Source organism: Bicyclus anynana, chromosome 12 (assembly GCF_947172395.1).
Source record: "Bicyclus anynana chromosome 12, ilBicAnyn1.1, whole genome shotgun sequence".
Taxonomy (NCBI): Eukaryota; Metazoa; Arthropoda; class Insecta; order Lepidoptera; family Nymphalidae; genus Bicyclus; species Bicyclus anynana.
In genome coordinates, this window is record NC_069094.1 from 12,407,899 (window position 1) to 12,529,794 (window position 121,896).

General features: G+C 35.9%; 1 protein-coding gene across 2 annotated transcripts; it reads left to right on the forward strand.

The window, feature by feature from the left end:
• Positions 1–37,726: 37,726 nt before the first annotated feature.
• On the forward strand, positions 37,727–118,846 carry LOC112055762 (zinc finger protein 629). 2 transcript variants are annotated; one of them, XM_024095960.2, is made up of 7 exons: positions 37,727–37,862; positions 89,760–89,920; positions 93,289–93,480; positions 94,720–95,362; positions 97,238–97,428; positions 98,909–98,995; positions 109,170–118,846. In XM_024095960.2, exons 2-7 carry the CDS (start codon positions 89,780–89,782, stop codon positions 110,313–110,315), a joined length of 2,400 nt encoding a protein of 799 aa, XP_023951728.2. In that variant the 5' UTR covers positions 37,727–37,862; positions 89,760–89,779; the 3' UTR covers positions 110,316–118,846. The 2 variants fall into 2 exon arrangements, with proteins under 2 accessions (XP_023951728.2, XP_023951727.2); XM_024095959.2 differs by having other exon boundaries at positions 37,839–37,974.
• Positions 118,847–121,896: the final 3,050 nt, after the last annotated feature.

Here is a 121,896-nt window from a genome sequence, read left to right on the forward strand (position 1 = left end):
TTAGCCCGCTTCCATCTCAGATTGCATCATCACTTACTATCAGATGAGATTGTAGGCTAACTAGTACGGAATAAAAAAACTGAGTTTATATTACCAATGAAACTGTAATCGGCTTGTCAGACTTAAAAATCTAAAAAAAAAAATGTTTACAATTGACGGTAGAAAGTGATTGAATGGGACAATATAGTTTTGTTAGACACGCACCCGTTTTGATTGGGTTAAGTAGTTTTTGCCACACCATTTCAACAACAAAAGTCAATTTAACAAAGTCACAATTACTTAGAAGAGCAAACAATCTATAATGTCCATGATGTCTCATAGAAAAACTTCCACGATTCAGAAATGATGAAAAAATGTTTTATGGTTTCCAAGTTATAAAAAGTTTCAATTTATTCTTTACAGTTTGATACGATCCACGGTAAAGCCATAGATAGCAATTATACCTCGGGCTACACTGTTTGGTAATTGACGAATTTGTCATCGTAATAGAATATTTTATACTCTAAAAATTTTAAAGTAAGTAGGTACCTACCTATAAAATATGACAAGTGAGTTTTTTCAAGAAAAAGTAGTTAGCTTTATAACAGACTTCAAAAAGGTTTACGACCTTTCGGTGTTCTCAGATCTAACTTTGATTTTTTTCGTGGCGCAGTGGTAAGCGCGGTGGATTTACAAAACGGAGGTTCTGGGTTTGATCCCCGGCTGGGCCGATTAAGGTTTTCTTAATTAGTCCAGGTCTAGCTGGTGGGAGGCTTCGGCCGTGGCTAGTTACTATCCTACCGACAAAGACGTACCGCCAAGCGATTTAGCGTTCCGGTACGATGTCGTGTAGAAACCGAAAAGAGTGTGTATTTCATCCTACTCCTAACAAGTTAGCCCGCTTTCATCTTAGATTGCATCATAACTTACCATCAGGTGAGATTGTAGTCAAGGGCTAACTTGTAGAGAATAAAAAAAAAATAACTGTATACCAATTGATTATTTTGAAGTCAAATCTATACTAATATTGTAAAGAGGTTGAGTTAGTGAGGTTGTAAGGTGTGGATCTGGTCTGAATCTACTGAATCTATTTTGATTTTTTTATACTCGTAATAATAGAAAGCCACGCCACTATAGCTTGGTCCGCGCGGGCCGGGAGAGGGTTAGCGAAGCCCCGCGCGCACGACGTCATACCCTCTCAGTCCTTCGCTCTTGCTTTCCAAGTGACGTGCCAAGCTATACATGTAAGTGTTATATTATTATGGTATTGTAGGACTTTTCCTACAATCTGCAGTCAGACAGATATGACGTCGCTTGATCTCGTGTTGGCTCGTGCTTTAAATTTTGAGAACAAGTAGATGAGAGTAAAAGCCGTGATAGCCCAGTGGATATGACCTCTGCCTCCGATTCCGGAGGGTGTGGGTTTGAACCCGGTCTGGGAAATTTAAGAAATTAAACATCACCTGTCTCAAACGGTCAAGGAAAAACACCGTGAGGAAAGCCTGAGAATTTTCTTAATTCTCTGCGTGTGTGAAGTCTGCCAATCCGTATTGGGCCAGCGTGGTGGGCTTAACCCCTCTCATTCTGAGAGGAGACTCGAGCTCAGCAGTGAGCTGAATATGGGTTGATAATGATAATGAATGATATTGACGTTTTTAAATTTATTTTCTTTTTTATGTATTCCTCAAAACCATTTCCTTTATTTTTCGATTTTCTAGTTGTTTTTTTTTAATCTGAATGAATATTTTTATAAGTGTCGTGACTACTATACAACCTATAAAGGTAAAGACACATCACAAAGTAAGTAAGTAGCAATAAAAAGATGCATTTAAAATTCACAAATTTACTGCCAGCACAGTAATCACAAAAATGCAACTCTATTTAGATTATTTTTTCGACACCAGTCATCGATTCGAAATCATAATATCGCCTTTTTTGTCATACAGAAGTCGAAATTCGAGGCCGTTGACCTTGCCGGCCGTCTGGCCTTATGTCTTCAGAACCTATCTATGAGCTTAAAAATAATATAATAGAAAATATTTTAAATATTTTTTGCTTGACAATTTTTTTCCAACTCAACACAAATACCCCTGAAGTATTTCGGATTCGTCACGTAGGTAGGTTTTATGGTGTTTTTTTTAAACGGTCGATTTATGAAAGGTTTTCCTCAATATGTCATTGACACCTAGTTTTTGGACGCTTCATTTCAGATAATCACGCTGAATAGGCGATCTTTTTCCAATTAACCCATACAAATTGTCTTCTTGTTTACGTGCGCTTCAGTTACGATTCAATGAGATGAAGAATGAAGATGCCTATTTAGATACAATAATAGAAAAAAATGAGCCGTCTCGCCTGGCATATGTGAAACATCGACATTATTTTGTAAATTTAATTTAACAGATGAGTGGATATACCATCATATAGCGTGGCGACGCGTCGCCACGGCATGCGTCGCCACACCAGAAGTCGGTTTTACGTGAGGCTATAGATGTTTTACATCAAAACTGTTTATTTTGGGAATACATGAGAAAGGGTACATAAACTTATTAATAACTTCTTAGTATTTTCGGCTGATAACCTGATAGTGATACATTAATGTCCGTAGAATCTTTACGTTTCATCATCATCATCATTATCAGCCATTAGACGTCTACTGTTGGACATAAGCCTCTTGCATGGACTTAAAAGCACAACGGTCTCGAGCCGCAAGCATCCAGCGGCTCCCTGTAACCCGCTTGACATCCTCGGTCCACCTTCGGAGGGGTTCAACCATGGTTCGACCATTACTTGGGACCCCAAAGTCCATCGGCTCTTCGAACTATAGCCTGCCCATTGCCACTTCAGCTTCGCGACTACATCAGTGACTTTGGTTCGTCTGCGGATCTCCTCATTTCTGATTCGATCTCGCACACTTACGTTTAATGCATACTTACATAGACGTATAGATATATACGAGCATTTCAGATATCCATATGCAGTTTAGTTATTTATTTATTTCATCAATGATCAAGCCATACATTTTGTTAAAATTATTGAGTTTGCAGATAACTAAAGAATATGATTTTAAATAGTTGAGAACGTCTCCACTCAGAATGAAACGGGTTAGAACCCACCAAATTGGCCCAATGCGGGGGCAGACTTCACACACGTAGAGAATTAAGAACATTTTGAAGTAGCAGGTGCAGGTTTTTTCACGATGTTTTCACTCGTAAAATGCACATAACTAAAAAGTTGCTGGTTGCTGCTCCAGACCGAATTCGAACTTACGCCCTCTGAATAGAAAGTGTCGTATCCACTGGGCTGTCACGGCTTTTGAGAATAATACGAACTTCATATCCAAATTTTGGATGAAGCTGTTTCATGCAAATCATTGAAAACCCAGTGTTTTAAAAACTATAACCAATTCCGGTAACCAGTATAATCTAGTTTCGCATTATAAGTATTCCGACTAAATACCGGACAAAATTCTGGTTTAGAGAACCATTTTTTGCTTAACAAATTGTTTTTTGAGTTGCATTCTCGTCGCTCCGGATAAAATGCCTTCACAAAAAAGCAACGCTATTTTTACTTCTTGACAATACCTAATGTAAGTAAAATATATTTGGGATGCATTTTCTATAAATTGAGAGACTGTAATAGCAAGATCTTCGTGATTTCTTGCCAGCCTCCATGAGCGGTGGTATGCGCGGTTGATTTACAAGACAGAGGTCTTGTGTTCGATCCCCGACTGGACCGATTAATGTTTTCTTAATTGGTTTACGTCTGGGAGGCTTCGGCCATGGCTAGTTACCATCCTACCGGCAAAGACGAACCGCCAAAAGATTTAGTGTCGAGTATGATGTCGTGTAGAAACCAAAAGGGGTGTAGGTCTTCATCCTACTCCTAACAAGTTAGTCAGCTGCCATCTTAGTTTGGACCATCACTTACCATCAGGTGAGACTGTAGTGGAGTATCTTTGAGATGTATCTACAGGATGCAGGTGAAGTTGACAAAAGACTTAGAGAAAAGACTGCGACGTGGATGGTAGGCCGAATAGCAGGTACACCAGCGTTCTGAAGGTAGGAGGGGTTTTTTGCCGGTAGGAGTGTGGCACTACCTGGGTGTCTATAAGGATATACCCCCTACAAAGGTGAAGTTGACAGTTGGGGAAACTGACTGGTACTAACTAGCCTTCCAAAATACCAAAAAACTCTTACCTACTAAAATATTTAGCTTAATTTAATAATACAGTCAACATACCTAGTTGCTTATAAAATATCTAGAAGCGCCTACATTCAAACAGAACAAAAAAGCCGTATTAAATGCACAAGGCATAACCATTTTTAATGTCAGCCGAGGTCACGAAGCGACTGGCACTTAGAAAAAACAGTGCCTAACACGCTAAGAAGTAGGTAGACGGTGCACAAAAAATGATTCCGTAATACTAGCGCGGTGCAGCGTTTGAACTGTCTATGTGTAGGATTCGGCCTATTGCACACATACGCATTTTTTGCACATTATTTTTTTTTCTGTATCAAATCTAGCTTAGCATACATTTTAACGAATGCGAAAACGTTTAGTCAGTCGGTTTAGGACGTTTTTGTGTTTCATAGTTCATCTTAGCATCTTTTTTTAGTTTTTCTAAACGGAATCTAGAGAACGACTGTATTCTCGACGAAGTATTGTTAGATGCTTCGTTTTTATTTTTCTGTTCTCCCGCATAGTTCTAGTTCCCGAGAGAATATGGGGATAAAAATATATTCTATGACACTCATAAATAATTTAGCTTTTTAGTGGCAAAATAATTTTCGAAATCGGTTCTGTAGATAAAGAGATTACCTACAACACTACAAACTTTACCTATAATAGGGGTTAAAAAATTCAGAAGACATTCATCACAAATATGTTTTCTTCTTATTTCTTGCATAAAATAGTGAGATCACAAAATGCACCAATTATAAAATAAAAATTTAATTTATCAATAATTAGGGGAGTGGAGGACAGAACGGAAATGTCTTATTATAAAAAAAATACTTTAATTAGTTATTTTTAGTAAAAAACATCAGCTAAAAATTTTTATTTAGTAAGGTTCCTAATTTTATTCAAAGTACATACATACGTACATATATAATTTGATAATTTAATTTTGTCTTATCTAAAGTTTGTGAAAAAGATGAGTATAACGTAATCTTACGTTTTATATTTGACTTACTAGAAAGGTCACATTTCTGATGAGTTGGAATTACGTAGATTAGTAGTAGTTAGTAGTAGTACAAACTCTACCGTCGATTTTACCTACTTTTATGTTGAATTATCAATTTACAACCAGTACTTGCTTAATAGTCGTGATAGCCCAGAGAGTCGTGATAGCCCAGTGGATATGACCTCTGCTTCCGATTTCGGAGGGTGTGGGTTCGAATCCGGTCCGGGGCATGCACCTCCAACTTGTCAGTTGTTGTGCATTTTAAGAAATTAAATATCACGTGTCTTAATCGGTGAAGGAAAACATCGTGAGGAAACTTGCATACCAGAGAATTATCTTAATTCTCTGCGTGTGTGAAGTTTGCCAATCCGTATTGGGCCAGCGTGGTGGACTATTGGCCTTACCCCTCTCAGTCTGAGAGGAGACTCGAGCTCAGCAGTGAGCCGAATATGGGTTGATGACGACGACTTGCTTAATAAATACCTTTCATAAAATCATAATAATACTTACAGTTTACATAATTTACAAAAATCGAATCCATTTTGGTACGAAAAACTACTACACACTTTGCTTGTTAATGCGAGACGAAACAACCTTCGTCCGTAGATTCAAAATTCCTGCCTGTCGCTTGTCTCGTCCCTGTTCACGCCGCAACTTGTATTGTAATTTCCGTTTTGTGTTTGCCCGTTACTTCCATTTTGCCCGCCTCTCCCTTATATTATAATTCCTATACCTATGATTTTTGTTTCATTTTATGATAATAAATTATATTTTTGTAGAAGTCTGCTTAATTAAATTTGCGTTTTTCCGCTATAAAAAATTACCACTCGCAAATACAGACAAATACCAGATACCTAGAGATTTTAGTGCATCAACATAATTATGTGTAAGGTAGGATTTTGTTATAATAGTTACTAAAACTACGTAACTATAGCTAAAACTTACAGGTTTCTTTACAGTGACGGTTGTTATACCTCAGTTTTGACGGCCTCCGTGGCGCAGTGAATTTACAAGACAAAGGTCCTGGGTTCGATCCCCGGCTGGGCCGATTGAGGTTTAAGTCTGGCTGGTGGGACAGTTGGGAGACTTCGGCCGTGGCTAGTTACCTCTCTCAAAGACGTACCGCCAAGCGATTTGGTGTTCTGATACGATGTCGAGTAGAAACCGAAAGGAGGATTTTCATCTTACTCCTAACAAGGTATCCCGCTTTTATCTTAGATTGCATCATAGTGATGATGTTGGTAAGTGTACCATCAGGTAAGATTGTAGTCAAGAGCTAATATTGTAAAATTTAAAAATAACGAAAGTCCTTAATCAAACAAGGTAGGCACATTTTAGGTGCTGAAGTGCACCTAGCCCGAGTATTCATTATAAACCTAATATGCAAAAGGAATTTTTCACTTAGTATAATTTTCACGTATAGTGCATACCCTAGTTAAATACCTTGTGCGCACATTGATTTTATAAAAAAGGTCTGCAATCATCCTTAGACGAATTATAAATTTTATATTGCCTAGTGTTGTTTTTAATTATTCTGTTATATTATGATATACGATGAAATGTGGTCAGTTTTTAATTTGTTTGAATTAGACGGCTTAGGCTAATGTCTGTCCTTATTGCCTGCAGTTCTTATGCATACAACCGGTTCTACTAGAGTTTGAAGGACAGGTAAAGGAGATTTTGTTAATTTAATATCTTTGATTTCAAAATTCGTGTAGGAAATATTTTTATTAACTGGTCTAGACTGCAATAGCAGTGAGGTAGGCTTTGATAGCATCATAGAGATAAGTGAAGATTTCAATAATTTATTATGCTTTTCTTTATTACTTTTTACACTGATTTTTATTATTAGCTTAATTTAATGACATGGTGACTCCTTCAGTGCCTGATGACGAAAAACTTCGAATAGTGCGTGTTGCCTGTGATGACCTACAGATCCGAGACTTGGTCGCTACTATGGACTTTACTAAAAGGCTCAAAGTCACTCAGCGGGCGATGGAGCGAGTTATGGTGTTTCTCTGTGTGATCGAATCAGAAATGAGGAGATCCGCAGACGAACCAAAATCGATGACATAGCTTAGCGATTTGGAGTGAACTGAAGTGGCGATGGACAGACCACATAGTTCGAAGAGCCCGATGGACGTTGGGGTCCCAAGGTGCTGGAATTGCGACCCTACATTGGAAAGCTCAGAGTTGGTCAATTCCCCACTAGATGGACTCAGGACTTCAAGCGGGTTGCTGGGAACCGCTGGATGCTGGCGGCTCGGGACCGGAGTCCATTCAAAGAGCTTATGTCCAGCAGTGAAAGGAATTCATCGGTCTACGCAACCAGTCATTATAGCCACTCACGGAAGTTAAGACCAAAACCCAAAGAGTAGAATCATCAAACACATGCCAGTCATGCTTGGCTCTTTCATGTCATGCTGGCGCATGAACCAAGAAAATATTGGGGCATACAGTTCTGATTTTCAGCTGTTGGTATGAGAATTTCTTCATGTAAAAATGTAAATTCTGCTTTAGTTTCGAGCATGGCTAATTACTATACCCTTTTTAACCCTCGACGTAAAAGGAGGGGTGTTATAAGTTTGACGTGTCTGTCTTTATGTCTGTCTGTCTGTGGCATCATAACTCCCAAACGGATGAAGCGATTTCAATTTGGTTTTTATTATATGGTGACTGAAGGGCGAGTGTTCTTATAGACATGTTTGTTGAAAGCGGATGAGCCGTTTAAAAGTTGTGGTGGGTGAAATTGGGAAAGAATATGTCTGCATATATACTCAAATGTGGTCGCAAATGAAAGCGCACTGAAAGAGAATATTGATGACTTGATCGAGAGTGTAATTAATCATTTCATGATCTTCGGGGGTTTTTCAAAATTTTTAATTTTATGTTATTTGGACATTGATGAAATTATGCCAAGTCTGAGTTCCAAAGTGCACGCAGATAAAGCCAAGGTCAATAATTGGAATTCAAATTAAATTTATCTATGGTGGAACCATTACAAGCCGCCTAAACCATAAAAACCAATGAATTCAATATTCATGTAGAATTACGTATAGGCAGGTATAAGTCGTAAATTCAGCAGATATGCATGGTGCATTGACCCGTAATTTGTCTGTCTGATATTAAGTCTAGACATCACTAGACCAGTTCATTTCTTAAACAGGTTTAAAATTTTCTTGGATTTCTCGTATTAGCGATTTCGGCAATAGATAACGTTGGCAAAATAACACAATATTTAACTAGGTCTTACTCCTGACTTTATTCGCGTGAATTTTAATAATACAAATAAAGGTGATTTGACGGCCTCCGTGGCGCAGTGGTATGCGCGGTGGATTTACAAAACGGAGGTCGTGGGTTCGATTCCCGGCTGGGCCGAAATTTCTTAATTGGTCCAGGTCTGGCTGGTGGGAGGCTTCGGCCGTGGCTAGTTACCACCCTAGCGGCAAAGACGTACCGCCAAGCGATTTAGCGTTCCGGTACGATGCCATGTAGAAATCGAAAGGGGTGTGGATTTTCATCCTCCTCCTAACAAGTTAGCCCGCTTCCATCTAAGACTACATCTTCACTTACAATTAGATGAGATTGTAGTCAAGGGCTAACTTGTAAACAATAAAAAAAAAATTAAAATAGCTCCAGCTTGAGTCGGACTCAAATCCGAATGGTCCTGGTTACTATACCCGTTCACTGTACTGTATCTAGGTATCTTTATCATAAACGTACCTAATTATATTAGCCAGCATTTTTTTTTAAAAAAAGGTGATTTATGATGAAATGTTTACTTATTATTTACTTTTGGAGCATAAAAAGTTCAATATGTCAGCGAGTCGCGAAGCTGAAGTACCAATGGGCAGGCCACATAGTCCAAAAAACCGACAGACGTTGGGTTCCCAAGGTGCTGGAATGGCAACCCCGTACCGGAAAGCGCAGCTGTGTTGGTCTAGACTAGGTGGACCGAGGACATTAAGCGAGTTGTAGAAAGCCGCTGGATGTTGGCAGCTCGAGCCCGTTGTGTTTGAAAGTCCATGCAAGAGGCCTATGTCCAGCGGTGAACGTCCATCGACTGGTAATGATGATGATGATGAGTTACCTGTCTATACATAAATATACATAAATACATATAAATACAGTTATATAAACAATCCAATCACTGGAAAATATCCATGCTCATAACATAAACTTTTCCAGTTGCGCGAATCAAACCTGTGATAGCCCAGTGGCTATGACCTTTGCCTCCGATTCCGGAGAGTGTGGGTACGAATCCGGTCCGGGGATGCACCTCCAACTTTTCAGTGTGCATTTTAGAAATTAAATATCACGTGTCGCAAATGGTGAAGGAAAACATCGTGAGGAAACCTGCATACCAGAGAATTTTCCTAATTCTCTGCGTGTGTGAAGTCTGCCAATCCGCATTGGGTCAGCGTGGTGGATTATTGGCCTAACCCCTCATTATGAGAGGAGACTCGAGCTCAGCAGTGAGCCGAATATGGGTTGATAATAATGATGATGAATCGAACCCACGACCCTGGAAGACGCATGGTCACTACCCACTGCGCCAAGCTGCTGTTAAAGCTATGCAGATTAAAAATATCAAACTAGGTTTTAAGAACCGTATTTTCTAAAACATCGTCTTTAATGTGCACAATTTATAAGTCTAGAGTAGATAAGGAAAAATAACGAAAGAAACATGTATTTTGAACCTAAATAAATCAGTCTCTTTGTCTAGATTAATAATGGTTCTCCATTTTAGGCCAGGGGCAAATATAATACAAGCATACAAGCGGGGTTCTGTGCGAATTTCTGTGCGACTGTGGACCAAATATTTTATACTAGAGACGAGCCCTTTGCTTGTAGCTTCATCTATGTTGGCCTCAGACTAGATAAAGACCTGCCTCGCAAGACATTATTTTTCTGTCAAAGTATATGATCAACGATCTTATGTGATTATAAACACTGTCTCTATAGAATCGATGTTTCATAGTTTACAATCGTGTCCGTCGGTTAAAAAACTTCGTAAAAATACCTCCTTGTGTAGTTAAATGGTCTAAAAAACTAACAAAAACTGCTAGTTTAGTATAAGATATGTATGAAATCTAAGCTCGTTTTCCTTAGAAAATGGCAGAAATTCTTGTTTGTGAATTTGGGTGCGATACTAGTCCTTATGTATTTAGTCTGAGATGTTGGCACATACTTTTGATTTCATCACTTCCAGATTAAATTACACACTATCTGACGCCGCGCGGTTTTACCCGCATAGTTCCCGTTCCCGTAGAAATACAGGAATAATATATAGCATATTACCTTCCTCGATAAATGGGCTATCTAACAAAGAAAGAATTTTTCAAATTGGACGGATTCCGACGGACAAACTCTTCAGCTTTATAATATTAGTATAGATGGGGCACTAGCGCATTAAAACGGAGGCGGACAAATGTAGAAAATTGACTTCATTTCATTTAGTCGCTTATTATATAACAAATAATACCTAAATATTGTCTACAATGTCGAGTTGTGTGTTCAGGAAGTGTAAAAACTATATATACGTAAATATAATGGAATTAAAGACAGAATTGTGCATGTGTGCGGTCAGTACTGTTGTTAAATTCCGATCACTTTTTGCAGTGATTTTGTAGGGATGAATCATATCTATAGTATAAAATTATCATTGCTGTGGACATAAAAACTCAAGATATAAGGGAGTGTCCTTGCTATTAAGTGTCGAATAGTGATGTTAACGAACCAATTTTGTGTTTAAAAGTTTATACTTACAAGCATATCCATTTTCTAACTAAGAGTATACTTTATTTCTTTTTCTTACTTTACTCTCCATACCGTATGCAGCAACAGTGTACCTATATGAGTACATAGCGGAATCATGGCCGGCACGTGCCAAAGATCTTTAGCCTCCTGGATTGAAGCCTCAAAAGCTCCACGGTAAAACGGTCGTGTGTGTGGGACGTATGTCTTCAAAGAGTGGACTCCGCGCCACGAAAGATGTTCCGCGACGACAACAAAACCGCCATAACCAATTAATGACAATGAGCGCCATTAAGACATTAGAGCCCTGTCTACGGGACTTATTTGGTGGCGCGGAGTCTATACGGACTATTTTCGTACCAACTCCTTGGTCTTTTTCGACCAAATAATAAGGGAAAAGGTAAGTATATTAACCATATTAAAAAGATGTAGCAAATATTCTTTTTTCAAACTCAAAGATAGTTAATAAGGTCATTTAACTAGGGTATGCACTATAAAACAACTATATATTCTGTGGTCACATAGAGTTTTATTGAGTCCTTAGGGTAGGCAGTGCATTTTTGCATCTATAAATTGCAGTACCTGCGTCCCTGAGTACCACATTACCATCAAATTAATGGACCCGTGACGTAACCATGACCGCAACAATGCACTTTCGTATGTATTTAGCATGAAAAGATATTTCCAAAAAAACTTGTATCGTTTCGTCCGAATAAAACCTGTTAGTATGCAGCGACCTTTAGTATTTTAGCCAAACTGAATCTCCGTTACATATGCAACTAGCCTTATAATTTTGAACTCACGAAGTGATTCTATTATAGGTATAAAATTGTTTAATAAACGACACTCATTTACATATCGCTGAACTTTAAACATATTTCTATTATATTCGTAGCATTTTGTAAATTAACTAGTTGACCATTTTAATGAGGTTCTTTTTTAGTGCACTTTTTTATTATTTTTAATTATTCATAAATAGTGACGTGCCTTTAGATGCAAATGTACCCATTTACCGAATAATTAATCGTAAATCAATTTCGTATACCCATTTCTCCTCTAAATAACCGTAAATACTGTGCTAGAATTGGATAAGACAATAGCAAGCATTGCTATATAACCTGGGCGGCCTGCTAAGCTTCTGGAGCGAGCTTGGCTGGATGGAGTGAATCCAGCAGGAACCTACACCAAGGGACCCACACATAACGGCCAATCACATGGCCAAGTGCGGAAACGGCCCAGAAGAAAGAAGAAGAAGAAGAAGCAGGAATTAAACCAAGAACTCGAGCTTAAACCGACTTTAAAGCTGGTGAAGCTATTGAGTATTGATTTGCTTAACCAAAGTATCTCAATATTCTGTTGTAAGATAGATCCATTCAAAGGACATGTCCCAATTTTGTATGGAGGCTGGGCCATTATTCCGAGTTTCAACTAAGCTGAACAAATTATTTTTATCTCAATAAGACATAAATATAGAGCTTAAAACCTAAAATAAAGAAAAAAATTGGAACCCGCACTTTTAAAATAATTCATTCATTAACTGACACCATTAATTTAGATTTTTTATCATGGCAACATGCTTGTAACTCACACCCTGACAGATTGTCAGTGATCTTCGCGTAGTCGCGTTCGTTTAGGGCGTTTCTAAAGCAATTTAAGTATTTTTTTGTTTCATGCTTCTCTGTCTATGATTTAATGTTTCTTTTTAATTTGTGTCATGTTGACTTTTGACACTATTACACAACATTGACAGCTTACACCGGATATAAATTCAATTCCAGTTACTTTTATTGGCTGTTTTGAACACTTTTACTGTATTGTCTATATTTAATTTGTAGACGAGGGAGCGAAACAAAAAAAATGTTTATTTAATTCATACTGGTTTGGCACTAATCTCAATGCTTGCTGCAATACTTTTACTTGTGAATAAGACGCCGGTAGGTTATAACATTATATATATTCCACTAATTAATAGTACATGAGTAATGGAGGCGGTGAGATTATAATTCAGGCTCTTGTTTGAATATCAGTCGCTTGTGTGGAGAACTCAGTGGTAATGCGGCCCGATCCTCCTCTGCGCACATTCGGTGCGCAGCCAGGCAGAATCGTGTTCTAAATTCAAAACACGCGATGAGACAGCCAGTCTTATGTAAAGCGAACTCCTTGGCTCACCACACTGGCTCCAAAAATTCTGTTAATTGTTCTTTAAGCAAAAGTTTGTGTCTTCTATCCGTAAAAAATACTATCAACCCGCTTGTATATTATCACATCACATCACACTAATATTATAAAGGCGAAAGTTTGTGTGTAAATGTGTTAGTATGTTTGTTCCTCTTTTACGCTGCGGCTACTGGAGCGATTTGGTCTAAATTTGGAATGGAAATAGATTTTACTCTGGATTAACACATAGGCTACTTTTCATCCCGGAAAAATCCATGGTTTCCGCGGAATTTGTAAAAAACTGAATTCCACGCGGACGAAGTCGTGGGCGTCCGCTAGTAAATAATAAAGGCCCATTTTGGGACATGTCCTTTAGTTCAGACGCAAAAGGCCAAAAAAATCTTCAAATTTGAGAGCAGCGTCGTCGTAGCGTGGCTAAGCAATTTGAAAAGTATGACGTCGGAACCTTAATGTTTTACGTAAGCGCAGAAGGCGAGTAGAACACTTGGAATTCCCCATACTTGATGGTTGTATCTAAGCAATTATAAATAAATAGTTTGCAGTACCTACGTCCTTCTTACCACAGAATAAATATATCTTAAGTACTCAATGACTCTGTTCTTAATATAGCTTTTGCATATGACGTCATTTTGGCGACAACGCTAGTACGTACTTGATACCTTAGTTAAATTTTTCTTTTGGCGTTTTTCTTCACATGTTACACAGTTAATTTTCCAAAACTACTGACTATCCTACTTCCTATACTACTAATATTAAAATGGTGATAGTTTGTATGGATGTTTGTTACCCTTTAAAGCCGCTACTACTGAAGCGATTTGGCTAAAATTTGGATTGGAAATAGATTTTACTCTGGACATCTACTTTGCATCCCAGAAAATTCAATGGTTCCCCGGGATTGGTGAAAAACTCAATTCCACGCGGACGAAGTCGCGGGCATCTGCTAGTTCTTTATATTTTTTGGAATGAACTACTAAGTTTGCTCATTGCCTGCCTTCCAAACCACAGTTACTTTAAACATACCAACATACAATTTTGTCAAGTTGCAACTTGACTTTTCAAAAGTGCTTGTAAACTAAGCCTACTTGAAATAAATTAGTTGTAATTTAAACTTCCACTTCTATAGGTAAACATATTTAGATATGTTTGATGTAAACTCGGTTGGGTTGGTTATACCAAAAATTGGGTTTTAAATTTTAAAATCACCGAAGCATTTTTGACGGCCTCCGTGGCTCAGTGGTATGCGCGACGGTCCTGGGTTCGATCCCTGGCTGGGCCGATTGAAATTTTCTTAATTGGTAGTTACCATCCTACCGACAAAGACGTACTGCCAAGCTATTTAGCGTTCCAGTACGATGTCGTGTAGAAACCGAACGGGGTGTGGAATTCCATCCTCCTCCTAACAAGTTAACCCGCTTCCATCTTAGATTGCATCATCACTGACCATCAGGTGAGATTGTAGTCAAGGGCTAACTTGTACAGAATGAAAAAAGCATATTGCCTTAGTAAGAAATATCTAAATCTGAGACGTGATAGCCCAGGGACCTCTGCCTTCAATTCGGAGGGCGTAGGTTTGAATCCGGTCTGGTGCATGCACCTCCAACTTTCAGTTGTGTGCATTTTAAGAAATTAAATATCGCGTATCTCGTTGAAGGAAAACATCGTGAGGAAACCTACATGCCTAAGAATTTTCTTAATTCTCTAGGTGTGTAAAGTCTGCCAATCCGCACTGGGCCAGCGTTTTGGACTATTGGCCTAACTCCGCTCATCCTGAGAGGAGACTCGTGCTCAACAGTGAGCCGAATATGGGTTGTTAATGATGATTAAGAAGTATCTAATATTAGGTTGGAAAAGGTTTCTAAACTACCTCTCTAACGCGTGGGTAGTTCTGTTGTTCTCAACCTAGAAGTCCTATGTTCGATTCCCAATTGACAGTTTCAATAGTCGACATCTTTTTTAAATGGTCTTAAATTGTCCATTAGCGTTTTAGTAGATTGAAAAAAAAATATCATATTTTTTTGAGACTTGAATACTTAAATAAAACTTTTAATATTTTTTGACAATACGAGCCAAAACGCTGTCGGTCATGATGGTCTATATTTTAATGTTTTATGACGTCACTTTCAATGTTTTATGACGTCACATTAACACTAAACAATAACCAAACGGTTAAGTGTTTGTCAAAATCATAAGTTATTAATTAGTTTGACGTTTATTCCGTAAGTAGCACTGTGACGTCACAGTAAAATATGCTCTTATCACACATCTAGCTATTATTATCATACTTATCGAAGAATCAAAGGAATATGGAATATTTATTCTTAGCAATAGTTATTGTGCATTCAATACTCTCAATATACGAGAATAATCAGCCTATAATATAATAGATTACTCTCGATATTGATAGTAATCTATTATATTTTAGGCTGATTATTCTCGTTATTAATTAGTTTGACGTTTATTCCGTTAGTACATCAAGTAGCACTGTGACGTCACAGTAAAATATGCTCTTATCACACATATAGCTATTATTATAATACTTATCGAAGAATCAAAGGAATATGGAATATTTATTCTTAGCAGATAGTTATTGTGCATTCATTACTCTCAATAACGAGAATCGTCATCAACCCATAATAGACTCACTGCTGAATTCGAGTCTCCTTTCAGAATGAGAGGGGTAAGGCCAATAGTCCACCATGCTGGCCCAATGCGGATTGGCAGACTTCACACACGCAGAGAATCAAGAAAATTCTCTAGTATGCAGGTTTCCTCACGATATTTTACTTCACCTTTTGAGACACGTGGTATTTAATTTCTTAAAATGCACACAACTGCAAGGTTGGAGGTGCATGCCCCGGACCGGATTCGAACCCACACCCTCCGGAATCGGAGGCAGGGGTCATATCCACTGGGTTATCACGGCTCCGATAACGAGAATAATCAGCCTATAATATAACAGATAGGTAGATATAAGGCTGCCTACTTTCAACTTTATTTCCTATTATAACAAACACGACAAAAAGTTTTATTGTCAGTAAATTTCTCTAATTCTAGGAAAATGAGACATAAAGTGAGCCTGCGATTGTCAGACATACCTATATCATTTTATGAAGACTTAAAGACAGTGGCGGATTTACAAAATTGCCGCCAGTAGGATGTTTAATTTTTGCCTCCTACTGGCCTCTGAAATTCGCTACCCTACTCGCATTTTGAACCGACGAATGACAAATGTTATTATTTTTTTTATATATGAACATATTGTGTAACTTTTTACTGAGAAGTACGATTTTGATATTTTTTTTATTAGAAAGGGCATAGTTCGAATTAAGTCCCATATAAATTTGGAAAAAAATATCCATCTCTAAGGGTAGGAAAACAGGGGATGATTGATTGTACGAGTATACCCATTTATTGTAAAGTAAAACCACGCATAACTTTTTATAGTGTAGTCCGCTTTTAATAGTTTTAAAATAAATCCCATGTTATTTAAAAAAAAAAGTTACTACCCCTATTTTTACCTCACCATAAAGGTAGGAATATAGGGGTGATATATTTATAATTTGCCGACGCCTTGCAGTTTTACCTGCGTAGTTCCCGTCACAATAACAATACGAGGATAAAATATAGCCTATGACAACAACAAATACGGGGCTTTCTAGTGTTAAAAGAGTTATTAAACTTGGTTCAGTAGATCAAGAGATTACCTCATACAATACCACAAACTTTACCCATAATAATATTAGTATTTAAAAAAGTATAGATTCACAGAATCTAATGCTGATTGCTTGGGTGGACTATTGACCTAAACCCTCCTTTTCTGAGAGGAGACTCGAATCAGCAGTGAGCCGAATATGGGTTGATAAAAGTATTAACAAAATATTTAAACTTTCAGAGGGGGGATGTTAGGATGAATTTAATTTTTTACTTTAGGGTGCCAACGAAAATTCTTTTATTTTCCCGCCCATCTGCGGTTGTTACTCTTTCACGTCGTCGTAGAATTACCGAACCAAATTAGCTAAAATTTGGAATTGAAATAGATCAAAGCCTGGATTAATATATAGGCTACTTTTTATCCCGGAATTACATATTCATTTTTCGCGGGTAATACCGCAAGACGCAGCTAGTTATTCATATTAATTTATTATGAAACACGGCTAAAATTCACCAGACACAACGGTGTAGTTTGGGTCGTCCGTTGCAAGAACCATCTCATGACTAAAGGCTCCATATGGGTTTGAAACTAGTCGGGCATACTTCGACGTACCACGTGAGTTTTAGCCGCGTTTCATAATTAATTTACATAAGGTATGTCTGACTATTGCAAGCTCTTAGTCCAAGACTTCACAAATTCGTATTTATACACGTTTCTAATAGTTCATCGAAAGAAAAATAGGTTATTTGCGTCACGTAACTACCTACCGATATAGTAATTTAGTTTCATTCTAGGAATCACGACTAGGTACCTACTCGAAAACTTTATAATTATGTAAATAAATCTATAACTAATACTTAGATATAAATAAAGTAGCTGACTCGGCAGACGTTGTTCTGTCATATAAATTTCGGTCAAACAAAAATACTAAAATGATCACTATTTAAATTTAGTAGCCAATCTATTAAAAAAACGAAAGAAGTTATAAGCAAGCATTTTTTAAGGCCGGTTGCATACATTTGTTTTCCGTATTCGTTTTCCGAGTCCATTTTCCTTGTTCGGAAAACCGAATGTATGAAATCAATATAAAATATATTAAATGCACACATCATGTACGTTTTTTTGCGAATGAAACAAATTCCGTGCGTACGTAACGAATGCGAACGACAATATACATTCCGAATGAAGAAAAACGTAAAGTATGTGGCAGTCTCCAAATTGAAATTACACATTTGGAAAACGAATACGTAAAACGATTGTATGCGGTAGGCCTAAAATGTATCACTCCGAAACTACTAAATAAATTGAAATAGCAAACTTGACACTGTTTGAGTAAAATTTTACGACGAAGGTTAATAAGATACTTCATGTCGCGAAAATAAAAATAGGAGAGAGTCAAATAGGGGTTTTTAAAAGCGTGTATGTCCTTCATTCTACAACAATATTCAAGAATTTTTGGAAATTCTACCCTTAAAGGGTTACATTTTCGGGGTAAAATCTGATCTAGTACGATTTTACCAAATTTGGCTGAGCACTAAACTATCCTTTTCCACACGTGCGTGCGGTAGTTTGAACGAATGTAGGGTTAAATGAACTATTAACCCTACACCCGTTAAACCCAAGTCCTTAAGTTGTAAACTTGAAAAATGAAGGACTTACCATGGAACTTAATAAATAGGGGTTACCTAACCATATTTCACCTCCTGCATTTTTTTTTGCAATATTGATTGATTGATATCTTTGATTAAGAGTATGAACTCGAATCGTTCCATGTTTCAGTTGAATTCATCATTAAAACTTGGACATTCTTAATAAAACTGATACAAAGCATTTGATCAGTCCGTATACTCAACACCAAAGGATTATATATATCCTTAAAAGAATAACAAAAGATCAAAAAACCTCCTACACAACGCAGAACGCTTCTGCATGCTTTTCTGAGTTCACAGTTGTCTATAGAAGGCGGTCCTTTAATTATGAAATACTAGAGAACGCCCGCGTGAAATTTAGTTTTTCACAAATCCCTCGGAAACCATGAATTTTTTTTCCAATTTTTAATCCAGAGTAAAATCTATTTCCATTCCAAATTTTAGCCAAATCGGTTCAGTAGTTGCGGCGGTAACGAGTAATTAACATCCAAACAAACATCCAAGCAAACATCTAAACAAGCATCCATACAAACTTTCGCGTTTATAATATTAGTAGGATGCTAATACGTGACAGCGCCTGGTTTAAATTACAAAAACATTGTCACAGCATTGTGTCATATGAAATTGTTATCAAAACTCATTACAAAGATCAAAATAGCTTACACCAACTTGTATCAGAGTAAAGATGTATTTACTGTGCTTGTAGGTATGTCATAAACCTTGTCGTCCAACAATAATAAAGCTCGAAAACATCTCCGTGCATTTTTTTTTAATAATTTCCTTAATTCATACACCTATTTAAAATCTACATATTATTGTTATATTATCTTAGATAATTTTACTATGTACTTTTCATAATAAGCTTCCCCGCGTTGTATTAAAAAAAACCGTTGGTCATACATTAGCAATATTATTTAAGTTTTATGAAGTGTTTAATTTTTAATAAATAGTCGCCATTAATATACTTTACTAATACATTTTTTAAAGTTATCAAAGAATAAACTGTCGAAGTGCGTGTCGAGCTACGCGCAGTGTAGGGTTCCGTAGATGAAATGAGCACTTTAAACCCTAATAATGCAAAAACACCGACAGTGATACATAGTATCACTATCACACACTTTGGGATAGACGAGAAATCGTCCTTTATTTTCAAGTACGATATTTGAAATAAAGAGGTTAAAAATCCATGATTACCTGGGATTTGTGATAATAGAATTTTCGAACATAACTGATGGCCTATCTATAATATAAACCTGTTAAAAAAATCAAATTAATTGACAAAATGTCATGGTGTCAGTAAGCACCGGATGACGTTTATTACATAGTATCTCAATTTTATTATGTCAACTTAGAATACGTAGTATATCATGTCAACTTAGCATACGCACGTCAAAGATAGTGAATTAGCCTGCTGTCCGCTAGTTTTTTTTATCGCTAAGTTACGGATGGATGATAATAATTATAAGCTCGCAATCCGGCCACACGTATCTCCCTTCTAAGAACTGTGGCGCTGAGTTAGCACTGGGTCGGTGAAGATCGCCCACCCAAATCGTTCGCATAATATCGCATAATATTTATATTATCACACGGCAGCGTGTAAGCCAGATTCGGACAAGAAAAGTTTGAACCGGTGGTATTAGTTACTTTCAATTACATCGTTATCAACCCATATTCGGCTCACTGCTGAGCTCGAATCTCCTCTCAGAATGAGAGGGGTTAGGCCAAAAGTCCACCGCACTGGCCTAATGCGGATTGGCAGACTTCACACACGCAGAGAATTAAGAAAATTCTCTGTTATGCACGTTTCCTCACGATGTTTTTCCTTCACCGTTTGAGACACGTGATATTTAATTTCTTAAAATGCGGACAACTGAAAAGGTGGATTGAATTGGAAGTGCATGCCCCGCACCGGATTCGAACGCACATTTTTCGGAATCGGAGGTAGGGGTCGTATCCACTGGTCTATCACGGCTCTTCTCTAGATCTACTAAGCTTTAAAATAGTATCAATGAAAAGTGTGACCAAACGGGAAAATAAATTTCCTTTTGACAGCTTACGATAGACAAAACATCAATACTTGTAAGCCTTCTTTTACAGTTCAGTCGCCTATGATCATTCGAGGTAGGCTGAAAGTTTAAGAGTATTTTGAACTTTCGGAGGGCAAAGAACGCACTGTAGGACTGTGACCGTCTGCAGCCTCTGAATGGCGGCTTTTTCAGCGTATTCACGTAGACAGATATTTACTTTAATATTTACTAACTAGCGTAAAATTTCAATTTACCACGTGTTTTTACTCCACTAAAAATTTTAATCTACTATAATATATTTTTTAATAGTATCAGGTATTTTTTTTATTAACGTCATCACAACAGAAAAGTTTGGTTGCTGCTATATATGCGCTGGGTCAAAGAAATTATTCCCAGTATAAAAATTTTCGGAACAACGAAATGGTCCTCATCAATGGAATAGCTTTTAACCGACTTTCAAAATGTGAAGGTTGTATGTATGTATGTTTTTTTTGATAATGTAAGTATATGCCATAACTTTTTGACGAATTGATCGTTTTTTATGTAACTTACACATTACGTGTATACTTTTAAGTATGTACACATTAACTTTCAAAACCCATTCGGGTACTTGGTTTTTTATTTTATCTCCACTTGTACCCCCATATCTTGTAAACGGCTGAACCTATTTTGATAAAACATTTTTAAGAACTATTGCTGGAAAGTCAACTTTCAAATTAAAAATCGCATAATAATTAATCATTTAGTTGATACTAGAGTATATTCACTCGTATATGAATAGGGGTTGATAGCAAAGAAGATATAAGCTTTATTAGTTTGGAAGTTCTTTTGGTCTCTTGCCTTATTGGTGCAGTGGTTAGCGTATGCGGCTTTGGATCACAAGGTCGTTGGTTCGAGTCCTAGGTGGAGCTATGAAATACTTTCTGCTTAGAATTTTTTAGTAGTATCAGCCAGGAGTTCGTGCCTCGAAGAGCACATTAAGCCGTCTTAGTAACTATTATTAACATCTTAAAGTGATAGTAAAACAATTTAACATTATCACCCCGCCAACCCGTATTGAGGCAGCGTGGTGGGTCTAAGCTCCAAACCACCTCTGCTTTATGGAAGGAAGCGGCTCTAAAACAAGACAGTAAAAATGAATATTAAGTTTATCTATAATGAAAAATATTTAATTTGATTTATAATTAAAAAACTAAAGTTATTGTTTAAGATGCGTAATAAACCATTATGAACTATCATGAATGATAGTTTAGCTAGTCGTTTTTGGACAACCTACTTGCAACATATTTTTTAACGTACTAAAATTGATATAAAACTCTTTTCATCCCTTTAACAGATGGGTGAAGATTATATAATGATTTATTTATTTTGCTATCATCCGCGAAAATTCGGCGAACCCATGCGACAACGTCACCCAGGTCCGACAAAATACTCTCTACGTACGTTTCACCCCGAAACCGGAGCATCCTCAGGAGATGTTGACTCTACAACGTGCAATTGCAAAGTGTCGTTTTCGACCTTTGCTTCGTCTTTTATAGACCAAAAAGTAGGTGGGGCAAGAGGTGGGCGTTGCCAAGATACTCATAATATAAGCGATTTATCTCGCATCGCATTCAAACATTTTTATTAGTGGTGACTTCGATAACTCTATTTGTTCATTTAATAAGGTAATTCCTGACTTATTATGTTTTATTATTTCTAATTGTTCCAAAACGCATAGTCGTAGGCCTTTATTGCAAGTGTGTAAAATGTCATACATATGATTATCTGCCAGCTTATGACCAGTATCTAGGAGATGCTTTGCAAAGTGCGACCTTTGTGGACGGTCATTTCGAACGGCGGATATGTGTTCTTTGTAACGTGTATCAAAACTCCGACCGGTTTGACCAATATATGTTGCATTACATTCAGAACATTGCAATTTATAAACTCCCGATTTATGTTGCTTTTCTAGTTTATCTTTACCATTGCAAATATTTTTAAGAGAGTTATTTGTTCTGAAAGCCACATTTATATCATGCTTTCTAAGTGTTTTTGCAATACGTTCCGACACTGGACCAAAGTATGTTAGACTAGCTTTAAATTTTTTAGGTTTTTCTAATGGAATTCCATAAAGTTCTTTTCTAATCAACACCAATTGTTTCTTATTGATTATTCTATTCACAATATTCGGGTTGTATCCATTCGAAATGGCCATGCGATATATTATATTTAATTCCTTGTTATACTGATCCCTATATGTTATAATATATCGCATGGCCATTTCGAATGGATACAACCCGAATATTGTGAATAGAATAATCAATAAGAAACAATTGGTGTTGATTAGAAAAGAACTTTATGGAATTCCATTAGAAAAACCTAAAAAATTTAAAGCTAGTCTAACATACTTTGGTCCAGTGTCGGAACGTATTGCAAAAACACTTAGAAAGCATGATATAAATGTGGCTTTCAGAACAAATAACTCTCTTAAAAATATTTGCAATGGTAAAGATAAACTAGAAAAGCAACATAAATCGGGAGTTTATAAATTGCAATGTTCTGAATGTAATGCAACATATATTGGTCAAACCGGTCGGAGTTTTGATACACGTTACAAAGAACACATATCCGCCGTTCGAAATGACCGTCCACAAAGGTCGCACTTTGCAAAGCATCTCCTAGATACTGGTCATAAGCTGGCAGATAATCATATGTATGACATTTTACACACTTGCAATAAAGGCCTACGACTATGCGTTTTGGAACAATTAGAAATAATAAAACATAATAAGTCAGGAATTACCTTATTAAATGAACAAATAGAGTTATCGAAGTCACCACTAATAAAAATGTTTGAATGCGATGCGAGATAAATCGCTTATATTATGAGTATCTTGGCAACGCCCACCTCTTGCCCCACCTACTTTTTGGTCTATAAAAGACGAAGCAAAGGTCGAAAACGACACTTTGCAATTGCACGTTGTAGAGTCAACATCTCCTGAGGATGCTCCGGTTTCGGGGTGAAACGTACGTAGAGAGTATTTTGTCGGACCTGGGTGACGTTGTCGCATGGGTTCGCCGAATTTTCGCGGATGATAGCAAAATAAATAAATCATTATATAATCATGATGAACTTCCGCAAAGTAACGCCTGCTTCTATCCAAGATGGGTGAAGGTTGTTTCTAATTCGGATCTTCCACTACTAAGGTATCATTCCAATTGTTATAGTCAATGATATGTTATACTATAGATAAGGCAATAGCGCATCAAAACTGTGGCAAATGTGCATAATTGTCTTAATTTCTTTTAGTTGCTTATTAAACTATGAAAGTTATTTAATACCAAAATATTATCTACAATATTGAGTTGTGCGTTTAGGAAGTGTAAAAACTAAATATACATAAACATATAATGTAAGTAAACACAAAATAAATGCATGTGTGCGCTCAGCTCAGATTTTGTTGGCACTTAACATATCTTTAGTATAAAATAATCATTGGTTATAAAATAGCGAAGTGTCGTAGAGCAGAGACCTCACGTAAGGCCTTTGACCGCTACAGATTCGATGTAAAGGTGCAACTGCACTGTCTGGGCCGAAGTGACACTTTTTAGTCTTTTTAGGGTCAACGCAGACGGCGGCAAATATTGACAACCTTTCGTGTAAATGTTTGGAGGTTTTACGTCCAATTAAAACCTTAATATAATACTTAAAAGGATAACTGCCTTGTTGGTACAGTAATTTTTTTTTCTTTTTTTTTTTTTTTTATTCTTTACAAGTTAGCCCTTGACTACAATCTCACCTGATGTTCAGTGATGATGCAGTCTAAGATGGAAGCGGGCTAACTTGTTAGGAGGAGGATGAAAATCCACACCCCTTTCGGTTTCTACACGGAATCGTACCGGAACGCTAAATCGCTTGGCGGTACGTCTTTGCCGGTAGGGTGGTAACTAGCCACGGCCGAAGCCTCCCACCAGCCAGACCTGGACAAATTAAGAAAATCTCAATCTGCCCAGCCGGGGATCGAACCCGGGACCTCCGTTGTGTAAATCCACCGCGCATACCACTGCGCCACGGAGGCCGTCAAAATTATGACTACTTCGAATTCTGGGGTGTATTTTATTTATTTATTTAGACAAGCCTATCATTATTCATATATGCGTACAAAACAATTAACTCATAAATGGTTAATTACGAATACTGATTTACTCGTATTAGTTCCGAATATAAATGATTAAACTTTTTTTCTTTTAAGAAATAGTTCTAAGTCCGTAGTTATAAAGTGTCCACCTGGTGGGAGGTCGACTAACTCTGCGTTTTCTAGTGCGTGGTCGCCAGTCCAGCAAATTGGGGCTCAACGTCCATTGGCTCTTCGAATTATGATAATAAATGTATTAGTATAGTGATTAGATGATTGAGAATCAAAACATTATTACACTAAGCCCACCAATCTATCGGAGCAGCGTTGTGGGTCTTAATTCCAAATTAGCTCACTTTATTATTTAATAAACTAATAAAATAAAATGAGAAGTCCGACTTATTCAGTGAGCCATTAAAATTGGCTTGTCACGATAGATGGATAACCAATAGATTCTTATATACTGAAATATATGCAAAAGTATATCTAAATGAGAGTTTCCTATTCAGAGCCTCAATAGCTCAACGGTTAAGCGGTCGGACCCATCACCGAGGGGTGGTGGTTCGACTCCCGCCCACTACAAATACAGTATTTCCCTACTTGAAGTTGTAGGGAAATGGATATTAAATATTCTTTAAAAAAATTACACATTTTTTCTTATTCCCTCAACGCATAATCCCCTTTAAACATGAAAGTGCAAACCACATGAGAATACTTAATCAAAAGACAATACATTAATGTATCAAAAAAATCAAAATTTCTTAGTATGAATTACTCCACGCCAGAATGGTAAGGCTAAGTTCATTGACTTTAAAACTTTTTTCATTAGAAGGCAAAAAACTTGGCGCTAACTAACTTATTTAAATGTAGTTTTCATGGTGTTTAATTAAGCAATTAAGTAATTATTATTTACGACGGTTTTCTATAGTAACAATACGAGCAAATTCATTATTCATATCATTACATTTTACTCGTATGTAACAACTAGACAAGACTTAGATGCTTTGTGTAAGCCGCCAAAATTCTACTAACCACACTAATTAATATTGTAAACGATAAAGTTTGTATAAAACATGTTTGTAACTCCTTCACGCAAAAACTACTGAACCGGCTGAAGTTTGAATAAATAATACTATACTAATACTAATACTATATATGCGAAAGTAAATCTGTCTGTCTGTAACCTTTTCACGGTTAAACCGCTGAACTGATTTGAACGAAATTTGGTATAGAGATAAAATGCACCTTGGAGCAGAACATAAACTACTTTTTTCCCAGAATAATCTACGTACTAAAAAACTGTTTTACGCGAACGAAGTTACTCAAAAATTTTCAAACGTGTTTGTATTCTTGCGAAATCGTTACACATCAAACAGAAAATAATTGAGTCTGAGAACAAGATACAAACCACCTGGAATATAATTAATAGAGAATCAGGAAAAATCAAACCGCGGGATATCAGTTTTGAATTAATTGTCAATGACAAAAAGGTAAACACTGATATCGAGGTTGTTAATGCCTTTGAAGATTTTTTCCAGAATGTTCCTATCTTGTTAACTGATTCACTAGATTCGTCTGCTACGGAAGCCCAGAGACTATTAAGAGGCAATGTTAAAGAGTGCAACGTTCTTTTTGAATTTCACCACATAACTGTATCAGACATTAAAAAATCTTTCAATTTGTTAAAATTAAAAAGAACCGGAGATCTGTGGGGCATGTCAGTGAAAGTAATATCTAATATAATTGATGTAATTGCTCCCCACTTAGCTATTATTTTTAATGAATGCGTGGATTTGGGTATCTTTCCGAACCTAATGAAACATGGCAAACTGTTACCACTTTTTAAATCAGGTGACAAAACTGATGTTAATAATTATAGACCAATTACAATACTGCCAACACTTAGTAAGGTTTTTGAAAAAATCATTTTAAATCAACTTTTAAGTCATTTTAATTTAAATAATTTATTTCACCCTGAACAGTATGGTTTTACTAAAGGTCGCAGTACAACTGATGCAGGTGCTAAACTTTTAAAACATATATATGATGCATGGGAAAATGCTAAGAATGCTATTGGTGTATTTTGTGATTTGTCCAAAGCATTCGATTGTGTTGACCATAACATTCTTTTACTTAAGTTAAGCCACTATGGCATAAAAAGTGTTGCACTTGATCTCATCGCCTCTTATCTTAGTGATAGAACACAAAAGGTATGCATAAATGATTCAAAGTCTCGCGGTTTTTCTAACACAATGGGCGTCCCACAGGGTTCAATTCTGGGTCCTTTTCTATTCCTAGTGTACATAAACGATTTACCACACCATGTTAGCGGCATCTGTGAGATAGTACTGTTTGCTGACGACACATCCCTAATTTTTAAGAGTGACAGAAGTAAAGATAATTCCGACGATGTAAACCGTGCCATATCGCATGTGTCGCATTGGTTCACTGTTAACAACTTACTTTTAAATGCAAAGAAAACTAAATGTATTGAGTTTTCATTACCAAATGTTATAAAATTAGATAAGTCTATAATGATCAATGGTGAAACACTAGAAATAGAGAATTCCACAGTTTTCCTGGGAGTGACCTTGGATTCTAAACTTCAGTGGGGTGCTCATATAGAAAAACTATCAGGTAAACTCAGCTCAGCTGCTTTTGCAGTGAGAAAAATAAGACAGTTTACTGATGTTGATACAGCTAGACTTGTTTATTTTGCGTACTTTCACAGCGTAATGTCTTACGGTATTTTGTTGTGGGGCAAGGCTGCTGATATACATTCTATATTTGTACTTCAAAAAAGAGCAATTCGAGCAATATATCAACTAAAATCACGCGAGTCCCTTCGTCAAAAGTTTAAAGAAATAGGCATTTTAACAGTAGCCTGTCAGTATATATATAACAGTATAGTTTATGTAAGACAAAATATTAATTTGTACAAACGAAAAGGAGATCTAAACCCACGTCTTACTAGACACGGGCATAAGTTAGTTATTTCTGCATATCGTCTCCAAAGAGTTAAAAAATCTTTTGTGGGTTTGGGTGTACTCTTCTATAACAAGATCCCCAAGACTGTGATGGTCTTGCCAATGCACAACTTTAAGCAATGTGTTAAAAAACATTTACTTAGTCGAGGTTACTACACTATTGATGAGTTCCTTAACGACAAAGGTGCTTGGAGGCCATTGGATCAGCTTCCACCTTCACACAGGAAATAAAACTATAAGAAATTGTAATTTAATTGTTATCAAATGTAAATTGTAATACTGTATGACTTTTTTCAAAAGAGCAACTGTTGAGTTTCTTGCCGGTATCTTCTCAGCAGAACCTGCCTTCCGAACCGGTGGTAGAATCTTTACAAATAGTCAACTGACGTGTCAAAAGTGCTTGTAAACTGAGCCTACTTGAAATAAATGAATTTTGAATTTTGAATTTTGAATTTTGAACGAAGTTGCGGGCGTCCGCTAGTATATTTTTAGGAGGACGATGTCGCGGGCGTCTTCTACTAATAAATATTCTAATGACTATTTATTTGCGGCGATTGCCTTTGAGACTTTAGGCCCTTGGTCATCAGACACCATGTCTGATGATCAAGACACATCAGAAATTGATCCATGCGTCAGGTGACCCAAGAGCTGGCGCTTATTTGGCCAAAAGGTTAAGCCTTGCCATCCAGAGAGGTAACAGCGCCAGCGTATTGGGTACCTTTCCTATGGGTGAACAATTAGATGGCGTATATTTGTTAAAATTATGTAATTTATTTAAATTTAGATTTTATTATTCTTTTTAATCTTTGTATACGTAATTATAATTAAATTTAAGGCCTAATTGAAAAGAAAAATAACTAGTAAAGTTAAACATTACACTAATATTATATTATGATATAATAAAAGTTTGTGCATTGCAGTGTGTAACTTGTACTTAAGTATGTAACTCCTTCACGCCACAAGTAATGAACAAATTGGGCTAAAACATTATTAATTAATTATTATCTCTATAGATTTTACCCTGGATTCGTGAAAAATAAAAATATTCAGAGTCGCGGGCGACAAGAATGTGTGAATCAAACGAATAAAGTAATAAAAAATTTTGCCTGTTGTGTATTTTCCGATGACCGATTGGCGCAGTTAGTGTCCTGTTACATCCAAGGTCGTGGATTCGATTTCCACAACTGGAAAATTATTTGTGTTATTAGTATGGAATTTTTCCAATGTAAAGTGTTATTAATCAACTTAGTATCTACCCCTTACACTCGTAGATTGTGTTTGGGGTAGGTAAATGGCAATTTGTGTATTGTCTTAATATATTATTTATTATTTATTTATTTACCGCTATCTTGAAGGATCTGAGTTCGGTTTTCGGTACGAGTCAATTTTAGAATTTGTAATTTTAATTAGTCTAGATCTGTATTGGTAGGCTTCTGCCGTGCCTAATTTCCCTTCTGATAAAGACGCACCGCCAAACGATTTAGCAATTCTGTTCGATGCTTCGTAGAAACCAGCCGTGGGTTGAATAAATCATGCTACATTTCAATACGCGCGCTCCTAAAATGCTGTAAGTTTAATGAAATCACAGATGATGATGATATTGATGATGACGATGGTGACGATGATGATGATGGTGATGATGATGGTGATGATGATGGTGATGATGATGATGATTATGGTGATGATGATGATGATGAAGATGATGATGATGATGATGATGATGATGATGATGATGATGATGATGATGATGATGATGATGATGACGATGATGACAATGATGATGGTGGTAATGATGATGATGATGATGATGATGATGATGATGATGATGATGATGATGATGATGATGATGATGATGATGATGATGACGATACTGATGACGGTGATGATGATGATAATGATGATGATAATGATGGTGATGATGATGATCGATGATGATGATGATGATGATGATGATGATGATGACGATGACGATGACGTCCCAGCCGTGATCCAAACCCAGGACTTTACCCAGATTTTTTTATAGAACTTCTTTTTTCTACAAAAAAATAGCAATTTTTAAATCTAAAGCTACCGTTTTGGGTATAATAACACATCTACTTGCCTCTAAAGATTTGCACTCAAAAATTTGCTTCCAGAATAAAAAAGAAAGAAAAAGAATAAATTAGGAATGGGCACTACAAAGTTATTCACTTAGCATCAGGTGGGCCATCTGTTAGTTTCACCAACTTTTACCAAAAATCAGCAGCAGTTGACGTCATTTGCAGAAAAAATTAATTAACTACGTACTGACATAAAACAGAATAACAAAAAAGTTAACTACATTATGAAAGTTTATATCAGCATTACAATTCGTGGTAAGCGATTCATCAGAATTTCAATAAAAACAAGTGATATTTTACATTTTATCAAATGGTAGATAGGACAATAACTGTTTGAAATTTATATAATAAAAGATATTTTTTGGCAATTTAAGATATTTTAATTTAAGATATTTTTTGGCAATTTATTTAATTTATGTGAGATAAAAGTGCGGATGGAAAAAGATTTTTATTTCAATTGCACCTATCCCAGTGTCTGTGAAATAAAAAGTAAAACCGCCTTGATTTAGCTGAGTACACATACTCAGCTAAATCAATGAAGAAAAATTTTACTTAATATGTATCTGAATCAGGGCTTTACTGCTATGCTTATCAATCAAACTTTGTTTACTATATCAATGCAATTTATTGTCATCTTCAGAGATACTTTAATATTTTTTAAAACAAATAAATATTATAAACACAAAATATATGGATGCTTGACTTCTTACTTTTACATGATAAATCTTGTAATTTATGTTTAAATTTAAATATTGTAAATGTGATTTTTTTAGTACTTGTAGTAGATACAGTACAACACAACTTAAACTTGACTTTTCGCAAGCAATACAAGTATTATACAAAATTTGTACTTTGATCGAAAACAATGACAAAATTATAAAAAAATTAAATCATAAAATTATCCCTATAGCCGCTCTGTTCTATTATTTAATATCTTTGGAACACGTAAACGTAAATGTTTAAAGTCCTAATATTTTTACCTATAATAGTAACACAACACCAAACATTTGTGTAATATTCTGGGAAACATGTTTTGCTTGCACCAATAATGTGAAATCGTTTGAGCAAATACGACATAAATAATAATTAAAAATGTTATAAAACTAAGCTAAAGAAATATGTAAAGTTTGTCATCTGTCTGTTTTAAAACGGTCGACTACAGGGTTTTTTTTTATTTTTCTTACTATTCCTTACAAGTTAGCTCTTGACTACAATCTCACAGTGATGATGCAATGTAAGATGGAAGCGGGCTAACTTGTTAGAAGAATGAAAATCCACACCCCTTGCGGTTTCTACTCGGCATCGTACCGTAAAATCGCTTGGCGGTACGTGTTTGCCAACTAAGAAAACCTCAATCAGCCCAGCCGGGCATCGAACCCAGGATTCAGGATCAGAATCGACGTGTAAATCCTCCGCGCATACCAATGCGCCACGAAGGCCGTTATTATTACTAATAATAATACAACTAAAGTAATATTTACCCTGGGGTCTATATCAAATTGATATCGACCCCTATAGTTTGGGGACCCATTTAGTTGTGGGACCCAGGATCACGGGGAGCATTTTGTGCCCGTTTATCTGAAAGTTCATGTGCCTTCTAAGTAACTATTTCATCGACCAACCAGTGCCTTTAGTTTTGTGCAAGAAAGGGATCCTTGACAACAAAAATAACAATAGTGGTAGTACTTCCTCATATAAGCTTACAAATCTGTAACCACCAACCTAACTTGACGCTTACAATTTCTTAGGAAAAGCTCAGTATTTAAAATCACAACCAAGGATTCGAACCCAGGACTTCTAGTTAAAGCGGAATGGTCCGGCCCGTACAACGCCGGCCCAGGGAACCCAGGTCTGGGGATATACCCGGAATCTGGATAGAAGTATATGGAGATGATAATACTCGTATGATGTATAAAAAAGTATCTAGTTAAATAATTGGCTTAGTGGCGAAGTAACATTTGAAACTGTATTATTTTTTTCTGCTACCAACAAGCTTAAAACAAGAAAACGAACAAACAATTCAATTTTATCTTCAAAAAATATCGTAAAACTCAGGCGGTGTCAACGATCATAACTTGTCCCCGTTGTAAATAAATTAAATAAATAATTAATAAAGATGAATTAAAAATGTCGTAAATCATTTTAGTAAAACTTTTTTTGACAAAGTAATGATTTAATTATTAAAGTATTTATTATTAATTATCAAGATTTTTTAGATATAAGTAAACTGCTGGATGGTTAGGGTAGGTCTGGGCCGGGGATAGTCATTGTCCTTTTCCAAAAATATTTTTACCGCCTATAAAGATCTTAAAACTTTAACTTAGTATACCTTTTATTTTTTTTTAACGTGGGGAAATCCTCATGGATACCTTCTCGCCACGGGGAGGCAAGACGGTTATGTCGGACTTCAACCGACTAAAACCCCACGGTGTTCCGACTCGCCGCCTGATGACTGAGCTACGGGAACATTTCATAAACTACCGTAACTCAGCCAACTTAGTATACCTACTCGTACTTAGAGGTATGGTCGTATTAATTACATAACGACAAAATGCATTTTTTGTCTGGGTGCAATCAACTCACTTTCACTAAACAACTTTCGTCGTCGAATACACAAAAAACTTAGGCATACGTAGGTAAATGGCTCGACCATTTTTCACTCGACCATTTAAGGGTTAAGATATTGGAAACCTATCTAAGTTTATCCTATCTATCCTACATTATCAGCAGTTCTCGTAATGAGTACTAAGCAAAGTAGCTGCCTGCTGCATCGAAGTTAGGGTCCATACACGAGCAGCAACGGCTTCCGACGACTGCAGTCGGCGACGTCTCGGCGGCAGTCGACAGCGGTCGCCGACTGCCGTTGACTGCAGTTGACTGCAGTCGTCGGTAACAGTTGCCAGCTGCCGTTGGCAACATGCTGCTCGTGTAAATGAACCCTTATACATCAAGTTCCATAATAAAAATGTAAGGGAAATATAATATAAAATATATTGCAAATATTCTATTTAAAACTATTGGAATATTTATTTAATGTGATAAGATATTTAAATATAGTAGCGAGTAAACATTTAAACGTGGTGATATTACAAAGTAGTAATTATTAATGTAGCAAGAAGCCTTTGCAAGTAAAAGTGACCCAAAACGAAATACTAACATCAAAGTCTACGTTTTAAGTCTAGACTACCCACGTAAACTGCACTGAACTGTAGGTCGATGGACGCGGTCGCACTGATGTTTCGGCGCAAATACTACACGGATGACGTCCCGAATTCGATTCCCCAGTATTTGAAGATATTACACAACTAATACGATCAAATGAACATCGTGAGGAAACCTGCATACCAGAGAATTTTCTTAATTCTCTGCGTGTGTGAAGTCTTCCAATCCACATTGGGTCAGCGTGGTGGAATATTGGCCTAACCCCTCTCATTCTGAGAGGAGACTTGGGCTCAGCAGTGAGCCGAATATGGTTTAATATCGATCGAAACGATCAAGCAAAAATGTAAGTAGTAATGCATCTTAGGAACTGTATTACAAATTTAAAAAATATTTTGTAAAATGTAAGAACAATTGAATCCTCAATAGCTTAACGGTAAAGGGGACGGACTCGTCACCGAGAGGTCGTGGTTCGATCCCTGCTGGTTGACGTATCCACTCCTCCTTTTGCGATCCGTTGGAGGGATATTTGGTCATACTTATTTTATTTTTTTATTTTTTATTCTTTACAAGTTAGCCGGTGACTACAATCTCACCTGATGGCAAGTGATGATGTCTTAGGAGGAGGATGAACATCCACAATCCTTTCGGTTTCTATACGGCATCGTACCGGAACACTAAATCGCTTGGTATCATTACCGGTAGGGTGGTAACTAGTCACGGCCGAAACCAGCCAGACCTGGACCAATTAAGAAAACCAGCCGGGGATCGAACCCAGGACCTCCGTTTTGTAAATCCACCGCGCACACCACTGCGCCACGGAGGCCGTCAAATGGCAAATATTCTTTATTTTAGGTGTTCTATATAAATATTCTATAAAATATTCTTTCAAAATATTCTTTCAAAATTTTATTGTTAAGTATATCTAATATATAAAATTCTCGTGTCGCGGTGTTCGAACTTGAACTCCTCCGAAACGGCTCGACCGATTTTTGTGATCCTTAGCGTGATTGTCGGCCAGGGTGGAGAATCGGCCAACATCTATTTTTCATCCCCCTAAATGTTAAGGGTAGTCCACCCCTAAATTTTTTTTTTTATTTTTTAGGCAAAATTTTTTGTTTTTATTTTTTTATGACACAGCATACAAAAATACATACAACCCTAAATTTTCACCCCTCTATGATCAACCCTTATATTTTATTTGTTAATTAAAAACTATAATTTTTTTTTGGTAATTTTTTTTTTTATTTTTTGATGACTTACAATAAAAAATCTCATAATACTTTCAATTTTTCACCCCTCTACGATCAACCCCTATTTTTTATTTGTTAATTATAAACTTTAATTTTTTGCCAAAAACCCTAAAATAGCCCTTTTCTTTTTCCCATACAAATGATTTGTAACTAAAACGTAGTCAATTTGAGCTTTATTGTTATGGTATAAAGTTCATATTAATAATAATTAGAAAACGGGGTAGGGGTAGGGTAGGGGTAGGGTAGGGTAGGGGTAGAGTAGGGGTAGGGTAGGGGTAGGGTAGGGGTAGGGTAGGGGTAGGGTAGGGGTAGGGTAGGGGTAGGGTAGGGGTAGGGTAGGGTAGGGGTAGGGTAGGGGTAGGGTAGCGGTAGTTGAAAGTTTACATCGAGTTTCACGCGGACGAAGTCGCGGGCATCTGCTAGTATAATATATTAAAGTTAAAAGGTTAGGAGGTGGCAAGATTAAAACCGTTATCTATATAAAAATATTCTAAAATATCTGACTCTTTTTCTGAATCCAGCCATTATTTTAAATGGCTAAATTCAATCAATTGCTGGTAACATAAAGTATCTAAAGGGGTCATCAGGTTCTGAAATCGATTAATTTCTCAGAATCTAAAATACCTAATCAAATTTCTAACAGTGAGCATTTTGTTTGCTACGTTAATTGTAACTATTAACAATTTGTTGTTTGTTATAGAACTTTCGGTTAACGAAAGTTATAGATTATAATCTATACAGACTGCCAAGGAAGAGTTACGTTTCTCGGGTCGTTATCGTCTTCATTATTTACCTTTATTCGGCTTACTGTTGAGCACGAGTCTCAAAATTAAAGGAGTTATGTGTTGGCAAACTTCACACACGTAGAGAATTAAGAAAATTCTCAGGTACGCAGTTTCTTCGCGATGTTTCACCTTCACCGTTTGAGACACGTGATATTTAATTTCTTAAAATGCACATAGCTGAAAAATTGGTTGTGCATGTCCGCGCAGTCTTTCCCCCCGTCGCCCGCATGCCATGGAAGTGTCATCAACGAACTTATCAGGCTTGAGAGATACGCGTTAAAGTTTAATTTAACTTCTAATATTAATTTTATTATACTCACATTTTCTTTACATGTTCGTATATCGATACAATTTGATTTATTTTAATTTTATTTTAGTTAACAAACTGAAATTTAAAAAAAATTATATTTCTCTTGCGCCTACTAAAACATTAGTGCACACAAACACACGAAATATGTGTAATACACGTAGAACACACACGCACACATATGCACACACATACACATTACACATCACACACATATGCACACACATACACATTACACATCACACACATTGGAGGGTGATGTCTTGTTGCGTATATTGTGTTTTACTAATAATATTCTAAACTACAGGGGAGCAGTGCAGCTGTTGTCTAAGGCACAGAATACATAATTTATATTATTTACAATCATCGATCTCCTATTAAAAAATGGAAGCACAATCAGCGACCAAAAAACGTCTCCACTAATGAGTGCTAAACACAACTTCTTGGCACTCAATTCAAGTAGTAGCATATGCAAATTCAACCTTAACATTCTTAACATTTTATTAAATATTGGACTATAGTTAGCCTTTAAGTATAATTTTCTTTACCAATAATTCTAAAACTTCCAAAGCAAAATTGGCCAGTTTTTAATTGACATTTTTTACATGATTTTCCTTCGTCCTTTTATTTTATGAGGTCAATGTTTACAATACTAAAAAGTACATCATTCAAAACAGTATAAAGAAAATCAACGATTTTTTGTCTTGACTCGAAAAAAAATTGTCATACCGTGTGACAATGACCGATAATAAATCAATAAACACGATAATGCATACATGCCACGATTATTTGAATACAATAAAACATTCAAAATTGAATAAAGACGTGATGTTCAGAGGCGATAACGACAAAGCTTTTCAAAAAAGGCATAATTAAATTAAAAATTAACGAAACCGCGGGTAGTTTTCGAACTCTCCGTCCTTGATATTATACTCGTTACATTCGTTTGTTTTAAATCACAGAACATATGTAACTGGTAAAATCGACAAGTCTGTTCTGTCTGTCTGTAACTTTCATATATTTAAACTTTATTACTGATATAAGAAGAACGTGAGTTTTACCATTTCATTTATTTATTACATTTTTTTTTAAATCTTTAACAATATTTAAAAAATACAAAACACTGTTTAAATTTAAAAAAAAGAAGATCAAAGAAGAGAAAATGTTATGATAATGTCCAATAGCAAAACTATTCAATTAATTTAAATATCTCTATAAATATATTAATTAAGTCAACTACTTAATGTTAGCCTACTTTCTAATGTACAATCACCATAAAGTTAAATACAATTTAATCAATCATTGTACATTTTTTATTACAGCAATAATAATAATTTCCTAATTACAAATCAGTATAAAAAAATAAATCTATAATAATCTATTATTAATATTAATACCTAATTTAAATTGTATCATAAAATAATTACATGTCAACTATATTTTGAAGTAAATGCGGGTAGGTAAACAATAATCTTCATTTCCTTGTGATGTCAGGACGTTGTGTGATTTTTTTACGTAAGATTTGAACGAAATCGCAAGGAGCTTAAATAAGTTAGTGATAAAAGTTTTCAAAGTTGCTATCCTAAAGGTGTGTACTGTATATATTTGAATCATAAAAAACGTCTAATCAATAATGATTTTAAATTATAAATCAAAATTATTTTAAATAATATCCAGTTGAAGAATCTAGACTTAGCTAAAATATAATTATTATTTAGGTACTTAGGTATGCACTAAAAAATGCAATATACCTAATTTAAATTCATTACTTTAATGTAATTTAACCTGTAAGAATTACCTCCATACATTTTTCAAATTACTGATTTCCATACAATTTACGTATTTAATAACCATTAATATTTTTTTATTACTAGAGAAGAATTAATAACTAATGTAGAAATATTAAACACTAGCTGACGCCGCGCAGTTTTACCCGCGTGGTTCCCGTTCCCGTAAGAATACAGGGATAATATATAGCCTATAGCCTACCTCGATAAATGGTCTATCTAACACAGAAATAATTTTTCAAATCGGACCAATAGTTCCTGAGATTAGCGCGTTCAATCAAACAAACAAACAAACTCTTCAGCTTTATAATATTAGTATAGATTTAACTAAAATGTTAGTAATTATGAGTAAATATAAATGAAGTGTTTAAGTGAATACAAGAGTTCCGTCTTCCCGGACGGAGCGTGCGCTTGACCGGCGGCCGGCGGGCGGCCGGCGGCGCCGAGCGGTGCAGCGGCGAGCGCCGGCAGCGACGTCGACGCAAGGGCGCCGTGCGTCTTGCCGAAATTATTCGGGGCTCGCTGCACAATCGATTTTTCCCACCCGATGCGGAAAATTCTTCGGGGCGGAGCGGGTGATGCTCGTCGGTGGTGCGGCGCGCGGTGTGGGACGGGGGGCCGGCGGCAGGGGGCAGGGGGGCAGGCGGAGTGCAGCGGGGCGGTGCAACGCGCGCCGCCGTCCCGGCCGACGGGCAGACAGTAGGACGGCGACGCCACTGTGAGTCGGTGACCACGGCGCGAAGTACGCGCTCGCCGCACCGTGACATGTAGCGCGGCCGCCGCGCCGCAGCCTCGCGACCGCCTCCGGTGGCGGCGCGCCGATGCGCCTGCCCCCGACGCCCGCGCCGCTCTCGCTCCTGGTGCCGCTCGCGCGAGCTTTACCCGGCTGTGTCGACGACCGTCGTCGGATGGAACCCGGAGTGCACCCATTCGCATCAAGGTTAGACGAATATTTGAATGTGAGTGTTTGTGCGCCGCCCGCCGCCGCCGCGCGCCCTGGCGCAGCCCACCGCTTCAGCCGTACGCGCACTCCGCACACCGTTACTTTATAGGTATGTTCGCTTCACGCAGGAAAATCTTGTGACTCACCGACACTCGCCGACGTTTCACCGCTTTCAATGTTTTACACTAGCAGAACCTTGTCACCCTCGTAGTTCCCAATCCCGAGGAAATACGGAAAATAAATGTAGCGTATGTAACTCCCTATTAATGTAGCTTCCTATTGGTGTAAGAATTATTCAAATCGCTCCAGTAGTATTGACTTTATTCGTTACATACAAAAATACAATTTTTTCCTCTTTAAATTATAAATAAATAAATAATCGGAAATCACACTGCAAAAAAATAAAAAACAATTTCTCAACATCAGATAGAAATATATTTCTAACGAGCGTAAAGTTCGTAGTGTAGTAAAATTTTCACGGCAGATTTTTTTACAAACACAACACGACACGCGCATACCTAATACATACAATTGTATTTACATAATCTATTACTTATAGTTGTACCTACTAGGAATGGAATAAATAACGCATAATAGATGTAGTATGTAGTCGTTTTCCTTTAATTCAATACTAGATATCTGTGAAATAAATAATAATTATTTCATTTGTATTTAATCTTTTGCAATGTTATTTGTCATGTACAAATAACATTGCAAAAGATTTGCAATTAATCTATACTAATATTAAAAAGAAAAAATATTTTGTTCGTAAGTTTGATTGAACGCGTGAATCTCAGGAACTACTGGTCCGATTTGAAAAATTCTTTCAGTGTTATATAGACCATTTATCGAGGAAGGCTATAGGCTATATATTATCTCCGTATTCTTACGAGAACGGAAGCCACGCGGGTGAAACCGCGCGGCATCAGATAGTTAAGAAATATTATGGCAAATCAGAATAAATCTACACAATATATTCGTAGGACGTTGTAACTGCTACGCCGGCGACTCGGCCCTTACCAGGAAATTTCAGACGCAAGCGAGAGTGTAAACTTATCATCAAATAACTTATCTATACATATAAATATAATTAAAATGTATGTCTGTGATATTAAAAAATAACCGAGTTCAAGTGCTTATAGTTATTTACAAAACTAAAATACAAACAAACTTTTTCAAAATTTTGGTCTGTTCCTATCTGTTTGTTCGAGATAATTTCAGAAACGGCTGAACCAATTTAATAGGGACTTTGACTGGAAGATAGATAGGGAAGGATCAACATAAAATGTACATTTGATAAGGGATTTGCATGGGTAAACCGCATCATAAATGAGACATATCCAAATATTATTTTAATTATTAAATTCATGCGAACAAAGCCGGGAGTATAAGCTAGACTGTTATACCACACATATTTGTATTTAAAACAGTTAAACCGATTTTACTAATGTTACAAGATTGACAGTTTAAAATGTTGTTTAATACTTGATTTAAATGTAACTTCAGTGTTCGTAATTATTATTGCTTATTGGTTTCTTATATTATATATATAAGAAACCAATAAGCAATCTTCTACATTTTGTTAATATTAAATACAATACAAGAAAGAGGCAGACAAAGTAGATGGGCTTGTAAAAGTATTTATTCGTTCATGTATGCACCAAACAAATTAACAAATAGAAAAGAATGTCATATAAACAGTTTATGCATATAGAAGCTTTTGTGTGTTCCTTGTGAAAATTAGTCTTATATTATATTTAGTGGCATAGCTAGATAACCACTACTATTTAATATACTGGTAAGATTTTATCAAGTAAAAATATTAAATTTATACTAATATTATAAAGCTAAAGAGTTTGTTTGTTTGAGCGCGCTAATCTCAGGAACTACTGGTCCGATTTGAAAAAATCTTTCAGTGTTAGATAGCCCATTTATTAAGGAATAGGCTATATTTTTGGTAAGAATTCGAGGGACCCCTGCACCGCCTAGCCCCTGAATAGCTTACGCAATTGATTATATTTAATACAAGTGTAATTAACAAAAAATTATGTACACACACGAACAAACACAAAAACAAAGGTGACGTTACAATTTTCTGCAATTTTCATCTCTCTCTTCATAGGGAATAGTAAACATTACCGATTTTTCCTGGCTGCTACTTATAAAGATAAAACCCTAACACTTTTTACTTGAACCACGAACTTATGATACTTAGCCAAGAAGAATAACCAATGGGCCTATAAATGGCAGTTATTACATAATTAAATTGCCTTCTTGTCAAAGTTTTTTGGTAGTGATTGTGTGTTAATTTTCTAATAAGAGTATTTCGTGGATAAATAAGCAGTCAAACAAAGAGACAAACATTTTAAAAACAGCTGTTGTACAAGAAAATAATACCTATATTGCTTCCTTTTTTCCAAAATAATTGTTTTGCAGAAACGCTGTAAGCAGTGGCGTGCATAAGTTTGTCGATCAGGGTATGCATTAGTAACAAAATTAAGCATACTGGAAAAATCTATATTTAATAAGCAATATGAAGACTACTCTTAGGGTATGCAGTACTTTAATGCATGTATGAAGTGCACGCCACTGGCTGTAAGCGTCCTATCAGTTTATCCGTGGGGAGATAACTAGCAAAGCCTATCACCAGCCCATAACTGAAGCAAATTAGATAATATAAAATTTTAAAATAAACCGGAAACAGAATACCAAGTATAAGTAGGTATCCCAGCTAAGAGTCAAACTTAGAAACCTGAACTTTTGTTGTAAATTCATTACCAACTGCGCCATCAGGATCTAAGATCAAACGTACGTACGTAAGGAAAGTCGCGGACAATAGTTATTTATTAATATACTAGCGGACGCCCGCGACTTCGTCCTTGTAAAATTCAGTTTTTACAAATATCGTGCGAACTATGGATTTTTTCGGAATAACCTTCTCAATAACCTACTCTATTTTCCAGCAAAAGTCTCATCAAAATCGGTTCGAGAGTAGCCATATAGACAGACACAAAAGTTTGTTTTTGTTTTTAGTATCCTGTAAATAACTAAGTACAAGCATTTAAGAAAACACAGATAGAAAACACAAACAGACAATTCGATTCATGTATATTATGTTGTTATACAGCCTAGACTCTAGAGTCTAGAGTCTAGACTAATAATTATAATGTTTATCATTTTACATCTTTGACTCATAGCTTGCTAATGATTATCATATTACCTAAAATAGCACGGAGGCAATATCAATAAATAATTTTAATTACTCGGATTAGAGATAATATATATTACAATGTTACATTGCCATTTGCTATTATTTGATAAAATGCATCTGCTTGATGTAATCAAAATAATAATTTTAACGGCGACTGATGATATATAAACAACTTTAACACGCCAAATAAAGTTAAATAAATTAATTAAATGTGTAACAACGAATATTCATGAGGCGTTCTTTCCTTCCTACGCGTATTCATAAAGAACTAACTAACTAGCAAAGGCTACTGACATTATCTGTCCAAATATAGGCTTATTTTTTTTTAAGAATCTGTGCCATATATTTCTTTACTCGCGACTTTGTCCGCGTGAAATTTTGTTTTTCAAAAATCCCTCGGGAACCATGGATTTTTCCGGGGTGAAAAGCCTATGTGTTAATCCAGAGTAAAATCTATTTCCATTCCAAATTTCAGCCAAATCACTTCTGTAGTAGCGGCGTTAAAGAATAACAAACATCCAAACAAACATCCATACAAATATCCTTACAAACTTTCGCGTATATAATATTAGTAGGATATGATAATAATGTTAGGAAAGACATCGTGAGGAAACCTGTATGCATTTTTCCTCACGATGTCTTTCCTTTCTTGAGAATTTGCTCAATTCTCTACTTGTGTCTCTGCCAATCCGCATTGGGCCAGCGCGGCGGACTAAGGCCTAACCCCTCTCATTCTGAGAGGAGACTCGTGCTCAGAAAATTAGAACTTTGAAATCTTAATTTTAGCAGCTACAGCATTGAAAAACTGATTTAAGATAGTAAAATTTGAAAAATGAGGATAAAAAAATATAACTTGGTGACCCTAGCGAATTTTGGAAAACTATTCAAATTAATTTTCTATAATAATATACCATTTGTGTTTTATCCATTAATAAACGGGTCATCCGTGAAGTTTACAAGTAACTTGCTTGTTATGATGCTTTGACAATCTTCATTTTAAAGTATTTAGTAAGTATGCTTATATTTATTTATGAATATGAATCCAATGCTAAGGTAACTTGGGTTTCGGATCACGGTTTGAGTCCTGGATGGGCTATGAAATACTGAGCTTTTGTTCTAAGAAATGGTCGAGGTCAAAGTCCATTTATTTCAATTAGGCTTAGTTTACATGCACTTTTGAAACGTCAGGTAATAATATTATTAGATAATGGTTATAATAATTGGTCGAAAACTTAAAATTAAAGTTACGAGGGTTCCAAACGAGCCTTGGTCCGAGAAGAGCCCACACCAAACTCACTGTCAGTAAAATTGAGAGGTTAAGGTGGTATCCCGGTTTTACGTTTGAATTTTGTAGTAATTGGTCGATGATAGAACCTCATATTTTTAAAGTTGTTTATATATCATCAGTCGCCGTTAAAATTATTATTTTGATTACATCAAGCAGATGCATTTTATCAAATAATAGCAAATGGCAATGTAACATTGTAATATATATTATCGCTAATCCGAGTAATTAAAATTATGAGATCATATTACCTAAAATAGCACGGAGGCAATATCAATAAATAATTTTAATTACTCGGATTAGCGATAATATATATTACAATGTTACATTGCCATTTGCTATTATTTGATAAAATGCATCTGCTTGATGTAATCAAAATAATAATTTTAACGGCGACTGATGATATATAAACAACTTTAAAAATATGAGGTTCTATCATCGACCAATTACTACAAAATTCAAACGTAAAACCGGGATACCACCTTAAACTCTCAATTTTACTGACAGTGAGTTTGGTGTGGGCTCTTCTCGGACCAAGGCTCGTTTGGAACCCTCGTAACTTTAATTTTAAGTTTTCGACCAATTATTATAACCATTATCTAATAATATTATTACCTGACGTTTCAAAAGTGCATGTAAACTAAGCCTAATTGAAATAAATGGACTTTGACCTCGACCATTTCTTAGAACAAAAGCTCAGTATTTCATAGCCCATCCAGGACTCAAACCGTGATCCGAAACCCAAGTTACCTTAGCATTGGATTCATATTCATAAATAAATATAAGCATACTTACTAAATACTTTAAAATGAAGATTGTCAAAGCATCATAACAAGCAAGTTACTTGTAAACTTCACGGATGACCCGTTTATTAATGGATAAAACACAAATGGTATATTATTATAGAAAATTAATTTGAATAGTTTTCCAAAATTCGCTAGGGTCACCAAGTTATATTTTTTTATCCTCATTTTTCAAATTTTACTATCTTAAATCAGTTTTTCAATGCTGTAGCTGCTAAAATTAAGATTTCAAAGTTCTAATTTTCTAAGCACGAGTCTCCTCTCAGAATGAGAGGGGTTAGGCCTTAGTCCGCCGCGCTGGCCCAATGCGGATTGGCAGAGACACAAGTAGAGAATTGAGCAAATTCTCAAGAAAGGAAAGACATCGTGAGGAAAAATGCATACAGGTTTCCTCACGATGTCTTTCCTAACATTATTATCATATCCTACTAATATTATATACGCGAAAGTTTGTAAGGATATTTGAATGGATGTTTGTTTGGATGTTTGTTATTCTTTAACGCCGCTACTACAGAAGTGATTTTGCTGAAATTTGGAATGGAAATAGATTTTACTCTGGATTAACACATAGGCTTTTCACCCCGGAAAAATCCATGGTTCCCGAGGGATTTTTGAAAAACAAAATTTCACGCGGACAAAGTCGCGAGTAAAGAAATATATGGCAAAGATTCTTAAAAAAAATAAGCCTATATTTGGACAGATAATGTCAGTAGCCTTTGCTAGTTAATTAGTTCCTTATGAATACGCGTAGGAAGGAAAGAACGCCTCATGAATATTCGTTGTTACACATTTAATTAATTTATTTAACTTTATTTGGCGTGTGTAAACCTCTCAAACCCTTAGGCAATGATTTGCGTTTTTTTACTTGTTATTGAATTTTGGTGCGTTAAAAATTTACATAGTAATTATTTTGAGGTCTCAAAGATCACGCGTGTATCTGTTTGTCCCTCTAGTTACCGGCCGGTACTCCGCCGGACTCAAATAAAACGTCTCAGGTTCGATTTGTGCCCGAGACGTATTTCAGTTATTTTGATTTTAACAAAAAACTTCTAAACCGATTTTCATGAAAATATATGTATTCATATCTTATATATGAATAATATTAGCAGATGGATAATTAAAGATGTAATGTGAATTAAAGAAAAATTTAAATAACTAAAGGGAACTTTGAAAAGAAAAGTTTTTGGGGTTCCGTCTGTCCGTCTGTTGTTTATTCAGACTGTTACTACTAGAAAGCTGTAATTCAGCACGAGTGTGTAGAATATCAAAAATGTCAATAAAGTATAAATATTTGAAAAATATATTTTTAGGGTGCCTTCCTTACATGTACCCATTTAAAGTGAGGATGATTTTTTCCCTGTCTATCCCACAGTGTGGAGTATCGGTATCGGTATTTTTGTGCATTATAAGCGTATTTAAGCGTCCGAAATTAAGCCCACTCTTCAGAACGATACAGAAATGAGAAATATACATAAAAACTTGTATTTTTTGCGCCATTTGATTCTTAGACGAAATAATATTGGCCAAATGGTAAATAAGCTGATTTCATTATTTTCATACTGAACCAGCTTTACTTATGCGTATTTCAATGATTGACATTGGTTGTCAGTTGTCTTTAAAAATGCGAGCTGTCTTTGAATCGTCAAAGTCAACGTATACCAACGTTTGACAGTTAATTCATTCTCTATTTTATCTTTGCCAAACAGTTTTCCTAGCGATTTTGACAAAATGTGTCAAATTAATCCCAAATCCCTAGAAAAACGGTCAGTTTGACGCAGATAATGAAATAAATTTGATGTCAAACGTATCCGATCATAATTATCAGCAGATTAACAAGTAATTTAACTGATTTAGCCAACTTAGATTTTTCTGAAAATTGACCTCATGATTTTTTTTATATGTTTTAATTTTTGACCAATTTACAGCTTTGTATCGTTTGAATTTTTTGGGCCCCAGTTTGGAGACTGGGTTTCTCCTTTATCTACGGAACCCTAGACTGCGCGCGACCCGACACCGACACGCACATTGGCCGTTTTTTATTTGAACTTGATAAAACAATAGACATGACCTAAAATACCTATTCTTACTAATGTTATGTATGTACGAAACGTGAATAATATTCAAATTTCAAGGAAATAAAAAAAGACCAATTTGGGAATCATGAAAATCTGCAAATTTTAATAATAATGTAATGTATAATATTAATCGTTTTTATAATGATTTAATAATCGTTTGTATTTATTAAAAGTTACAAATCATATTAGCATTGTTATCAACTCACATCTATTTGTAAATCGTGCGTGATAACTTGACAACTAAGAGCCTCAATAGCTCAACGGTAAGAGCGGTCGGACTCATCACCGAAGGGTGGTGGTTCGATCCCCGCCCCGTTGGTCTATTTTCGTACTCACTTCTAATACAGTATTTCCCGAGTAGTTGGAGGGGAATGGGAATATTGGTCATATTTAAAAATATGGCATATATTATTTAAAAAAAAACTAGTTTTCAAAACACAGTTTTTTTAAAATCATTTTTAGAAAGAAACAATTTTTAGAAATAAAAAAAACAAAGTCACTCGTCCCCTTACAACCGAATATAAAACTTTTACTATAATTTATATTTCATAATTTAACACTAACAACAAAAAAAACTTCATTTTATATTTTCTTTAATTTTTGTTAACAGTTTTTAAAATATTTAAAAAAATAAGATGCAATTTTTCTTGAATAATATTGTAAATTACTGATGTGACGCTTCTTGTCGTACTGACTCGAGATTTTATTCGTTTTTGAATTTTGTATTTGTGACGGATACGACACCATCGTGTTCCGTGCGCTCCATCTACCTATTATTGATTAATCTGTGATTGTTTGAGAAATTATAGCATATGTTAATGTTATACTAGACTAGTGCTAGATACGAGTAGATGTTATTCTTGCCAAAGGCAGACTCATTTTCCGATACCGCGCTTAAGCTCTCAAGAAACGGGTCAAGCTTTTTTCAGTACAGACCGTTCCATGTTGCACAATGATTATTATTTGTGACAAGTTGAATTTAACGGAATATTTAGTTATTTTAACCGATTAAGAGACTTCTGATTTTGCTTGTCTCATTTTTTAACTTTGCTACTAAGAATTGAATCGTTGGTCCAGTAGTGAGCCTAAGTGTCTGAGGTCCCAGGTTCGATTCCTGACTCGGGCTATGAGATACTGAGAAAGTAGGCCTAAGTATTAATAATGTTTTGTGTTATAATTATTGTTTACCATAATTTTTTAGTGTGGGCATGGAAAACATGTCGGGCAGGAAAGGTTGATGCATTTTAAAGGGATCTCTTAAACCTACTCCCAAGGTTACAAGTCCGGGGACCTGCTCGAGGTGTTTCCTCTGCCACAAAATAATGGTTCAATTACTGTCGCTGCTACTCGTGACTTCTCGTTACTACAACATATCTCGAAACGAGACAAAAACAAAATATCGACCAATAGAAGCGCAACAAAAATATCGCTCTCTTTTCCATTGCGTATTGTTACGTATTCCTTGAGTACGGGTGGTATTAGCATTCATTATTCATATAATTTGTATAAAGTTGTTACGACAGTTAAAGTATAATTAAAAGGGTAAGTGATGATTTGGGTTCAGTTTTTTCTTAGACAGCGAGAACGCCGTCACCGCCAGTCGCGTTATTGATTTTTTTAGTTTTGATAATGGTTTGTGGCGTAATTGGTCATAAACTGTTTAGTGTAGACATAGAGAACGTGTCGGGCAGAAGAGGTGAGTGTTAATGTATTCTAAAAGCATCCTGTACCCACATCCAAGGTCACAAGTCCTGGTACCTGCTCGAGTTGTTTCCTCTACCACAAAATGATGGTACAATCACTCTCTAATCACGTGCTATGGGCCTTATTAGAAGGCTTAAAATCACTCAGCGGGCGATGGAGCGAGCTATGCTTGGGGTTTCTCTGCGTGATCGAATTAGAAATGAGGAGACCCGCATAAAACCAAAGTTACTGACATAGCTTAGCGAGTCGCGAAGCTGAAGTGTTGTTGAAGTTGGTAAGTCCCAAGGTGCTAGAATGGCGACCCCGCACCGGAAAGCGCAGTGTTGTTCGTCCCCCCACTAGGTGGACCGAAGACATCAAACGGGTTGCAGAGAACCGCTGGATGCTAGCGGCTCGAGACCGTTTTGTTTGGAAGTCCATGCAAGAGGCCTATGAGCAATGGAGGTCTATCGGCTGATAATGATGATGATGATGATGAATCACTGTCACTGCAAGCCGTCACATTATCGATGAAAGAGACATTGATATTTCAATTATGGACGACAATGCCTTTTTAATTTTTCGAGATAACGCTTTACGCGTCCTAAGCCTATTAGAACGTTATTTTTAAAAGCCTTACAGAAGGTCTATGACCAGCAGTGGACGTCCGTCGGTTTCGGGTCCGTCGGCCGTATGCTTTGATGATATGTGGACATTAAACAGGACAATAGTCAATATTCATTTATTTCAATTAGGCTAAGTTTAGAAGCACTTTCGAGACGTCAGGTAATAATAATATAAGATAATGGTGATAATAATTAGTCGAAAACTTAAAATTAAAGTTACGAGGGTTCCAAACGCGCCTTAATTCGAGAAGAGCCCACAGCAACATCAAACTCAGCCAGGTTTTTCCTTTTTTAGCCTCTACATATTGAAATGCTTTGCTAAAATTTACAGAAACCAGTTTCCGAAACTGGGTTAGTGTGTTAAGGTTCTGGAATTCAATCGTCTCGGTCAAAGCCTGGCTGCTAGCTAACTCTATCATAGAAAGAAATAACAAATTCCCGAATTAACTTTATGCAAAATCAAACCCTTTCAGTTTTTTTTTTTATTTTTCATCATTTTATAGAACACATTAAAATTAGGCCTAACTATAGTGCAAAACCACAGTTTAAACAAATTATAATTATTTAAATAGTATTAAAAACTAAAAAACAATCAACAAAAAGATAAAAAAAATCATTAGCGGGTAATAAAACCTACTACATAATTATTGTGTGAGTGTACATAAAACATATTACTAAATTATTGAGTGTTTGAAGTTAATAATTGTACAAATAAAATAGCAGAATAGCACAATATCGGTATAAGACATAAAAAAAAAGTTTCTGCTCGTGCTCGTTTGTCGCTTTTCCTAAGAAAAACACAGCAAATTTCTCTTATCTTAAATCCATCCAGTAATACTCTGTGTACTGTTACCAACAAACAAATTTAAAAAAATGAGGGTATATATCGCTTGTCATTTCAAACCTAATAATAATAATGAACTTGTTTTTAAATTAATGAAAATAAATTCGATTAATTAATAAGCATAGAACTATTGGATATAGTTAATATATTTTAAAAAACATTTTTTTTTTAAAACAATACATAATTTAAAATAAACAAGTTATGAAATGAATGAAATCTTTATCTTCTTTTTAAACCTATTGTTTAAAGCCCTACTCGATGTGTAGTGTTTAACAACAAACAAATTATAAATGAAGGTAGAAAACACCTTCATTTATAATTTGTTTGTTGTTGAATTAATATATTTTGAAAAATATTTTTTTTAAGAATCAACAAAGAAATTATAAATGTTAAACACTACACATCGAGTAGGGCTTAAAATAAAAAGTTTTTAAAAAAAGATAAAGATATTAAAGCTTGTTTTTTTTTTTAAATATTTGCCCTATCTTTTAAAATGATTGATATTCCCATTCCCCTTGTCGGGAAAGACTGTATTAGAAGTGGGTACGACAATAGACCAACGGGGTGAGGATTGAACCACCACCCCTCGGTGATGAGTCCGACCGCTCTTACCGTTAAGCTATTGAGGCTTTAATTATATCTTTGAAATATTAATTGATTTCAATAGAAATTGGGTTAGCGAATAGAAGTAGTATAAAGATAAGTTCTCAAATTGAACCCGCACAGTGCATCGTGCCCCAATGACACATTAAAAGCCGTCTGAAGTAGGTCGAGACCTGCTCTTGGTGACAATGACGCTGTATTACTATGTCGGCTCAACTAAACTGTTATTTTATTTTTACTCGCTTTCGTTATTTTTTTTATCACCATCAGTATCAGTCATTCTAGCCAATGATAATTTTATACTATAGATCAGTTACGTCCCAACTAAATCACCGCAAAAATGATTCGAATAATAGGCAACAATCAGTGATATTTTTATACTATAGATCACTTACGTCCCTACAAAATCACCCCAAAAAGTGATGCGGATAATAGGCTACAACACTGAGCGAACACAATATGCACAATTTTGTCTTTAATTTTATTCTAATGAATATATTTATGTATAGGTATACATCATAAACTCACAACTCGACATCGTAGACGATATTTAAGTATTATTTGTTTAAATAACGTTCGTTGTCAGCCACAACTAACATTAGTTGTGTATAAATTTCCTCTTTTGAGCGTCTCATTTTTCATGCGCTAGTAACACATCTAACAGTATTTAATATCAATGATTATAACCCTCTACCATTCTTATTCACTATCTTTGACATAAGCTAGTTGACATACCTATATGAAATTGAGATTCTATGTGTCATCCGGTGATTACAGGTGGATATCACACAGTAGGTAGATGACATTTTTTCAATTTATTTGATGTTTATTTTATTATGTTGATAATAAAGACTAAAATAGTGACTAGGCCAGCAGGTCTTCCTTGTGATGGGATATGGAGCTTGCCCACCAAGCTGCTATAGTCCGGAATGGCGGGCTTTGTATGATAATGGTTAATTCTTTTACCATCATATTTTAATGGTACGTATTTAAAACTAGCGGACGCCCGCAACTTCGTCCGTGTGAAATTTAGTTTTTCACTAATCCCTCGGCAACCATGGATTATTTCGGGATGAAAAGTAGCCTATGTGTTAATACAGAGTAAAATATATTTCCATTCCAAATTTAAGCCAAATCAGTACAGTAGTTGCGGCGTTAAAGATTAACAAACATCCAAACAAACATCCATACAAACTTTCGCGTTTATGATATTAGTAGGAGAGGATGTATTATTACGCTGACAACAAAATTTCAGGATATATTTATTAAATTATTTTTATGTATTGTTTCTTTTCCTTGACTTTATGACTTTGTCATACTGATGACTGTGTTTTCTTTAATTTAATTTATTGACGGAAAGACCTTGAAATGTCTATTACAAGGTCTTGCTCTTCTTCCTATTAATTTATAAAAAGTTTGTTTACTGAATGTTTATTGCTAAAAAGTGTATATTCATAGAATACACTTTACATGAAAACATGTTTTACTTTGTTTGTTGTACATTTTACTATGTTTTATATTATCTCTATCTTTTTTTAATTTTAAAAATAATATTTGCCATATATTTTGAAATATGACCAATATTCCCCTTGCCCTCCAACTAATTGGGATAGACTGTATTAGGAGTGGGTACGACAAATGTAACGGAGCGGGGATCGAACCACCACCCCGATGATTAAAATCTGAACCCCTTTCTGTTTCTACGTGACATTGTTTCAGTACCCTAAATCGCTTGGCGGTATTTTTTTTCCGGTAGGGTGGTAACTAGCCACGTAGAAAACCCTTATCGGCCCAGCCGGGGATCGAACCCAGGACCTCCGTCTTGTAAATCCACAGCGCATACCACTGCGCGACGGATGCTGCCAAATACTTTATAATGTTTTATAATATACGTATTACCTACCAAGTTATAATGAAATCCGTTTAGCTGTGATTGAATGAATGGACAACAAACGTCCATTCACTAAGTTCTAAACGTCTTTATAACCCATACAGCTAAGGTATAATACTAAGGACTTAGAGGGGTCTGAACACGGAACAATGGTTAGGTAATGCCTTTTTTTACCTAAATTTTGTGTTAGGTTTCCCACAGAAGCTGAGTTAGCCCGAGATAAAATTGCCTGTGATGTGTGATCTGCAGGTTAATTCGTTGACTTATGTTAGTTGACATAAACGGAATTGAGATTTTATGTAATAAATGTCATACGGTGCCTACTTTCAACCCATCGTATGTAGATTGTAGGTAGATGACATTTCTCAGCTTTTTTGATGTTTATTTTTATAGGTGTATAATAAAGACTAAATTAGTGAATACGCCAGGTGTACTAATCCAATCGCGGTCAAATAAAAAACTTATTTTCGTGAAGTTAAAATTTCAAATTTTAAAAATTATTTCCAACCTAATACAAAAACGCTCTTCAGATAAGCTGATCGGATCTACATAGTGCTAAGAACCAACTCGATCGATAATAATACAAACAGATCCATTCGTTTAGATTTTAGAAGCTTAAACATAGGTACTGGAAATATATGGAATGCGCTTCCAGCTTCCGTTTTTCCTGTATTTATAGGTAATGTTGGTATACTTAACTCAAGACTGGATATACTTTTCTTCTAAACAAGTTAATTTTGGTATATAATTTTGCATCATATGTCATTAAATAAACTAAAAATAAAATCATTGGGTGATATAAATGGTTTCCATAACCGTCCCAATCGCGAATAATCAGCCCCCCTCATAAGTCGTACTGCTATACGCAAGTGAATGCAGTTTTTAAGTTGATAACGTTACTGATAGCACTCAGTTTTCAAGGTTATCAGCTGTAATAAATTGCCTATCAGATAGCGTTGGTGCAAAAGAAATAGATAATGCAAATTTGGTCAGCGACCGAAGTGACTTTTTCCACTAAGGTGATGACATGACAATAAATGATTTTTATGGAATCTAAGACGTAGAGAGAGAAAGTAACAGACGAATAATTCGCGTGTTGTCAGTTAAAATGATGTTCAATTTTGACGTGATTTATATATCAAAACACAAGCCAATATTAATTATTTAGGTAACCTATAATTTTCGACGAGATGAGGTTGTAATTTTTGGCTCACATGCATTAATTGAACCGAATATCGCATTGCTTCGTCTCGTTTCTGAAGGAATGCGACGGATGCTATGTCTATTTATTTTTCTGTCTAAGAGTAAATAATTTTTTTCATTTATATAGCTGTTGTGTTTTCACTGCGTAAATCATTTTTATACATTTAAATATGTCCGTAAATTGAGAAAAGGTGGTCTCTAACTCGTACTCACATTTAAAGAAAATTACAATCACATCGACTTAACAACTTTCGAAGTGCCAAGTATCAGAGGAGTCGCCCTTGGAAAGCCGTTCTGCCCATTTTTCTGCTTCTGCTTGCGGACTTCATCAGCCGATGTTTCTGCGCTCGCCCAAAACTGGTGAGATTAAGGAGCATTTATGGCACTTACACATTTGATGTTCGTGTCGTACTGACTCGAGAATGTATAACTTTTTGAATTTCGTATTTGGAGCGACTACGACACCGTACCGTACGTTCCGAGACTTGGTCACTATGGGCCTCATAAGAAGGTTCAGAGTCACACAGCGGGCGATGGAACGAGCTATGTTAGGAGTATCTCTGCGTGATCGAATCAGAAATGAGGAGATCCGCAGAAGAACCAAAGTCACCGACATAGCTCAATGAGTTGCGAAGCTGAAGTGGCAATGGGCGGGGCGCATAGTTCAAAGAGCCGATGGACGTTGGGGTCCCAAAGTGCTGGAATGGCGACCCCGCACTAGTAAGCGTAGTGTTGGCCGACCCCCCACCAGGTGGACTGACGACATCAAGCGAGTCGCAGGGATTCGCTGGATGCAGGTGGCTCAGTATCGTGATGTTTGTAAGTCCCTACAAAAGACGTCCATCGGCTGATATGATGATGATGATGATGATGATGATGATGATGATGATGATGACGACACCGTCGTGTTCCGTACGCTCCATCTGTATATTATTGAAATAAAAATGTACGTGTGTAGTGTAGTCGTTGGTAGCAATAAATTTTAAATATTTTTTATTACAATTTGTAATAAGTCGTTAATGTTCTTTACGATTTATAGAGGGTAGATCGTTAAAAGATAAAACAAAGCCTAACCTTAGCAATGCCTTAGCAGGCACTACATCTTCCGGCAACAAAATCATTCGTCTATGCAAAAGCCTGCTTATAATGTGGCATATATAAAAACATAATTGAGTAGGTACCTACATGATAATACTAAGTTAAATATTATTTTATTTAAATTTATTAGCTAGTTATACTATAGGTGGGCATCTGTCTGGGTTTTTAACTAACCGGTTTGAGCGAGGCTACTTCATCAATGTTATAATTAGATATTATATATTAGAGGTATTATATTTACCCTACTATGGCCAAGACAGAAGGAAGAGTTATGATTTCAACTGTCTATTAAATGTATGTGTGTTTAAAATTGTATTTAATTATACAACAGGCGATGGACGTCCACTGTTGGCCATAGACCTCTTGCATGGACTTCCAAACAAAACGGTCTCGAGCCGCCAGCATCCAGCGACTCCCTGCAACCCGCTTTATGTCCTCAGTCCACCTAGGGAGGAGTCGACTAACACTGCGCCTACCGGTGCAGGGTCGCCATACCAGCACCTTGGGAACCCAACGTCCACCGGCTCTTCGAACCATGTGGCCTGCCCATTGCCACTTCAACTGCGCGACTCGCTGAACTATGTTAGTTGGTTCTTCTGCGGATCTCCTCATTTCTGATTCGATCACGCAAAGATACTCCTAGCATAGCTCATTCCATCGCCTACTGTGTGACCAAGCGACTCGCTGAACTATGTTAGTTACTTTGTTTCTTCTGATCACACAGAGAAACGCTAATGTAGTATCTAAAAATTATATTGTTTAAACTAAACATATTTTTGTGATATATGTCATAAAATAATAATAATTATTATTATTAATCAATGCCGTGGGACAGGAGGGCCTGTAGTAAACAAGAAATTTGTTATGAATACGCTACATATGCGTCCGCGTAACGTTTGAAGTATAGAGGATAGACATAAGTTCGTTTAGTTTATCTATACTACTATCATGGTATGGTGTACATGGTATGGTATGGTGATACATGAAGTTTCTATTATTATCAATAATCTTTTTAACATTACTTTTAGCACGCACTAAAAATTACAAATATTGGATTTAAGTCACGTGACGATTTTTTTCGTATTTCTGACAGCAAACCTTTCATTTGATATCCATATCATGGATGTATTTCAAACAGCCAGTCTGCAATCTTGGGGAGGCCGCCATATTGGATTTGTAACGTTTCTTAGCTAGTCATGTATTGTCATCAGAACTCAGAGCGTGTGCAAAATTTCACCCTAATCGAAGATCGGAGAGTGGGTCAAATTAAGAGTCCAAGATTTGATTTTCTTACATACAAGTGAAGCCAATATAAGCGTGTTAAAAATTGAACCTACTTCAAAGACGTATTTCAGTTATTTTGATTTTAACGCTGCGCCTGACTTTACACGCGTAGACAATTAAGAAAATTCTCAGATACGAAGGGTTCCTTTCGCTCATGCTGATTTTCCTTCACCGTTTAAGACACGTGATATTTAATTTCTTAAAATGAACATAACTGAAAAGTTTAGAATTGCCATGCTTCGGATTAGAATCTACGCCCTTTGAATCGAAGGCTAAAGTCATATCCACTGGGCTATCACGGCTCATGCCGAACTATCAGCGTTCATAAAATAAGGTGTATCTGGTAGTTGCAGGCGCTCGTTTGAATGTGTCATAACAAGATAGCCCGCTTCCATCTTTGATTGTATCATCACTTACCATCTAGTAAAATTGTGGTCAAGGGCTAAATTGTAAAGAATAAAAAAAAGTGTTCCCATAAAGAAGCTTTGACGGCCTCCGTGGCGCAGTGGTATGCGCGGTGGACTTACAAAACGGAGGTCCTGGGTTCGATCTCCGGCTGGGCCGATTGAGACTTTCTTAATTAGGCTGGCGGGAGGCTTTGACCGTGGCTAGTTACCACCCTGCCGACAAAGACGTACCTACCGCCAAGCGATTTAGCGTTCCGATACGATGTCGTGTAGAAACCGAAAAGGTGTGTAGATTTTCATCCTAACAAGTTAGCCCGCTTCCGTCTTAGATTGCATCATCATTTACCATCAGATTAGTCAAGGGCTAACTTGTAAATAATAAAAAATAAATAAAAAAAAGCTCTTGTTTCTCAGATCAGACTAGTATAATCGAAAAAAAAATATCTACAAGCTAGCTACCAAATAGACTATCAAAGTCCTTAACCAATGCTGATAACAAGACATAAACTACATAGACAGCCCCAGATATTTCGGACGTTGTAACTTACGTATGCAATTCAAATTTCTCACGTTCAAACCGCGATCTATTAGCAAACGCGTGCGTGGTAGGTATTGGCGCGAAATCCATCCGCGTATATTTCGGGCATAGCAACTGCAATCGAAAAATCAACCGCCGCGCCGCCGTCGGCACACACTCATGCGCAGCTATACATACATACACTAGGGTTGCCAACATTTAATATGAAATAAAGTATTTTTAAGATTCAATAGCTTCATAGGCCGGACTCAACACCGAGAGGTGCTGGTTTGATTCCCGCCCGCGAGACTATTGTCGTAACTACAATAGTCCTAATGGTATTCTTACCTAAGTTATAGGCAATATAGTACACATGAAGAAAATATAGAAAGTGTTTTATGGAATAAACAAAAAATAGACGAAGATAAGTTAGTATTGGTTATCTATTTACTTTTATAAAATCTATAATTGTTAGCTCATTCTACATTTTTAAATTCTTTTTTGTCTAAAAAAGAGTCACATGCTGTTTTACATATAATTTTTAAATTATTGCAAACTAAAAGCTCATATTTTTTTGTTTGTTCAACAACACGCTATCTGTCATCTATCGAAATTTAAAGATAAGGCACGTTATATAGTTTTAAAATAAAAAATGTACTTGTATGACGATTTCGATGTTGAAAATAAAGTATATTGCGTACTATATTTTTTCATCGGTACGCAGATCCGAATATAGTATATTTTAGTACGGCTGGCAACCCTAAGGTACACACACGCGCGCACACAATAGTTACCTAGGTTATATAACGCACACACGTGTACGCTAGTCGCGTTTGTGCCCGGACGCATACTTTGCCCTTGAGCGTTGCATTATACTAGATATCAAGATATATGATAATTAGCGCATTGATAAAAAATTTGATAAACAGTCTGACGGCTTTATTTTGAGGATGTCGCTTATGTTTCATAAGGTCGTCACATTGATATTGTAACTACGCACGAAATATTAGCATATTATTTTTACTAGTCAACTCCCCGCGATTTCACCCTCGTAGTTCCCATTCCCGTGAGAATACGGAGATAAAATATACTACTAGCAGACGCCCGCGACTTCGTCTACGTGTAATACAATTTTTCGCAAATCTCGCAAAAAACATGGATTTTTTCGGGATAAAAGGTGTGTTAATCCGGGATATTATCTATCTTCACTTTAAATTTTTAGCCAAATCGGTTCAGTAGTTGCGGCGTTAAAGAGTAACAAACATCCATACATACAGCCAAACAAACATCCATAAAAAATTTCGCGTGTATAATATTAGTAGGATGTAAACTCACAAATTACGTGGCATTCTATTGGTAAAAAAATTTTCAAAGTATTGAACATATTTGTTCAATACTTTTTTTTTTACAATTAAATCAATAGATCCAGAGAAAAAAAATGTATTCTTGATTATTTGTGTTTACTGAACATTTTCTTATCTACGTCAATTTCAATTTCAAAAAAGCCAGTTCTTACCTAAAATAAGTTAGGTTTGTATTCAAATTAGTTTAAAACCGTCTAGCATTCCGTCTGGGTCTGTCTGGCCCGAAGGTCAACATGTTTGTGTGTCACATTTTGGTTCAAATAATAATAAATAATCATGAAATTTGTTGTAATTTTGATTTATGCACTTTATACTACAAACTACCTAAATAGTAAAATTTCAAGTTGACCTCGACAACATTTAAGTTAATTAAGAAAAACCTCAATGTCTTTATAAGAAACTAGCTGACGCCGCGCGGTTTCTCCCGCGTGGATCCCGTTCCCGTAGAAATACGGGGATAATAAATAGCCTTCCCCTATAAATAAGCTATCTAACACTAGAAGAGTATTTCAAATCGGACCAGTAGTTCCTGAGATTAGTGCGTTCAAACAAACGAACTCTTTAGCTTTATAATATTAGTATAAATTATAATATTAGTATAAATAAACATGAAATGTGTAGTTATTTTGATTTATGCACTTTAACTATAAGCTATTTGAGCTGGACAATATTTAAGTAATAAAGGAAAGCCTCGTTGTCTTTGTAAGAAATTTGAGGATGATAACGCAGTGATCGCTGCTGTATATGATTTTTAAGCATTAAGGACGAAGAATTTTTTCGAAAAGAAAGAAAGAAAGATGCATTTGTTACAAAACGCAAGGAAATCAATATAACCTTGTAGCCCCTATTTTACAATATCGGGGGTTGAATTTTAAAAATTCTTTATTCACGTTATATTTTGTATTTTTTATGATTTATGAACAAATTTTTAAAACTAAAAATTAAGGTCAAAACGTACCCTTTGTTTTGCTTACCATTATACCAAAATTTATTTTGATCGGTTCAGCCTTGAAAAGGTAACAGACAGACAGACTTACTTTCGCATTAATAGTATTGGTATAGAATTATAGATTATGCCACACATCAAAAGGAATTTTAAATTTAGAAAAAAAGATATTACAAGTGTTTACTAATAAAAGGTGACGTTAAAAATAAAATAGCATTTAATAAAAGATGACTGCATATTATTCATTCTCACTACTTAATGAACACCGTAATATACCTACTAGATATTTTGCAATTTTGTATGCAAAAGGAAAAACCACATCGAAATGGAAAAACAAAAACTTATTAACCTGTTATTAATATGAAATTGTTTATTTTTCAAGGTTTTTTTTATCGTCATTTGATAATCAAATTGAATAAAGAGACTCTTTATTTCTGCTATTTTTCTTTTTTAATTTGGAAATGAATTTTGTTGTCTTTAGTTTCTGAAGAAATATAATATAGTTCCTTAGTGTAAGGGCGCGACCCCGTTGATGTCTATTAAAGGACCTTTCTTCCAACTCAAGGAATGCTTTGAATTCGACACACAAAGTGAAACAGCAAAATAATACATTCAAATAGAACGTTTTACTTTTTATTGTTTTATTATACCTTTAATTACTTTACAAAGTAAAAATTTAAAGCTACTGACTGATCAGTTAATAATACAAGATTCGTCTGTTTTTATTTACAAAATTGAGTAACACGATTACGTCTTAAATTAATGATTTTGTTTTTAATTTAAATAACATGGTTTTAACTTAAATTGTCGTTGTTAACATCTTATTAATTTGTCTACTGAATGAATACGCATTTAAAATCGCAGTCGACTTGATTTTTCCAACATCTTTAACAATCATCGTCACAATTTATCTAATTTATGCACAAGTTCAATAAATTATATATCTAAACTCCATCCAGCGGTGGAAATCATATGAAAATTCAGTAGTTTTTGAGATTATTGCGTTCTAACAAACAGCTAGCGGAACAGACGAGGTGAGGGGAAATTGTATTTTATTGTGTTAGCGGTTGGTATTGGTTCTTCCTCGACTACATACGTCAATACGTTTTTACCAGCTGGTCATTAAGGCTATTTTAGGCTTAATGTATATCCAAGTACCGAGAGCTAAGCGACTCCGAGCCGAGGGTACATCGACCTCATGTTTGGAACTATCATTTTTTGTTGCATCCAACTTTTGGAAATCCCCGTGATGGTTGTTTTACAAATTCTAGTTATTGTAGAGCAAGAAAGATGAAAGCGCCAGAATAACCAGAAATCTAATACAAATATTTTGTTTTAACTTTATTTTCAGCGACCCAGATGTAGTTTCCGGAAATATGGCCACAATAAAGGTGTCAGAAGAAACCTATTAGGTGTGCATTTTATGTTATTAGTAATGGTGTTTTTTGTTCGATTCAATTGTGAATGACTACCAATATGAATAGAATCAGAGTACTTGGCGGGATGGGAAATTATCCGCGCGTTATTTATGCCTTTTTAGTAACGACACTTAAATGGAAATGACGATGATTTGTCGTGTGCCAATTTGTGTGAGGCGTTTTTTGTACCTTAAAGAAATGAGCGCTAAAATTGTTATGCCTTGCCTCGTGTTTCCAATTAATATCAGGGTGACCACTATTTCAAACATTGTGTTTTTTTGTAGAACATTGTAACACCATCTCAGTTTTGAAGTCTTTGAGGAATATACAACTTAACTTTAAGTTATAAACACTAATCGTGACTTGATGTATTAGCGTTGATCACTACAATACATTATCGTTTTCATTGTTGATGATATTGTGCTTGTATTGGTTCCAAAGAAAACTTTTAATATCTTATTATCAGTAAAAGCAAAGTTGCATTTTTGATGCACTCACTACCAGAGGCGATGGTTCCTTATAATTCAATTCCTATGAAGTTACCTTCAAAAACACATTCAGACTAAAAACCACATGAACGGATTACCTACGAGAAAATTTCAGTCTTCGCTACTGCTTACTAAGGCACTGAAGATAGAAGCATCTAGATCTTGATGGTAAAAGTCGCGGAAAGAAGAGGAATTAGAAGCACGAAGAAGGCTTGATTTCACTTGATAGACGTAAATTATTTTAAGTTCTCTGCTAAAAGAGCCACTTAAAACCAAGCAATACAATGCTTATTATTAATAGTTGGATAAGCAATCTATAGAAGGAGACCAGAAGAAGAAGATTCAGTTCTACTCCTATAAGCAAACTATCTTGATTCTATCTTGATATCATTAGAAGCATGCAAAAATGCGAATGGCAAAACATACTTGATCTCATTACATATCCGTCCGCCGCGGAAGCTGAATAGACGAGGAAAACTGAACGGATACGCATCTCTATAGAAAAAGCTCGTTTTTGTATAAACAAAAGCTTAAAACTAGATAAAATTTATATCTATAAACTTAGAACTAGATAATATATGTGATTATTAACTAATTAGTCTGCTATACAGTAATATTTTTTATCCTACTAATATTATAAACGCGAAAGTTTGTATGGATGTTTGTTACTCTTTACCGCCGCTACTACTGAAGCGATTTGGCTGAAATTTGGAATGGAAATAGATTTTACTCTGGTCTAACATAGACTACTTTTTATCCCGATAAAATCCATGGTTTCCCGAGATTTGCGAAAACTGATGATTTTGATGATATTATGAATGTTTATTACTCTTTCACGCCTCGACTACTGAACCGAATTAGCTGAAATTTGGTATTGAAATATATTAAAGCATGGATTAACATTCCCGGTTCCCGAGGGATTTGTGAAAAACTAAATTCCACGCGGACGAAGTCGCGGGCGTCCGCTAGTGTATAAATACATACGTTTAAATTAATCTTGACACTTTACGACGATTAGCTCTTCTCTTAGTTGAAGAGGAAATGGAAAAAACTATGAGTACATAATAAATTTTTTATGAGTTAGATGTATATTAGTAATTTCTTAATCGTTCTTTTAACACACTGGAATAAATATATGCGGATATAACATACGTGTAGTTGAATATCTAATATTATTCCACGTTGACATTGTGTTTTTCGAAAATCTTTCCTGGTGAAATATAAATTTAAGTTATTTATCCGTGGAAACCACTCGAAAATTTCTTTAGACACACGGTTTCTCTTCTTTTATAGAAACGAATATTTTCTATAGAAATATTTTTTTCTATTTTGTAAAATACATATTATCCAATCACTTAATGTGACTTTCAGGTAAAACCCAATAAAACGGCGTTTTTTCGTTTTTTGGAATTTTTGGCAACATTTTCCTGACCTATCTACAGTATGCATTAGCCTGGTTTGGCATGCTACCAACCTCTGAAAGCAGCTGGCGTTTAACCTCTACAGCCTAGATAGCTTATTAACCTAAATTCGGTACATTTTCATTTCCATGACCTCCGTGATGCAACTGTAAGTATCCGGTCGCTTTGCTAAGAAGGACTAAGATTCCTCTAGGAATAAGATTCAATTTATTCAATTTTTTTTTATTCGTTTCAAGTTAGCCCTTGACTACAATTTGACCTGATGATAAGTGATGATGCAATCTAAGACGGAAGCGGGCTGACTTTTTACATCGTACTGGAACGGTAAATCGCTTGGCGGTAACTAGCTACGGCTGAAGCCTCCCTCCAGCCAGACCTGGACCAGTTAAGAAAACCTCAATCAGCCGTGCTAGGGATCGAATCCAGGACCTCCTGATTATATAATGATTTATTTATTTTGCTATCATCCGCGAAAAGTCGACGAACCCATGCGACAACGTTACCCAGGTCCGACAAAATACTCTCTAAATACGTTTCACCCCGAAACCGGAGCATCCTCAGGAGATGTTGACTCTACAACGTGCAATTTCAAAGTATACCTACCACTGCGCCACGGAGGCCGTCAGAAATATTCTACGTGACTACGTACGCTGAAAAACATGATTAAAGGTCGAGTATTGAGGAGTTAGACAGGACTTTGTGTAGGTATCCTTGTGTTATAAATGCGTTATAGCGAATACGGATAAAACTCTAGGCATAAAAATAGGTGCGCCACTCGATAGCAAATATCCTCGCTATCTTGAGATTATGCTCTTCGACTTCAAGTGTCTACAAGTGTTATGGCGCACCCACTTCGCATGTAAGAGAATAACAATATGTTGAATATATTATATCTTAAGTTCTGCGCTAATCGTGCTAGATATACGTAGATCATGGTTATATCAAGGGCAGGTTGGAATGTTGGAATCTTTATATCAGATACTTAATTGTGATACTTAAAGATATATCATGGGATACTTAGTTATAAATGGCACTTTTCACTTATTTTTACCCGACTGCGTCAGAAGGAGGGTAATGTTTCGAGCGTATGTATGTGTGTCTGTTTGTATGTGCGTATGTATGTCCATTTCTTTGGCACTTCTTACAGCCCAAACGGCTGGACGGATTTTTATATATGAGGTGTCATTGAGTTTGTTAGAGTTGTGGTAGTGACATAGACTATATAAATTTTCAAAATGGCGCCCGTACAAGTAAAAAAGGTTTTGGGTCGGTAAGTTTTTTTTACCTTACCTTAATGATATGGGTATCAAAAGAAAGGTCGTAAAAAGACGAATTTTCAAAGTAACGGACGCTCGCTACTTATATATTGCTGCTCATTAACCTCCTCTATCTTCCAGTGAAAGTCCTATCAAAATAAGTTCAGCTATTCCAAAGATTAGCCCGGTCAAACAAACACAGACAAAAATTTTAAAAAGTTGTGTTTTAGTGTCGTATATCTAACTAACACTTCAAAAACTACAAGTATTTTGATATCACAGACAGATACTTAAATTTTATTTATATGTATTGATTGATATCCATAACCAATTTCAGAAATGTTTAAACCACCACAGTTTCTCAAATGCAGGCAACGCTAAAGCCCATAAAGTAGTTTTACTTTATGGGCTTTAGCGTTGTTGGGTAGAAGATTAGCAGTTTCAATGATCGTTTTTTACAATATTAGCAGCTATCTCGCAAAGCCACCATGGTCTATCAATTTCATGCAATGGGGATGAATATGTAATTTAAAAGATCCGTTCGTTCGTCCGTTAGTATGTCATAACTTATGGTATTTCTTAAAAAAAACCACTCAACCCCAAGTATTTATCTAGTACAATCTGTCTTACTTTTCTATTAGGAAGAAATAAAAGAGGGTGTGATTGTTAATTTGTTAAAAAATTTGTGCAAATATCAATAATATACAGAAATGGTATTATAACATCTATATTTGCATTTTCATTAGCAGCTAACAACTAGGAGTGTAGTTTTTTTTCGTCTCCTGTGATCTTCATTTGGTATAACTGATACAAATTCAATAGGTACATATACGCCTACACGATGTCTGTTTAAAGTGGAGCTTCAAATTGGCCAACATGTTTCGCCAATCGCCATAACTAGAGTCTAAGGCCAAGGTAACATAGAGGCGGCTTAGTTTTAAAATTTCAAACTTTGAAAGCTACTTTCAATAGGAAATTAACCAGAGAATTTTCTTACCTCTCTACGTGTGTGAAGTCTGCCAATCTGCATTTTGCCAGCGTGGCAGACCTAACCTCGCTCATTCTGAGAGGAGTTTTGTGCTCAACAGTGAGCCGAATACGGGCTGTTAGTGATGAGAAAGAGGTTGCCTGATACAGGTTTTTTTTTCGTAAGGGGGAAAATCCTCATGGACACCCATGTTGCCGGACTCTTACCGGCTAAAAACCCCTCCTATCTTCTAAACGCTGGTGTCCCTGCTATAAAGCCTACCATCAATGTCGAGAGTCTTATTTAGCTCCCATTCTCTCTTTCATCCTTCTCCTTGATCTTCATTATATATTCCAGAAAGTTCTTAGCAATATTAAATTTCCCACTGCATTCCAGCATTAAATTTATTAGATTATTTACTGTCAGCTCCTGTCGCAGGTCCTTCGTTCCTTCGTTACTCTTTCAGCATGGGATCGAGGACAGTAAAACATTGTATGTTCTGAATCATCATTGGGGTCTATGCAGTAACTTGTAACTTGCCATTCTATTAGGTTCGCGATGAAAGGGGGTGAAAGTTTGTATAAATATTCTTCATAAACTTTCCAAGTGACCAAATTCGCAGGCATCAGCTGAATAAAGAATTAAAGATAAATAAAGAACAGAAGACAGCATCGAGTTTACTCACTTAAAGAGTTAAGATAACAGATTAAGTTGTCGCTTCTCACCGTTATACCAGAACTATGCGAATTTAAGCCTAAAGCGCCGAACCACGCAGAACCATATACCTAGACCCCTCAACGGCCGGAGGCTCAAGAGCTTAGAACGTACTACGCATTTGTCTATTCCCAACACGTCATTAGAACTTTTTTATTTCTTTGATCATAACCTGAGTTCTAGTTACAAACGCCAACAAAATAATAGGATCATTACACACGCTGCTGAATACTAAGTACCTACCCTATGTGTTGTATATACGAGTATAACTGTAAAAAAGAAACAGTAAACTTACTATTTCACTATACAGTAAAATTACTACTTTACAGTACAGTAAAATTACTGTTTTTCAGTAGATAAAATGTTATAGCCGCGTTGCAACGACTTGCGGTACAGACGGCTTCGGTGTGCTCATGGCGTTCGAGCTGTCCACATCTCTTCTTCGAAAACTACAAAAGTGTATAGGAATGACAGATCCGATCGATAACTTGATTTCGTGACCTGTAGATAACGAATGTCATTCCGATACATTTTATTTAATTTTGGAAGCGTTTGCGATTTTAGAAAGGGAATCGACGTGCCACATGGCTTCTGCCATGAATGGAGCCAACCTCGAGAGCTCGTGAGTTCGTTACCCGCCCATTAGACTATATGTATACCTAAAAAGAATAGCAAGAATTCCTGCAGACACTATTATTTAATAAATAAAACTAAAATCTAAATTATTTTTTTTAATTACAACAACAATTATACCATAGGTACTAACTACTACACCATACTTTGTAAGTTTTATGTTATCTATGTCTAGTGCAAATGCGAAGAAGAGGAAAATAGGTCGTAGGTATAATTTGATCGCTAACTACGAGTATGGGTCTTATTAGAAGGCTCAAAGTCACTCAGCGGGCGATGAAGCGAGTTATGCTTAGAGATTCTCTGCGTGATCGAATCAGAAATGAGGAGATCTGCAGACGAACCAAAGTCGAAAAGAAGCTGAAGTGGCAATGGGCAGGCCATATAGGTCGAAGAGCCGATGGATGTTGGGGTCCCAAGGTGCTGGAATTGTGACACTGCAATGGAAAGCGCAGTGTTGTTCGACTCCCCATTAGGTGGACTGTGGAGATCAAGCAGGTTGTAGGGAGCCGCAGGATAATGGTGGCTCGAGCCCGTTGTATTTGGAAGTCCATGCCTATGTCCAGCAGTGGACGTCCATCGGCTGATAATGATGATGATGATGACATTTCGCCGTCTTTGCTGACAATTTCAGATCTAATTATATTTTTTATTCATTGATCGAAGTTTTTTTAAACAAACATCAAGATGACGTAATCCGGGATTACCACAAGGATCAATACTAGCTCTAAATATACTCAATTTCAAACTTAATTGCAGCTTTATTATCATTAGTTTTTGTGACTAATAGTCAACTAGTTTGCTCAGTTGGATACTAATTTTTATTTGCGAAGATTACGTACAAATATGCTCCTTGGATTGTTGTAGGCTTACACGTGTATTTTTTTGTTGTGTAATAAAAATAAAGCGTGTTGTACACTATTATTTTTTCAAGGTAAATTTAAATTATATTTTTGCAAGGGTAATTCAAGTGCTAAAAGCTGCAATTTGTAAAACTAAATCCCCTAATAAGCATTGGGTTAGACATTAGAAAATAACAATACAAAATTATTTTAAGTCGATTAATAAGTGTTATGTATATGAAAAACAAATAAATAATTCAATACTTTTTACGAGATGTCGCTACACAAGACAGATGTCTAGTAAATCTTAACTTGTATTTTCCAAGTAAGATATGTACAATTATTTCAAGGCCAGAGTGAACAGTAGCGCTATTTTACAAACTATGACTTTTGATAATTTAACAGTGTAATTTAGGATTTCTTTTCAATATCTCTCTATCATAGACTTTTGTATATTCTCTATATTCTCTATTATATATATCATAGTATTATATGTTCTGTGGTACGACACCACAGAATATACATATAATACTAGACAGAGAGAGATGAATTCGAAAACACAATATAAAAACATTGCTACAGATATCATACTCGTAGGTACGTCAATGTTACACGAACCGTTTTTGTCTGTGTACCTTCTAGAAGAGGTATAAAATCTAACTCCATGAAAATATCAATTTCATTATTATAAATCTAAAAAATTTAATAAAATGGCAAAAGCAAACTTGTCATATAATAATAAAAAAATATGATCTTGTCTCATCTCCACATCTATACTAATATTATAAAGCTGATGTGTTTGTTTGTTTGATTGAACGCGCTAATCTTAGGAACTACTGGTCCGATTTGAAAAATTCTTTCAGTGTTAGATAGCCCATTTATTGAGGAAGGCGATAGGCTATATATTATTCCCATATTTTTACGGGGACGGGAACCACGCGGGTAAAACTGCGCGGCGTCAGCTAGTTAATATTATAAAGGCGAATGTTCGTATGTGTGTGTGTGTGTGTGTGTGTGTGTATGTTTGTTCCTCCTTTACGCTGCGGCTACTGAAGCGATTTGGCTGAAATTCAGAATTGATATAGATTTTACTCTGGATTAACACATAGGCTACTTTCCATTCCGGAAAAGGCCGTGGTTCTCGCAGGATTTGTGAAAAACGGAATTCCACGCGGACGAATTTGCGGGCGTCCGCTAGTAGCGTATAAATGAATATTTTTTTCGATTTCATAGATAAATAACACCTCATGCTACTACAATCGTCCTGTACCTACTGTACCTCAGATTTTATAACTTGTAAACTCTCGTCTTCTTCAAGTTTCTTCTTTTTCTTCGTCTTCAACTTCAACTCATAAAAGGCCATTTAAACACCCAGTGTATCTCGCCTTTAGCTTTGAGGAACTGTGATCTAGGCAAGTGTGCTTAGTCTTAGATCTAATCATTGCTTACCATTAGGCATGATTATAAGTAATGATAATAATATTTTATTTATTTATCTGAAATGTCTAAAATAAATTACTACCTACGTACAGGTATGCCACTACAAAACGATGTTTTATATAAACTTATTATTATTATTATTTGACATATTTACATTTGCTACTATCAATCTTCTTAATATGAAAGACTAGTGGATGCATTGTGGTTTACTTCTTATACCATCAGTTATCTGACCGTGAAAGTCTGGCCTTAATCGGTCCAGCCGTTTCTGAGGTTGGCCGGAACAAACAGCTAGACAGGCAAAAGTTTTAAATATCATTTTTGAAGAAAGTACCGCATACTTGCATAATTATTAATTATTATTGTTAATTTAAAATTACAAACTGAAAAATTGTTAATTTAAAATTACATACTGACACTAACATTTTGTTTAATTTATAGATATCAGTATGTTTTACCTGTCTGTTAATGTTTTATAATATTTTAGAATTATGTTTTTATAAAGTTGGTTACTAATTAATATTACTTAGCTACTGTAAATTATAATAACACCATCTTAAAATTAAAGCCTAAAAATTTTGGCCACGACGCCGAAGGTCAAATTTCTCTTGAGACTACCCAGTGCCCACGTTCGCAGGAAATATAGTAAGTAGGTAATCTATTCTAATATTATTAAGAGGTAAAGTTTTTGGTATTGTAGGGGGTTATCTCTGGATCTACAGAAATGATTTTGAAAATTTTTTACCACTGGAAAGTCATGTTATTTGTGAGTGTCATAGGATGTATTTTATCCCCGCATTCTCACGTAGGTTCCAATCCAGACCTGGCATGCACCTCCAACTTTTCAGTAATGTGCATTTTAAGAAACTAATATCACGTGTCTCAAACGGTGAAGGAAAAACATCGTGAGGAAACCTGAGAATTTTCTTAATTCTCTGCGTGTTTGAAGTCTGCCAATTCGCATTGGGCCAGCGTGGTGGACTAAGCCCTGACTCCTCTCATTCTGAGAGGAGACTCGTGCTCAACAGTGAGCTACATATATATAGGTTTTTAATAATTGTCCCAGGAGCGGGAACTACGCGGGTGTCTAATATAATATAACTCTGGATACTTTACGTCTACATTTAAATTGTCCGAGCCTTATAATCGAGTTTACAGTCGACATAAATCGAAACATTTCGAGTTGTCACGCCCATACTGTGACATGGTTTTCCGCATAATATTGGATTTATTGCGTCGATGTCGGCCGATGATAGAGGGTGTCGTGCAAAAATGCGTGCGTAGGTGCCGTGGACTCTCCCGCCGACCAGTGCGTTGGTGTGGAGACTTTAAACACCCTGTATAGTTATATAATGATTTATTTATTTTGCTATCATTCGCGAAAAGCCGACGAACCCATGCGACAACGTCACTCAGGTCCGACAAAATACTCTCTACGTACGTTTCACTCCGAAACCGGAGCATCCTCAGGAGATGTTGAATACCGGCTAAGCCTTTACCGCCTGATCAGCAAAACAAAAATACCGACCGAATTGAGAACCTCCTCCTTTTTGAAGTCGGTTAAAAATATACATAACGAACAAACAGACTTACTTACTTTACATTATTAGTATTGCAAATCAATAAAGCATCGGAATATGCACCATGTCAAATGTTTCTTTTTAAAATCGATTATTTAATCGTGTTTTTGCATAAAACTGTAAATTTATGTATTACGTATTTATAGTTACTAAAAATATAAACTGTTCGTAACATGAAAAATGCCTTTTACGGGCGTATATTTAAATGACTTTGTTCACACTCAAATACGTTTATGTATTTAATAACTTCTGTACTTCGATCGTATCTCACTGTTATAGAACGTTAAGGGCCTATTTACACATTCTTACTTAAATTACGATCTGTTTGTGTTTATTCTTCAATACTGTATTCGATAAAGGTTTTCGAGTCTATATGAAAACTTTCTAAATGTTAATTAATGTTAGTAGTAGGTATCTACTATTACTAATCTAATTTTATTGATACTAGCTTAGCTGAGCTTATTAAATATACATGAGATAAAAAATAGACGTCAAAAAATAATAAATTTTTGATTTTTAACCAGATGGACTGACGACATTAAGCGAGTCACACAGAGTCGCTGAATGCAGGCGGCTCAGGACTGTGTTTCGGAGTCGCTACAAAAGGCATATGTCCTGCAGTGGACGTCCATCCACTGGTGTGATGATGATGGTGATGACTAGCAAATGACCTTCACTTTGTCCACGTGAAAATCGTCGGAAAGGAAGGAAAAGGAAAATCCTTCGAAAAAAAGATTTTAATTTTTAATGCAATATTTCCCCACCCTTCCCACTTAAGTTTAAGTTAACCTTTATTACTCCTCGTTAGATATCCGCGTAGAAAACCCTTGATCTTCAAATTTTAGTCCGAAGACTTTCATGAAAAATTTCCCCACAACTTCCCAAAAAGAAAATTCTATGTCTCATCCTGTGAATCTGACTATAATATTACTAACATAATAAAAAAAACTAAGCATTGTAGTTCTTGCTTAATATTATCATTGGCATTATACCTACCTACCTAACGTCTAAAGTTTTATGAACCTTATGAAAAATAGGGACCGACAAAGATTGTATGATAATGTTTTTGTTGTAAAATACTCACATGTATTTAATTCTTTTACAGTTTTATTATAGTGTAGATCTGTATCACAGTTAAGGTTTATTACAAAATATAAACGAGCCCACTCGAACATAATTATGATTATCAATTGCGTAATGGTAACGATAGTGTCCTTTTTAGTTGAAGAGGCTTCGAACGTGGTTCCACCCAATTTACGTTTACGTATATTTCGTTACTAGTTCCCAGGCTTTATACAGGACACCCTGTATAAAGCCTGGGAATTATAATACTTACTTTATGACTTGGTATTTAATTTAATATAACATTGTGAAACGGTGATAACAAAGAAAAACCCTGGTCGAGTTGAGCTTGAGCTGATCTCTAACCAAAGCTTATTTGAAAGCTTCGTAGCATTACGTAATATGTTTGCGGCCTTACTTATTATCATTACTTTCCTAAACTATTAAGATTTGTTTATTACGATTTAACTCAAAATCTATCGATTAAAAAAATTATAATTACAAAGTTTTATCTTCTCTGAGCAACATAGACTAGGTATATCTTATCGCCATATTCCCACGAGAATGAAAACTTCGCGGGGTATTTGCTAGTCGTCGTTATCAACCCATATACGGCTCACTGCTGAGCTCGAGTCTCCTCTCAGAATGAGAGGGGTTAGGCCAATAGTCCACCACGCTGGCCCAATGCGGATTGGTAGACTTCACACACGCAGAGAATTAAGAAATTCTCTGGTATGCAGGTTTCCTCACGATGTTTTCCTTCACCGATGAGACACGTGATATTTAATTTCTTAAAATGCACACAACTGAAAAGTTGGAGGTGCATGCCCCGGACCGGATTCGAACCCACACCCTCCTGAATCGGAGGCAGAGGTCATATCCACTGGGCTATCACGGCTCTTTCATTTTGACTTTGATTCCGACAAATGGCCAACCATACTCTGTTTTGGAAATCGGTTAATAAAAAGATTGCAATAACGTTCAGTAAACAATCATTTAAAATTAACATTTTGACTACATAAAAATCCAAACATAGGGCCTTTTTTTGGAAGCCGCTTGATAAAAAAATAGCATTCTCTCAGTAACAGTAGACGGCAAATAACCTTGTGGTTTTTTAGTCCAGTTTCGGCAAAGTATTATCATATTGGAGACCTAGGCGCGACCGGATGTCCAGCCGACGGGTTACGTAGTACCACCATCGGTAGGCAAGTTTAGATACATTATTCAAGAGCCAGTGACCTCTAGTTTAAGGCCCGTCTGCTAACTTGCAGGTGCATATAAAATGTAATACCTAGTACTAACGGCTTACGACATTATACTAATGACTGTATATCATTATTTTTAAAGACAATAGTCATAGTGGTCTGGGTCAGGGTTAAATCTATACTAATATTATAAAGCTGAAGTTTGTTTGATTGATTTAACGCGTTAACCAGGAACTACTGGTCCGATTTGAAAAATTATTTCAGTGTTAGATAGCTCATTTATAGAGAAAGGTTTAAGGCTATATATTAACCCCGTATTCATACGGGAACAGGAACCACGCGGATGAAACCGCGCGGAGTCAGCTTGTTAATAATTTTACGATTTAAGTGCGTGTCGATTTTTATCAAAAAAAATTTTGACAGCCGCGTGGTTCAGTGGCCCTGTTTTTAGCATCCACGGACGTGGAATCGATTCCCACAAGTGAACAATATTTGTGTGATGAACATGAATGAGTGTTTTCCAGTGTCTTTTTGTGTATATTATGTTTGTATTTGTACGAAATGTACAAAAATGTATGTGATGAAATCAGTTATCTAAGTGCCCATAACACTACCTCCGTTTACTTTGAGACTAGATAGTAATGTATGTATTGTGCTAGTATATTTCTTTACCTCGAAAACCTCGAAAACCATGGATGAATGAAAATAGCCTATTTCAGCCGAATCGGTTTAGTAGTTGCGGCGGTAAAGAGTAATAAACATCCAAACAAACATCCATACAAACTTTCGCGTTTACTATAATAGTAGGATTTGTAAATTACAAGCTTATTTTTCGATCCTTATGATAAAACAATGATACACATCGTATTATTATGAATGGTTTTTCTAGTAGATATGTTGTATAAGCAGTTGCGTCCAATAACTGTTTGAAACTAGTTTGATGTCATTAGTCTTCATAGCAGGGGTTCCATCGTCTTATTACCAGTCAATACCAATTTTACAACTCAAGGCTAAGCTTTAAATAGTATGTCGCTATTTCTATATTTAAAGCTCTTCCTCTCTGAGCTTTATAATCATTATTACAAACTTAACAGTTGGACTAACTAATGATAATTTTATATTTTTACCTTCTAATAATAATCATTGTGATCATAATCATAGCAACATGATCACATTTCTATGATTTTGAACATTATCATGATCACTTACAAATCACTAAAACAACTGATTGCTAACTCACATTTCTGTAGCCTTATTCTGTAACGATGACTCATAAACCCATAAGTTCTCCATACTTCGCCATACTACTAAAAGAGAGAACGATGAATTCTAATCTCAAATGAGAAGGGTGTTAGATAAAGGATTGTTGCTGAAAACTTTCGGTGTTAGATAGATCGGTCATTTTTAAATGCAAGAAAACATTATCTATAGCTTGGCAAAAGCGTTCATAACACTCCTGATGATCCGCGAGGGCCGGGGGCGTGTAGCGATGAATGAAAACCCACGACTGATGCAACTCACTTCACCCGCACGCACGATATCACACCCGCGCAGTTTCCTCCCGGCGCCCGCATATCATGGGAGTGTCATCAACGAACTTGCCAAGCTATTATTAATGTCGTCTCATTACTTAGGTTAGATTACTACGAATTAGAATACAGAAGTTTATTAAAATTATTTATAAAACAAAAGATGCTGACTACTTGAATAGTGCCTAATAGGAAATCCAGGAAATAATAAATTTATATGTTTTCATTTCCACAACTGAGTCAAATCTTATGATACGTAGAAATATGTTTTACGCTGTAGACCTTGCCAACGAATGATACGATCATAAGATTTGATTGTGGAAGTGAAAACATATTAAAGAACATAGGTACGATGTTATTTTTCGCTTTTTAAAGTAATGCATCTTTGAAGTCGGTTAAATTTTTTTTTTAATATTATAATAAATCATTAAAATTTATGCTCCGTAGCTCTCAGACTATAAAGCCAGCATGAGTTGTGTGCGTTATTCGAAACGGCCTTGATCCCCACGCAGTGCGCGCAGTATTGCGCGTGTAGGATAAGGCTAATTCCATACTACCACGTATAATTAACATCGGAATCATTGTGCACCATCGTTAGATGTCAATTGTGTACTGCTCTATAATTACTATGGTATGTAGGTACCAACTATTGTTATACTCGCTATAATCAACGCGGTCAAGCCTTAAGTGCGTTTTCCTTTTTCAAATAATTGACTTCATCATCATCATCATCAGCCGATGGACGTCCACTGCTGGACATTGGCATCTTGTACGGACTTCCAAAAATAACGGTCTCGAGCCGCCAGCATCCATCGGCTCCCGCTTGATGTCCTCGGTCCAAATGTCACTCGACACCGGTGCGGAAAAATCCAGCCCTGCGAATTACCAACCCGCATACCCAGCGTGGTCATTCTTTTTTTTTTTCTTATAAATATACTTAAACAATACACATCACTATCTAGCCCCAAAGTAAGCATACAGAGTAGCTTGTGTTATGTGTGCTAAGATAGTTGATATTATAATAATATTAATATACAATTATATACTACATATAAATACTTATATAATGTATAAATACACACAGACACTGAAAAACATCCATGCTTATCACACATATATTTTCCAGTTGTGGGAATCGAACCCACGGCCGTGGATGCAGAAAGCAGGGTCACTACCCACTGCGCCACGCGGCCATCGATTCTTTGGGCATTAACCTTTATGAATAAAGCTAAATGGACTGACTCTTAGACTATTTACGCCATTATCGCACTTTATTGGCTCAGTGCTTAGTTGTGGTTTTGGATCACGAGGTCCTGGGTGTGACTTTGAAATACTTGAGCTTGTTTTAAAAGTAATCAGTAAAAATTCTCTGTAATTTGGAAGTTGGTAGTATTTGTGCCTCCGAGCTTAAGCATTATATTATCTTTCTACCTAGGCCTCATGCGCACGAGAGTTAAAAAGCGCTGCGTTAAAACCCAGCGTTGGCGGGCGTAGCGTATCAGTATTATTTTTTCTTTTTTATTTGTAATTTAATTTAATTTAATTTAGTAATTGTGACTGTATTTATCTTTTTCTTAATCTCATTTAATTTAATTTGGTGATTGTGACTATTTGTATTTTTTTTATATTTGCACACTATTAATTTAGTGGAATGTTGTATTCTTGCAAATAAACAATTATTATGCAGTGGAATATGGTCAATTTCCGACGCCTATAATTCAAAATGCAACACTGCTCGATAAACAAGCGTCGTGTTTTAAAAACGCTGTCTTGTGAACATATACTTGGGAAATTTAAACGCTTTTTTATGCGCGTTCGAATGGGGGCTTAAAGAGAGGAGTCCACAATTAATTCAAATCTTATGTAAGTTGAATGTTAGTTAATCCTTCACGCCACAACTACAAACACGATTTGGATATAATTTTTTTGACTTTTCTAATGATTCCTGCGAATTTTATGAAATAAAGAATTCCACGCGAACAGAGACACGGGCGTCCGCTATAGATAGAATAGTTTTAAATTATACCAAGTCAATACTTCGCACTTGACTGTGAAAGAACGATAAAAACAATGAAATATAAGTACCTACTTACAATACATCAAGAAGAAAAAACAACTGCTTGTTTATCACTACCTTCTGCAGTTTTCAAATTGATTTATATCTTACTTACATATGACACATGTTAGCAAAATACGTATGCACTAAGAAAATTACATTAACGACACAAAAGACTTGTTTACTCCTAAGAAATAAGCAATAATTCAGATGACACACCTTGTGGTTAGTGGAAAGCCATCGTCCATAGATAGAGTACTCAGGGTATGCAAGAATCACATCATATAAATTGATGCCCTGTGTCCATCCACCCAAGGTGTCCCAGTAGCTTCTCTTTCATCCCAACGGGCCTACGCAATAAGATTGAGAGAGAGATTCCGATATTTCCGGTTGCATCGCTATTGGTTGAAATTCGTCTATTTTTCTCTCGATATATCGTTGGTCGCACTGTATTGTTAACATGCAACCAAACGACGTATCTCAAGGAAGGCCTGCCTTGACGGCCTCCGTGGCGCAGTGGAATGCGCGTTAGTTTTACAAGGCGGAGGTCCTGGGTTCGATTCCCGGCTGGCTAGTTACCACCCTACCGGCAAAGACGTACCGCCAAGTGATTTAGCGTTCCGGTACGTTGCGTGTAAAAACCGAAGAGAGTGTGGATTTTCATCCTCCTCTTAACAAGTTAGCCCGCTTCCATCTTAGATTGCATCATCTATTACCATCAGGTGAGATTATAGTCAAGGTAACCCTTGACTACAAAGGGAAATAGACAAATTTCAAGCAATAGCTGTGCAACCGGAAATACCTAAAATAAATAGATAAAAGTCAGCCAATAAGGCGCAACCGGAAATATCGTTATCTTTTTCATTGTGGTGAGATGAAAGACTGGGATATGTCTTTAGTCGCCTGCTAGGCATTGTTCCATCATCTTTAAGTATAAAAAATGTCCGCTTGTAGGTAGGTATACCATAACCCTAGATCTCAAAGAACAGATAATTATGTCTTGCGCCGAATTCCACGAGCCTCTTTGGACTCGTTTTATTCTATAGAGTGAGGCCTTTTAGTATAAATTCTAGTCAGATTTCTTAGTAACGTTTTTGAATAGGTACCTATACGAGGTAATTAGAAATTAAATTTTTAAATGACAAGGGACATGTTGTTGAACCAGATGAAATCTATTACAAATGTTTAAAATAGGGCCCAGGAACAAAATATTTATTCAGGATCATATTGATCAAACTTTGTGTAAGTGTTTTTGTAAGCATGTTGGGCATGGTGGATTCCCTTAATATGTCCCCTGAAAATTTTCTATACTAATGACTTTCCTCAGCAACGTAGTTACCTACTTTATGTATGTATTAGCGGACGCCCGCGACTTCGTCCGCGTGGAATTCAGTTTTGACAAACCATGAATTTTTCCGGGATGAAAAGTAGCCTGTGTGTTAATCCAAACTATAATCTAGCTTTACTTCAAATTTCTGGTGATTGGATTCAGTAGCCGAGGCGTGAAAGAGTAACTAACATTATTACCATGAAAATCATCAGGTTTTTGCAAATCTCGTGAATCCATGGATTTTTCGGTATAAAAACTAGCCTATTTGTTAATCCAAAGATCAGAAATAATCAAAATCAGTCTAATCGCTTTAGTAGTAGCGGCGTTAAAGAGTAACAAACATCCAAATAAACATACATCCATACAAACTTTCGCGTTTATAATATTAGTAGGATTGATATTGGTCAATTCTGGTTACTGTGAATCTATAAAATACTACGATTTCAATGTCTTTCATTCTAATATTATTTACAAACGGTATGTTGAAAACCATTCCCCAACTTGACGGATTAAGAGTGAGTACTAATTCTCTTCGAGAATATGACAAAACTTACGTCCATGTGAATTGAATTTTTTACAAGAAAACATTAATAAATCTTATAAACTTACGACCTTTTGTATTTTGCACTACTGTTCAACTATTGAACTATTGAGTATCCAAGGTCAAACATAAATGACATAAGCGCATGTAATAATCCGAGAGGCCGTGGGAAACTTCTAACAGGTGCCTGATAAAGGCAGAAAGTTTGTTATTAGTCATGCACAGAGGCCGATGCGTGTTTGTGATTATTTATTATTAGAATATTAGTTAAAAAAGTATTTAATTTAAGTTAAATTAATCGTAATTACTTCAATATTTATTACTAATACGTTTTAATTATGCAACAAATAAAATATAGAACTGAAAGTCTTTAGGCAAATTTTTGGTTTCGTTGCCCTTTAATGGTAGGAGATCTACGAGTACGCAATCTTAAATTATAATTATCAGTCAAAAACAAAATTAATTAGGATAATATTGCAGGACCTAACTAAAATGATACATTTACCGTTACTTTATACGAGGTCCGTTAATGACTCGGAAAACTCACCAAAAATAGTACGAAATCTGTTCATCTGTGTTTTTAATAATTTGATGCAAAGGCTAGTGGTCTGATAAAGCCTTTTAAAAATTACTCTTTGGGTCTCTCAAACAATGGACCTATTAAAATTTTGATTGAATTAAAACTACATTGTATATAACCTCCTGCAACCAGAGAATTTGAATTTTTAATAAGATCGAAAGTTAAAATAGGTACAATTTGTAGTCGTTTGCATATTTCGGCACATTTTTCCAGTCTAAATTTTCAAGCATCTCGTAATAGTTCACCACAATCTCTCGGACCATAACTCTAGTGTACATACGCGTAGCATATATGCGTTTTGTGCTCACAATGTCCTCATCCTTAAACACGCTATGCACGCTAGCTAGATCTATTGTACAGATGAAGGTCGCTCACTGATACATGACTTTATAACTACACATACAGGCGTATAGATAACACATTACATATTCGTATAGACTCGTATATAGACAGAGATATATTGTTACCTTTAGAAGTGTGAAATAAAAACTTAATTTGATTAATCACTTGATTTTTAGATAACATGCGTATCTAATACGCATAGCCACGCATGTTAGACGTATAAAAAAAGGATCAGCTACGCTATTCTGTAATGATATTTTTATAACTCGCAAGTGCGAGTTTCGAATTCATCTCTCTCTGTTTAACACGATACTATAGAATGAGAAAGATAGCGGTGAATTTGAAACTCGCACTTGCGAGTTATACAAAACATCGTTAGAGAATAGCCGTGCTGAGTCATTCAGCGAGCGATGGAGCGAGCTATATACAGAATTTAGGAGAGCCTTAGAACCAAAGAAAGAAAAGAAAAGAAAAGAAAAGAAAGAAAAAACATTTATTCCGAAATTTGTGCCACACCTATCACTTTAACATTATTGTAGTGCCTGATACTCAGACCACTTAGGCAAAATCAAAAACCAAAAGTACTTAGTCTAAGTATCAGAACACCACTACCAATGTCATATTTGGTACAGCCTTGAAAAAGGATCCAGCTCAGCATTGTGCTTCACGTTTCAAGCGTTGTGCTGTGTTCCAAGCACATCGCTGCATGTTCCTAGCATTGTGCTGCATATTCCAAGCAAATGTTGCACATACAACGCTGATTTTCAGCTGATAACTTTGAACCACGGAAATGCGTTTTATCTCGCTTTGTGACTAAACATCATCATTGTCAGCCGATGGACGTCAACTGCTGGACATAGGTCTCTTGCATGGACTTCCAAACAAAAAGGTCTCGAGCCGCCAGCATCCAGCGGCTCCCTGCAACCCGCTTGATGTCTTCGGTCCACCTAGTGGGAGGTCGACCAAGACTGCGCTTTCCTAAAGACTAAACATAACTAAAACTAAACTAAAAGCAAAAACCTATCTAAAAATAATTGTTACTTGATATGATGATTAATAGGATGATGATTATTGTTATGATGATGAATATAAAGCTGCTGACATATCGGTAACTTTGGCTTTGCGGGAGGGAATTTGTTCCGAGGAACTTTGGGGTCAGAAGGTCTTCTGGAATGAAAGCGTTAGTTGGTCGGGCTTGTGGTGGACAGAGCATACGTATTAAGTAAAATAAATAAACTGATATATTCATCTAGCCCCAAAATAAGCATCCCTTGTATTAAGATAACTATTGAGTATGTATGTTTATAAACATATAAACATACGTAAATACTTACACTATACGTATACAAACCATCCAGGCACTGGAAACCATCTACGTTCATCTCACTAATATTCTCTAATTACGGGAATCGCACCCACATCTTTTTATACAGTAAGCATAGTTACTTACTGCACGAGCCGTCTACGAGTACCTACCTATATTATCTTTTTATCGAAGTCGGACTTATACCATGACCGCAAGACGCAATTTTTAAACAAATAAACAAACTCGCAAATATATAAATAGTATGGAATGATAACGACAAGTTAATAAATACTATCAAAATATACTTACTGTATAATATACAACGATATCTTATACCATAGACATGGCACTAGTGCGTCGAATGTAATAGGAACAAAGGCGCCTAATGGACTTAATTTCATTTAGTCGCATAGTAAACATAAACAACGAATGTTATTTAGACAGATATAGACATTATTTAGTTATCAAATGATAACTAAATAATGTCTATGTCGATTTGAGTGTTTAAGAAGTGTAAAAACAATATATACAAATAAAATATAATGTAAGTAAACACAAAATTGTCCATGTGTGCGCTTAGTGGAGTAGCGTAGTTCGGATCACTTTTTGTGGTGATTTTGTAGACACGTCATCATCATTTTCAACCCATATTCTGCTCACTGCTGAGCTCGAGTCTCCTCTCAGAATGAGAGAGGTTAGGCCAATTAGTCCACCATACTGGCCCAATGCGGATTGGCAGACTTCACACACGCAGAGAATTAAGAAAATTCTCTGGTATGCAGGTTTCCTCAGTGATTTTACTTCACCGTTTGAGACACGTGATATTTAATTTCTTAAAATGCACACAACTGAAAAGTTGGAGATGCCCCACACCGTATTCGAACCCACACCCTCTGGAAACGGACGCAGAGGTCATATCCACTGGGCTATCACGGCTCTTGTAGGGGCGTAACATATCTACGTTATCGTTGATATTATGTTATAAATATTTCAAAGTATGGGCCTCATAAGAAGGCTCAGAGTCACACAGCGGGCGATGGAACGAGCTATGTTAGGAGTATCTCTGCGTGATCGAATCAGAAATGAGGAGATCCGTAGAAGAACCAAAGTCACCGACATAGCTCAACGAGTTGCGAAGCTGAAGTGGCAATGGGCGGGCACATAGTGCGAAGAGCCGATGGACGTTGGGGTCCCAAAGTGCTGGAATGGCGACCCCGCACTAGTAAGCGCAGTGTTGGCCGACTCCCCACCAGGTGGACTGACGACATCAAGCGAGTCGCAGGGATTCGCTGGATGCAGGCGGCTCAGTATCGTGATGTTTGGAAGTCCCTACAAAAGGCCTATGTCCTGCAGTGGACGTCCATCGGCTGATATGATGATGATGATGATGATTTCAAAGTAGGTATTTATTCTGTATCAATCCATACAAAGATTAGGTGCAAAATGCAAATATGAGAAAAACTGTTGAGGTGAAATCCCACTCCAAGGTCAACGGTGATACCTAACAGGAAATGAGATATAATATCAACCATGGGTAAAATCATGGTAAAATCCTAATCAAATGGAGGTATTGCCATAATATTACCAACTTGGTAATCTTATGGTAAAGCCAGCAGTAATACCACTTAATATTATGATTTAATAATGCTAGTTATTCCGGATAACGTTCTGCCATATAAAATTTCATTCATAACGTTTTAAAAAAAAAGGGACTTTATAAATGGGGGACTAAGACATGGTTTTTCTCAAATAAATCCCGTTCCTGGAGCAATTCTGGGATAAAAAGCCTTTATGCTTGATAACCTTCTCTATGTTACAGTTAAAGCAAGAAACTAGCTTGGACAAACAGGCAGAGAGACAAAATTCCTGTTAACATTGTATTATAATGCTGTCCCATCTTAATCCTAGTGATCTTACTAATATTATTAAGAGGAAAGATTTGATTGTATGTTTGTTTGTTTGCATTGAAAAGGCTATTAAAGTACTGAACCGATTTGAAAAATTCTTTCACTGTTGGATGGCTACACTATCCCCGGATGCTGTAGGCTATATTTTATTCTCGTATTTCTATGGGAACGAGAACCACACGGGTGAAACCGCGCGGCGTCTGCTAGTAGATAATGTCATGGATGTTTGTTTTTATAAAATGTTAAGTATTTACGTTTTTACTATTTTTTATAAAGATTACAAATGTAGGCCTAATAGAAAATTATATTTTGATAATTTTAATATAGTTAAACATTATCATTATCAGCCTTCCTATACAAAATAACACCTTCCTTAATATACAATAACCCATAAGTAACTAAATTATTAGGACTACCCAATAAAATAGACACTAAGGCCGTAGGTACAAAAATAGATCGTTCCGCGACCGCGGCCTTTCTGAAACGAGCGTGATGAGAGGTGTAGGCGCGGGCGCGCGGGGCGGGGCGCAGACGCGATGACATCACAGTGCAGCGCTGCGACCGCCAACTCTTGCGCAATCGCTCGCCCTTGATCTTGACTGCGTCGTACCCGCACGCGCTCGCACACATTTGTATTCTCGACTATATTTATCTTCCCGCATGTAGGTGCGAAACGGTATTCGAGGACATGCTAGAGGAAGTTAGCATTCGTTTATCTGTCTAGGTATTACTTACATAGAGCTAAGAGAGCTGAAACTACTGTATGTGACTTGCGGTACGCACGGCTTCAATGTGCTCGTGGCGTTCAAGCCGTCCACATCTCTTGTTGAGTAATTTATAGGTTACTTGGGATAGGCGGGGAGAGTGACTTGAGTGGAAAAGGGGAGTTTGTTAACAGTCAAAGGATCCTTTAACCCTACACACAACGTTCACAAGTGCGTGACTTCACTCAAGGTCATTCTCTGCCATTCTACGGTCTTATTTTGGTTACAGTTTGATTTGTTGTCCTGACTAATGTTGTGAATCATAACCTTTGTTCGACATTAGTTTTCTTATTTTTGTAATCACTTCTGAGTTTGCTAAAATATGTTTTCAAAACACCTAACTCCGAGTCTTCGATAGGTAGACATATCTATTTTTTTTAATAATAAGTATAAGCAAGCGCTTGGCTGCAACAATACCTATTGGTAAGCAAGTAAGCAATGATGTAATCTATGGTGGAACAAGCTTACCTAGAAAACGCCAAGTTACCTACACATTTTTATTCTCGATAATATTTAGGCTCCATATCTCCTCTCCATGATGGCCTAGCGGATATGGCCTCTGCCTTCGATTCGGAGGGCTTAGATTCGAATCTGGTCTGGGAATGCACCTTCAACTTTTAATAAATTAAATTGGTAATGTTTAATAAAAATTAGATCTTTTAGATCTTAAGCCTTGTAAAAATTCAAGATGGAAAATTTTGAATAATACGAAATAAAAAATATAAGTTAGTAACACTAGGGATTTTTTCAAAACTACTCAAATTAGTTATAGATTATTAGGTTTTGTATCTACCATTTCCGTTTTATCCATTAATTACGGGACACTCTGTATAATGGAATTAAACACAAAATTATTCTTGTGTGCGCTCAGTGGAGTAGCTTTTACATCTATAGTATAAAATATCATTGGGTCTACTATAAAATAAACTCTGACCCAATTATCGTTCAGTTATTTAAATTTCAAGAGTCATATTTAAAGTAATTTGAAATTTAATTAGACCTAGACCAATGGAATACCTGCGTACGAATAGTTAAATACGCAATACATTAAAATAGTCAAATTAAGAAACAATACAGGGTTAATTAAATGCAAACCAAAAAAAAAGAGAACTAGGTATGTCGGGAAGGCTGATTAGTTAGCACATTATGTATTAACTTTTTATTGGAATATATTATGGCCGCACGTTCTTAAGGTCAAGTGCGTATACATATATGTTAAGTATATGCACAAATGTATCAATAAAGAATAAAGTTAGTGTAAGATAGTGTACTTTGAAGTGATAATGTACTTTGGCGCGGAGTTTAATGCTGTTAGTATTATACTCCGCGCCACAAAAGATGTCCTGCGGCTAAAACTTGAACTATAATAAAAAATTTAATAAAAAAAATACAACCGACTTCAAAACCTAAAAACGTACCCACTATACTAAAAAGCGAAAAATTACATCATAATATGTTCTACCTGCTGATCAGTATGAAGGCGGTGCTAAGCCGGTGATGTAGGTATTAATTCAAGCCATGTGAGAATCTACTATATAAAAATAAGTCGGGTTTTCCATCCTGACGCTATAACTCCAGAACGCACGAACCGATTTCCACGGTTTTGCATTCGTTGGAAAGGTCTCGGGCTCCGTGAGGTTTATAGCAAAGAAAATTAGGGGTAGGGTAGAGGTAGGGTAGGGGTAGGGTAGGAGTAGGGTAGGGCTAGGGTAGGGGTAGGGTAGGGATAGGGTAGGGGTAGGGTAGGGTAGGGTAGGATAGGGGTAGGATAGGCAAGGGTAGGGTAGGGGTAGTGTATGATAGGGTAGAGATAGGGTAGGGTGGGGCTAGGGTAGGCTTAGTTAAAAGTTTACATCGACTTTCACGCGGACGAAGTCGCGGGCGTCCGCTAGTATCTTATAGATTTAGATTTTGCAGACAGTGTTGTTTCATGTGTTCCTGTCAGAAATGGCTTAAATTAAGACAACACCATCCTAATAACTATACAAATCATGCCCACATGATTTGTATATTATTAGCTTAAGTTCCTTGTTGTATTCCTTCTCAATAAAAAAAAAGAAGAACCAAAGTCACCGATATAGCTCAATGAGTCGCACAACTGAAGGGGCAAAGGGTGGCACATAGTTTGAAGAACCGATGGATGTTGGGGGTCCCTAGGTGAAAAGCGCAGTGTTGGTAAACTGGTCAACCCCCTATGATATCTAGCGATTTATAGGGGGCTGCATCTTCTTGAAAGAAAGAAAAATCTCAATACTTCATAGCCTCTTGGTTCAAGTACAGACTCGAACTGACAACCTAATGATCCGTTTCCCACATACGTCAAACACTGGACTAACGAAGCAGATGTTGGTAAAAATTCCAACTAAACAATATTACAGTTCATTACGCCTTACAAAAGCTTTTTTTTGTTGTTACATGACTAGCAGTAGCAATGTACGATGCACAAAGGTTTTCCATCGGCGCAAACATTTCGCATGCAAATCTAATACCAGTTCGTTATTAATCAGTTGTGCAGGAAATAGGCCTGCGCTGATAAGGAGCACACGCGCTTCGCAGCGATATACTGCTCTATGGCGAAATGCTTCGTATCCGTAATATGACGTAATCAAGTTAGCGCAATCACACACTGTTCTTGTGTCTAGCTGTCTATGGTTGTCAAAGTCAAAGTCGAAATTCATTTATTTCAATTAGGCTTAGTTTACAAGCACTTTTGAAAGGATAACCACTTGACTCCTAAATGGACGACCGGTCGCCCATCGTATCCGTTATATGACATGTAAAAAAATATAAAGTAAACTAAGGATAAGGATAATTTAATTTAATCTAATGGTGGTAATAATAGTCGAAAACATAAAAGTAAAGTTACGAGGGTTCCAAAGGCGCCTTGGTCCGAGAAGAGCCCACAACAAACTCAGCCAAGGTTCTTTTTTTGTTTACCACCATTTTACAAACTTATTTAAAACTAAGCACACAGTCGTATATTACAGTTTAACACCAAGCTTTTTTATCATTAATATAATCATTAACACTATAATAAGCCTTTCCCAAAAGCTTGCGTTTAATAAACACTTTGAACTTTTTGAGAGCCATTCCAGTAGCTTCATGTGGTCTTTTATAAAACTTCACGTTGACCACTTACACTCAATTTTATTGACAATATTTTAGACAACATACTTGGCAATATTATTGACAATATGGAGGGATAATGTAGGTAATGATTCTTAACTCCAATTCATCAGTGGAATTCGGTATTCGTATTTTGCATACTAAATACTTGCAGCGGAGTATTTATGTAGGCAGTTTAATACTGTTACTATCGCGTTAACGTAAACGCGAATTTCAAAGAAATTGAAACAGCGCCATCTAGTGGCACTACTGCACAACTGTTTCAATTCCATATAAATTCGCGTTTACGTTAACGCGATAGTAACAGTATGTAAATACTGAAATCTCCCAACTAGGCACAAAGATCGGATACATTTAAAATAAAATATTATTATCATTAGCCTATTTTCAACGTCACTACAGGCTTATCTTCTAAATATATCTACATTTAAAAGCGAAATGTCATCCATCAAAATCTCGACAACCACATGCAGTAGAAAATTAATATTTGGTAGGGAGGTAGGGAGGAACTAGAGGGCCGGATTAAGGAGTTCTAAGGGCGGCCGAAGTAGCGGGTGTTCGCTAGTAGGTACTATGTACCTACTCGTATAGTGAGATGGGAAGTTGCAGCCTAAACTCAGCACGCTGCCATATTGCTGGTTAGCGGCTCTATAAATGTAACACAATCTGATAAAATTTCAAGACATCATGTTTTTCTAGCAACCCAAATTGGACGACCGTGCGAAAGGAACAACCTATCTATCTACTTTTGTCGTAACAGAATATAACGATAAAACCTTTATCATAAATTATTTCCGAATCGGATTACCCATGTTATATTGATAATCAAGATAACGCCTTAAGTTCTTTTTATTAGATAATAATAATTATGATATTATCGTCATTCGTCAGTCAGGTAGGGGGTCAATCAACACCGCGCATTCCGGTGCGGGATCGCGGAAACTTATAACACCCCAATTTTTGCGTCGGAGGTTAAAAATTATTGTCAATTTGTCATTTTTGTATTTTACTCAATGACAAGTTACCTCTTGACTGCGGTTTCACCTGATGGTAAGTCACAAGATGTAGATGCAGGAATAGGTATAGCTTGGCAACAAAAAATCCACCTTACTTCTCCGCACTGACGATTTCACACCCGCGCAGTCCTTCCCCCCGTCGCCCGCATATCATGGGAGTATCATCAATGAACTTGCCAGACTATACAAGTTTATTCTACCCATACCTCTGACGGTTTCTACGCGGCACAGCACCGGAACGCCATATCGCATGGCAGTAGGACTTTGTAAGGTGGTAACTAGCCACGGCCGAAGCCTACCACCAGATTAGACCTAAGCTAATTTAGAAAATACTAGCGGACACCCGCGTGGAATTCAGTTCTTCACAGATCCCGCGGGAACCATCGATGTTTCCGGGATGAAAAGTAGCCTATTTGTTAATCCAGAGTATAATCTATTTCCATTCCAAATTTCAGCCAAATCGCTTCAGTAGCCGCAGCGTAAAAGAGGAACAAACATACTTACACACTTACACACACACAAAATTTCGCCTTTATAATATTAGTGTAATAAATGCGTCGGAGAGATCGTCAATAATCATCATGTTTACTTGATATTCAATGAACTCTCTCCCGAAGTCAGTGTTTCCTAATTATTATAACCTGGGCATCTTTAAGATGAGAGTAAATAGGCATATTCTAGGCAAGAGCGTTCCACCTTAGGCCACATCTACACTTACCATGGTCAAGTGCGAGCCTATTCCATAAAAACATCATGTATTTTTCAGTATGTATTTAATGCTTGCATAAAATCTACGGTATGCTTTCGTCATAATACGAATACATAACAGTGATGAACTGCCTACATAATTTCTTAATTCATGTAATTATTCGTGAAATATGTAAACGATGCCGACAAAAGAATAATTTCACAGATTATCTGAATGTTCGGTTTGACGAGGTTTTACGTCAACCTGATGATTTTCACGATATTTTAGTCAATGGAACTACACTGAAATCTAGTTATCTAATTAAAATCTTCCTCCTCCGTGAGTCGTAATCCTCATGTGTGAGGGTCGTGACCACCTCCATCTCTAATCTTTGTCTTTAGGATGGTATTCCATTCTTTCCTATCTCCGGCTACGCGAAGAGCATCGCATTAAAATCTTAATTAATAGGTAAATGTTAGGTGAGCCTACGATGGTCATGCCTTCGTAATTTTAGAAAATATATTTGTACAGTAGGCCATGTAGGCATGTTTCGACAATGATGGCTTTGGGGGTTAGCAAGTTTCAAAGGCAAATTAAAAAATTAGAGGCTTTTCACGCCTTGCTCACGCATTCATAAACATTTCTAAGGCCATAGAAAATTGCTTGCCTTAATATTTAGGATGGACTTAAGAAAAAGTCCTAGCCAAAAAAAACTATTTCAATGCGGATGAATTTGCGAGCTAGCTTACTTATAAATACTAAGATAAAATTAGACGACGCATAATAAATACAGTGCTATCTCATTTCGTATATCTTTTTGTGTAAATTCCTAAAGACCTGACCTTGGCCATGGTCTGAATATAACAGCCTAATATTAAAGGTTACCGGTTTTTGCGGCGTTTTTATAGGCAAGAGGCAGTCTGTTTTGTTAATCAACCAACTAGTTGCACAACATCTATTTATATTACTTATTGTATAGGTATACCCCCTTCCTTCGGAGGGTGTGGGTTCGAATCCGGTCCGGGACATACACCTCCAACATTTCAGTTATTTGAGAAAATAAATATCACGTGTCTCAAACGGTGAAGGAAAAACATCGTGAGGAAACCTGCATACCAGAGAGTTTTCTTAATTCTCTGCGTGTGTGACGTCTGCCTATCTGCATTGGGCCAGCGTGGTGGACTATTGGCCTAACCCCTCTCATTCTGAGAGGTGACTCGAGCTTAGCAATGAGCCGAAAATGGGTTGATAACGATTGTAAGGGAGTCGGAGAGGGTATTTTTGGATTCACTTGAGCGCGAGAGGTGACCGTAAGGGGTAATACTTTGTATGATGAATACCTCCACCTCCTTCTCACTATTAAGATACGTTTAGGGCTTATCATAAAGAACATTAGAAATACTTAACCAGCACGTCAAATACCTGTGCTGGGCTAATTAATAACTATATCGTGTATATTTCGAAAACTCGACAATTTATTACCAAACGGAATGGGTTGAAATTAAATTTTTCACAAATCCCGGGTTATTCCAGGATAAAAAGTAACCTATAACTAAATAGATTAGTTCCTTAATCTCATAGAAACCAGCGTCTAAGTTTGGCGAAGAAAGTTTTTCATTTTATGAGTGTGCAACAAAATTGTACGCATATAATTATGCTGATTTTCAAGACGCTGAGAGCTTGCTCCACTTGGTAAGAAGTGACCTAAAAACTTGCTACAGTGTTACCTGAAGTTTTATGCTTAGAAGAAGACTTTGACTTTGATACAGGTTTATGTGTAGAATTGTAAATAGGAGATCGTGGTTTTGAATCCTATTAGGTCAACTTAGGAACTCAATTCTATGTCCGTATTTAATTTAGGTACCATATATCATCACGTATTGCATATCTCACTTGCCTCTTTCATTCTCATCAAACCATTCACACAAGTTCGTTGTCTTAGGACACTCTTTATTCTTCTTGATCTGGCCTTTATTGGAAATGGCCTTTCCCTTCCATTATCTCTCGCCTTATAAATCCTGTTTGTTAGTTGTTACATTCCTTTTTTTTCAACTTCTGTTATATAATATTGATATGTGGCGAGAGGGCAAATGCCTTTTATGGGACGCGACATGCGTAAGCACGTTTGCTCATATCCATCTTACCCGGACATCCCACGAAGCAGGGGCTGCTGCAGATTTTGCCGCTGCCAGGAAAATGAGCAAATACGCCCCACTATTGGACAGCTTCCACTTCGTGCCCGTATAGGTGGAGACTTCCGGTTGCTGGGACAGGGACGCGAGGGAGTTCTTGGTGGGCTTAGGTCGGCGCCTAAGGGACAGGGGCCACGATGTGCGCGCTGGCGAGTACCTGGCTTAAAGGTTGTCTCTTGCTATTCAAAAAGGCAATGCCGCCAGCCTAATAATAAATTGTACATGTTAGATATTTTAAATTGATATTGATATGTAAATATCAACTATTATTGTTCCGATAGTTGTTTCAGTCAATGGTCTTATAGCGAAAAGCTTCGACCAACACCTTAAGAAGCTTTCGCTTAACTGTTGGATCAAGAGTCGGATACAAAAGGCAGTGATTCTTGAGACGGCGCGTATTGTGAGGAGGTTCCTCACTCTGGAGCACTGACCACCGGTTGCTTGGACACTCAAATGTCCCGCAGCGGGAGGGTGAATTTTTTTTTTATAAATTTTTAATAATGTTTTGTATTTTATACTTATATTGTTAAAAATTAAAAAAAAAAGAAGTAATAAATAAATGAGAGACTGTAAATATTATTCAATATTTATTAATGAAAATATGTCAATGTTATGATACTTAATTTAAAACGAGCCTTCAGGAGGTGGTATTCATACAAGGAAGAATCATTTCTTTTATGAGGAACTCTACAAAACTTAGCTTAGCATATACCTAGAATATATTATTTTAAATAACAATAGATTTAGACGTAAGTACAAGAACGCATTTTCATGGTTAAATCTCAAGGTTAAAAGACGCATAATTTAAATGTAGGTATGTACTAGGAAGCCTAACATTTTAGATTTAGTGAAATACAAAATATGTAAAATGATTTTTATTTCAATTATTTAATTGTAATATCTGCATATAAAATTATAAAAGAAGTAGTTAAATAATGATTTGCATAGTCTCTATAGCTTCACAGTTAACAGAACAGATGAGAGAGATCCAGGGTTCGATCGTATCCTTACCTTTCCTTCCCCTTTTCCCTTTCTTTCACCTTTTTTACTTCTACGCAGTAATCTGCGTCCACACATAGTTGAAGTACTTTATCTTTTGGCTTTTCGTTCCCGATTGGCAGTGCGTATTATTGGAATAGCCAGCTTCCGTTTTCTCTACCACCAGCTACATGAGTATCTTTAGTCAAACATTAATTGGCACCTTCTAGACAAGGAAGTTCCACTACACGCTCGCTTGATATGGCTCTCAGGCTTGATTGCAACCAAGCCCTTGCTTAAATCATTAAAAAAACGTACAACATGGGTAAAGAATAGGCACCGTCTATGCATAGGCGTTCCACTATATAGGCTGCATCATTGCTTACCTTGATTGCAACCAAGTGCTGGCCTATCCTACTTCCTACTTTCTACTAATATTATTAACACGAAAGTTTGTATGAATGTTTGTTTGGATGGTGGTTTGGATGTTTGTTACTGAAATTTAAAACAAAGATAGATAATACCCTGTATTACACATAGGCTAATTTTCAGCCATGTTTCAAAATCCATGGTTAACGCGGGATTTGCTAAAAACTGAATTCCACGCGAACGAAACCGCGGGCATCCGCTAGAAGGTTATAAAATAATAATAATATTGGGATTATTTTGTTAACAGCGGCGGGAGCTAGCTCAGACATGGGAAGTGAGCACTATTGCCTGAGGTGGAACAATCATCAGAGCAACCTGCTCGGCGTATTCAGCCAACTGCTTCACGACGAGAGCTTGGTGGACGTCACGCTCGCCTGTTCCGAAGGTGCCTCCATCCGGGCTCATAAGGTAAAACGATAAACAAGTTATTAGTAGCAAGAGTGCTTCTTGATTAGGATTACCAACATTTCTTCAGAAAAATTAGTATTTTTATTAATTTTATTTATCATCTACCTGACAGCATGCAAGTGATAGCAGTGGATATGACTTCTCCCTTAGATTCTGAGGGCTTAGGGTTAGGTTCAAATCCGGTATGGGGCACATCCAACTTTACAGTTACGTATGTGCATTTTAAGAAATTAAATGTCATCTCAAACGGTGAAGGAAAAATATCGTGAGGAAACCTGCACACCTCAATACCTGATATATTTTTTTAATTTTCTACGTGTATGAAGTCTGCCAACCTGCACAAAAGGGATTTTTTTTTAATTTGTTGCGTGTGTGAAGTTTGCCAATCTGCATTGGGCCAGCGTGGTGGACTATTGGCCTAACCCCTCTCATTCTGAGAGGAGACTTGAGCTCAGCAGTGAGCAGATTATGGGTTGATAGTGATGATGATGATGATGAATGATGACCCATCAAACATTGTTTTGCCTTACAAATTATCGTCCGCTAGTTTCATAAATTCACGCGATCCAATGACTTTATTTTTAGATTCCCACATACATGTTAACGTTACGAGCTATATTTTCTCTGACTGCTTTGCGCGTATCCGCAAGTGTCATACTTTAACATAACTTCGTAGCAGTCATTACCACTAGTACTCGTAAATGTATTTCAGTTTTATGGACTCTAAAATATATTGCAGCATTCCATTTATAATATGAATAGTGACTAGTGTACACATGGGACTTTGTTCGGGTGTTACTCAGTTTAGTTTAGACTAGCGGACACTCGCGACATCGACCGGGTAATACTCTTGGCCATAGGCTTGTAAAGGGAGGAAGCGTTTATACATGGCGGGTGGGCCGTGCCCACCCTAGAATGGACCTGTGCCCACCCTATGATCCTGGGCTAACGATGTGATGGTAGTCTATTATTAGTATTATGATACTAATAATACAGCGAAAGCTGTAAAGAAGAATAATTTACCCCGTTTTGCCACATTTTTTTTTGATGCTCCACCTTGGAGTAACATGATTTTATATAGCTGAACCATCACGGATTTTCAATTCTATATTTTTCTGGCCTATAACTGCAAGGCGAGGTTTCTCTCTTGGAGAGGGGATTTGAACCGTCCACCCATCACTCTGCTCCAATGTGGGTAGGCGGGTTTAAGGTGATAATGATTGACTTTGCAACAATTACTATCAGGAGGTTAATGATGAACGTGCTTTGAGTCAGTAACTGCGTATTTTTTATCCCAGTGTGCCATTGAGAAACTTCTGCAGAAAAAGAACTCAATATTTCATAGCCTGAGGAATCGAAACTACGACCTCATGATTCCGAAGTTGCCCAGGCTTAGGCTAACTATAGGCCACGATACACTTTGTTTACACATAATTATAAAGGTTTTAAGGTAACATATTACAACAGAAATGTTACGTAAATCCACCCATGTTCATGGTTAATATTATTTGCCATGAGTCATCAGTCACAGAATGAATATGGGTGGAGGGGAAATCCGTTTGGTATTGATCACGTTACAATCATCTAGTAGAATTTCTGTAGCATCAACAAATATAAATATTTGTTAGCTAACTTCAATCAAGCCTCCACATAGCTCAAAGGTAAAGAGGCGGACTTTTCACCGAGAGGTCGTTGGGTTCGACCTGCGCCCGCTGGCTTATATTCTTTAAAATAAGTCTATTAAAAATAACCTACGTATGTACGGTAGCCGTTATAGCCCTGTGGATATGACCTCTGCCTTCGTTTTCGGAGGGTGTGGGTTGGGTCCGATTCCGGTCCGGGGCATGCACCTCCAACTTTTGAGTTGTGTGCATTTTAAGAAATTAAATATCACGTGCCCCAAACGAAACATGGAAAACATGGTGAGGAAACCTGCATACCAGAGAATTTTCTCTGAGTAAGTGAAGTCTGCCAATCCGCATTGGCAATCACAAGTTATGACTGCCGGTACCTACCTACTTACTTAAACAAAGAAGTATCAATTTACTCGGGTGGCATACGAAAGGTGACGTCGATTAAAAATAAATGAAATTGGAAAACTCAAATGTGAACACATTAGGCGAGTATCTGCTATAATCGTGGGAAAATTCTAGTAGGCCTCAGATGGCTAGTTTCCAGTAGGCCCCCGGCAGAGAATCTTCAGTAGGCCATGCTTGGTGAAAATCCACGCTACGCAACTGTAGTAGCCCAGAGTTGAAAAGTAGAATCATTACAGAATCAACCAATTATTATCCTAACGCCAGCTACAAACGATCCAGTTTACCGACCAGTTTGCAGCGCGTTTTAGGTATTTGGTAGTCAGTGATATGAATATCAATAACACAGCCATGAATGTGATTTATTTCTAAGCTCTTAAGACCGTGCTAAAGCAGTTTGTAGTGAGTCAAAACTCCGAATCCCCTCCTGTGTAAGTAGGTAGTATAAAATAATAGTAATATTTATTAAGAAAAGAGTTAAAAAAATTGTTATGAGATATTAGATGTTCTATTTTATGATGAGGATTTTTTTTAGTTTGGTTAGGAGCTCGGTCCAATAACGTTTCCCTTCCCAGTGCTCATTGACTTTGACTTCGCGTGTGGCTGAGCTATGTCCGTGACGTTGGTTCTTCTGCGGATCTCCTCATTTCTGATTCGATTGCGCAGCGAAACTTTAAGCATAGCACGCTTAATGATCATTGAGTGACTATGAGCCTTATGAAGCCCATAGTTAGCAACCAAGTCTCGGATCCGTAGGTCACTGGTAACGTGCATAGTTCAAAGAATTTTGTCTTCAGAGTAGGTATATCATTAATAACCCTTAAACGGCACACTGATGAGCACTAGTCTCCTCTCAGGGGTTTAGGTAATAGTCCGTCCACCACGTCCACTGCAGATTGGCAGACTTCACACACGTACCTATTAATTAAGAAAATTCTCAGGTATGCAGGCTTTTCCTTCACCGTTTATGATACGTGATATTTAATTTCTTAAACTTCACATAACTGAAAAGTTTGAAGTGCATGCCCCGGATTCGAACATCATCATCATATCAGCCGATGGAGGTCCACTGCCACACAGGACTTGCAGGGACTTCCAAGCATCATGATTCTGAGCCACCTGCATCCAGAGAATCCCTGCGACTCGCTTGATATCGTCAGTGGGGGTTCGACCAATACTGCGCTTTCTAGTATGAGGTCGCTATTCCAGCACCTTGGGAACCCAACGTTCATCAGCTCTTCGTACAATGTGCCCCGGTGCCCTGCCTATCCACTGGGCTATCAAGTGCGGTAGAGTAGGCACATTATTTATCTATATTTATTAACTTTCCAGGTAGTTCTATCGGCGTGCTCCTCATACTTCCGTTCATTGTTCGTGGACCACCCCTCGCGCCACCCCATCGTGATCCTCAAGGACGTAGGCTTGGAAGAGCTCAGAACTCTCGTCGACTTCATGTACAAAGGCGAGGTCAACGTGCAATACTGCCAACTGCCAGCTCTCCTTAAAACCGCTGAGAGCCTTCAGGTAAATCTATACTAATACTATCATCATCACCACCATCATCATCATCATCATCATATCAGCCGATGGACGTCCACTGCAGGACATAGGCCTTTTGTAGGGACTTCCAAAAAACACAATCCTGAGCCGCCTGCATCCAGCGAATTCCTGCTCTCGGCGACTCTCTTGATGTCGTCAGTCCACCTGGTGAGGGGTTGACCATTACTATAAAGAGGTAAAATTTGTGGTGTCGCAGGGGGTAATCATTGAATCTACTGATGCCATTTAAAATTATTTTACCACTAGAAAGCCACGTCATTTATGAAGCTTTATAACCCCGTATTCTTGCGGGAACGGGAACTATGTGGGTAAAATCGCGGGGCGTCGGCTTGTCTTGTCGGTTGGTACTTTAAACTATACTAGCTGATGCCTGTGGCTACGTCAGCGTGAGTTACCTACTGTTTTTTTAGTAATCCCGCTGTAATCATAGATTTTTCCGGGATATACCTAAAGTAAAATAAAACCATTGGCATGTTTTGGTCCAATTTATCTCTATACCAAATTTCATGCAATGGTACAATGGTTTAGCCGTGTAAAGATGCTAAACAACTTAATATTATGTGCTCTCAAACCAATAAATCAAAATGCACTTCCCTGCAACCGTCCTTTTCTCTGGATGAGGTTAAATCAGAACAAGACACTCAGAACAGAGAAAATTTTTCTCTGATAAATAGCACGCTTAACATGCGCGGAATCTCTTTTATCCAAGTTCTGTGCGGAATCTATTGCGGTTTCTAAGGACCTATCTTAGTCAAATGTTATCAGCTGTAAATTTTCCGTCGGTCCAGACTCCGAGTAAGCCATCATCTGTTTCAATTATTTTCAAATAATCAACTAGTTACATCGTAATAAACTTACCTCGGATTCTGTGTGATACCTAATATTCTTCATTTTACCAAATAACAGTAAATTATTTTTAATAAATTTTAAGACAGTCAAGTAAGTCTTTCGTAACTTTTACTACCTAAATAAATATTTTTTATATAGTTTTATAACAGTAGGTACCTACGTACCTAAATATTACCCACGCAATACCGCAATAACCTTCTTGGATATTTGTGCTATGCTCGTTATGAGCTGCCTCAATTAAATCACATAATAGTTCGCAGAATGTTATTAATGTAGGTATATTCTGTGAACTAGTCACATCTAAATTTAATATTATTGACGTAAATATTCAATATTTGTGTTACTTTTTCTTAGGTAAAAGGATTAGCTGAAATGACGACACTAAGTGCAGCCGGCATCGATGCGAGAAACGTTCCAGAACCTATGGAGGAATGCCAACAAGATATCAGAGAATGCACAGAAACGCACGAAAGGTTAGACATGCGGGAGTCTAGGGATAAGGAAGAACGAAGAGAAGGAAAGGATAGTAGAGAAATTCGTGAAAGGGACAAAGATACCAGGGACAGCCATAGAGAAGCTCGCGAAAACAGGGATCTAAGAGAACAAAGAGAATGGGATAGAGAACGTGAGAGAGAAACGCGTGACTTAATTAGAGACACTAGAGATACTCGTGATCCACGTGATCATAGAGAGTTGAGGGACCATAGAGAATCACGAGACGCAAAAGATAATAGAGAACCCCGTGATTTGCGAGAAATAAGGGATCCGCGAGATCATCGTGAATCACGTGATCCCAGAGAGGTGCCCGAAGCCTCCCCTCCCAGAATATCCCCCTTATTATCCGTGCGACGATTTAGGCCTGAAACATCAATTGAAACACCGACGCTGACGCATCCACCTATACCAAAAGATGAACCACCTGACGAGCCTATGCGGCCATCTTCACCAGAAGAAGATTCAGTATCAATTAGGTCGAATGGTGCGAATGAGAGCGTGGGTAAGTAACAGAAATTTAATTTTTATTGCTATTATTAATAATAACACATTTTTTTTTAATTCAGAAGATTACTAATGTAAAATATATCTTTGAGTTTAGTTTTACCCTTTCTTAGGCTCAAAAAAGCTAGAACATAGAGCCTTCCAGCCGCACCAGTATAGAAAAGAAACCTTTCATAGATGACATTGACATATTTTCTTTGTCACTCAGGTGTAGCATTGCCAGTTTGTTAGAAGTTCCCAAAACTCTTGGGAATCTTAGCTCAATTTTGGTGGTTTAGGAGTTATTGGTTTTAACCGTGGGATGCTTTTAACTCTGCATCCATGATCAACACGATTCCGCGACGCACGCTATTAGTTAAAACTGTGGGTAATTTAAAAAAATATATTCAATGAAATCTTGGTAATTTTCAAAATTAAAAAAAAATGTTAAATTATAAATACAAACAAAAACTGCATTAATTTTATTCTTTTGTTTTATGTCTTTATGTGGCCAATTAGGATATTCTATTTCCCAGCTTGAGGAATTTTGCTTCGATTTGTAGGGAATTAGGAAAATATGCATTGGCAATGATGCTTACTTCACTGTCAAAGAGTAAAGTCACTGTCACTGTCACATAAATTGCGAAGCGAATTCAAAATTTGTATTTTTTATTGTAAAGTTGTAAACAATGGCTATTTTTTGTGTTACTGTTAAAGTTTCGAGTTGTTTTAACTTCAAATTATTCATAAATTGCATTGATTGTACACTTTTATTATTCACATCTACTTTGATGTGTTTTACCATAACAATTTTCTTTATGAATCATAATTCAGCGATGGCTTTGTATGTTTTCTTTGAATTTATATTTGTAGCATTATAAACATAACTAGCGGATGCCTGTTACTTCGTCTGCGATAAAGTCCGTGCGAACATTGATTGTTCACACGGATTTTATCGCAGACTTTGCTTTGATCGTCATTCTCTTCTTTCTTGTAGAGTTCTTGTTTGTAGGTCTACAAAATAGGATTATCCCATTATGCATTGTTTCATTAAGTCTCGAAAGAATTAGGCAACATTTTCGATGAAAGTCTTTAGGGTGGCTTGATTTGTGCTCTTAACAATTACATATTATTGTCATATTTCAACCAATTTAATACAAAACTTTGGAAAACTATGTATGTACCTGCTCATAAACCTTCTTCATTCTCTGATATATAAGTCAAAATGCTTAATTAATAAAAATCAGTGCTACTTATATTTTAGACTTAGAGTAACTTTATAGATATGTATTTCTTTAAGTTATTTTAAAGTTTATGTGTAAGTTTTGCTTATGTAGGTACGCTATAAATATAACCGTTCTTTAATATGAATTAAAAATAATTTCATCAAAATCCAAAATTTACATAAAATGTTGAACATATATAAAAAATATACAGTAAAACATAGGACCTCCTTGAAAAATATTTTCATCTTCTTCAACACCTGCCATAGGGATGAATTTTTCGTATGTTTGGTTTCTTTCATATTTATGAATTGAAGGTTTGTGGGTTATTAGTCCACAGGAACCAAGTCCACTGAAAGAAAGAAAGAAATATCTCTATTGTTAGGTAGTGCCACAAATTACAATATTAAATTCTAAATATACAGCTTATAGCTAGAGTAATAAAAGAAGAACGCTCTGCAATATGTGGCATAACCTAGAAAAAGGCCCCAATTCAGCATTTTGCCACATACTTCCTATACAAAAAAAAGTATGCAGCACTGATTTTCAGTTAGGACCAAATTCAGGCGCCGCCACCTTGAGGCTTGCGAACAAACCTGGTCTTTGTAGTTAGAGTTTACCTTCTCCTAATGGGTTACTAGTGACTAAATTATGGTCATATCTTTTTTCAGGTATCAATATGACAATAAACAGCCATGGTGTCCTCGGGCCAAGGTATTCACCTGTGGAACAGCGGCTGAGTGTGCTGAACACACTACCTCACCCGGGCCTGCCGCATCCGTCACATAGCTCTCTGTCAAGTCCTAGGAATGAACCGATACCTGGCCCCTCTGGTTTGCCACCTGTCCAACAAGTACCTTTGGTGAGTAATACTATTTTTTTATTGAATATTGAATAGAGAAATAGACAAATGTCAACCATTAAATAAATAAATAAAACTAGCCTTTGTTCTCTGACTGCTGAATACATAATATGTTATACATAATACTGTTACTTAATTTATACACCAGAGCAGTCAGGTTGTCCCTTGACATAGGCCTCCTCCAGACTTTGCCACTCTACTTGGTCTCTAGCCTTTCCTTGCCATCCTTTCGGCAGGTCGTCCTCCCATCTTTTGTGTGGTTGTCCTTGCCTCCTTTTCGCATCTCTGGGGTTCCATGACCTCTTTGGACCATTTTTCATTTGAGTATCTGAGCGCAATATGTCCCGTCCAGCGCCACTTCAGCTTTTTTAGTTTATTAAAAATGTCAACCATTGTTAAATTGGAGGTAAATGTATTACTAATCCTTGTAAAGTTGCGGAAGCATTCAATACATACTGTGTAAAGTGGCTCATTAATTATGGATTTTATTCAACTAGAGATTTAGTACTCGTACCTGCACAGATTGTAATTTTTTACTTGTTCTAATTTTTATTTTTTGATTAATCATCTGCTATTGAATTCATTTTTTTTTTTATATTTTGTTAATAGTATTTGTAATATAAACTGTTGTATGCCAGAAATGGCTGAATACATTAGAATGTATGTGTTCTCAGCAAATAAATAAATAAATAAATAAAAAGATTCAACTAAAAATATTGCTATTTCTTTCATTGTGTTGGAGCCAAAGAGATGGGGTTGGGACTACTCCGCTGCTATTGGTTGATATATGATATTTTGTCTAACAAGATATATTGTTAGTCACACACATGCTAGGCGTACAGGAGATATCTACAATGTCCAGTTTTAAAATTTCTACTAGCCAAGTGTTTGTTTAAACTGAAATATTGGAAATTACCAATATTTCAGTTTCCACAGCAACTTAAGACTAATAATGATATCCAGCAAGACTGTTGTAAACAGCCCCTGAACTAATTAACAGAGCTAAATGTTCAAGAATATATGATCTATTTAATTATGCTTGTTGTAAGAATGAATAATTGAATAGTAAAAAAAACTATTTTTAACATATTTGTAAAAATAAATAAAAATTTTAAACTCTTCAATATCAGTAGAGAGTTCAACTGTCAAATATCAATAGAGAATGTACTGAACTTTACTTATAGATTAATTGAATATGCAATTTCAAAAAGGGCTCATGTCAGATATTCTCTACATCTCTCAAATATAAAATATCTATTAACATAATTATTTAGATTAATTAAAAAAATATATTTTAGTAATTTTCCATAGCTAATTAACACCAAAACTTTGGAAAAATAAGTAAGACAATAGTTACCTACTTTTAGAAAATACACACTGGTTTGGAATTGAATTTGTTTCTTTTTTAATTAATAAACATTATATTAGACATGTGTCCTTTTCAAAATTGCATATTCAATTGATATTTGTAACATTTCAGTCCCTAAAGAAAGAAGCAGACTGGGATAGGAACAATGAGGAGAAAGTTGGAGAGCCTTCCACAGAGTACAGACTCCAGCATGAATCGGTATGTATTTTTGATTTCTTTTTAAAATGTGGATGTGGTAGATTTGTAAATATATGTGATTCGATGTTGGCTTAGTAATAGAACAATTGGCATTTAATTTTAAGTGTTGCATGTTTAACAAGGCCAAAGACATGTTATATTTTATTATTTATATATTTTTTTCTTTGCATTAAATAAATGGTGGCTCTTATAAATTGTAAATTATAAATATTCTTAAGCTTTGCATTTTTTATGTCTGAGAAGTAAAAATTACACTAAAAGTTATTTATACATTTTTACAAAAAATACTTAAAAAAAATGAAAGTCGCTATTTCTTCTATGCAATAATTTTTTTAATTCTTTTTTTTAAATAGGGAATTGATTTCACATATCAAGGAATAAGGGTTATATTACGATGCACTTTGTTTCTGGCTATATTTTAACTAATAATACCTACATAAGTTTTTTATTATCAAAAAAGTATAAAAAATATACAAATTAATACAAAAGATGTATAAAAACACAATTTATTAAATTGTTTTAGTATTTTGTAAACAAAATCTCTGAATAATATAATGTAAACATTAAACATCACAAACAAAGAACTCCATACAAACAACCAAAATAATTTAATAACAATAAAATCCAATATTTTCATATCATAAATCATAATGTGAGGATTGATATATTTTTTTGTACTTTAATCTTATCAAAGGTTGACTCTTGAAGTTAATGTTGACTCCAAACAAAAAATATTTAATTAATTTAATTAACAAATTATTATAGGTACTTAATAGAATGTTAGTTTTGTCTTTCCATGTCATCGCTTTTGCAAAAAAGATTTTTTAATGACCTGTATGACATATATATTTCCGAAAACGTACTTAGCATGCATTCTTTCAAAATGGCGATCATTCATATACCAACAAATTATTTATTTATGATTCCTTCATTACCAACAATAAATAAAAAGTTATGATATGAATTTAAAATTACAGTTTTTTTTAATAATAATCTATCACATCCATTATAAGGTTTATGTTTTTCTTTCTATATTATACTTGCATGTAATGTTTCTAAAAACTGTATTTATAAAACATTTATTAATGTTGTTTCACAATAATGAATAATAAAGTAAATAAAATAGCTATATTTTATACCCAAAGAGTATAAATTACAGCATAGCTACTCGTGATTACTGGTGGGTTTATCGCTCCTTCTTTTTACGATGTTTCATGTTAAATTGAAGCAATACATTACTTGAAACCTTAATAATGTCTATTCCAATATTGATATAGAAGCGTCCAAAAATACAAATGAAAAAGTATGTAAAATTTCCATTGAGCATATTCCTCATTATTATGAGGGAAATTTATAAGAATCGTCCATATTTGAGGCAATTTTGATGTGTAGATAAAATATAAAGCCTCTTACAACCAGTATAAATCGTACCAGTTTAATATGCTTGAGTGGAAGTGCTTTTAAAAGTTTATTTATATACATATAGGTGCCAAATCTACATGTTTCTTTGTTGATCATTGGTGGTTGTCGTCAAGTTGATTTATATTTAATTGCATGCTTATTGATATGCTGCGCTATTTTAACAACGATTACTATGCCTTGCTGTCAAGAAGTTGACCTTCATTTTGTTGGCCATCATTTTTTTATATACATTCATTTTGTTTGATATATTTTGGGCAGTTTTTTTTTTATTTAAATATTGGCCATATACTTTCATACGTTACCTGTACGAGTCCTAGATAAGGTGCGCGCGCGCGTTGCTATACCACAAGGCATTACGCGTAGCCGGCTCCCGGGTTCACTCCTGCACATTTTATGGGCAAAAATGAGCGTCAACTTCTTAATTAGATAGTAAAATTAAAGATATTACGAATACTTGCATCTCAATTTAGAAAGTAGTGTTAGAGATATTGCACACATTTTGGTCCTCGTTAAGAACAATTCAGAGAAAAAGAAGTTGATGTTCTTTTTGTGGTTGCAGGAGTACGAAGGGTCCGGTAGGGGGAGAATTGAGGAGGGGGAGAGGGCGTTTCCTTGCATACATTGCGGAGCGACGTTCGCGCACCAGAGCAAACTGACCCGGCACATACTGACGACGCATACGCTCGACACGCTGAAGTATCGCGACGCGTTGATGAGTCGACCGATGGGGCTGCCGTTGATTGGGCAGTTCAGCGAGCCGACATACCTGAGCATGCCGACCGAGGAGTCGCCGCTCGACCTGGACATCGGCCCGGTGGAGCCCGGCAATGTGGTGTTGTGCAAGTTCTGCGGCAAGAGTTTCCCGGACGTGTCGTCCTTGATCGCACATTTGCCGGTCCACACAGGAGATCGGCCGTTCAAATGTGAATTTTGTGGGAAGGCGTTTAAGTTAAGGCATCATATGAAAGATCACTGTAGAGTTCATACGGGTAAGAATATTTTTCTGGTATTTTTTTTTTGTATAAAGAAAAGCTCCTTATTCTGTCTCATCCAGCATTTGTCAGCAGTAGGTACTGCGTTTGTTCACGCTACTAAAGCCTCAACTGTCTTCTATTTGAAAACTTTCCTTCCCTAAGAAATCTCGCCTTTATATTATGCTTACTACGAGTAGATCAGACTTTTAGCAGAGAATACGGAAAGTACGGTTAGCAGTAGTAGAGGTCAGAATTCGTCTAGGGAAGTACTGACGCCAGATTACTGCCGCCAAGTGGTATCCCTGTGGGCTGTATTTAGATCTATAGGGTGTGGTTGCTGGCGTGATTGGATGCACGTCACATCTGCGTATCAAATATTGTAGGCCTGCAAATTGTCTAAACGATGGTTTTCCACTTGAAAGATGAGCCCTCTACTTGTTCTGTCAACTATTACGGTAAAGAAACTTTGCCACAATTGACGTGAATACGAGATTCGTGAATAAGGAGCTTTTTTTGGTTGTACTTCTTTGGTTGTTCTTTTGTTGTAATGCTAATGTTTGGTGATTTTGTAGGTGAAAGGCCGTTTCGGTGTGTGTTGTGTGGCAAGACGTTTTCGCGCTCCACGATACTGAAGGCGCACGAGAAAACCCATTACCCCAAGTATGCGCGCAAGTTCCTGTCACCCAGCCCCGTCGACACGGAGGAGGAGAGTCCACACCAATGAGCATGGGAAGGCTATGGTGCACAAATTTATCAGAGTATATTAGCCAATACCGTCTGGAAGTAGTCAATGGTGCGAGTCGAACGAACAAACGGAGGACAATATGTTAATAGTTAAGAATGTGATTTAAACGCCGCAACTGTGATCTGAATGATATGAATAAATATTTGATATTTCACTTATAGATAATTGTCTCACAAAATTTGTTGTTATATTCGTTTCTGTTTTAATTCTTAAAGCGTTTTCAGTTTTTCTGTCGTTTGCTTTTTTGGATGACATTTTTTTACCTTTAGGTGCTTTACTTACCTTAGATATTAAATAAGTAATTTTATTAGCGATGATCCATTAATTGGCATAGCCAAAGATAAATAGGGAGTAAAATTTTCAAAATTAAAATTAAGACGTTCTAGATCTCGTTTGCTTTGCTTTTATGAATTTTAGGCTTAGTGGAAATTGTTTTGCGAGTTCGATGGTTGAAAAAAAAAATTAAGTTTTAACATTAAAAAAAATAATGTAAAATATTAATTTAGAGTTAGCAAATTAATCTAGAAATGAGCTAAATTATGATAGAAATTATCTCAGATTGATTTTATTAACCAAATTAAAATATCAATGAGTGCTTTAACATTAATTACTAGAGTCTATGAAATTTGCACTCAGGATAGTTTGTATGTAAAAATTAGAAATTCGAGGTTTTTAGTAATTTTACCATTGTCTCTCGAAGTAACGACGCACGCTCCCCGAGGTAATTCAAAAGCAATATTACGACATATAAAATGTAAATACATATTATATAGTTTGATACCTATTATCGGATTTTTAGGAAATTTATTAGAGTGTAAAATGCTTCAGTAGCTCATTCAATTGGGGAGTTCTGTGGGTGTGTGATCATGGGAATCAAAGCTTTAAGCGCCGTTTCAGTTCGACCGCATTACTATGCCTCTTCTTCCAAATCGCTTATTAGGCCTATGCCTGTTCTTTCAAATCGTTTATCAGGCCTTTGCCTCTTCCAAATCGTTTATTAGGCATTTTCTCATACTTTTGAAAACTACGCCAACAAATCGTTTGCAACTTTTTAATTTTATACAAGTATTAATATCTCTTTGGGATTTGCTTGATGTTTTATGGTCTATTTCATTTAGATTATTCTTCAAGTTGTGAACCACAGAGAAACCTGTGAAATAATCATAACTCCATATATTTTGTTTTTCATATTGTTTGGTTTGGATTTAAGAGGCATGGTATCGTCATGTAGAAAATTTTATCTATTTTCATACAGATTAACTGCGTCTCATTATTATTTTTATACGATGTTTCAAATGCTATATCTACTCAATGTTACACTATTATATTATACAATCTTTTATAAAAAAAAAGAAACATAAGAAGCATTTGAAACTCATCTCACAATTGCTGTGTTCAACAAATAAAACAGAGTCAAATACAGGGATATTTTATGGATTACAAAGTTCATTTCAGATAGATAACATAATTTATTATTTAAAATAGATACATATGTTTAGGACGACAGATTTCATTATGAATGAAATCTTTTGTCTTATGTATGTATGTTTTATTCGCGAACTGTTATCGACGTCACATCCAGAAAAATATTACTAAAGCTTTGATTTGTTCTTGATTGAAAGGTGGCTTTATTGAGCACGGCGAATCGTCTGGCTTTGGTCGCGATTATGCGCTTTATAGTCCATTGAAATAGAGTTTATTTTTGCGTAAATAACATTTCTAACTTGTAAGTGATCTAATTTATGAAATGTTTGCGTTGTGCCGTGCCAATAAGCTTAGACTACGTTTGGACTGATTATTCTTTTATTTATACATTGTTTGTTTGTTATGTTAACGGTACTCGGGTTGATCGATACATGTTGGTAATGATTCGACATTAAAATCTTAAATATCCCTAGATTAAGAGTAGGTACTTATCATTTTTTAATCATTGATAGGATTGTGCATATCATTTTGAAACAATCGAAACATTGGTGTATAACACTAGTTTTAAAAATTTCTGTAGTAAAATTAGTAGATAAAATTTTTGGAAATTATTGATTTGGATTTAAGGTGTTTATCCTAATGTAGAAATAGTATTTCTTTAACAGTTAATATTCAAAATTAAAGTATTATGATAATATAAGAAAAAGGTCTGTGATATATAAAAGGTAAGGTAACTACGAATACATCTAGGAGTTCGGAGGACGATCTCAGAATATAAGAAATAAGAATGATGGTTGTTAGAAAAAAGTTAAAACCCTTTTGTTGCCCCTTACAGTAAATGGATAAACTTTCATTTTCTCCTTTTCAGTTGAAATAATTTATCAATTAAATTCAGGAAGCCAGATGTATTTATATTTTACAGATGCCTTTTCTTTTTGTTGGTACTTAAATTAAAAATTCTTCTAATTATATATTGTTTTCTCTTCTTGCCACTTCACTTGAGTGTTGCATTTTTTAACACGAATGAAACAGTTTTTCTAGAAAAATCTGTCATATCGATACAATGTTAAGTAGGTGAATATTTTTTTTATTCTAAAAATTTACTAGTAGATCTCATCGCCCCTAGATATAGAATTTTGAAAGAAGTAGAAATTAAGTTTTAATATTATTTTATCTAGGTAATGGCGAAACGCCCTTAGGAATCATTATGTAATCAAAGTAGGTCAAGATATTTAATATACACCATAATGTCTTAAGAAACTGTTGACAAAATTTTATTAAGTGGAATAGTTTTAAAAAGTAATTGGCATTTCTTTTAGCTTCAATAAATGAATACGATGGTGATATATTTTGAACCTATACAGTTTATTTACTGTTGAACTATTTCAAAAAAGTTCTTTCATTATAGCGGTCATTTAATTTTTAATACCTTATTTTGTAAACAGGGAATGTCCATAATGTTTTAAAACCTAATTAATAATTGTCATACAAAACTTAACCTAGGTTTGAAGTCAAAACATTGACTTGTAATAATTTATCTATTATTGGAGTTATCCCCGTTTTGTTTTCGGGACGTTTCCATTTGCACACATATTTTTTATATTAACATAGTGACCCCCTAATTAGGTATTGAATTTCGAAAAAAGTGTCGAAGTCACGAGTACCGTAAGCATATCAAAAAATGTTTTCTCATTAATTTTTCTTGTTGTTGTGGCGTGTTATAAATGAGAGTTTTGTTATGGTAGTGTCTGTAGAAGGCTTCGTTGGAAGTCAAGTGGTAATGTAAATTAGACATAGCATATGCAGTATTTATTTACGAACTTACTTTCCCGAGTACCGTTTGTTAATATAGTTTAACTGGTCATTCAAAATACTAATAAAATAAAACATTCCACATACAAGAATGGATGTTGAAATTTACGTAAAGTGATAATTCAAAAATGTTTAAAAGTTGAAAATTATTTTCGATTTGGACACTTTATTAGTAAAATTGAGCATCCATTCCAAAGCGATCCTCATCTTTGTTGTGCAGTCGAAGCGAATAATCGGGTGTTTTTGAAACACTCGGGCAATTTTTGCTATTTTCGGCTTTACGGCTGTGTGAGGTTTTTTATAACTACACAAACATAATAATTCTTATTAAATTAACATTATTGCACTTATATTAGTGTTCTGCTTTAGATACATTTAAAATGTCTCTATGTAGTTATAAAAAATATCATTAGTGTGAGTTGAGATCAGATCACGAATGAATTGTTGAGAATTATTATTAATTATTGCCGTTGAAAAATTAATTATATTCGTTAATCGCTTCGCCTGTTACAAATATGGTGGTTATTAATATTATAACTATGTGAACTTTTAGAAGGTTTACCGTTTTTTGCTGTGAAAATTAATTTCGGTCTTCAGTTTAAAGGCACATGTAAAATGCATATTTAGAATAGATTGGTAGATGCGCTACTTTCCGGAGTTAGAATGGTTGAAAATGTATAAAACGAAAAAAAAATAATTAGAGAAACAATGATGTTGTTATTTGAAAAGCTGCACTGTTCTTATTTTTCGGAGTCTAACGTTACCAAACTTAGCAATATTGTAACCTTGATTAATGTTCCTCTTCTTGTTTTAAGAAAGATTGAATATTTACAATTTACATAATAAATTTAATAGCAATAATTAAATGGTTAGTAAAGATGCAAATTAACAAAGTACGACTTTTTTATCGAAATAGTTTTTATAATAGAAACTGGTTGCAGTTTTAAATGCTATTTTTGTTTCCTAACTTTCAGAGGTACTATTTATTAATTAAATGATGATATTATTATTATTATTATACATATTTCTATGTATTGACATGTATATAGGCAGTGGAGGTTGTTGACGGTGATTATTGTTAGATACAATAGTGTTTATTATATGGCCCCTAAGTGCAGTTATTCAAATTTTAACATTCACCAGTTGCCACGTCCCCGCGAACATCACACGCCGTTAGCACAAATAATACATAGTATAATATATATTTATATGATATATAACGAACGAGTAGAGGGATCGTGTTTGTATATTGACTGGAAATAATAAAGACCTTGTTGAGAAGTATTCTCAATTAGATGGGCAGGAACAAAGATAAATTGAACAACATATAACATAACACAATATTTAAATCATTAGGTATGCCTTCGATAATACTCGTAGAAACAGTGGCTTTGCGAACACACTTCAAATTAGTGACCTCACTAACTTGACATGAGTGCATTATTGGTATTTGTGGGAATATTTGTATATTTAGACTTTATTTGTTGTACCATTAATATATCTTGTGTCATAATTCTGTTATATCCTGTGATTGTCGGAGAAAGCATACCAAATGATTTGAGTATTTAAAGTTTGTACAGGTCATTGTATGTGTTCGGATACTATTGCATGGAAATCGCCTTGACGATAATTACATGCAACTGTAGGTTTTTCTCTGAATACATTTCGAGAATGGGAGAGAAATAGCACGGATTAATGCGTTTTGAATAGATACAACTTAGATTCATTTTTATAACATAAAGTGACCACAGTTTTATATTTAGAGTGCCTCTTGCCTATATAAGACTTATATAAAGGCTGCAAATCACGGAATATACATAGTTTATGTAGGAAATGAATTATTAGAGAAAAAAAAACGCTGTAATTTTATGGTGAAAATTGTAAGTTGCGTTATGATATGTGACTTGCAATGACAGGTGACTCGTTTTTTTACAGTTTGTGACAATATGGCCATTTGGTTCGCGTATTGTGCATGAGGGAGCGAGAGGGCCTCCGTAGTTAGCGCATTCCAATCTTGTGATGTTTATACAGTTAAGGTTTAATTATCTGCGCCCTCTATACCGTACTGTCATTGATCATAAATCCGCATTAGGTATTTTTAATTGGTGATTTAACTCATCAATCTTTCTTTAAATTCTTATTTTGGCCTATACTAGAATAGGCATTCTAAGAAATTTGCCATTTTTTAACTTCATTATTAATTGTTCTTTCTTTTTATTTGTCGATGTACTCTGGTACGTCTTTTGTAGGGATTTGATGGGGTGTTTAACACCCTTCTCACTTCTGCTGCATGATTTCAGCGGCTGTGTGATGCTAAAAACTATCAATTCACAAAAATAACCTTACTAATTACAAAAGCTGTCATCAATAACCTTACTAATTACAATTTGTTGGTTATTCATTTTGTTGTCTAATAATGTATAGATTTTTAGATTAAAACCATGTTGCTAAGAATTGATTGTAAAATTCTGGCAATGTCGCAGAACCCCTTTTATAGTATCCCCAAAGTATTTTTTTTCGTTTCTTATTTTCCTATATCGACGTAATCTTTTAGTTTTGTTCTAATTATGTCATCATTGTTTTTTTTTTATAATAATGAATAGTATTTTTCAATGCGACTTAATTCATAAGAAATTTCGAAATATTAGTTTGTTTATCCATTGACGGTCCGATAAAGTGGGCGAAGATTATTGAGATTAACCAGTGCAAAGTTATTTTAATGACCAATACTAGGACAATAGATTTATTTGTATAGTCTTAGATAATGTTAAGTTTCACCGACGACGCAGTGAAGGCCTGGGCCGCGGGATGAGTTCACTGGTTGAATTGTGATTATGTTACGATTTTAAGTGGCATACATAAATATATCACTTATATTGCAATTTTCTAAGTTCCTGTAGGTATATTGATTATATATTGGTACAATTTGTTTTAATAAGTATAATTTTTTTTTAATATAATTTATTTAGTCCATAGGTTTCGTTAGGAGCATGATATACGAGTACACATTTCGTACAAATTGTTCGCGTTATGACGCCCACACAGAAGTTTGATATTGTTTTAAAACATGTTGCAATAACAATCCAGCGCCGTTATGCTTGTTTTACTGTAAATTATTTATTGAACTATTTAATAAATATAGGTAAAATGGAAAGTTTTCTACAATGTTTAAGTTCTGTGAGTGGGCAACATTACATCTTCTTTGCAGGGTTATTGTGATGTTGACATCGAAACCCTGTAATTATGTTATGTGGCAAGTTCTGTATATTATGCTGTAAATTAATTATAACCAGCACAAGTTCAAATAACGTAGGTCCACTTTATTTATATTATATAGCTTATAATCATTGTTACTTCATAGAGGCATCAATGAATTATTTTCCCCTTAAGCTGTTTTATTTAACTTTCATTGTTGACATTTTAGATTAGTGAAATCTGTTTTGCCTTAACATTATTAATAGGTTATAATGTTGTAACAGAGCAGTACGATTTTGTTGAAGTATAGTTACAGTATATCAGAACGATCGAGGATCGAATCGGTAATTCGTCAATTGATAATGCAACAGTACACAAACCCATCACTGTTGATCATTGTAACTTTGAAACAAATATAAGCATATCATAGCTGTAAAAATACAATTTTGACAAATAAAAGCTCTACAATCATTACAGAACTATTGTTTTTATTTATTTGTCCCATCATAACGGATATATGCGACAGGTACGTAATTGATTTTGTTGGAGACCATCGATTGAGTTGAAGATATTTACTGATGAATAATTAATTCCTTCGCAGATGTGCTTGGACATGACATGTGGTTCGCCGAGCATAGCCAGTCCGTTACCAGCCAGCAGCCCGACAGCGCTGCCGCTGTGGTCACCGCTCCTCGCCCTGCAGGCGTGTCGGCTGCGCAGGTATCTCAGCGACGACTGCATGGCCTACCAGAGCCGCCACTTGCTCCACTCGGAGAGACGACGATGCGGCGTCTGTCTCGCTTCCTTTCCCTCCGCCTGGCTTCTGGAAAGGCACGCCGCCTTGCAGCACGCGTCTCAGTCGTCCACCGACGACAAGCCCTTCGTCTGCGAACAGTGCGGGCAGAGCTATCGGTACAGATCCGCCTACGTCAAGCACAGAGAGCAAAACCACCGAGCCAGATTACCGGCAGACAAACTTTTCACGTGTGACGTATGCGGCATGCAATTCAGATACCTCAAATCGTTTAAAAAACATCGCCTGAACCACACGCTCGAAAGACTTCACACTAAGAATACTGATCCGGAAGTAGAAGTCACCAGCACTAACGAAGTTCTGATCGGCCAGTGCGGCGAAATGGACTTGTCGATGAAGAAAAGGAACAGAAGCGACGTCCGAACGCCGCCCATCGAAGTAATTGGGGACATCGAACAAGACAGCACAGTGGACTCCAACGGTCCCACAGATTCCATAGTCACAGTGGACGACTCCAACGATTGCAGGAACTCGAGTGCGGAAAGCGACACTAAAAGAGACGAGCGCTCGAACGAAAGGAGGCGCAATCCTGTGTCATTCGCCAGCGTCAGCTCGATGGCCGATAGCTCTGAGAACGAGTCGCGCGGCGACGGGAGTAAACTCGAGAGCTCCAGCTCACATTCCGGAATATTGGGGTTCTTGCAGAACGACGACAGGCAGAGGGACAGGGAGCGGAGATTCGCGTGTCCGTTTTGCGGTAAGTGCGTGCGTTCCAAGGAGAACCTGAAGCTCCACGTGCGGAAGCACACCGGCGAGCGGCCCTTCGTGTGCCTGTTCTGCGGACGCGCGTTCGGAGGCAAGAGTGACCTGACGCGGCACCTGCGCATCCACACCGGCGAGCGGCCCTACCACTGCGAGGCGTGCGGCAAATGCTTCGCGCGCGCCGACTACCTCTCCAAGCACCTCACCACCCACGTTCACAACGCCCGCTGATCGACTGCGCCGTCCTGTTTTCAATCTTCGCATACCTCTATAGTTGATGACCGAGTCATTTTATAACAGCAAATCGGAATATTTTTTAAAAATGTTTTGAATCTTTACACTTTATTGTGGATATAATTAAGCAGGTCTAAATAGAATTTTACCATGTTATTTTTTCTTTTCGGAGTGGTATCCATAGTTTAATAAATAATTTTCTATATTTATTCTATTACAAATAATTGAACGAAGAAATGCAAAGAAATAGAAAGGACTAACTTTATCATACGTCACACTACATTTTATCGCGTAGGAAGAAGGCTAGATATTATTTAACGATCGCTTATTAAATTATTATTTATTATTATAACAAAAAAATTGAACTGAAGAAAAGAGTCTGAGTAGAGTACGATTCGGTTAATATTGTGGTTTGTTTTGGGTATGTCAATTAATCTGTAGAGAATCTTTACTAAAATTATTTTATTTATTTAAAAAATACTTTGCGCGGTTACAAATTAAGATTGAAACTTATTCCATTGATGGGGAATTTAGAAAATTGTAGTGTTGACGATAGGTAGGTAAAAGAATGCAAAAAAGCTGTGATTAATATGATTAAGACCAGTCAACAAGTTTTAAAACATCGAAAATGTTTTATGTAATTTAAAGTAAGTTAAATGTCTAGATATAAAATTCATTATAGATTTAAGAAATCTCTCTGTGCCAAAATATGTACCTCATAAAATAAACCTTGAAGTAGCTAAAGTAATTGACAAGATTGTTTATACACATTTTTTTACATATAATGTTGTATATGCAGGTTCATATTATAAACACAGTTTGATAAGATTCTGTTGTGATTTCGCAGAACAAAGAATACTAGCCCGCGTCATTTCGCTATTCTGGAATACTGAACACTTTACATAGTCGATCGCCAACATAATATACAACATAATATTTCTAAGATAAATACAAACTGCCGATATTGTGATATTTCTTTGTAGACGTAGACCGCACAAGTAGAATTTCAATTTTTATTGAGACTCAGAAAGCAGGTTCATTTTTGATCTTTAAACAAGCAAAAACGTTGTATTTTACTAAAAGAACATTTTTTACGATACATTGAAAGTTTATTTATAAATAATATTCTTATTATATTTATTTTTTCCGAGTTCAGATTCAGGTTCGACAATAATTCCTCCACCTACAAGTTACTCCAAAACCAGAGGACATTTATAACATCAGATGTTGACTCAAAATTGTAAAGTCCATAATTTAATTTAAAAGGCAAAATAGGTATTTTGCAATTTAAATTAAATTATGGACATCTGAAAATTTGGACTATGTCACATCTTAATAACATCTGAATTAATTAAACCTTACGTTACTCCAAATATACCTGAGCAAACCGCTTGTTTTCGATTTCGAGATTCGAAGTTTCGAAGAATTTCGAGTCAACGATCAGACAGATATTTTTGAAAATTTTGAAATAAATAATGCAATTTCTTTCGTCTTCCATCCTCTCTTCCTAATTTTTATTAATTATATTCCACATACCCTAAGTTCCAAATTTTATTGGTTATTCCTAATAGTTATTACAGCTAAAATATTTTTTATATTTCTGGATGTTACAGAACCGTGTGTAACGCGTTGTCAATTACATAATTACAAATAAGAGAGTTATATATTACTTAATGATTAATACTCAATATTCCAGTTAGCGGGCCAGTATTTTTTTAAACACATAACTACCTACACTTTAATCCGTCGGGCATTAGTTACAATATGTAACAAAAACTGTTTTTAGAGATATACAAACAAAATAAACTATGTATTTAATTTCGTTTTTTGATCTTGTAAGATAAATAGTCAATGCAACGAAAGAACTAGATCATACCCGCTAAAACTGCAAGTTAGGGTTTATAATAGTCTAATTTATTTAGTTAGTACTGTTGTCAATATAAAGGGATTCTTAAATGACTCACTAGAGACATTAATAAAATAATGTTGATACTACCAATCGAGCAATCTGTGGAAACGTTTGTCTATTGTCTAGTTTCGAATTTGACATCTACCTATATTTTTCTGTCTACTAAAATATAACATTATAGAGAGCGAGATAATACCTATTTCTTATAGTCATCTTTATAAAAGCTCTACACACATAACAAGAAAAAGCTGACGCTTTAGACCACCTTTTAATTTCATTAAATAGTATGAACAACATAACAAATGGGAATTAAAAAAATATCAATTGAGTCCAAAAAGACCAAAAAATGCATTTTATTATACTTAATATAATATTTTCTGCGGTTAACACTTTGGTTTTTTACATTTTTTTTTATAATTTTTTTTTTAAATTAAAAAAAAAATCATTTTATCATTCAAATTAGTTTCCTTTTATTAAGGACTCTGTGTCAAATCGCATATATATAAATAAATATATTATTTTTCTTAATCTGTATAAAATTTTAACTAAAAACTTACTTACATACTTGGTAAAGGTAGGTTTATTGAAGTGAGTCTTTTAAGAATTTCTTTTGTATTATTAGTTTGTTCATTGTTATACCTACCTAATAATACAGTTGAAATGAAAAATGTATAATAAAATATTATTGAATTTGCCAGAGGGATATTATTATAAGTAATATTTAGGTAGTAGAAAAAAACTTTTAGTATAAAACGAGAAGCAATACTCTGAATTTTTTTTTAATTTTTTACTACCGGAATACTCTGATAATAAAATTGGCATTAAGCGCATGCTAATTTAAAAGTCGTCTTTTCTGTGAATTTCCAATTAAAATTTACATTGTACAATTAAGGTGTGTAGAAAACATGCCGTCAAAATTATGAAACGCATTAAATTGTGTGTGTAGATATTTGCCATTACGTCAAATTTATAATAAAAAAAATATTAATCATTCAAAATTGATGTTGACTGTTTTTATAATTATATCAGCCGTAGTTACTTGATGTTGTGGTGTAAATTAGTGTCTTATTATATAAGATCGATAATCACTCAAAGGTACTCAAACCTACACAGAATTTTATGTTTCTTATACACAGATGATCTCCGATATATATAGTTTTTGAACATATATACTTTTTTACATATGAATAAAACACAATATGAAATAAACCCAGTCCGCCATAGCCTGGTGTCTTTGAGTGATTACGTTGAATTCTAGTAGTATTTAATATCGGTGTGGTCTTCTTAATAATAAACATGTTCACATAACTTATTAATTTAATTCATAATATATTATAATTTAAAATCAGATTCTAAAAATAATATATCGAGCACAGCAAATGTTTTGTAAATATGTGCTATAACCAGGACAATTGTGATAAATTAGATTTTAAGTGAGATCTTCTTTTGAAATTATGAACAACTAAATTCATAAATCAATTCGTTAGAGCTGATAGGGCATAGAGACTTTACTTCATACAAATGTAAATTGGTAGAAATTGATACACGTTTCTCTTAAATTTGCTTTATTTTGAACGCATTAAATATATATTTTAATTGATAAATTTAAAAAAGAAAACTTTTAGTTTATGAATGGAATACAACAGAAAATTGTTTAAATGCCTAAATTTGATTTTACCATTTCTCGAAATTATCAGATGCAATTATTTATCAACTGTTCTCAGTTTTTGAACAATTCCATAAAAGCTTATTATAGTGAATCAGGAAGGAATTTTTTTCTGACTTGTTCATTGGTATGATCAGCTAGATAAATACCTACCTCCTTATGTCTGTACCTAACGTGTATCAATTTGTGAAAATGCAAGTTTCTATGCAGTAGATTGTCCTTAAAAAATTATAAGCACAGTGATCGATTATTTCAATGCTATCTATCTATATGTATAAATCTTAAAGGCCACATGTTTTACGTAATTTCTTTGATTTAATTTCACCGTGGTTTGTGAGCTATTTTATATTGAACGTCAATTTTTATTCGTCATACAAGTTGTGGGAGAACTATTCGAGGCATCAGATTTACGTTAAGTCGATGCGAGAGACACGTGTGTTTATAATTTACAATAGCGCACAATTTTGAAGCGTTTTTACATAGTGTATTATCTCCGTCCAGTTACTGTCTACTCTTTGGATCAATGGGTTCTAAGGATTGTAGCGGCTTTTCCATTTATCCATCATAGAAACTCTAACTCCTTTACCCTGACATACGTTGCAGAGTATTAATCGTTGTGTGATTTTTTATGGTGGGTAAATAGAATAAGTTCTAGCAGAAACAATTAAAAGTTCTGAAGATGGCGCTATAACTACATTTGTGCAGTTCTTCAAAATAAATCAAACCAAAATCTTCGTCTTGTCAAAACAAAGTCATCCATAAACCTTATTAAATAGGATTTCTTTTATCGATATTAAACACTAATTTGTGGAAATGCTTGCCCAAGAAGTTTCTCCTAAAAAATCTATCCAAAATGCATACACGTTGTTTATAAAATGTTTGAAATCTTTTGTTAAATGTGTCTTATTACTTCACCAACTAAATGAATTATTTCTTACGCTACTCTCATATCAGTTGATTGTTTCTGCGTGAGCTTCTCGTTGGGTCACACATTTATTTTATGGACACTAATGCAATGGTAAAATTTATTGATGTATGAACAATGTCTTGCTGCATCGATTATTCCGAAGGCGATAACAATATCGTTCGATATAAAAGTGTTAATGTAATCTTCATTTCCATATACATCGAATAACAACGATCAATAAGACTTCGTAAATGTTTAAATAATTAATTGACGTAAGATCTTTTGAATGTTCTATATAGTTTCCGAAAAAGCAATCACCGAAGAGAAGATAGAGAGATAAGATAAAAGATATTGAACTATTTTAGTGTAGTCGGTGTATTAAGATAATTTTAATGGAATGGTCGATGGACAATCTCGTGGTGGTTGCTAAAATTGTGATATTACTATTAGTTGTTACCGCGTATTGTCTGACAGCTTAAAGATCTATTCTGGTCTTATCAGGGTCAGGGTTTCGGAAAATCCAACCCGAGTTGCGTCTCGTCTTACAAATTTCAGATGTCTTTTAAATTTTGTAGACTAGATAAGTTCAAAGTGCAAAATGCAAGTATTTAATTTTCTGACATGAAAAGGAACGACACTAAAAAGAATAAATGAAGAAGATGAAGAATTGACTATAGTTGAGTTTCGTACTCAAGTAAAATGTTTAAATCAATAACATTCCTTTAGATAGCTTCATAAAGTTTGTCCATGATAGTTTCTGTTTGGAAATTATACCTAGGTACCATAATAATTGTAATTACCTTTCGTGAAACAACACAGCCGCATTTACAGGTTATAAAGAATTGTGCTTGATGATAAATTTGTGAAGAACAACGGCATGTCTTTTGTGATATGCGGAGACTCGGACCCTAATATGTCTAGATAGATCACGAGGCTTAGCATCCATTGGCTAAGCAGCGCAACGCAACAAGACTATTACCTAAGGCTTTTAACACCATTAATATGAACAGTAAACGAAACCTACGAACTCATTATGCGCTGTTTACCCATGTGTATTAGCTGATTTCTGGCTTAATTGTATTCTTACTTATACAATACATACATATATACTTAAATAGCAATAATAGACATTTTTTTAATAATTACTGACTGACATCTTATGACTTGGTATACATGACTTTTCGTATGTCCTTAAATCTGCAGACGAAGCATATAACCAGCCTAAAGTGGAAAAAATGCCTATGATAGAACATCATCTGGTAAGAATACACTCGGTGTCTTGCGCCTGTTAACCTGTGACAGATACCTAAGTTCCTGTATGTAATTTCACGGCAACATTATCCTTATATTGGAACACGTCATACTAGATACTTCCCTCGATGAGTTCTCTTGTTGCGTTGCGTTGCCTGTGGGACTCTCCACACCAGCCATCGATTGACGTAGACTGATTTTCGGGTAGAAGTAAAGTAGGCCAGAACTTTCGCAGTCAATAAGTAATATTATAATTAATAAAATAGGTATTCATTTTAAACTTTTTAAAAGCCAAATCGCTGTCTCAATAGTTTTATAATGTAAAAAAAAAAAAACAATAAGAGAGTTTATTTAATTTTAAACATAACTTATACATAATGTTTTATATACCAACCTTAAATTATTTTTCAGATGTATTGATTTTTATACATGTCCATATACAAACAATGAATAGAGGTAAGTGTAGATAACGTAGATGGGTCTATTAACCGCGTGGTGCTACAAAGTGTAAAGATATGTGATAGATATTGTTCTTCAGAGACATTTTATTTATTGAAGCTTCCATAGTAAATAAAATATGAACATTAACATTTTTAATATACAAACAAGATCAGCAATAATTTGGTTTAGGTACAATAATAGACGTTCTAATATAGTAAACAATTCATTATTGGGCATTGTGCAAACGAAGACTCTGTTGGCAGTCTCACCGGATATTCTGATTCGTCGTTAAAACTGTATGCGAATACAGTTGTACGATAAATAAAAAAGTTACTAAAATATACATAAAATGAAACAGCAATTTGTGAGTAGGTACCTATTGAAATATTTTAAATGTTAGTGCGCTTAAACAACTGAAATAACTTTTTATTGAATAGGTAGTAGGTATCTTGAGGACATTTTTGTATCTAGTTGTGAACACTCTGTGAAGGTTTTTAGGTTTGTGCCGAGTAGGAGCAACTGGAAACTATTTTGTCTGAGAATGGAGTGATTTTTTTCATCTAAATTTGATGTGTAGTTTTGGGCGTATTCGTTTGCATGTCAATTGCTGTAGTAAGAAAAGAGTCTACGTTTGTACAATGCCTTTCATTTCTTCATACCCAAGCAACAAGCAAATAGTTTGAACACCATTTTGAATTGTATTCTATATTGGAACAAGTTATAAAATAAGATTATTATTTTCCAGTATTTATGAACAAAAAGAAAATGTATTACGTGTCTCTTGGAAACCAAAGTATCTACGTTGTTTTGAGTTTACCAGTCTCTTCACACTTGCGTTTCTTCAGATTAGGTATTAATGTGATGCAAGTGACGAGCTAGGTCATCTGGTAAAACGTTCGTGTGAAGTGGCTGCTTAATCTTTGGTCGGAGCGTAATAGAATAATTTCAATGTCTGGCGATTATTGTTATACAAACTCTGTTAGAAGAGTTTGAACACTTTTTTGCAGAATAGTTTTTCGTTTCTTATAGAGTTTAGTTTGTTTTTCGTTTATACATTTTTAGTAAATTTATTATGTATTTGTAAGTTTAACGTATTTGATACAGTTAGATAGTTAATGATTTGGTTTGACTTGTCAATGGTCGCTCATTATATGAATGTGTTAACTTGTTTTATGGCCTTATTATAATATAAAATGTCGTAAATTGTAAAACAATAAGCTTTGTATGGTACAATTTTATAAATGCTTACGGCTCTACGGGCAGATTTTTAGGTTGACTCTTAATATTAATAATATCTTAGTCTCATTTCTGGTAGATAGTTAAAAAAAAGGTTTTTATGTTGTAAAATGTTTTTAATTTAATATATCTGTGAATGAGGGAATTCGCCCATTGGACAAGCAAATCATTTTGCACTGTGAAGAAGTTTGTCTAATTTGATTTTATTTGTTTAATTTTGCACTTTTGGTTCAATTTAATATTGTACATTGTAAATCTAAAATATTGAAATTTTATACTTAATATAGGTATTTTAATCTGTTGTAATCTTGCAGTTAACGATGTAGAAGTCCAGTTACCAATTAGACTAGCGAAGCATGAAGTCAAGAGTTCTACTAATTCAAGTAATTTATTGCTATGTTCATTTAATTCGATTAAATTTTTAATTTGACAACACCATACTGAGGGATCTTGGACAACGAATATTTACTTGAATTTTATTAACTCTTCCTTAATAGATATTAAGAATTTGTCCAGATTGCTTCAGTAATAAATGCTCTACTTTCTACCTCAAGCGATTGTTGCCGGGCAATTATTGCTCAAAAAATTGCCCGTATAACATCTAGGATGTATTATGTGAATGTATGATTTTTCGATATCGTTGAATTGTTGTGCAACGGAGAGTACTTAGTAGTGAGTTTATCTTTTGTTTGTTTCTTTTGGTTTGTTATATTTATGCCCGATGGGTGAATTCCGTAATTTTAAGCCAACGTTAGTGTAATACTTACTGTTATATGATATTATAATATATTTTTTTTACTGGTATATTTCAGATAATTATTACTGTTAAACAGATGAACCTGTTTTATAGTTTTAACACGACAAAACATTTTAAATAGGAATTTTATAAATTTTTATTTGACAATGTCGAAAGTTTTATCTACGAAACAGTCCATTGATTTTTAAATCTCTTGTCCATTTTCCAAGTAACTTAGGATATAGTTCGATATTTTGGATATGTATTAAGCCACTTTAAAAAATTGCTATTGTGTATATTGTTTCAATTAATATTATCGATGTGCAAAATTATAGTAAATGTCTTGGATCTCTAAAAATTAAGAAAAAAAAAAAGACAAAAACACTTCACGAAATTTCTAAATGTGCAATAAATGTGTGTGTTGTAGTGTTACCATTAGGCGTATAAAAATTTTTACTAAAAATTATGGTTACTTACTAAAAGATGCACAGTGGATGCGACTGTTCATTTTTTTTCAATATGTTTTTCGACATTACTCTGATCTCAATAAGTGTAACCATACTTTTTAGTGTGTTAAATGAAAATTTGGGACTTAAAGGCACATTTTCCTATTGTAATTGAAAAATGGTTTGAAAACGTGTTGAAAATGGATTTGTTGGGTATAATTAATTTCGTAATGAAATATATTTGTTTCATTAAAAGATCTTTTATTTGAACAGCCCCGTCTTTAGTAAGGAAGATTAATTTAAAAATATGTTATATGTATCCTAATCTAACCCAACATGTCCTCTTTGAACCAGGACATGCCGCGCTAAAATAAGGTATCTACAAGTCATATGAGGGTGTATGATTGAAGCCGTCGTGTGACTAGACAGAGATTTCAGTCGCTGGTGCCTAATCTGGCAGAGATGTGATGCTGTACCTACACCGAATGGTAGGTAGGTATAGGACTTTCGATTAGGTATTTCGGATCGGGAAAAGAGAGAATACCTGTAGTGTCAGCCGAACCTACGTCCTGTTATGCTGGTTCGAGAATCTACGTCCGTTGTTGTCTGTCGCGTTGCAATAGACTTTGCATAGGTTGCGACAGTGGCGTAGCGATGTGGGGGCAATGGGGTCAGATGCCCCGGGTGGGATAAAACAGTCAATGTCCCCACGATTTTGTTAAAAAAAAAAATGGAAAATTGTACGTGCACTCCTCATAAAACTCATTATTAAAAATCTCGCACAAAAATATGCCTTTCTGTAGCCTGCTGTAATTCGTAGTTTGTAGTGCACGGACTTGCTCGATAGGCCATCATAGATTTGTGCTAATTCCGAAGCATTGGCAGTTCATCTTGATGTACAATGTCAATCAAAACGCCAGGTAATAATATTATTAGATAATGGTGATAATAATTCGCAACTCGTTGAGCTATGTCGGTGACTTTGGTTCTTCTGCGGATCTCCTCATTTCTGATTCGATCACGCAGAGATACTCCTAACATAGCTCGTTCCATCGCCCGCTGTGTGACTCTGAGCCTTCTTATGAGGCCCATAGTTAGCGACCAAGTCTCGGAACCATAGGTCATCACTGGCAACACGCACTGTTCGAAGACTTTTGTCTTCAGGCACTGAGGAATTTCGGACGAAAAGATGTCGCGAAGTTTCCCGAATGCAGCCCAGCCGAGTTGGATTCGACGGTTCACCTCTTTCTCGAAATTGGACCTACCTAACTGGATCATATGTCCTAGGTATATGTATTCGTCTACAATTTCGAGTGCAGCGTTCTCAACTATAACTGGGTGGAGCGATACATGAGCATTACACATTATTTTTGTTTTGCCCATGTTCATTTTCAGGCCCACCTGTTGAGAAACGCTGCTGAGGTCATTGAGCATGGTACTAAGGTCATCCAGAGTCTGTGCCATGATGACTACATCATCCGCGAACCGCAGTTGAGTGATGTACTCGCCATTGATGTTGATGCCAAGTCCGCCCCAGTCCAGAAGCTTAAAGACGTCTTCCAATGCGGCGGTAAATAGCTTCGGAGAGATCACATCTCCCTGACGCACTCCTCGCTGCAACTGGATTGGCCTCGTAGTCTGATCCTGAATACGGACTGACATAGTGGCGTTTTCGTACAAGCACTTCAACGCTTGGATATACCTGTAATCAATTCGGCATCTCTGCAATGACCTTAGCACAGCCCAGGTTTCCACCGAATCGAAGGCTTTCTCATAGTCCACAAACGCTAAGCAAAGTGGCTGGTTATACTCGTGAGTCTTCTGTATAACCTGCCGCAGCGTATGGATGTGGTCTATGGTACTAAAGCCTTTTCGGAAACCGGCTTGTTCGGGAGGCTGGAAGTCGTCAAATCTATTAGCGAGACGATTCGTAATGACTCTCGAGAACAATTTGTAAACATGGCTTAGCAGCGAGATGGGTCTGTAATTCTTCAGCAAGGTGTTGTCACCTTTTTTGAAGAACAGAACCACCACGCTCCTATGCCACGCCTCAGGCGTCGTGCCCTCGTGAATGACGGAATTGAACAATCGCTGAAGGACTTTAAGTATCGGTTTTCCACCCGCTTTCAGGAGTTCTGCTGTGATTCCGTCCTCACCTGGCATAGCTCAACGAGTTGCGAAGCTGAAGTGGCAATGGGCGGGGCACATAGTGCGAAGAGCCGATGGACGTTGGGGTCCCAAAGTGCTGGAATGGCGACCCCGCACTAGTAAGCGCAGTGTTGGCCGACCCCCCACCAGGTGGACTGACGACATCAAGCGAGTCGCAGGGATTCGCTGGATGCAGGCGGCTCAGTATCGTGATGTTTGGAAATCCCTACAAAAGGCCTATGTCCTGCAGTGGACGTCCATCGGCTGATATGATGATGATGATGATGATGATAATAATTAGTAGAAAACTTAAAATTATAATTAGGAGGGTTCCAAACGCGCCTTGATTATAATCGGTTGAGCCCACCACAAACCCAGCCAGAATAAAACATATTAATGATAAAGTAAGTAGGTAACAATTGTAGATAACCATAGAGGGGCTAAAAATTTTGAGTCAGTCTCGGGTAGCAGTCGGCTTCGGACGGAGAAAACCCTGGCTACGCCTCTGGGTGCAGCAAGCGATGTATGCGGCGTATGATCATTTTATATTGTATTGTAGTATTGATCATTAGTGTTTCATCCATCGCTAAGAGAGGTCGAGATCGTCGTAAGAGTTTCTCGGAGCGCCAACAGCCAGCAGTGAGGAAGCGCGATCGCTTAGGTTAGGTAGGTATACTACCTAATAAGGTAGTGTAGGAAATAGTAGTCTGAGACGGATATGACGTCGCTCGATCTCGTGTTGGCTCCTGCCGACGCTAGGTGGCGCGACTTGTTTCCGTAAAGGGGGGTGGCGATCGTTTGGCGGGAACGACTTGCGATATAAGACACCCGTCGTACT

Coding starts and splice junctions, on each gene's coding strand:
- LOC112055762 (XM_024095960.2), top strand. CDS start 89,780: ATGGGAAGTGAGCACTATTGCCTGAGGTGGAACAATCATCAGAGCAAC. Junction 89,921..93,288: donor CCTCCATCCGGGCTCATAAG/GTAAAACGATAA, acceptor TTAACTTTCCAG/GTAGTTCTATCGGCGTGCTC. Junction 95,363..97,237: donor TGGTGCGAATGAGAGCGTGG/GTAAGTAACAGA, acceptor ATCTTTTTTCAG/GTATCAATATGACAATAAAC.